Source organism: Canis lupus, chromosome 17 (assembly GCF_003254725.2).
Source record: "Canis lupus dingo isolate Sandy chromosome 17, ASM325472v2, whole genome shotgun sequence".
Taxonomy (NCBI): Eukaryota; Metazoa; Chordata; class Mammalia; order Carnivora; family Canidae; genus Canis; species Canis lupus.
The window spans coordinates 31,680,109-31,824,287 of record NC_064259.1 but is presented as its reverse complement, the minus strand read 5'-3'; the positions used below and the strand labels follow the sequence as shown (position 1 = coordinate 31,824,287).

General features: G+C 40.1%; 2 protein-coding genes and 1 long non-coding RNA gene across 12 annotated transcripts; 1 reads left to right on the top strand and 2 right to left on the bottom strand.

Moving 5' to 3' along the window:
* Nucleotides 1–29,981: 29,981 nt before the first annotated feature.
* On the top strand, nucleotides 29,982–67,386 carry THUMPD2 (THUMP domain containing 2). 9 transcript variants are annotated; one of them, XR_007402997.1, is made up of 12 exons: nucleotides 29,997–30,152; nucleotides 36,331–36,438; nucleotides 38,715–38,850; nucleotides 40,444–40,850; nucleotides 41,666–41,743; nucleotides 43,958–44,010; nucleotides 45,719–45,806; nucleotides 53,157–53,228; nucleotides 53,713–53,827; nucleotides 54,985–55,066; nucleotides 63,349–63,457; nucleotides 66,572–66,709. XR_007402997.1 is itself a non-coding variant. In XM_049095710.1 (11 exons), exons 1-11 carry the CDS (start codon nucleotides 30,027–30,029, stop codon nucleotides 66,894–66,896), a joined length of 1,617 nt encoding a protein of 538 aa, XP_048951667.1. In that variant the 5' UTR covers nucleotides 29,997–30,026; the 3' UTR covers nucleotides 66,897–67,386. The 9 variants fall into 9 exon arrangements, 7 of the variants coding, with proteins under 7 accessions (XP_025309869.3, XP_048951667.1, XP_048951671.1 ...); XR_007402999.1 differs by lacking the exon at nucleotides 66,572–66,709 and having other exon boundaries at nucleotides 54,894–55,066; nucleotides 63,349–63,415; XM_049095710.1 differs by lacking the exon at nucleotides 54,985–55,066 and having other exon boundaries at nucleotides 66,572–67,386.
* A 16,853-nt stretch (nucleotides 67,387–84,239) lies between these two features.
* TMEM178A (transmembrane protein 178A) lies at nucleotides 84,240–134,452 on the bottom strand. 2 transcript variants are annotated; one of them, XM_025454087.3, is made up of 4 exons: nucleotides 133,978–134,452; nucleotides 97,459–97,572; nucleotides 94,879–95,016; nucleotides 84,240–85,235 (listed from the first exon to the last, which is right to left on the bottom strand). In XM_025454087.3, the coding sequence occupies exons 1-4, from the start codon at nucleotides 134,375–134,377 to the stop codon at nucleotides 84,994–84,996; spliced, it is 894 nt and encodes a 297-aa protein (XP_025309872.1). In that variant the 5' UTR covers nucleotides 134,378–134,452; the 3' UTR covers nucleotides 84,240–84,993. The 2 variants fall into 2 exon arrangements, with proteins under 2 accessions (XP_025309872.1, XP_025309874.1); XM_025454089.3 differs by lacking the exon at nucleotides 133,978–134,452 and adding an exon at nucleotides 104,503–104,741.
* Nucleotides 134,453–135,008: 556 nt separating this feature from the next.
* LOC125752828 (uncharacterized) lies at nucleotides 135,009–135,714 on the bottom strand. The gene is made up of 2 exons (XR_007403243.1): nucleotides 135,321–135,714; nucleotides 135,009–135,175 (listed from the first exon to the last, which is right to left on the bottom strand). It is a non-coding gene; the product is annotated as an uncharacterized LOC125752828 (long non-coding RNA).
* Between the last annotated feature and the right edge of the window lie 8,465 nt (nucleotides 135,715–144,179).

Genomic DNA, 144,179 nt, shown 5'->3' with positions numbered 1-144,179 from the left:
CTACAAGGATAGAAACATTAGACTGGCAGCATACCACATCTCCACAGAGACCTGGATGCCAAAAAGGACTGGCATGATATATTTGGAGTGCTAAATGAGAAAAATATGCAGCCAAGAATACTTTATTCAGCTAGGATGTCATTCAAAATAGGAGAGATAAAAACTAACAGGAAGAACAAACACTACAAGAATTTGTGATCACCAAACCATCTCTACAAGAAACATTAAAATGGATCCTTTAAGTGAAAAGAGAGCCCAAAAGGAACATAGGCCAGAAAGGAGCAGAGACAATATACAGAAACAGTGACTTTACAGGTAATACCCTGGCACTAAATTCATATCTTTCAATAGTTACACTGAATGTAAATGGGCCAAATGCCCCTATCAAAAAACACAAGGTATCAAATTGGATTAAAAAAGCAAGGGATCCCTGGGTGGTGCAGCGGTTTGGCGTCTGCCTTTGGCCCAGGGCGCGATCCTGGAGACCCAGGATCGAATCCCACATCGGGCTCCCGGTGCATGGAGCCTGCTTCTCCCTCTGCCTGTGTCTCTGTGCCTCTCTCTCTCTCTGTGACTATCATAAATAAATAAAAAATTAAAAATAAAAAAAAATAAAAATTCCTAGATTTAAAAAAAAAAAGGATCAAAATTCACCATTGTATTAAAAAAAAAAAAAAAAAAAAGCAAGACCCATCAATATGCTGTCTGCAAGAGACTCATCTTAGACCCAAGACACCTCCAGAATTAAAATGAAGGGGTAGAAAACCATTTATCATGCTAATGGACATCAAAAGAAAGCTGAGGTGGCAATCCTTATATCAGACAAATTAGATTTTAAATCAAAGTCTGTAATACAAGATGAAGAAGAACACTATAACAGAATTAAAGGGTCTATCCAACAAGAAGATCTAACAGTTGAAATATTTATGCCCCTAACATGGAGGCAGTCAATTATATAAGCAATTAATAAAAAAATTAAAGAAACATATTGATAATAATACAATAATTGTAGAGGTCTTTAATACCCCACTCACTGCAATGAACAGATCATCTAAGCAGAAGGTCAACAAGGAAACAAAGGCTTTGAATGACACACCAGACCAGATGGACTTCATAGATATATTCAGAATCTTCCATCCTAAAGCAACAGAATACACATTCTTCTCGAGCGCACATGGAATATTCTCCAGAATAGATCACATACTGAGTCACAAATCAGGTCTCAATGGTACCAAAAGATTGAGACCATTCCCTGAATATTTTCAAATCATAATGCTTTGAAACTGGAACTCAATCACAAGAGGAACTCAAATACATGGAGGCTAAAGAGCATCCTACTAAAGACTGAATGGGTCAACCAGGAAATTAAAGAATTTTAAAAACTCAGGGAAGCAAATAAAAACAAAAATACAACTGTTCAAAACCTTTGGGAAGCAGCAAGGTCAGTCCTACAAGAGAAATATATAGCAACACAAGCCTTTCTCAAGAAACAAGAAAGATCTAAAATACAAAACCTAACCTTACACCTAAAAGAGCTGGAAAGAAAAGAGCAAGTGAGGCCTAAATCTGACAGAAGAAGACAAATAATAAAGATTAGAGCAGAAGTCAATGAAATAGAAACTGAAAGAACAGTAGAACAGATCAATGAAACTAAGAGCTAGTTCTTTGAAAGAATTAATAAGATTGATAAAACCTTGGCCAGACTTATCAAAAAGAAAACAGAAAGAATCCAATAAATAAAATCATAAATGAAAGAGGAGAGATCACCACCAATACCAAAGAAATACAAAAAATTGTAAGAACATATTATGAGCAACTATATGCTAATAAATTAGGCAACCTGGAAGAAGAGGATGCATTCCCTAGAAATGTGTAAACTACCAAAACTGAACGAGGAAGAAATAGAATACCTGAACAGACCCATAACCAGTAAGGAAATTGAAGCAGTAATCAAAAATCTCCCAACAAACAAGAATCCAGGGCCAGATGGCTTCCTATGGGAATTCTGCCAAACATTTAAAGAAAAATTAATACCTTTCCTTCCGAAGCTGTTTCAAAAAATAGAAATGGAAGGAAAACTTCCTATGAGACCAGCATTACTTTGATCCCAAAACCAGACAAAGATCCCACCAAAAAGGAGAATTACAGACCAATATCCCTCATGAACATGGGTGCAAAAATTCTCACCAAAACACTAGCCAATAGGATCCAACAGTACATTAAAAGGATTATTCACCATGTCCAAGGGAGATTTATTTCTAGACTCTTAAAAGTGGTTCAACATTTGCAAATCAATCAATATGATATACTGCATTAATAAAAGAAAGGACAAAAATCATATAATCTTTTCAATAGATGCAGAAAAAGCTTTCAACAATGTAGAGCATACTTTCTTGATTAAAACTCTTCACAGTATAGGGATAGAGGGACCATACATCCATATCATAAAAACCATCTACAGTGGGACGCCTGGGTGGCTCAGTGGATGGGCGCCTGCCTTCGGCTTGGGGCGTGATCCTGGGGTCCTGGGATTGAGTCCCACATCAGGCTCCCTGTGAGAGGCCTGCTTCTCTCTCTGCCTGTGTCTCTGCCTCTGTGTGTCTCTCATAAATAAATAAAATATTTTTTTAAAAACCATCTATGGAAAACCCACAGTGAATATCATTCTCAATGGGGAAAAACTGAGAGCTTTTTCTCCTAAGGTCAGGAACACAACAAGGATGTCCACTATCTCCACTATTGTTCAGCATAATTCTAGAAGTTCTTGCCTCAGCAATCAGACAGCAAAAAGAAATAAAAGACATCCATATCAGCAAAGAAGTCAAACTCTCATTTTTTGCAAATGGCATGATACTCTATGTGGAAAACCCAAAAGACTCTACCCAAAAATTGCTAGAATTTATACAGGAATTCAGCAAAGCAGCAGGATATAAAATCAATGCACAGAAATTGGTTGCATTTCTATATGCTAACAATGAGACAGAAGAAAGAAAAATTAAGGAGTCAATCCCATTTACAAGTGCATCCAAAATCATAAGCTACCTAGGAATAAATCTAATCAAAGAAGCAAAGGATCTGTACTGAGAAAACTATAGAACACTCATGAAAGAAATTGAGGAAGACACAAAGAATGGAAAAAACATTCAATACTCATGGATTGGAAGACAAATATTGTTAAAATGTCTATGCTACCTAGAGCAATCTATACATTCAATGCAATCTCTGTCAAAATACTACTAACATTTTTCACAGAGTTGGAACAAATAACCCTAAAACAAATTATCTTATGGAACCAGAAAAGACCCCAAATAGCCAAAGGGATGTTGAAAAAGAAACTCAAAACTGGTGGCATCATAATTCCAGACTTGGGCAGCCCAGGTGGCTCAGCGGTTTAGCACTGCCTTCAGCTCAGGGCATGATCCTAGAGATCCTGGATGGAGTCCCACGTAGGGCTCCCTGCATGGAGCCTGCTTCTCCCTCTGCCTGTGTCTCTGCCTCTCTCTCTCTCTCTCTCACATAAATAAATAAAATCTTTTTTATAAATAAATAAATAAATAAATAAATAAATAAATAAATAAATAAATAAATCCAGACTTCAAGCTCTTTTAGAAAGCTGTAATAAGGGACGCCTGGGTGGCTCAGTGGTTGAGCATCTGCCTTTGGCTCAGAGGGTGGTTCCGGGGTCCTGGAATTGAGTCACACACCAGGTTCCCTGTGAGGAGCCTGCTTCTCCCTCTGTCTCTCTCTCTCTCTCTCTCTGTCTCTCTCTCTGTCCCATGAATAAATAAATAAAGTCTTTAAAAAAAAAGCTGTAATAATCAAGACAGTATGCCACTGGCACAAAAACAGACACATAGATCAATGGAACAGAATAGAGAACCCAGAAATGGACCCTCAACTCTATGATCAACTCATCTTTGACAAGCAGGAAAGAATATCCAATGGAAAAAGGACAGTCTCTTCAATAAATGGTGTTGGGAAAATTGGACAGCCACATGTGGAAGAATGAAACTGGATCATTTCCTCACACCATACACAAAAATAGACTCAAAATGGATGAAAGACCTAAATGTGAGACAAGAATCCATCAAAATACTAGAGGAGAACACAGTTAGAAACCTTTTTGACCTTGGCCACAGCAACTTCTTACTAGACATGTTTCAAAGGCAAGGGAAACAAAGGCAAAAATGAACTACTGGGACTTCATCAAGATAAAAAGCTTTTGCACAGCAAAGGAAGCAGTCGACAAAACCAAAAGATAACCAATAGAATGGGAGAAGATATTTGCAAATGACATATCAGATAAAGGTCTAGTATCCAAAATCTATAAAGAACTTATCAAACTCAACACCCAAATAACAAATAATCCAATCAAGCAATGGGCAGAAGACATAGCAGACAGTTCTCCAAAGAAAGCATATAAATGGCTAGCAGACACATGAAAAAACATGCAACATCACTAAGGGAAATACAAATCAAAACCACAATGAGAGACCACGCTAGTCAGAATGGCTAAAATTAACAAGTCAGTAAATGACAGATGTTGGTGGGGATGCAGAGAAAGGGGAACCTCCTCTTACACCATTGGTGAGAATGCAAGCTGGTGTAGCCATTCTGGAAAACAGTATGGAGGTTCTTCAAAAAGTTGAAAATAGAGCTGCCCTATGACCCTTTAATACTGGCTATTTACTCCAAAGATACAGATGTAGTGATCTGAGGGGAACCTGCTCCCCAATGTCTATAGCAGCAATGTCTATAATAGCCAAACCTTGGGAAAAGCCCAGAAGTCTATCGACGGATGAAAGGATAAAGAAGACGTTATATATATGAGAATACTACTTGGCCGTCAAAAAAATGGAATCTTGCCATTTGCAACAACGTGAATGGAACTATAGGATATTATGCTAAGTGAAATAACTCAATCAGAGACAGAATTATCATATGATCTCGTTCATATGTGGAATTTAAGAACCAAAACAGAGGATCATAGGGGATGAGAGGAAAAAATAAAACAAGATGAAATCAGAGAGGGAGATAAACCATAAGAGACTCTTATAAAAAACAAACTGAAGATCACTGGAAGGGAAGGGGATGGGGAGATGCAGTAACTGAGTGATGGACTTTAAGGAAGGCATGTGATGTAATGAGTACTGAGTATTATATAAGACTGATAAATCACTGACCTCTACCTCTGAAGCCAATAATACACTGTATGTTAATTAACTGAATTTAAATTAATAAATAAAGGAATTTTTAAATACTAAAAAAAAAAAAAGAAAAACTAGAAACAACCTACTAAAAAACAGAATAGTTAAATTATAATATATCCATACTTTTTATAACATGCAATTATTTGTTTGTTTTATAAAACAGATGTACTGGTCAGACAGGAGGTAATTGTGACCTGGACAAAGATCACCAACCTAGGTGCAGGTGGTAAAAATTGGCCAGATTCTGAATATATTCTGAAGTTAATGCCAACAGTATTTACAATTGGATTGGATATGGGATTTGGAAGAAAGATGACACTAGTGTTTCTGGCCCATGGAAAGGGAAGTTTGGAGACAGAATTTCCTGAGATTGGGAAGACAACTGGAAGACCAGGTTGGGATGTATAGGAATCAAGAGATGACTTTTAATAATATTAAATCTAAGATGTATAATTGATATCTACAGTTGCATATGCAAATAGTAGAATCATTTAAGAGGATTTATTTTAATTATTCTGTCTCATGCCTTGAGATTAGAGCAATTTTTTTAAAGGATTCAGTAACTTCAACTAGCTGGCTTTTAAATTTTTTTAACATTAAAAAAAATGAGTACCGTATGCAAATACAATCTTTTAGCCAAATTTGCATTTTAATATGGTGGCCTATTATACAATACTACCACCTGTGTAAAATGAGTCAAACATGGCTTAATAAGACTTGGATATAATTTATAATGTAAAATAGAATTATCACATTTGGTGATTATCAAAACTGCAAGCTGAATAAAATGAGAAATTCCATCTGTTACTACCTACCTTTCACCCCTACATGAAAGAAATATAAAAGGGAAGAATTATAGGAGTTTCTCCAAGTGGCTGCATAGAATGAAAGTTCTCATTTGGCAGAGACTGTGTGTTATTCATTTTTGTATCACCCACAGTGGCTTGTGTGGAGTAGGCGTCCAATTAACATTAGTGGAATTTAATCAAAGTCTATTGAGCTGTAAAGAAAAATGTCACCATCGTTACTCAATACATTTGCACAAGCATTTATTATGGAATGTTAAGAAAAATAGCTTAACTTCTGGTAACTTCAATTATCTACAATATGGATAGTAACTGAGAAAATAAGTGAAAAAGGATTAATTACCATAAAAAGAGAAGCTGATTATCACCTTTAGGCCAGAGAAGGGCTTAGAACTATAAGTAAATTAAAATTCATTGATTTAATAACTTAAGAGAGTACATTGGAAGCAGCATATACAGGAGGATATCTAGCTTATTTTAGGAGTATGTATAAGAAGACTTACTCTAAGTGCTTACACTCAGGTTCAATCCTAAAGGCTCCGAACCCTGAAGCAAACAAACTCAGTGGAAGATGTGTTCAAAATCTGCTCAGAGGATCAACTCACCTCTACTCTTCAGCCTACCACCAACTGAAAATTTATTAACTTAGTAATTTTGTCAATTATCTCTCTTACATCTTCATCCTCTCCTTTCACATGAGGTCTTTTTTCTTAGTGTAGAAACCTTTTTCATCTTTATGACATCTCTTGTTCTCACGACTCTTCTATTGCCCTACTTCTTTCCTTTACAACCTTTTTATAAAACATGCCACATATGCTCTCTTGGCTCTCTGAGCTCCCATTCATTCTTCTTGCCATCTTAACAGTAATTACTCTTGCCCAGGTAGCCAATGATCTCCAGCCTGCCACATTCATTTTATCTTAACCATATCCTACTCGACCACTTTTTCTCATTCCTTGGCTTCTCAAATCTTTCAGTGACTATCCATTTTACTATAAAAATTCAGGCTAACAGCATTTTGTGTGAAGATTTACCTAGTATGAAATCTGTTTTTATTTCAGGAACAAATGCCTAAAGGGAAGGACATATCACAGAGAAGTCCCAGAAAAGCTCATCATATTTAATTAGATAATCAATTGACAAATACAATTTAAGAAGCATGTGGCAGAATAGCCTCACCAGAGCCTTTATCCAGGCTAAGGTCACAGACAAGAGCAGACCAAGGCTCCTGATCTCTGCAGACAAGAAGTTCTTGAGGAAATTAGGAATAGCAGACTAGGTAATTTGAAGTAATCCTCTCATTGAGGACAACTAAGAAAACTGCACCAATAAAATAAAATAACTTAACAAAATTATGTAGTATTGCTAGGCCAAGACCAGCCAAGAACTAAGAAAGGTAAGCCCAGTCACTCAAAGCTGCATTTTTTTTTTCCAAAGGCAGTTGCCTATGATGGAAAAGAAAACATGAAGCTCATTTGCATTTTGCAGTCCTCTTGAGGCCAGAGTGATAGAAATCAAAGTCTGGATACCACCAAGGGATAGGACTCTGATAAATTAATTTCCACTCTGAACTAAAATTATGAAAAACATGCCCTCAGGATAGATGTGAACTAAAAATAAATCAGCCTGAGCAGGGATTTGTAATCTAGTCTCCAATCAGTTTCAAACTTTGCATTCAAGATTAAGAGGTCTTAGAAAGGTAGCACTCCCAAACACCTAGCTGAACCAGATGAAAGTCCCCTCTGAGAGAAGGCACCATCATCCTAGGCATCAAAATATTTCCCTAAATATCTTTTAGAAACAATGTGCAGCACAGACTTAAAGATAACAAAGCACACAAGGAAATAAACACCCTAAGCAAAAAACAGTATAAATAATAAGTAACAGAAATGACTCACATATATAGTTCACCCTTAAACAACACTAGAGGTAGGGGATCCACCCCCGTGCAGTCAAAAATCCATATAAAACTTCTGACCCTTTAATAACTTAGCTACTAATAGCCTCCTATTGACCAAAATCCTACTGTATCAAAAAAAAAAATCCACATGTAAATGGACCCACACAGTTCAAACCCATATTGTTCAAGGGTAACTATATATGCTATACTGAAATTATCAGATGCAGACTACTAAAAAAGCAAGCAACAAAAACAAAAACTGTATTATGTTGAAAGAAACAAAGGCCAAGATTTAAATTTTAGGCTGAAACTGAAAACTATAAGAAATAACAAAGATGGCGAGAAGAAAGATAAGTAAAAGTTTAGAAGTATTTTTAAGAATAATTCTTGGGGTGCCTGGATGGCTCAGTGGTTGAGTGTCTGCCTTTGGCTCAGGCCATGATCCAGGAGTCCTGGATTCGAGTCCCACATCAGGCTCCCAGCAAGGAGCCTGCTTCTCCCTCTGCCTATGTCTCTGTTTCTCTCTGTACGTCTCTCATGAATAAATAAATAAAATCTAAAATAAAATAATTCTTAAAATGAAGAACTCAGCAGATGGTTTGAATAATACATTGCATGCAGAAAATTAGTCAACTAAAGACTAAAAGTTCAACTGAAAAGTCAAAAGAAACTAGAATATAGCACAAAAAGTTCAGACAAGAAAAAAAGGTATCTGGAGGATATGATGAGAAGGCATAATAAATGTTTTGTTGGTGTTCCCAAAAAAAGAGAAAGAGGATGTATCAGAGGCAACACCTGAAAAAAGAGAGTGGCTCAAAATAGTTTGACACTGATGAAAGATATTTATCTACAAACTGAAAAAAAAAAAAATAAATAAATCCCAAGCAGGATACATAAAAAGAAATCTACACCTAGACACATCATATCAAGAAGGCAGAAAACAAAGACTAAGAAAATCTTAAAAGCAGTCAGAGTAAAAAAAAGCTTCAAAGCATCAAAAATTAGAATTATAGCTGACTTCACAATAGCAAAACTAGAAGTCAGTAAATAATAGAATATCTTCAATGTGTGGGTGTGGAATTTTATATCCAGGGAAAATATCTTTTCAAAAAGAGATTATCATTCTAAAATGATAACAAAATATTAATATTTTCAAATTAGGAAAAAATACTAAGTCATCACCAGAAGACCCATGTTAAAGGAAATTCTAAAAAATACACTTCATGCAGAAGAAAAATGATCTGAGATGGAATCTAAAATGCAGCAAAGGATAAAGGATGAATAAGATGGTAAAAATATGGGGTAAATACAAAAGAATATTAGCTGTATCAAATAAAAATAATGTCTTGTGACTTTTAAAGTGTTGTTAACAAAATTATTTGGAAATAATAGCATATTGGGAGGGTAATTAATGGAATTAAAATACTCTTAAGGTTCTTGGGAGAAGGATAAAAATCTTGATGAACTTAAACTTTCACAAATTATTAATGAATATTTTTGGTGATTATAAGTATAATGTCCAATTTTGAAGATAATCCCTAACAGGATAAAACAAAATGCATTTTTAAAATAATAAATCTTTAAAGGATGGAATCCTAACTAGATTCAAAAGATGTTAAAAAAAAATGCAGAGAAAGAAAAAGAAACAAAGAATAAGTGGGACAAATATAAGACACATAACAAGATTGTAGATTTAAATCCAAACACTCAGTAATTTCAGTAGGTAGACAGAATCTCAGAATTAGAAAGCCCTCCTCAGCAAGTCACAAGAGTTGCTGGAACAATCACAGGCCTCTCTGGGACACAGAGGGAGGCAAGGCACCCCGTAAATTTTACAGCGGGGGGGAAAGCAGAACAAAATGCATTCTTCCTTGGGGCAACTTGATCTCATGAGAAAGGGGAGGGGAAGGGTCTGCAGGCCACTTCCTGTTCCCAAGTTTACCAGCAAATAATTAACAACCCCCCCACCCCGCACCCCCAAGGAAATGTATGAGGGAGCAAAGAGTGGTCAAGAATATTACAATGATTGATAAAGCTAGAGAAAATTCAGCCCACCATTTAGGAATATTTATTTTTCTAGTCTAGGCCACTGTAACATGTTTGAGAAGAGGTTAGGGACAGAGGAAAGGGGTGTACATATCAGGCAAATCTTTTTTTTTTTCTTTATTTTAATATATAAATAAGGTATATCTTAAGAAAACTGTAAAACTTCTACCAGGGTTAGGGAGAAGTAAGGAGAATGTCTCAGATATTTCTGGGATTTATTAGGGCAAAAATAAAGAGCAATAGGAACAGGTACAAATGATTTGAAAATATAGGAAAGAAGAATTGGTTAATACAAAATTTTAAGTGAAATATAATTCTTTCAAGGCTATATGTCTGTCTTAACCTACATCCCTTGAAAAATATCAGATGCACAAAAGCACTTTTTAAGAAGGTGCATTTTTTAGCTAAAATTGGAGAGCAGTTTCAATCAAAGGGCTCAGATAGAGTTAGAAAAGATATCATCTCAATCCCTCCATCTTTAAAAATACTCCTAAGCAAGCTACCTCAAAAAGATAAAAATAGGGCAGCCCTCGTGGCGCAGTGGTTTAGCGCCGCCTGCAGCCCAGGGCATGATCCTGGAGACCCTGGATTGAGTCCCACGTCAGGCTCTCTGCATGGAGCCTGCTTCTCCCTCTGCCTGTGTCTCTGCCTCTCTCTCCCTCTCCCTCTCTCTCTCTGTGCGTGTCTCTATGAATAAATAAAGTCTTTAAAAATTTTTTTTAAAAAAGATAAAAATATATCCTATATTTAAAGACCTCCAGAGAAAGATTTTACATGTCCCCTCAGTAATTAATTTTATGATTTAACACAAATTCTTTTTACCAACTAAATTATCATTCACAACTTTAACAGGAATTTCCTTTAAAAATAAAAAAACTAAATTAATTTAATCTGCATCTTAAATCTAATTATTTTTTCCTCATGGAAGATAACTATTATATGAGTTCTATAAAGCTGGTGGTTAAAATGCTCTGTGGAACTCTCAAGCAAACCTCCCCACCAGAAGACTTACAAAAGTAGAAAGTTTCATAAAAATGGAAAGAACAGGAAAAGCATCACTCTTCATCATTATTGCTTGACAGATCTGGTGTAGTTGCAGGATTTATAATACTGGAGTGAACTGCTTGACTTTGTGGAAATCAATGGAAATAAAATTCAATTTAAACTTTTTATTAAAATAAAATAAATTTTAAGATGTGACTGTCTTGTCAAAGTAAATCATCAAGACTGGTAAAGATTACTGGATGTAGAACCAGAGAATCATCATTCAAGCTCATGAATTATATCCTTGAAAGTAGAGTGTTGTTGGCCCTTTTGGGCCCATCACAAAAAGAGAAGCTGAGTCAAGTCCATATACTACAGGCACATCATTCTTTCCATGTCAGCAGCCTCCAGAGATAGTGATTGGTATTGCAAAGTCAATTATATACTAATCACCAGAAGATTAATTATTAAAAGTACTACAATTACTAAAATCACTGAAATTTGGGAAGAAGCCATGGTATACCCTGTCCTTTTCAAACATCGTGATACAGTTTGAGAACTGGCAGTCTCATAAAGAATATATACTAGTGACATGACATTGTGCTAGCCGAGGCTGCTAGCTCCCTCTGCTGAACCTTACCCTAAAGAAGCAAAAGCAAATCAAAGCAAAAAGCAACCAAAAAGAAATCAGGTGCATTTAAAAAACTAACATAAGGTATCCCTGGGTGGCGCAGCGGTTTAGCGCCTGCCTTTGGCCCAGGGCGTGATCCTGGAGACCCGGGATCGAGTCCCACATCGGGCTCCCTGCATGGAGCCTGCTTCTCCCTCTGCCTGTGTCTCTGCCTCTCTCTCTCTCTCTCTCTGTGACTATCATGAATAAATAAATTAAAAAAAATTAAAAAAAAAACTAACATAAACCTCCTAACGGACCCCTAGAGACATCGAAAGTGATTATGACTGTGAGTGGGGAGGAAACTGCAGTCTCACCATGAGGTTTACAAACCAGGACCTGAGTTTTGGACTCCTCTCCCTGGATACTCATTAAAAGCCAATGTAGCAAATATCCCAGGCAATATAAGCTCAGAAGGAAAAATGGCATATGAAGGACATAAATGCTATAAAACAAAAAAGACTACAAACAATAGCAAAAAGCAAACAAAAAGAAGCAGATTAAGAATTTAGGGGGAGGGGAGTAATTTGTGGCAGGACCATTGGCCTGCAATAAAGCTCTAGTAAGGTAAAAAAAAAAAAAAAAAAAAAGAATTTAAAGGAGGCAGGGGCGCCTGGGTGCAGCAATGGATGGAGCGTCCCCCTCTTGGTCTCCACTCAGGTCATGATCTCAGGGTGGTGAGATCAAGTCCCTGCATTGGTCTCCATGCTCAGCAGAGAGTCTGCTTGATATTCTCTGTCTCCCTTTCTCTCTCGTGTGTCCTCCATGTTCTCTCTCTCTCTCCATAAGTAAATAAACCTTTTCTAAAAAGAATTTAAGTAGGCATAAGATCAAATATTGTCTACATGATGCAGAAATAAGAATTTTAAGGAAGAACCAATGAAGAATCATGAAATATAGTGTGGATGAAGTGGAAAACTAATTTAATGAGCTGGAAGACCAAGAGAAAGAACCATTCTAGTATGATTCAAGGATGGATTAACAGATAGTATAGAGTATTATGAATCCACATAAGACATATGTAAATAAAATGTCACCATCTGCTTAATAGTATGATGGGAGAATAAACAAAAGGAAGTAAATATTTAAAGCATTAATAATTGATAGTTTCCAGAATCAAAATTAAAAGACCTCAGATTAAGAAGGCATGCTAAGGGCCAAACAGAAGAGAGAAAAGGAAAAGAAAATTCAAAATCCAGACATTGATGGGGAAAAAAACTTAAGGACTTCAAAGTCTAGGGGAAAATTCTAAAAGCTTCCAGAAAGAAATAATTCAACTATAAAGAGTAAAATTCAGAGTATTCATTCTCTCAACAACTACACTAGAGACAATGAAAAAATATTTTTAAAGTATTTCAAGAAAAGAACATTAAACTTAATATTTTAAGTCCAGTAAAGCCCATTTAAATAGAAGGCAATAAAAATATTCTCTGCATGCAAAGCTTCAGAAGGTTTACTACACAAAGACTTGCTGTGAAAACACTCTTAGAATGTTTTCTAGAAGTATTTTAATGGAAGTATTTAAAATATTTAGAAATATTTTAGTAGAAAGAAAAAATAAAGCTGGATATAAAGGAAATCAGAGTAAGCAAATAACTCAATAATGCTTATTTTGTCTGAAGAAGGAAGGGGGAAAATTAATATATGTAATACTCCAGAACTAAAATAGGATGATACTAAGTGGCCTTTCTTCAGGGAAGTTAGGTTATAGTCAGAAGTAAGATTCCATGGGCACCTGGGTGGCTCAGTCTGTTGAGCGTCTGCTTTCAGCTCAGGTCATGATCCTGGGATCCTGGGATGGAGTCCCACATCGGGCTTCCTGCCCAGTGGGGAGCCTGTTTCTCTCTCTCTCCCCCACACTTGTGCTCTCTCAGTCTCTTTCTCTCTCTCAAATAAATAAAATCTTTAAAAAAAAAAAAAAGGAAGTAAGATTCCATTTTACAGGTGAGGAAACTGAGTCAGAAAGAGGTTAAGAAATTTGTACAAGGATACACAGCCAGTAAAAAGCAGTGGCAAGATTTGAATTCAGGTCATCTGATTCAGAGTACAGTCTTCAAGGGTACAGTATTCAAGATATAAATATTAATAAAATCAAGAACTATGAAAGAAAAAACAAACATAAGAGTAGGTCTTACTAAGGTGTAGATAACCAGCAGATAAAAATTAAAAATGTAACTATCTAACCAGCATAAGAATATTTGATTTATTCATTGGAAAGAAAGAGAAGAGAAATAAATTGATCAAATGAAAGTATGATAAAGAGATCCTTTAATTTACATGGTCTTAGTAACTCTATGAAGTTAGCATAGTTCTCAGCACAGAGGAAATATAAATATAAATGGTAAAATAAATATAAATGGTTAAACTAACCAACAAAGAGAAACAGAGTATCAGATTGGGATTAAAACAAAATATAAGATACAAAAATAAGTTATAACAGAGATACACTAAAAAAAAACATAACAGAGATACACTTAAATACAGAAAAGTTGAAAATGAAAGAGAGGAAAAAGATATAATAGGCAAGTATGACAAAAAAAAGCAGAGAAGAAATTTTAATATCAGATGAAAGTAATTCAAGGGCCAAAAAAATAGCAGGGGAAATATGAATATGATACACATTAAAAGAATATAAACCAAAAAGACACAATTATTATATCTCTTCATTTAGCGCTTATCATATTCTAAGCACTATTCCAAGAGCATTAGATGTATTAATTCATCTAATCCCCAACAACCCCTTTGGGATAAATATCATTATCATCTCTTATTTAGCAAAGAAAGGAATGGAGGTACAGAGGGTCTGGGCACATACACAGAACACACTCAGACTGACTCAGAGTTTACATTCTCAACCTCTACTTTCTGCTACTCTTCTAAATTGTAAAGTAACAACCGATAGGTTTTTAAGAAGATAAATCAAGAATAAAACATGAATTTATTGGAATTTTATCAAACCCTACAGAAATTGTTAGGTCAGGTAGATGACAAAGTAAAAAAAAACATGGATCAGCAAATCATGGCTTGCAGACTGGCCACCTAATTTGTGAATAAAATTTTATAGGAACACAGCTACACCCATTCATTTATATATAATCTATGGCTGTTTCTGTGTTACAAAAGCAGAGTTGAGTAGTTATGACAGAGACTGTATAACCTGCAAAGCCTTACATATTACTCTGTACCCTAGGAAAGCTTGCCACCACATGCTATAGAAGGTTTAAACAAAATTAACCAGTTCAACCACTGTTAAAAAATCAAAAAAAGAGCATTATACCCAGGGAAGAGAGTCTGCACATCTTCCATACAGTGTATCAAAATCATTACTGTAAAGTCCTAATTCCACTCACCTTGCACAAGAACACTGCTGTTATTATATATATATATATATATTATATATGTTATTTTATATATATATATATAAAAACACCACTGTTAAAATATAACCCTAATCACAATATTAGAGAACAAACAAACATAAGGACTAAATTAATAAGATGAAAATCAATGCCTTAAGAAAATGCATTTGCGTGTGCAGTGCAATGCACAGATCTTTGGTGCTAATTTAAATGAATGTAGAGGTAAGGGTGAATAAAATGTCTCACTCAATGCAACTGTGAAGATTAGTCAATATATACTGGACAGTTACTTGAAGCATCTACTGTATATCTCTCCCTCTCTCTCTCTCTTTCTCTCCCCCTCTCTCTCTCTTTTAATATTCATGAGAGACACACAGAGAGAGGCAGAGACATAGGCAGAGGGAGAAGTAGGCTCCCTGTGGGGAGCCTGATGCAGGGACTTGATTCCCAGGACCCCAGGATCACAATGTAAGCCAAAGGCATCTAGATGCTCAGCCAACTGAGCCACCCAGGTGCCCCTATTGCACATCTCTTGAAGGAGGAAGATGATAAAAGCCTGGGTATTGAGGTGGAGCAGTAAGAATTCTATTCTCAGTTCTGACTTTTAGCAGTGTATATCTATGGAGAAGTCACTTAACAACTCTGTACCTCAATTTCCAGATCTGCAAGATAGGGCTAATAATAATACCCACCTGATCACAGAGTTATTGGGAGTAATAACTGAGGTAATGTAAATGAAAAGAAATTAGCATAGTTCTCAGCACAGAGGAAGTTTTCAACAGATACTGTTGAACAATATCTATTGGTAAATGGGATACCACTCAACTGATCATTGGGAAACCACCATGACTCCAAAAATAATGTGCTATGAGATTACTTCAAGTTTTCTTAATCCTTTTCCCATTTTAGCAGATGAACTGGCCATATTTTGAGAATCCAATTTACTATTATTCATTATTTTCTCATTGACTAATAATATCCACGTATTGTAGTATAAGGGTTGTGGGAGAGACGGCAGGGAAAGAAGCTGACATTAGTAAGGGAGGAATAGACTCAAGATGTAAGGAAATCCAAGTTTAAGAGGCTATCTTTTATTTAGTTCTGTGAATATCTTATAATGATGATGATTATGAATGATGGTCAAGGCAGAGATGTTTTTATGATCAATACTGTAGAAAGCAAGATATTTGTGCCAAGGTTCTCTCTGGTAGGAAATCAATTTTAAGAGTAGAAGTGCAAAGTAAATATTCTCTTAACTCTAACATGATGCTATTGCTCAAAAGACGAGTTATAACTCATTCTTATCAGGGCTGAAGAGATACAGAAACAGGGTTATCAAACTTCACCAACATTTAGGGAATCCATTTCTTATAACAGGCATCAAAATTAAGGCAGAGCAAAAAAAAAGAAAAAAGAAAAAAGAAAAAAACCTGCAAAGCTCATGATTCAAAGATATGGTTTACGAGCAGAACCTGGATCCAAAATATGTCATTAATGATGCCTGGGGGAAAGTTTAACATTACATACCTCTAGATAAACATTTTAATTTGTATACTCATAAAAAAAAAACCCACATAACATAACAAAGGAAGTCTAGAGAGGAAGATTAGAGTACACTCATCATCTTAGATAAAATTTCTTACAAGATTGTGAGTCTTTTTCATAGGAAATTTCTAATTGGGAATATTATCAGTTATATAAATAGAACCAATTGACTCATGGCTGACATTGTGTATCATGGGCTTCATGTGACCTGAGACCTTTTATGTAAAACATGAGAATCTCCTAAGTATTGGAAACCTTAAAGCCCATCTTTTTCCTAAAGCCTCTTTTTCCTCTTGTGCCTGTAGGACCTTGTAGGGCAGCATGCTCTATTATCTCATAAAGGCTCAGCAATAAAGATCACCATTTGTCATTTTCATTGAGACAATTATTTAGAAATATCAAAAATAAACTCCGAAAAATTAATAACTTGAGTTGTATCACTATACTTGTCAAATGTTGTACTGGTAGAATTAAAAGTTGTATTTAAATAAATTATAGTATCAACTCCAAAGGAAAAATAATTAGAACAAGTTTATAAACATTCATCTACTGATCTGCCAGTATATTGAAAAAAAAGATTTATTTGGTTTCTAAATATTTTTATTGAATTAGGCCTAACCATGTACCAAATATATAACTCTGCTGATTTTCAAAATCATAGAAGCAACACTAAGTAACTTGGAATTTGATATATATTTCCTTCTGGCATTTATCTACTGAATGTATTGAACGTAAAAAAAAAAATCGTAGCACCTCATAAAATCTCGTTTCTGTAGGCAGTGCTAGTTTAATGCAATCAAGTGGCATAAACAGAGAACACTTATAAAAAAATGTTTCCTGTAATGATTACTACTTTTTAAATTTGTTGCTCAGGTATCATACTGTTTATACTTAATCCAATGCAGGATTGGATGATTTGCCTCTGTCAGACATTGAAGCCTGAGTAAAATAAACAGTTTTCATTTGGTGCCATAAAACTTGAGACCAGAAGGCCATCACAATAACTCAGAGAGGCGGTCAGAACACAGAGCAGTCCAAAAAGAACATTTTCTTCTCCTCTCACTTCATAAAACCAAATTGGGCTGAAACCGTGCAGCCATAAAACATCAGCCAGCCTAGACCACATCTCTTGAAGGTCCTGACCTCCTGAGATTTCTGTTTGTTCTGCAAATAATTTTTTATGAGCAAAATCTTATGACTATCAGTTGCCTTAAAGAGGATATGAGGATTCCTGTACACTGCTACAGTTTGGCTAACAGTGAAACCATATCCCTTTTCATGGATATTTTTACAAAAAAAAAAGCCTTCTCCCTGTTTTTAGTGTTTGCTTATTCTTTATCTCCCAAGTATATTTAAAGATTTTTTTTTCTTTAAAAAAATAAGCCAAAGGGTGGCTAATGAAGATTTTTCCCTACTGAGTTCCCTAGAACTCCTGTGTTGGGGCACCTGAGTGGCTCAGTTGGCTGAGCATCTAGGTGCCTTTGGCTCACATTGTGATCCTGGGGTCCTGGGAATTAAGTCCCTGCATCAGGCTCCCCACAGGGAGCCTGCTTCTCCCTCTGCCTATGTCTCTGCCTCTCTCTCTGCATTTCTCATGAAAAAATAAGCAAAATCTTTAAAAAACCCTATGTTTAGTTGATTATAATTAAATATCAAAAATATTCAATCATAATAAGTAAATAAAAAGGATAAAAAATCTGAACATTTAAAAAAAATTTTTTAATTAAAAAAAGATAATGGGATCCCTGGGTGGCACAGCGGTTTGGCGCCTGCCTTTGGCCCAGGGCACGATTCTGGAGACCCGGGATCGAATCCCACATCGGGCTCCCGGTGCATGGAGCCTGCTTCTCTCTCTGCCTATGTCTCCGCCTCTCTCTCTCTCTCTCTCTCTCTCTCTCTGTGACTATCATAAATAAATAAATAAATAAATAAATAAATAAATAAATAAATAAATAAAATTAAAAAAAAAAAGATAATATTCAAGCCCCAGTCTACGGAGATCTTGATATTTCTCTAGATACTAGTTTTTTACCATTGTCTCAAAAGTAATTTTTAAAAACCCTTCTAAATGCTTTACATAAAAATTAATAATTTATGTGCATGCTTTTAGTAAATGTATCAAGCAATTAATTGAGGTAAAATATGAGAAACTAATTCCTATATATGTTTGTATCTGTCTCTTTCCCATCTCTGAATCCATGGTTGGTGGATTTTCTTGGTACTTCACAAAACTGCTGCAAATTGACCAAAGCAAGCAAAAGACTCAAGAGTAACAAGAGCGGCACCTGTCAGAGGTCAGAAAGGAACGGCCAGTACTGGTTATATTCCTTTTCTATTTCCAAATAGGTCAGAAAGGAATGGCCAATACTGATTATATTCCTTTTCTATTTGCAAATAGAGCAATATGTTGCCACCACAATATCAGCTATGTCACACCTTACTAAAATAGACCAAAACCCAAAGGGAGCAGGGAACTCTCACATGTTTATTAACCCAGAGAGATACTTCCTTAGAAAATGAGCTCCGTGAAACTGGAATTTTTCAGTCTTGTTCGTTACCATATTCAAAGGACCTAAAACAAACATAATTATGATTTTTAAAAACCGTAGTTTTTAATTCTGTAATTCTAATAATAGAAAATAACGCCAGCTTTTGGGTTCCAAAAAATTACACACCATAAGATGTCTAATGACAATATAAGACAGACAGGAGGACATATAATCTCAACAAAACCAAGGATTGACCCTTTTCCCCTTATCTGTGCTAATAGATATAAACTTCATTGGCCTTTTGCAGAGCACATATTGATTACAGTACCTAATCAGAAAAAGACCCTAGTATTTAAGGTTATATTTCATTCTCTATAATGATGCTTCGATCTAAGTAAAGATATATCAGGTATCAAAAGTAAAATCAGTGAGGCTCTCCACCTGACCTAAAATTGAGTCATGGTCCTTCCTGCACTCCTGACCTGCCTTAGCCTCTCCTATTTTTTTTAATAGCACTTCCCACTTTCTCATATATTATGTGTCTTATTTATTATGACAATGGTTTCTTTGCTTGGCTCCCTCACAGAAGATAAGTGCACAGAGATATTTTTAAAGACAGCAATTCTTGTTTTGCTCACTGGTATTTCCCACATGCTTAGCTAAAATCAGGCCTGGCACAGAGCTGATTGAAGCTCAATAAGATTTTTTTTTCTTCAATGAATTAATATTATCTTTTATAATTAGATATGCCATTCTATCACGCTTATGTTAATGACTGGAAGTATAGAAACATAAATGCTAGACTAAGTAAAATTATACTATACCAACCATGGTCTGTTTTTGATCGTTTCATCCCAGTGTATTTTATGGGAAATATCACAGATGTTTGTGGTAGCAGTTATATATTTAGACAAATTGTTTTAGAGTTTTAATCAGATTTTCTGAAAACCATTTCATCTTGGAGATTTATTTGCATTTGGTTTGAGTTTGGTCTAGGATACCCTTTGTTTCAGTTCCCAAATGCTTTTGTAAGTAAGTAAGGTAATTAACTGGATAGCCACTGTTAAGGAAATTACAACATAAAGACACCATTTACTTAACAAGAAAAAGTAAGTAGTCTGACGGTTCAACAATGTTATTAGGGATCCAGTTTTTTTCCAACTTGCTGCTTCCCCATTCTTAACTTGTTGGGGTTATGTTCTTAATGTTTGTTGCCTCATGGTTGCAAGGTGGCTACCAGACTATGAGACATCACATCCATCTTCAAGACAGAAAAGAGGAAGATGCTACACCATTGAGTCCTCTGGCATCTGTTTCTTTTATCAGGAAAGCAAAAAGTTTTCCAGAAGACCCAGCCGAGTTTCATTGGCCAGAACTCAGTCACATGGCCATCCTCTGGGAATAAACAGCCTGGAAACTGCAAATATCTGGCAAAGAAGAATAGGATTGCCTGACAGTGGTTCTCTATCTTAGTGGGAGGTTTTAAAAATTCTGGTGCTGAGACCCACTTCAAACCAATTAAATCAGAACCATAGGGGGGAGCAGGAATCTGTATGTGCAGGCAGGGATGAGAACCAGGCTAGATCATTCGAGAGTCATTACCAGGAGAGGCACTTTGTCACCATAAGAGAAATCTAGGTTTTGTCAAAAAGAGGATGGGTTAGTAAAGCAAATAACAGTGCCAGCCACACCCTTCAGCTTACTATGAGTCCCATAACTCTACTTGAAAAGACTCATTCCCATGTTCTTTCTGACATTCATTCAATAGTCATTTATTAAGCACCTCACAAGTGACAGGCCCTGGGGACAAAATATGGGTAAGTTCCATAATTTAGAGACCAAGGAAGGGGACAAATGCATAAGGAAAAAGAATACACCAAATCCAATATGCTAGGGGCTAGTAAAGAAGGAAATGAGAAGTTGTTCAGTTTTATGAGATGAAAAAGTTCTGGAGCTGTGTGGCACAATGTCACTACAGTTCACACTGTACTGCACACTTAAAAATGGTCAATTTGATGTCATATGATTTTTACCACAATCAAAAAACAAAAACAAAACAAAAACCAATCTTTTAAATAAATCCTAATAGAGGAATAGCGGTCACAAGCCAATGAAAGAACGAATTTTTTCCTCTTTTTATCTTTATTTTATTCTTTTAAAAGACTTAATTTATTTATGAGAGACAGAGAGGCAGAGACATAGGCAGAAAGAGAAGCAGGCTCCTGGGGAAGTCTGATGCAAGACTCAATCCCAGGATCTCTGGATCACTACCTGAGCCAAAGGCAGATGCTCAACCACTGAGCCACGCAGACGCTCCTCCTTTTTTTTTTTTTTTTTTTTTTTAATTTATTCATGATAGTCACACAGAGAGAGAGAGGGAGGGAGAAGCAGGCTCCATGCACCAGGAGCCTGATGTGGGACTCGATCCTGGGTCTCCAGGATCGCACCCTGGGCCAAAGGCAGGCGCTAAACCACTGTGCCACTCAGGGATCCCCCTTTTTTTTTTTTTTTTTTTTTTTAAGAACTTTTTTCATTCATCAAAATCTCTGGAAGTGTGTAACTATCCAACTATCTTTTTCAGTAACCATCTGTCTCTGCCTGTGATTTCATCCCTTGGGATCTGATCGTGGGACCACCGCCTTGCATAGAAATTGATCAACAGAGATAACCATCAGTTGCTGTCCTCAAGGACACCCAGAAGACACCATCATGGGAGAGCGATCAGCAGGCCACACAGCCAGAACATCAGACCATAGGATGTAGCAGTCTCAAAAATATTTAAAGGGTTGAGCCTGTGCCCTTTTTCAGCGCTCTTCATAAATAGGGTGGTATCTCACTAAGGATTCCATTCATATATTTGAAAACATTTAAGGCACTTTTTAACCTTTCCTTCATTTCAGCAGCTAAACAATTTCAACTCTTTTTAACCTTTCACATAAGATTTATTTTCCTTAGTTCCTTCTTTAATTTTTCTCCCTAGACTACTCTACTTTCATATCCATGTCAAAATGAAATGATTATAATAGTAAGAAAAATACCATATTAAATCATGTAAATAAATGTGAAATTTGTGGTCAGCTTGCAATCCAGTTTTAGCAGTGAGCTTAGAACAGCTAGATTCAGATTAAACTTGTGCTCTGTCTTTCTCCATTTTTTCCCTTGCATTTGCTTCCACCAGATTTATCTTATGATTGAGACATTTTTTTTTCTCAAGTATTTAAACATTACTCTAGAGGTGCCTGGGTGGCTCAGTGGTTGAGCCTCTGCCTTTGGCTCAGGTCATGATCCCAGGGTCCCAGGATCGAGTCCTGAATTGGGCTCCTGCGTGGAGCCCGCTTCTCCCTTCACCTATGTCTCTACCTCTGTGTGTGTGTGTGTGTGTCTCATGAATAAATAAATAAAATATTTTAAAATAAATAAATAAATATCACTCTAATGGCATCTGGGTAGAAGGCTAACCATAATTTAAAGAAGAAGAGCAAGGAATTCCCAAGTCATCACTTAGTGCAGTTTTCAGCAAAGTTACGTGTATGAATGTTTTTATTCTGTGTATAATCAGTTTGAAAGAGGAAACACTGACCACATTGAGCAATGTATCTAAAGCACATGGGTGTCACACTGATCTGGAATTGTTTGGATTAACAATGGTGTCTAATTATTTGTTATAAGTGCTCTATCTTCTGAGGAAATCCAACTCTTGGAAACTGTCACTGCTATTCGCAGTCCACAAAGAGCCTCTAAGTTTGAAACAGCATCTCTCCCCCTCCTCCAACACACACATTCTTTCACAACTTTAGAAACTCATCATTGAAAAGAAGCCAAGCTCAGCACCACAGTGAGGAAGGATGCTGCCAGCTTAAGGAGCATGTGTGCTCAGCCTAAAATGTCTGGGAAACCCACACTAGAATCTACATCCAATGTAGACAACTGATATAACATCCAGTACAAACTACATACAATGTCCAGATAACAGATTTAAGCAATTCTGATTATTGTGATTAATCCATGTGCCACTGCAAAGATAGCACTATTTAAAAACATTTTTTTAAAAAAACTAGAAGACTGGGATGCCTGGGTGGCTCAGCAGTTTAGAGCTTGCTTTCGGCCCAGGGCATGATCCTGGAGTCCTGGGATTGAGTCCCACATCGGGCCCCCTGCATGGAGCCTGCTTCTCCCTTTGCCTGTGTCTCTGCCTCTGTGTGTGCTCTCTCATGAATAAATAAATAAAATCTTAAAAAAAAAAATAGAACACAGTGATCATCCAAAAAATATAAAATTAAGAATCTTAGGCCCAACCTCTAATTCCCTGACTATAATGCCCATTAGTTAACCTGTCTTGGTTTGCCCCAAGATTGCAATGTCTACCACTGTTTAAATATTAGACACTTGGTTTACATAAAATTTATTGTTTCAGTGAGGGATAAATTATGGATTAACAATGGTGTCTAATTATTTGTTATAAGTGCTCTATCTTCTGAACCCAGCTGTTGACTGGCTTCCATCATTTGAAATTGGCCTGATTCCCCATCCTATGTCGGTGATGACTCTGCATCCCTCTCCGCACATTCCCTGGTAATAGACTTACACTTAGGTTTCTTTTACCACCTCTGCTCTGAGTTTATGCTTCTGCCGAATCTTCTCAGATCAAAGATACCTGTATTCCACGTAAAGGATGCTGCATTTTTTCCACATCACAATACCCTGATGCTTTGAATCCTAAAATATCTCAGGAAAAAAGCTATTTTGTTTATTTGTTTTATTGAAAGTTGGGGTCACAGAAGAGGGTCAACATACCAGCACCAGAAACTAATTTAAATTGAGCATTGAACATCCTTAGAAGTTCTTTAGGTACCATATTACAGGCCATCTTTCACTGGGTGTTTATCTCTACTGGACTCAGTTTCCCACACTGCTACCCCACACATCCCCTCTCTTATCTGATTTTGCCCCTCACAAGATTCTCTATCTCCTGTTGACTTTTATACAGAATGGTTTAATAATTTCTGTATTTCTGTGGTCAGTGACTTGAAGCCTTGCTAACCTCAATCAAGGAAATTTCCTAAAGACTATCCTGTACCGAAGATGAATTCTGAAGCCAGCTTTTAAGATTTTTCCCAACCTGGCTACATTTAGATTTTAAAGACTGAGGCAGATAATCTGTATCATCTAAGTTAATCAGAGCGACAGGGTAATAAAGCAACATACCGTGATTAAAGATACAAGTATTATCTGCCTGTAATCTAGAAGCTCAGCTAGTACCAAACAATTTCTGGCGTTATGTCCTATTCTGAAGGTATTTCATGGAAACACCAGATGATGGCCTAACCCTATGTTGCAGGTTGCATGCTTTTATTTTGTATCTATATTGTTTCTGTTTAGCCAAGTAATTTATGTCATTATAAAAAATCATAACATTAAATATAAGTAGCCTATTCTTAATTATTAAATTTCAAACTTTCTGAAAGAAGAGCATTGAAAGGCAAGCCTGACTGTGTGTGGACATATATCAGAAAAAGATTTTCAAAGGTGCTAAAATGTATTTTTTCAAAGTAGCATAAAATGTCCATGAGCAGTGAAAAACTTTTGCCCTGCAACAAAAAGAAAAATAGAAAGAGATGAAAACATAATAAGCCTGCTTGCTCCATAGTCCACTCTCAATTCTCACGCCAACAATGGCAGAAAAGTTGACTGAATTAAGCCAACATGCTAATAAAGTCTTCAGATTCTATTCTGCCAAATACCATTCATATTAAAACAAGGTACTCTCTAACTGTATTTCTGAAGAAATAGAATAGGTCCTTTGGTTGTTTTCATTCATTTGTAGATTGTATTTGAGCTTTAAGGTGATTCTGTTTAAATTGCCACTAATAAAACAGACAAAATAAATGGCCATTGACTGGAAAGGAATGACTCTTACCAGAAAATGAAAGAGGGAAATATCAAAATATGGGATTCCTAGCTAGTTTGGGACATTTCTGGGGCTCTCCGTGTACTAAGAAATAGGAAAATTGGTAATAACAAGCCTCTAATGGAAAATAATTCATAGTAAATATACATATAAATGCAGCACAAGGAAAAGGAATATTAAAACAACAGTCTGAGTGAGGTGAACATAACTGCAAGAAGAAAATGGCTTTATTTTATTTAGGCAATATAGTTCATCCAAGTAAATTGAAGAAAATTGTATATTCAGTCATTTGTTCAGTCAGCAAATGTATCAAAGAAATAATTTCCATACCTTCTTCCAGCTGGGACATTATAAGGGTTTATCAGATATAAATGCAGCTTTATGAGCTCAAAATATATTTAAACAAATAAAATCACATCAAATACCCTAACGTTTTGAAATATGCATTAAATGCATGTCACACTTTTCTCCAAAAGCACTGGATATACTAGAGTCTATTTGTGCATCAAAATAATAATGAAATAATAATTTCATGCTCTGCATAACTAAAGCAAGACAATACATATAAAAGAATTGTCTCTCTAGATCAAGGCATGGAGATTGCACCTTTTGAATTTTAATGCTACGTTAAAACTGCAGTGACATAAACACTAATGAATAAATAATGTTCCACAGGCAGTATTTACATACACAATGCAGTAATTTTCTGCTAAATTTTCTCTTTTCTAACTGTATATTTAAAGGAGCACCATTCAACGTAGTTCCTGTGTGCATATAAGTGGTTTAAATGATTACTATGTGACCAAGAGCTTTTTCCCAAATTGCTTTTGCAGTTGCAGACATAAAAATATGTTGATTCTTTCACAATCTGTACCAACTTGGTTGGAATATATGTGTCCAACAGACTTCTCTGTCTGTATCTGAGGTTTTACTACAATGCCATAACTCCATTAAATTCTAAAAAATATATAAAATCTTAAAGTTACTACCCCAGGCTGAGTTCACTGTATCTCCATGGGAAGCTGAGTTTCAGAAGATGGAGAATCAGGGCACTTGGGTGTCTCAATCAGTTACTGTCTGCCTTCAGCTCAGGTAATAATCTCAGGGTCCTGGGATTGAGCCCCACGTTCGGCTCCTTGTTCAGTGGGGAGTCTGCTTCTCTCTCTCCCTCTGCTCCTCCCCCCAGATTGTGTTATCTCGTTCTCAAATAAATAAAATATTTAAAACTAAAAAAAAAAAAAGAGAGAGAGAGAGGGAGAGAGATGGAGAATATTCTGATTTGGCAAAAATACTCAGAGGGAAATGCAAAGCTACAACATAACAAATGTTCACTGGACTTCAGGATAAACTTATTTATTCAACTCTATTTATTAAGTGCCTACTATGTGCCAGGCCCAGTTGCTGTCCTTACCATATATCATGTTGTATTGTCATCCTTTAAGTGTCTCAGCAATCCAGCACCATCACCATTACCACCCATTAAACTGGCTGGAACTTTGTCTTATCAACTGATACACTGATATGGACTCAATAAATATTTATGAATGAGTAAATAATAAAGGTATAAGATTTATAAATAGCAGCATACTTAGAAAGGCAGCAGAGAGCATTCTGGAAGATGTGGCAATCTGCCTCAGCCTTAAAGAAAAGAAATGGAAGAGATGATTCCAGACAAAGGGAACAGGATAAGCAAAGGCCTGGGAGGAGGAAAAGAGTGGGCATTTTGGAGAAGTTGGCAATTGAATCCTTTGGGATGCAGCAATGGTTCCTGGTCTCTTGGGGAGAAGGGGCCTGGCTCGCCACCAACCCCACTCAACTGTAACAGAACATGGAGGGTGAGGGAGGGGAATAGGCAAGCATGACATTTTGAAAAGACCCCAAAGGTCATTCAGACAAGTATTCCTAGTTAAGGAACATTATTAATAAAGTATGTGGGGTGGATTAAAAGGATGTTGAGGAAGGAGGGGAAGTAGCAGACAAAATCATGAAGAAGGTTATCTCTGGTGTCCTTCTATCCCCTCAATGTCCTCCATTAGCCTCATATCCCCATATCTCACTCATAAGGGCCCTTCTGGTGTGGTGGTTGTTGGAATCCCTCCTAGGACCTCTTCTGTGAGTGACCTTCCATTTAGTTATATTCCATCCAATTCAGCATACATTGACTGAGAAACTTCCACAGGCAAGCTAGTGTGCTTGTTATGGATGCTCAGATCAATGAGGTCATGCCATCCTCAAGGATCTTTTTTTAAAAAGAAAAAAGATTTTATTTATTTATTCATGGGAGACACACAGAGAGAGTGGCAGAGACACAGGCAGAGAGAGAAGCAGGCTCCATGCAGGGAGCCCGATGTGGGACTCGATCCCAGGACTCCAGGATCATGTCCTGGGCTGAAGGCAGTGCTAAACCGCTGAGCCACCCAGGCTGCCCCCCATCCTCAAGGATCTTACAACCTAAAGCATTTGCATTTTAATATCTAAGTACATATATCAATGTTTTTTTTTCAAAGATTTTATTTATTTGAGAAAGAGAGAGAGAGCCGTGTGAGTGCACAAGGGGGGAAAGGAGCAGAGTGAGGACAAGCAGACTCCACACTAAGTGTGGAGCCTATGGGGCCTAGTCCCACGACCCTGAGATTACCACCTGAGCCAAAATCAAGAGTCAGCCAATTAACTGACTGAGCCACTCAAGTGCCCCTATATCAAATGCCTTTAAGAACTAAAGGAATTGCCAACTGCACCAAAATATGGAGATCTTGAAGCAAATAATCATGCCCTAAATTCCTAAAATGCTCCCATTTAATTGCATATCTGTTGTAAAATTGTTCCTGCCAACTGCCAACTTCCTACCTGTTGAATATGCAATATTGAAACAGCAAAACTCAGCTGGATATGCTAAATATCTATAGGGATCAGTGGTTCTTTTTCAGTAGAGACATATTTTAATGAGAAGCAGAAATGATGGAGGAAAGAGTATTTGAGTAATGAGAAGAGAATCCCAGGCAATTTTCCTCTCAGAAAATCATTTTCTCCCTATACAGGCAAAACTTCACCTATTTCACCTCATCTCAAGCACCATGTGAAAGGCATTCTTAGAAGTTCTGTGCTGCAGCAAGGCCCAAAGGTGAGCAAATGCACTTGCCCCCAAGCCCCAGCTTCAGCAAGAGTTAGCCCCTAGCCCTTGCTGACCAGATGCTCCTGGTGGCAGAAAGACAACAGAAGAAGGGGAAAGAGGATATAAGGGGAAGACTGGCTCTATAGGACTACAGCCTCAGCTCAGTAGTGGTTCTGTCCAGGAAAGCATGTTGCTAGGCAGCCCTACACTAGAAAAGTCATTTCTTCATCCACCATGGGCAGCACCACCATAACATTACCCCTACCCACCTCTTTACCTTTATCTCTATTAACTTCCTAACTCATATGCTCTAATAACATCTACCCTCTGATGTGGCCCTTCTGCCCCCAACCCCTCAACCACACACATGGTCACATTTATGTATGCTGCTCCTACTACCTGAAAGGCTACACCAGTACTAACACCCACTCCTACCCCCCATCTCCACAGTCATGTAACTTAATACAACCTTCAACACTTGGCTCAGGAGTCATTTTCATAAGGAAGCCCTCTCTGCTGCCTCTCTGTACTGCCACAGCATCCTGGGTGCATCCTCACTAAATCAATCTCACCATTCTCTAAACCCCTTAGAGTCCAAACCCTTGCTTACTCATTTTAATATCCTCAAGACTTAGCAGGAGGTCTGGCAGAGAGTGGCTGTCCAGTATTTGTTGAACTATGTCTGAGCGCTCACCATCTTGGGTACAGAATGTACAAAGTACTAAAGGGGTCTCAAGGGTCTCCCCAAACAGACTTGAGTGTCAGGAACCCCAAAGCATAAAGAAGTTGGGATGAGCTATGTCAACTGCCGAGAGAATGAGAACGTAAGTCTGGAGGCAGAAAGAGAAGGAAGGAAGGAAGGAAGGAAGGAAGGAAGGAAGGAAGGAAGGAAGGAAGGGAGGGAGGGAGGGAGGGAGGGAGGGAGGGAGGGAGGAGGAGGAGGAGGAGGAGGAAGGAGGGGGGGAGGAATTTGCCAGAATGAAAGGATCTGAGAAGTTTTAGGACCAGAAGCTTGAAATGCTTGTGTTACATGATTCTAAGAATTTTTTTACTACTGTCCCAGTAGACAAAGAGGTGGGGCGGGGTGGGGAGGAAAAGAGGGAGTACCTGTGACTTGCCTAGGTCCCATTGGGAAGCACATGAGAGGTACTTGCCAGAAAGATAGTCATTCGTTTAAGAGTTTCTATATAACTTCATATACGCACAGAACTAACGTAATGCTGTCAGCCTTGTAATATGGATTCTGTTCCTCCCAAGCAATATTTTCATTGCCAGTTGAAAATTCAAAATTCAAGAAGCCTCTTCAAATACTGTTAAGAGAGCCAATTTAGTTGGGTGGCCCAAACTAGGTGGTGCATTCTTTACCTTGGTGGTTGACTTAATAGTGCAAGGAATGTGACCTGCTTTATGAACATAAAAACGTTCCGTTGCAGAGTGGCGATTTCTGCTCTTGATCCCGAGGATTCCCAGCTCTGGCCCAATTCCTGGTGAAGACGGAAGAGGGCTCCTCGTTTGAGGAGAGTAGTGGGACAGGATGGAGAAGGGGAGAGGGGAAAGTTGGGAGAAATGGAAGCGAGCTCATTATCCTGGGTATCAAGACGAGCCTCAGCTGTGCCACTAACTGTGCCTCGGCCTGCCTAGGGGTCAACTTCCTCAATTTCAAAAATAAGGCAGATGGGTTAGATGACACCAGTCGTTTTTATAGATCCGATAACGGATCCCAATTGTATCCCATCCACCTGCGAGTCTAAGTAGTTCAGATGCCTAATCAGGCAAGTTTCGAGCAGTTAACACAGGAGACCCACAGCCCCCGCTCCCAGGGGACCGGCCCCCGACGCCCCCCTCAGGCCCCCCCACGCCGTGGCCTCCCAGCGCGCTCGCCGGGCGCTCCACCAGACCCCCCCCACGGCGGGGGACACGGGGACGCGCCGCGCGCCAGGTCACGTGACCCCCACGGGCACGTGACCCCCGAGGGGCGGGGCCGCGCGCAGGCAGACATGGCGGCGACGCCGGCACATGCCGGCCCCCGGCCTGCAGCGGGCGCCCGGTTCTTCTGCACCGCAGGCCGCGGCCTGGAGCCCTTCCTGATGCGGGAGGTGCGAGCGCGGCTGGCGGCCACGCAGGTGAGTCGGCCTGGCTGCGCGCCCCGGCTGGAAGGAGGGCCGCCCTGCAGCCGCCCGGGCTCCCTCCGCGCCGAGGCCGGTGTAGACCCTGGAAAGCGACGCGAGGCCCCAGCTCGCAAACCGCGGACCCGCAGAGGCGACAGCCCCGGGCCTCGGAGTCCTGACACATCCTTTAATGCCTGCTGGAGAGAACCGCCAGTCGTTGTCCCCTCCACGTCTGTTACCGCGCGTCTCTCACGCCTGTCGTTTTACTAGAAGGGGGGGGCGGGGTTGGGGCAAGTTATTTCCTCGGATGCTTTAAAGGCGGGTACAGGACAGTGCCTGTGGTTGGAATTAGATCCGTCGGAGTCCGAAGCCTTCCTCCACCCTTTAAATACAAATGCCATCCTCAGGCTCAGTCACTTGACCCTGTCAAGGTTCCTGACCATGGCTGGGTTGCCTTCACAGGGTTGTTGGAAGGATTGTATGACACAGGGTACGTCAAGTACACCCAGAACACCGGTTCAGGGCAGCCCGGGGGGGCTCAGCGGTTTAGCACCTGCCTTCGGCCCAGGGCGTGACCCTGGAGACCCGGGATCGAGTCCCACGTCAGGCTCCCTGCGTGGAGCCTGCTTCTCCCTCTGCCTGTGTCTCTGCCTCTCTCTGTCTCTCTCATGAATAGATAAATAAAATCTTTAAAGAAATAAAATAAAACCGATTCACAGTAGCTGCAAAAGCGATACCGTCTCGGAGGCCTCATAGTCCAACTGCTGGAGGAAGTTGACAGTTGCTGGTATTTTCTGTTCATTTCAATGAAATGAACAAGGTTTTTTCCACGTGAGTTTCCGTTCTAGAACATGCTGAGCTGGTTCATGAAAGCGGAGGGAACAGATGTCGTAGAAACAGACTCCAGTAACTTGATGGGCTCTCTATGACCGTGTGAATGATGGGTGTTTTAGGAAAAGGAAAACTTACTGAATGAAATTGACCGTGCCACTCTAGCAGGCCCTGCAGAGCTGGAAGCCACAAAAGGATTTTCTGCGGTGAGGGTGTTGGGGGCGTGGATGATACAGGGAGGGGGTCATGAAAAAAAATGGCATCTGTCTTAGATTACCATCCATTTGTGGTTTGGGTCCCAGAATTTAATAGAGTGTTGCATGTAGATAATCTAAAAAAAGCAACAGTATAAGATCTGCTGACATCCATGAAGCATTTACTGTGTGTGAGGCCCACGTTCTTAGGTCCTTACTCTGTATTCACCTGCTTAGTTTTCACAACAACCATATGAGGTAGGCTCTACATTTAACAGAAAAGGAGAATGAAGCACAGGTAAATCCAATAAATTATTCAAGTCATGTAAAGTGGCAGACCTGGGATTCAAACCCAAGCTGTCCATGAGCTTAGGTATAAGTATATAATCATGTCCAACCCAGACAGGCCAGGTACCTGGGTCCAGTTCCTTGACTCCTGTGCAACCATTACATCATGCTGCACTGATTTTTTTTTTAATGTTAACTTAGAGTTCTTAGTATGAAAAATGGAAGGCTTACCCCAATTGGAGTATGTCTAATTAGAAAAATTATCCTCTCTGCTTGTTCCCCATCCTCTCTAAAGACAAAAGGAGATACAGAGTGCACAGTGGGTGAGTAGGGGGCTCATCACAGCCAAAAAAAAAAAAAAAAAAACCAATTTCAATTAATTAGAGGGATAGACTTATTGGCAATGGGAGGAATTAAATGTCAAGAGATTTTGGAATTTCCATATTTTGATTGTGTATGTTTTAAGGATATACTTGGAACTGGGATCTGAACAAATAACCTCTGAAATTCCATCTCAGTTTCACTAATATAAACTCTCAAAGTTAAGGCAATTTTGAAAGAATAATGATGGCATCTACCATAAAGCACTTAAAGTGTGTCAGATGCTTTTATGTACATTGGGTACGACTTAATCCTCAAAAGAATCCTATGTGATAGGTCATTTTTCCCTCCATTTTACAAAGAAGTAAAGAGAAAACTGATGCTACCGGGTGGAGCTGGGACTTGTATCTGAATCTTTCTTGCTTTGAAGCCATGTGCTTTACTACTGCATTAAATTATAGTGGGGAACTGCCCCAAAGCATGTAGGTCATTTTTGTAACAGCATGGAAAAGAGTGTATGAAGACTTTAGAGGCCAAAGACATGTTCAAATCTTAATCTTCTTTTAAATTTGGGCTACATACTCAAATTTCTGAGTCTTACTTTCCTTGGATATAAAATGGAGATGATAATACCTACTTTAAAGGATTAAAGCAATCCTTGAGGTAAAGATCCATAGCATGTATAACACAATGTCTTGCAATTAATAGGTGATCAGTAAATATTGCCAATGAGTGAGTTACACAGGAATTCTTAAAATCATTCACGCAGTAACGAGACTGTTAGAAACTGGTTTGCTGCAAGAAAGTTAATATTGTAAAATCTGAATTTACAAAACAAATTATTTTAGAAGTGATTGTTTACTTTTACAAATTAATCACACCTTTCTAATCAGTGTTTCTCCAGTTTTAGTGAACCTAAGAGTCATGTAGGGTGCTTTTTGAAAATGCATGGCCCAGTGGCCACCCCCAAAAACTTCTCTTTCAGTAGGAATGTACACAAGCCCAGTCATTTGCATTTTCCTGCAAACTCTTCTCCCCTCAGGTCACTGATTTAGGTGCTTCCTCAAACATGCAGCTTGCAATAGAAAACATCCTGTGCATTCTGTATAGCTTTTCATCATGGAGAATTTCAAACAAAAATAGAATAGTGTGAATCTTATGTACTCATCGACTGGCTGCAAGCACAATCCCGTAGTGAATTCTGATCCATTAATACTCCTCCATGTTATTTTGAAGTAAACTCAAAATATCACTTCATCTGTAAATGTTTGCCTATATAGTAAGTCACCCTTATCCTTGGGAGACACGTTCCAGGACCCGTAGTGGATGCCTGAGAACATGGGTAGTACCAATTCTATATATACTGTCTTCTACTAAATATATGTACTCATAAAATTTAATTTGTTAATTAGGCACAGTAAGCAATTAATAATAAAATAGGACAATTATAAATATACTGTAATAAAAAATGTGAATGTGGTCTCTTGCTCACTCTCCTGCCCTCTCTCTCAAATTATCTTATTGTACCATACTCACCCTTCTTATGATGATGTTAGATGACAAAGTGATGAGATGAAGTGAAGTGCGTGACCTTAGGCTACTATTGACTGACTCTGATGGTACTTCAGAAGGAAGGTGGTAGGGGCGCCTGGATGACTCAGTGGTTGAGTGCCTGCCTGCCTTTGGCTCAGGGCGTGATCCCAGGTTCTAGACTGAGTTTCACTTTGAGCTCCCCACAGAGAGCCTGCTTCTCCCTCTGCCTGTGTCTCTGCATCTCTCTCTCTGTGTCTCTCACGAGTAAATAAATAAAATCTTTTTAAAAAAAAAAAGGGGGTGGAGCTTCAGGACTATGATTGTAGGCATTATGACATGGCCTTATGCTATTGACCTTACACTATTGACAGGAAATGATACCACGGATAACGGGACTACTGTATATCTAAAAGAAGAGGACTTATATATGGTATAATATAGAAGAGATAATACATATAATGGCTCTTTTTACAATATAAACCATAGTATCATCATGTCTAAAAATAATTTCTTATCAAATCACTGTTCAAATTTCAACTTGTCTCAAAACGCCATTTTTAAGTTTGTGTATTTGAATGAGGAGTCCAGTAAGGGCCACTACATAATGATTGACTGATAATCTTTTAAGTCTCTTTTATTTTAAAAAAAAATATTTTAAGTCCTTTTAATCTATAGATTTTTCCCTACACCTCTCTTTTTTCCCCCAGCAATTTATTATTGTTAAAGAAGCAGGGTTGTTTATAGTCTAGATAGAGCAAGGGTCGGCAAACTTTTTCTTTAAAGGTCCAGATAATAAATATTTTATGCTTTGTAGATCACATATGTGGATCACTTTGTGGTTTCTGTTACATATTATTTGTTGTTGTTGTTTCTTTTTATATCCCTTTAAAAATGTAAAGACCATTCTTATCTCACCAGGCATCATTTTCTGGCCCCTTTCTAGTCTAGAGCTGTGCTATCCAATAGGAGGTGGTGGCTATTTTAATTAATTAAAATTAAAAATTCACTTTCTTAGTCACATTTCAAGTGTTCAGAAGCCACATGTGCTAGTGGTGACTGCGTTGGAGAACACAGGTTATAGAACATTGTAATCATCACCAAATGTTGTTGGATAGCACCATTGAAGTTTCCACTGGTCCTAGGTAATGCCAATTATATCTCCATGTGATAGTTTAGCATGTTTCTCTGTCCTCTCTATTTCCTGTAAATTGGAATCTTGTAAGTTGTATCTAGAGTTTGTTCAGATTCAGGTTAGATTTATTTTTCCTCCTGGTGGTGGAGCCAACTTCTTTATAGGTTCCTGGATATGTTTAAATGTTTAATCTATATTGTATAATTATACATTTTATATGTATAATATATTTTATATACATACATACTATATATTTATTTTACCTGGACTATCTTAAAGAAATATATGGGGAAAAGTCAAGCTTTATTTTATAATGGTGTTTAGTGTATTTAATACTGTTATTTACTATAACAATAATAGCAAGAATGTTTTTAAGATAACACTCAATATAATAAAGGTATACCTAATGCCAGCTAGCCAAAAAGGCCCTGTCAGTGGATTAATTGGTTTTTATAAACCCACATAGCAAAGACTTTTTAACTTGGGTCCTGAACCTTAAGAAGACAACTGATTTTTAATTTTTTAGTGGGGTCTTGGTCATAGACGGTGGTGGGGTAGAATCTAACCAGATAATCAGGTTACTTCATAGTTATTTTTTTAATGAGATAATTGTATAAGATTGATTTTTTAAGAGTCTCAACTTTTCTTGTAGATTGAATTTTTTTAATTAAGTAAAATATATTTTTTAATTCTTCTGAAATGAATCAAAAAAGCTCATGTGCCACCTCAACTCTTCACCTAGCAATTTAAAATTAATTCTAAAACTAAATTACATCTGTAGAATTAGGATAACTTTGATATCTCTCTATTTTTCTACATGTTTTTGCCTAGACTTGAAGTTTTCCATTTTTGTGTTAGACTGGAATGCTTGAATTTTAAAAGAAGGGCAAAAATGGTAACTCCTTAGCTATACTAGCTGATAACAGAACTGTTTTTACTTTAATAAGACTGTTATTTCATCTTCAAAAGTGTTAGACATGAAAGCAGCTGATTTTAGACACTTGGTTATGATTTAATTCCAAAATGGAAAAAACAGATTGTATATATAAATAAATTTTCAAGTAACAAATATTAGGATGAAATATCCTAAAATGCCACATTTCTCCCCTAAGTATTATAATTGAATATGATCAGATAAACAAAGCAATAAACAAAGAAAAAAGTTAACACCAGCTTCAGCAGTTTTTGAACTCATAAGCACCAAAATTCATTCTCCCTATTGCTTTAAGATAAAATACTTTATCTTCACCAAAGGTAAACCATTATCGTCCTTTTGTGTATATGATTATTTGATTCTCGTAGTGACTGTTTTGTAATTTAGTAAACTACTTCTAATCACATGCTTATTACTTGTAAAAGGAATGCAGGCCTTATCTTGATTTTTAAATAAAGAGAATAATGTTGGTGTTGGTTTTGAAAATGTATTTAGCATTTTAATGCCTCAAAACATTCTTATGGTTTGATTCTCCAAATATAGTAAATCTTTTAGTTCCTTTTAATTAACTTGATTTTCAATCATTTCTTTTTGTTGTGTTGTTCTTCCCACCTCCCCCAAATGATGTTTTTAGAGGAAGATCAAGATAAAATGTTTCCCTTCATATTCAAATAAGTAAGAAAAGATAAGATCATTTTACAGTTAAATAACTATAAATTAATATCTAGATCACTGACTAGGTTAAAATCACTGGTCTAGATGTTTGCATAAGTTTGTTTATAGGACTTGAATCTTAAAACCATACACTTTTCTGTAAAATATTTACTTCAGTTCCCCCATAATCTTGGCAAAGTATTTCATGTCTGTTAACTTGTTTTATGGGGGTTTTAATATCAGCTATATTTTTATGTCAGGTAACATAAAATATAAACTTTTTTTAAAATTTTTATTTATTTATAGAGACACGGAGAGAGGCAGAGACCCAGGCAGAGGGAGAAGCAGGCTCCATGCAGGGAGCCTGACGTGGGATTCGATCCTGGGTCTCCAGGATCACACCCTGGACTGCAGGTGACGCTAAACCGCTGAGCCACTGGGGCTGCCCCAAATTTAAACTTTTTAAAGTTACTTTTTAAAACTTTATTTTCAAGTTTATTTTATTTTCAATTTCTAAGCAATTTATTTTTTTAAAAGATTTTATTTATTCATGAGAAACACAGAGAGAGGAGAGAGAGAGAGAGAGAGAGAGAGAGAGAGGCAGAGACACAGGCAGAGGGAGAAGCAGGCTCCATGCCAGGAGTCCGATGTGGGACTCCGGTCTCCAGGATCACACCCTGGACTGAAGGCAGCGCTAAACCGCTGAGCCACCCGGGCTGCCTTCAAGTTCTAAGCATTTTAACATATATATTTAGTTTTGGTTTTTTTGTGGGAAAATGTCACCTTTGCAATGAGAAAGAAGTAAATTCTAGAACCTAGAAGTTCTTATTTTATTTCCTTATCCCCTTAAATGTTGATTCCTAAACATTCTTCTCATTCCCTGCTTTCTCCATCTATCTTTGGCCAGCTGCATTGCTGGTACCTAAGATATTTGGGTTTTATTTTTATTTGTTTTTCTGGCTTTATTGAAATATAATTGACATATACCATTGTGTAAGTTAAAGGTGTGCAACATGTTGATTTGATACATTTATATATTGTAAATGATTACCACCATAGCATTAGCTGACACCTCCATCCAGTCACACAATTACTATCACTTTTTGGGGGTGAGAACATTTAAGATCTGTTAGCAACTTTCACCATACTGCACATTAGATCCCTAAAACTTGTTAATCTTATAATGAAGTATTTGGATTTTAGTTGATGTCAGTTTAGGGCTTCCTCTGCAGAGATTCTTCTTAATCAAGCTAGAATGGTAATCCCAGAAATTACCATCCCAAAAGCTTGATTAGACCATATCAGATCAAAAGTACAAAAATACTTGGAATTCAAGTTGCTGTTGGATGGGAACTGCCTAAACACATGGGATACACCAAGTTCCCCGTTACCTCAGTTCTAGTAGATAACCATATTAGTAGAACCATATTAGCCCATGGCCACCACTAAAAGGAAAATTTTAAGATAATCCACATCCATCCTGAGCTTGAGAGGGTTGGGTTGAACCCAAAAGTTTTAGGACTCCCTTGGTATTGAGCACCATTTGCCATACCTCACTAGACTCACTATAGTCTAGTCTCACTACAAACTCAGTGAGTCTTATTTTTTATTTTCCTTTCCTCTCTGGCTTTTACCGTATACCCATCCTGTCTCCAAAACCTCTTTCGAGTGTGATGCATGTTTCTTGCTGTTATCCCTTTTCTAGTTCCACAGCCAAGTATCTCATTATTTCTACCTCAGTGATCTACTTTTTCCTCCAACATCACAATCTACACTCAGTACTTTATGCCTCTTCTAAAGTAATTTTTTCTGCTAGTTAATTCAGTGCTGTCACAGCTTTCATCAAAAGTCTATAATGGTTGACCATTACCATCTGGGGTACTCAAATTTCCATGACCATGTATCAGACTGGCCTGAGCTATGCTATGCATCCACCTGATACTATCAATCCGCATAACATAGCAAATTTTGCCATGCTGACTTACAGTTTACTTCAGCCAGGCTGTCACTCCCACCTCTGCGTCTTGCCCTTGTTCTTCTGTTAGAATGTTAGAATCTGTCTTCCCAAATCCTCCAGAGTTCTTTCCTGAGACTTTTACTAATGACGGTTCCATATTCAGTGCTACTTATTATACCTTGTACCTGCAGTTTATCAGTGCATTTATTATATTAAATTTTTAAAATTCAAGTTATTATTAATTTTACATTTCAATTTGTATGCCAGTGTGTGTGTGTGTGTGTGTGTGTGTGTGTATATAAATTATCATTCAACTTTAGAATATATAATATATGCTGGATGCTTCCCGGTAGACCATGAGGTAAGTGTTTAATAAATGCCTACTGATGATGTTAACCTTGGGCTAGTCACCTGGTTTGTCTGTGCCTGTGCAGGCACACACACATGCACACTTTACACAAGGTACCTTGATATAGATTATGATCTTAGTCACTGTCTAAGCCTCAGTTTCATAATCTGAGAAATGGGGGTGATAAAAATCTATCTTAGAAGGTTGTTAAAAGGATAAGAGGGAAAATGTATCCAGAGTGCCTAGTACAGTGTCTGACAAATAGTACATATTTAAGAAATGGTGGTTTTTATTGTCAATGTAGACACTGTGTTTTAATCCATTAAGAGAGGAAAAAGGAAATGATTTTTTCTCTGACACAGGACTAATCTTTTCTGTCTTTAGGTTGAATATATTTCAGGAAAAGTTTTCTTCACCACCTGTTCTGACTTAAATATGCTGAAAAAATTAAAATCTGCAGAAAGATTATTTTTGCTCATTAAAAAGCAGTTTCCACTCAATGTTCCTTCTGTAAATAAAGGTACGGTATATACCTGTTGTCTTTACCCCCATGATATTCTGTATATTACAGTCTTCTGCTTGATAATTAATTTGTACGTTGCACATTTTGAAGATTCATTCATACCTGTGGGATCATTAATTATGTATTTTCTGTATTTCCTGAATATTATCACCATGTTAATCATATTATCACCTAATTGTGTCTCTTTGCAACCTGCTACCTATTTTCTAAGCGTTAGTATCCTAAATCACAAATCTTCGATGTCCAGACACCTTCTCTAGTTATACATAGGGTCATTGCATTTATTTAGACTAAGGAACATGTAATAACCCAGAATGCATGGTTTTAATAAGTTGATCAAAACTATCACTTTATACATTTATACCTTATACATTTAACCAGTGAGTTATATATAATTGGAAAAAATACTATGTAATACAATTTCTTGCTTAAGGGACCTTAAATTTAAGGTTTTGAATAAATTTATACCCATTTATAAAGCATTACAGTTAAAGGGAGCTTAAGAGATTCCCTCTCCACTCTCTAATTTTATAACTATGCTACTAAAATAAGTTAAGGATCTTAATGGAAGCACCAAAAAAGGGTCAGATACTGCTAGTCTAGACATGGCCTTAAACTTAGTTTTAATTATTGATTGTGCACAAGAGATCATGTTGTATTTTGGTCTGTACTAAAAATGTGTCAATAAAGATACAAATGGCAAGAAATCAAAACAGGTCAGAAAACTTGTTATAAAGCAAACAGATCCTAAGGAGATATACCATGGGGTCAGTATAATTTAATCCCAATATTCCACACATTCTCATCTTTAGAGGATATAGTAATTACTCTTGGGTCAACTTGATAAACTTTGTTCATCAAAAAAAGATTATACCAGGGGTACCTGGGTGGGTCAGTGGTTGAGTGTCTGCCTTTGGCTCAGATCATGATCCCAGGGTACTGGGATCAAGTCCCACATCGGGCTCCCCACAAGGATCCCACTTCTCCTTTTGCCTATGTCTCTGCCTTTCTCTGTGTGTGTCTCATAAATAAGTAAATAAAATCCTAAAAATATATATATTATACTATATTGAGCATGCTGGCAGTCTCTCAGTTATGAATGGTTTGTGTATCTAAAATCTTACTTTTTGAAAACTCATTTTAGGATGCATGCTATATGGTCTAAGATAGTTTCAGTATTCATTTGGTCTGTTTCTGAGCTCTGTTTTGCAACTTATTCTGTTTTTTTACTTAGTTTTTATAAGCAAAATCAGCATTATTTCAAAAATCAATACTCTAGCTCTATGCATATATTGAAGGTATAGATATATGTTATCATAGGACAAATGATCTTGCTAAAATATATGATAACTCTATAGGAATTTTAAAATAGTGTTGATGTTAAGTATGGAATATAAGAATGAGCTTTATTTTGCATAATAGCCTTATGTTAAGTTCTATAAATCCAGGTGAAGGTAAACTCACTATTCAGGTAGCAATTTAGTAAAACTTATTTTAAAGAAATAGAGGTAATGGAATTTAAGGGTGATTAATATAATAGACTGTCTTTAAAGCTTCAATATAGGATAAACTAAGATCTTATTTATTTAGGAAAAATATTTAATGAAATGCAAAACCTTGTAAACGATGATCCAGAAAGTTGGTTGAATGCCATTTCAATTTGGAAAAATCTTCTTGAACTTGATACAAAAAAAGGTAAACTTTCTCAAAGAGATGCTAACCCACTGAAAAGAAAAGTAGAAGAAAATGACATCATCAATCCTAAGAAATTAAAAACAGAACAAATGCAAGAGCTACAAGAGAGTAGGGAATGCCAGCTGGAAAAGGAAATAGAAGAAGAAACACCGGAGCAAGATTTTCTCACTAAAAGAGAAAAATCTCAAGAAGCATTTCAGAATGATGTGGTAAAAGCAGGTGATACCCAAAACCAGAAGGACTTGACTTTCAGAGTTTCTTGTCGCTGCAGTGGAGCTATTGCAAAGACCTTTACTGCACAGGTACACTTACCTCCCAGGATGAGGTTCCATTTTCTAAAAGAATTAACCACTCTTTAGATTTAAAATGAGAGGACAGTCTTTCACAGAATAGATAGATAACTTGGCCTTGGCAGATAACTAGGCCTAATTTCATATAATTAAATCTCTTTAAAAATGCATTTTCCTTTTTAACTTTACCTCAGATGCTTAAGAGTAGTGGTATGCCATTCCATGTAATGGCCTCCTCCTTTTTTTACTTTCTCCCTCAAAGTTTCCTTAAACTCATAGGTACTCTTTACATTGGGAAATCCTACAATTATTATCCTCGGGTTTCTCTTCAGCTCTGTGTTTATTATATTGGTTTTATTAGATGGTTGCTCTACATTATACCTTGTATGTATGATTGTCAAGGACCCAGACGCAAATACACAAATGCACTCAAAATCTCAGCCATCTAAGGGAAAGCAAACACCACAGTTTCCTTCAAAACACTTTAGCACTTGGCCCTAGCAAAGTTCGTTAATATAAGAGCACAGGTCTTGGTCCTTGTTTGGCCAGCCTCAAAGTAGACCCTAAAGATGGAGTCTAACACTATCATTCTGGTAGTTTCTAAATATAGAAGATTATAGTAGCTCAAATAACCCATCTTTCATCTCACATCTATTTCCTACTATTGCCTTGAACAGAAAACACGTGTCATATTTTAATATTGTAACCCTAAATTACTCCCAGATAGTCTGACTTGATTTTCCTACATGCTCTCTTAGTTTTTGCTTACATTTAAATGTAAAATTTTCATTTTTAGTATTCTTTTCTATAACTTTCTGCTTTTTCAGGAGGTAGGAAGAGTAATTGGAATTGCTGTTATGAAACAGTTTGGATGGAAAGCAGATTTGAGGAATCCAAATTTAGAGGTACTGAATGTTTTATTTTATATGCCTATAACCTAATTGTTTAAAGACAATGTCAACTATCTGTATTGTACTTTTCAGTTTTGCTTCAGACTTTTTTTAAAAGGCTTGTCTACATGAATCTAGCAGTCAGTTTTCTCTTTAGCAGTAGAAAAGTACAGATAGTTTTGCCAGTATTTTTCACTGTTGAAAATGTCTTATCCAAATAAGATGTTTTGGGATGGAATTGTTTTGTCACAGTTGAATTTTTAAAAATTTATTATAAGGATTCAGAGATCCTCTCTGCAATCACTATAATATGTACTAAGTGTCTAAAATAAAAAATTCTGGCTAATGATAAAAAAAATAAGCAAATGAATAGAAAACAAAAAGGTCCACACAAAATTCAATAGTATGTAATAGTGGCTTTGTTAGGATTCTGGGAAATTCAGTAGTATGTTAATAGTGGCTTTGTTAGTTTCAAAGTTAACTTAATGAGGTTACATGAGATTTTTCATTGGAACAAAGTAAACACTTATATGGGGAAACCAAAGCTAGTATTAAAAATACTCTTCACAGAGTGCCTAGATGGCTCAGTCGGTTAAGAGTCTGACTCGATTTCTGCTCAAGTCATGATCTCAGGGTCCTCTGTGCTCAGCAGGAATGTGCTTGAGAGCCTTTCCCTCTGGCCCTCCCCCCACCCTCATGGTTCTTTCTCTCTCTCAAATAAATAAGTCTTAAAAATATTTTTTTCACCTTTTTGAAAACCATCTGATAAATTTGACAGGTAGTTTAGTCATTTTCATGATTCATTGACTCATAAATTTATTCTTCCATACCTTTAAATGGAATAATAGCTAGCCATATCCGAATTTTATGTTGTTTTATTTTTCAGTGTTTTCCATTTGATATTTTCACTTTTCCAAAATAATGTTTGATGTATGTTCATTACTGTCATGAAAATATTTTGACTCCAAGAATGTTTTGACATGAGAGTGTCCTCCTTCTGTCTCCCCTTTCCATTTCTCTTGTCTTGTGCTCTGCTGGTTCCCATCTCCCCATTTCTACTTGGCCCCATATCACTGCCTCAGAATTAGTTTTCTCATAGTTTAGGTCCTAAATAAATATAGCTCATTTAATTCCTATCAGCCATTTCATGTAATTAATAATAGCTATTAGCATAATTGACAACAGTAAAATTGTACAGTAAAGTTTGTGACCAAAAATAACAGAAGACTCAAACCTTAAAAAATTTTGTTCTGCAAAATTAAGAGAAAAAATTTTATAGTGGGAGAAGCTAGTCTCAGTAACATTTGAGTGTAAAAATATCAGTGTATTTTCTGAGTATCGATTTTAATTAGAAAAGAATCCTGATAAATACTTTCGCTAAAATGAATAATGCAAAATATTGGAAAGCTTTGCTTTGATGATCAAGGATTTAAATTTACAAAGTGGAGTCCATCCCAGATCATTCTTTTTAAATAAAAATTTGTCAATGTTAAAGTAATTCTGATTAAACTATATAGTAAAAATAACCTTGGAGTCAAAGTATCAGAGATCAAATGCTCTTGAGGTCAAACATTGAGTCGGAATATTCCATGAACTCATCAGACTACTAAAGTAAAATTCTAACTTTTAAAATTTAATTGAGCTACTAATTATAACTTGAGACATTTAAATCCTCTTAATGGCCTAACAGGAGAAGGACAGTACAGAAGAAGCAGCTCACCTACAGAAAATAGAGAAAAGGTCACCCTTGCTATGATATCTTTGGCCTGAAGAAAATTTTGTTTCCCTGGAAATATGTGTAGCCTGTGATGGTCCTGTGTGACCTCAAGTCTTGTTTGAAGTTGGAATTAAGATTGGTTTTAGGAAGTCTTTTCTAACCCACAGTGCTGAAAAGTCTGATCCAGTGATGATAATTCAGAATCTCTGGGAAGAAAAAACTCAAGATCTCTTCAGAACATGATTCTCCATATTCCCTGTATTCTGAGTTATCCTCAGACTCTTTCAGTGGAATGTACTAAAAATTTACTTTTTCTCTGCTCAAGAAAAATTATTATGGAACATCTTTCCATATATGACAAATAGGGCCTTAGATTTTTTTTATTAAAATATAGATTATTAGAAAAATAAAATTTAAAAATAAAACATAGTTTCAAAATGGAAGTTTTCAAATTGTCAGTGCATTTTGTAATGCATTTCCTGTTCTGTTCTAACATCTATTTGTTCTTTCAGATCTTCATACATCTAAATGATGTTTACTCTGTGGTGGGAATCCCTGTGTTCAGGTAGATCTTATTCTCTAAGCTTCAGATTTGTCCCGTAGAGTTTGTAAAAGTAAGAATTTATCCTCTTATTTATCATATGAAATGTCAGTATACCAGAGGGGGCTAAAAGCAAAGCATTTGGGTTCTTTACTTGAGCCAGTGAAGTGTTTTCTTGGTGCTTAATGCATATGATTTAATCTGGCCAGTTAGAGCTATAAAAGATTTGATTATAATCATTCACTGATTACATGATTCATCCTGAAAATTATATCTAATTATTTCTATTATTAAATGATTTTCACATGCCCTTAGTCTGTTGGCATCTGGAGTTTTTATTAAAATAGAAACATAGTTCTTAAAATTCACATTTGAACATTCTATAGTCATTATTCTTTTATTGTGGGAGAGTATTTCCAGTATTTAAAATCTACTTCAGGTATTTCTCTAATCTTGCAGGGTACTATATGATAACAAATGCAAATGACTCATTTCCTTATTCCAAAATATTTGTTGGACACATCATGTAACAGGTACTTTTCTAGATGCTTTGGGAAGAAAGAGCTAGCTGGATGAAAATAGTGATTTCTAGCTCCTTGGAAGCATTTAAATATTGTTGGTATCTTCAAAACATTTTATATGTACATCCTTGTTTACATACTATAATGTGATTTAGATATCCTTTTTCTAGATTCTAAGAATGGAATATTTTTAAAGATTATAAAAATTCAATAGGAATACCCCATTTGCTCTGAGCTCACATCTAGGCATCTATAAGCCAGAACGTAAAAAAAGGAATGGTTAGGGTGATTGTAATAGCTTTTCTCAAGCTTGCTTGTTCATAGCATTAGAAAGATAGAAATAATATTTTGAAAACTTCCATCAAATCTGGAAACACTGATGGTAGCAGTGATGAGGTAGAGGATGAAGTATGAAGTAATACATAATGGAGGCCAGTGAACTCATTTGAGAGATGTCTACTTCAGCTCTTCATTCCATAAATTATTTTAGACAATGCAATGTCATGCTTCATTTCATCTTTTAGAAAGACGCAAATGAGCAAAGAGCAAATTTACAAAAGCAATCTTTTTCTAGAAAACAGATTTCAAGGGTTAGCATCCATTCAGCCCTACTTCCCATACTACATCTGTATCAGAGAACAATATGTTCCTCTTGACTCCAGATCAGCAAGAAAAGTTCCCGTGTATTCCATATCAGAAAGCAGAAAAATATATTAACGTTTGAGAGAGATTTCCCTATGTGTTTAGATTTGTATAAGTCAAACACTTCTTAAGAGTTTAAATTTCAGTTGTCTAACAAGTTTACCTTTTTTTTTTTTTTAAGATTTTATTTATTTATTTGAGAGAGCGCATATAAGCCAGTGGAGGGGTAGAGGGAGAGGGAGAAAGAGGTTCCCTGCTGAGCAACGAGTCCAGTGACACAGTGCTCTATCCCAGGGTTCTCAGACCATGACCTGAGTGGAAGGCAGATGCTTAACTGACTGAGCCACCCAGGCACCCCACAAATTTACCTCTCTGAAGTGTCACACTGGCTGGTTAGACAAGGTGCCAATTAGAGAAGGTATTTTTTAATAAGGCTAAACTATTCTGTAATTGAGGGGATTCTTAGATGAATATGTTGATATGGACAGGTGAATCATTTTTATTTATATCATGATCTTCTTTAGACTATCCAGTAATACTGGGTGTTACTTTGTTACTTTTCTTTGTAGGGTTCCTTTAGCTAGCAGAGCTTACATCAAGACAGCAGGCCTGAGGTCTACCATTGCATGGGCAATGGCCTCTCTCGCTGAAATTAAGGTAAGGAAAATGTTTGCATTCTTATTAATAACAAGGTACTTTGTATAATAATCGACTGATTGATGGTTGCTAGCTTTCTTTTCCTTTCTTTTAATTTCTCTTTTTTTCTATCTTTTTCTTTCTGTTGCCATTATATTTATGAACTGCTACAGCGATATGCTTTTATATATGTTGAACTTCTGAGAGTATTTTGACTATGAAAAAGCTGAGTTCAAAGATAGCTACATTTTATTATTTCTAATCTTTTATGTCACCTATAAAACCTCTATTTCTTAAATTTTAAGTTTTTCTCTGTGACCAAGATCTGGATCAATGTTTATAAGTGTTCTGTGGACATAAGAAAATAATTTTTTTTAGTCAAGAAATGTCTGCTATATTATTATTTTCCTAACTGTACAATTCTGAAAGAGGTATTTCAAAATCTCATTATGTTACTGTATTTATATTTTTAACTTTTTGCACTTCTGCTGGTTGTTGCCTTAGTCTGCTGCTGTCTAGTTTGGTATATGCGCATTTAATGACTTATTGCTTCATCGGGAATTGTGCCTTTTTATTGTAACATAAAGTTCTCTTTATCTTGATTAGTGAGTTTAAACTTAAATTTCATGTCTTACTAATATTTTTACTCCTTTTTTTTCCTTGCATTTGCTGCATTTCTTTGCCACTGCTTTATTTTCAACTGTGCTTTCAGTAATTTTTTTTTTATAAACACACAGCTGTTTTAACCACTCCGATGGTCTCTGTCTGCCAGTGAGAGAATTTAGTATTATGACAGACATACTTGATTATATTCCTTCTATTTACTGTTTATTACTTCTTATATTGTTTCTTAGTTTTATTTTTGCCAGTTTGATCAAGTTACTTGATAATCATTTCATTACTGTCCTTGAGGTTGGAGATTATACTTTATTGTTGTATTCTACTAATGGTTGCTGTTCCCACCTCTCTTGATTAAGCACGTGGGACTCTGCTCTTTCTTTCTTTCTTTCTTTCTTTCTTTCTTTCTTTCTTTCTTTCTTTCTTTCTTTACTTATTTATTTATTTATTTATTATTTTATGGTAGTCACAGAGAGAGAGAGAGAGGCAGAGACATAGGCAGAGGGAGAAGCAAGCTCCATGCACCGGGAGCCCAATGTGGGACTCGATCCCGGGTCTCCAGGATCGCGCCCTGGCCAAAGGCAGGCGCCAAACCGCTGCGCCACCCAGGGATCCCTCTACTGTTTCTTTAAAACAAGATATCAGCTGTTTACTTTGTCAAGACACTGTTTTCACCACCAAGACACTCTAAACTTACCCTCTTCCTTATCATGAGACCTCTAGAGGGCTTTTCTTCTCTTCTCCTAACCCACCTTGACTCCTCACTGTAATGAGACCTTTGAAACATTTTTATACCCCTCCACTCCCAACCCCCAACAACTAGATTGAACAAAATTATTTACCATGTGTCAAAACTTCCCCGAGATATGCACCTTCTGATGCAAAAGTTCTTATTTAGCACTTATATTTAACAGCCCATCCTTAACCACGAAGGTGTAATTATGTATACACACACACACTTTTCTGTATATTACACACAGGCATACCACAAGGTATGTCACTCTTCCCCACTGTTCTTCACTTTGTCTTTCCCTATTTGAGGTCTCTGCTCTGGTTTCTTTGTTGGCTGGTTAAAGTCTTATCTAAGGTAATTTCCTCAAGTGTGGTATCCAAATAATGCATTGTCTGAAATTCCTGTATATCCTCAAATTTGTTTTTCATCCTGGGATAAATACCCATCTTGGCTGGATGTAAGAATCTTGAGTGGCAGTCCCTTTCCCTCAAGGTCTGTAGATGCTGTCTCATTGCCATTTACTTTCCTGTGTTCTAGATGAACAGTACATGCCAGTGTGATTTTCCTTTTCCTTTATAGTTGCCTGGTCTTTCTGCTTGGATGCGTGTAAGACTTTTCTCTTTAATTCTCTACAGTTCAGGAGTTGGGGTAACTACGTGGATGGGCATTAGGGAGGGCACTTGTGATGAGTGCTGGGTGTTATATACAAATGATGAATCACTAAATTCTACTCCTGAAAACAATACTACACTATATATTAACTAACTTGAATTTAAATAAAGCCTTGAAAGAAAAAAAATCCTCTGAAGTTCAGAAATATTAGTAGAATATACTTACATATGTGTGTTTTTTATTCAACCCAGAACTTGGTGTATCTGACTGCCTGAGTTCTAATTCTGGCTCCACCACTTACTTGCTGGGAAACTTTGGGCAAGATATTTAACATCTCTGTGCCTCATTTTCTCATTTGCAAGATGAAAATAATAATCTCCTGGGGGAGAGGCACCTGATGGCTCAGTCCATTGTCAGCTTCTTGATTTTAGCTCAAGTCATGATCTCAAGGTTGTGAGATCAAGCCTTGTGATGCACCGCCCTGCTCAGTAGTGAGTCTGCTTTTCAGATTCTCTCCCTCTACCTCCCTCTGCTCCTCCCCCAGCTCCCACATATGCACTCTCTCTCTAAAATAAATAAATCTGTAGAAAAAAAAAAAAAAGCTCCTGGGTCATGTGAGGATTAAGTGAAGTAGCATTACGTGATTAGAACAGTGCGTGTTATATAGAAAGTGTTTAAGTATTAGCTGCTGCAATGGCAATAATAATTATAGTTATAATAATTATTTGGAATACATAATAATTATAAAAGTTACTGTTATTTCTCTGGCTCAGGCACTCTATCTTTCACTATTTATGTAATTGTTACTGACTCAACTGTCTTGCTTTAGTGACTTTTACTATAAACTACTTTGTTTTTCTGCTTCTGAGATCATAAACAAGTTAGGCTTCCTGGAACTATCCTCCAAGTTGCTTGTCCTTTCTCACATGGTTTCTATCTCTTTATATTTTGGATCTGCATTTTGAGTTATTCTTGAACATTATTTTCCAAGCTATAACAAGAGTCATAGAGATATGTTCTACTTTATTCATTGGAATTTTTAGCTTAAAAATCATGGTTTTTTAGCTTTGAAAAGTTTTGTGCATGTGCACATACATTTGAATACCTCTAGAAGCTCTTAATTTTTTTGTTCAAATACTTATCTATCTTCTCCAGGAGTTCTGTTTCACTAGATGTATGTTCTGATTGTTCTGCCTATTTATTCTCTTGCTACTCATGGACCCCTGCCCTTTAGATGTGCTGTTATTTTCTCTTTGGCTCACTGGGACTCAACTTGTGGTTATTAAAATATTTTAAATGGCTAAAATCCTATTAATAGTAGAAGGCCAATGGATCTCTGGTGCCACTGGGCTTGACAGTATAAAGAGAATCTGTCAGCCAGGCTGAAAACTTTTCTATTTCTAGGTGAAAACTTTTCTATTTATTGGTCTCCCTACAGATCTATAGATCTCTGAAGACCAGGTTCTCCCCATTCCAATGATTCTCCCTTCTGGGCTTCAGTGCTAGTCTCTAATCCCCCACCCAGCCATGGCTGAGAGGCCTCATACCAGTTCCTTCTGGGTCCCAAATGAAGCCCAGGGCTTTCTCTTAGCACTAGTTGCCTGTATGTCTGAGCATCACCTGGGCTTAGGGGAAATAAATGCTTGGAGTTGAGAGAAAAGGAAAAAGCTACTTTAAGATTATCATGTTCCCAGAATCCATGTTTTCCTTTTTTATTTGATTTTAATCTTTAGTTCCAAATTTCTTTTAGTCTAGGGAGAGAGAGTTATGGTTACCAAACTGCCAGTGATCTCACCACAGTTTATATAACTATATAACTATATATACACACACACATATATATGTATTATATAAATATAAATTTATATAACCACCCTATACAAGTTTGAAATGTTACCTTCATCTTGACATAAACATCCATTTGTCAAAAAAGTAGAAAGTAAGTTAAAATATCCAAAGTAATGTTTGATAAAATTTTCCCTTATTGTGAGTTTGCCTTGTTAGAACCTAGAGTAAGGATTGTTTCTCTAAATGTGACCACCAGCATAGGAAGTCTGTTAAAGCATGAAAGAAGTAGCACAGCACAGTAGTTTTGAAGGAGTTTAGTATTTGTTATAGGATTTCTTTTCCTTTAGTATCCGTGGTTCTTGTTCATTCCACTTTGAAGAATGAAGAGGTAGACCAGATGAAGAGTGGTGGGCAGCAAAGCAAAGTTTATTGAGTGAGTGATAATAAAGCAAAGTTTATTGAGAGTACAAAGCTCCCAAAGAGGGAAAGGACCCAAGAGAGTTTTTGTGAGGTTTTTTAATCCGATTAACCCTCCGTGCTCTTGTCACCCAATCAGGTTTTTGTCATGTACCTATCACTTGGGAAAGAGTGGAGGGCCCCTTCCAGGGTGTTGTAAAATCCTTTTAAGGGTGGTTTCCTCTTAGGGCGGGCCACCCCCCTTGTCCCTGCCTGCCTTTCGTCCTCATATTCTTCATTATAATGACCCACAGTGTAAATTATCCCAGTATCCAACCTTGGGTATGTCAGTGCCACTAACAATGAAATCTAAACATAAGGATATTAGATATTTTTCACATTTACCACAAACTGTTCTCCTTCCTAAATATCCTAACAAGGAAAATCAAGTTCTGCAAGTCTTAGTTATTAATATAGGCATGAAAATACTTGTCTACTTCTACCTGTGTACCCAAATGTCATAGCTAGAGAAAGTCCTGTGTAACATAAAGATACTAAATATATTTAAGGTCAGATCACATCATGGAGCATGGACCAAGTTGAGAGGAGGAAGAGCACAGTATTAAGCTACATATTAAGATCTTAATAAAAATTAGTTCTCAGACCATTGTTATTTTTAACTAAATTGTCATTTAGATCATTATTCTTTTTACTTAACCATCCCTTCACGGGGCATCCATCAGCTACTCTCCTTAGAATTACTGCTCAGGGGAAAATCAATCTCTCTCTCTCTCTCTCTCTTTCTTTCTCTCTCTCTCTCTCTCTCTCTCTCCTGAAGGACATTATGTTTCTTTCCATTAAGTGCCCTCTGGCTCTGACTGAAACCAGGCTCTCCACTGAGCACTCTGCTTCCTCTGTAGACATTTCAAGGGACCATGGGGCTAGAGGTGGTAGGTGTCCTGCTTGCTCCTCATTGTTCCTTTTACCCAGAACCTCTCTGTGTATTTGAAGAACATGCCTTGAAACTATCCAGTCACATGCAGACCTCTCTTCCTGTCATTTCTACAAGAGTGTAGGACACTATTGCTGTCCTAGTTCTTTAGGATCTCAATGTCCACTCTGTAACCTGATCCCTTAGTGTCTTGGCTTCCCTACCTCTAATAATCTACCTTAGTTGTATCTTAGACCCTGAGGGATATACCTTCCAAAAATATCAATTTCAAGAATCCTGTTCTCAGCCTCTTTCTCCTTCCTGTTCAATTCCTCTAGCACCTTACCACACAGTTCCTTAACCCCTGGGGCCTCTAGTCTTTTGACCTTACTTACCATTGTCCATTATTCATCACCCATCTTCACCCCTCATTCACAGCTTGGATTCTATGTTCTACCATTATAGTCATTTCCTTACCCACACTTTTCACTCTCTTGCTTCTTATTTGACTTAAATATTGGAATCAGAAAAAAACTTCAACATGTTCTCCTCACCAAATCTACCAACATATTGGAATCTGTGCCCACATACTTTGCCTTACCATCATCACAATAAGTGAACTGTCCTTATTTCACTCCAGTACTTGCTGACTGGATTCTATTACCTCATGCCTACTTCAGGACTTTTCTCTCTACTGCACATTCCCAGCAGCATGTACCCTTGATTTAATATCTTGAAACTTTAAAAAAAATAACCCTTTCCTGAACCCACATGCTCCTTCTCTGCTTCCCTTTACAGAAAGACTCTTAAAAATAGTTGTCCATATTTGGCGTCAGTACTTCCTATCTTCTCCTTCTCTCTTGTGCCCACTTCCAGCAGGCTGTCATCACTAGCACTCCACTGACACTGCTCATCTTACTTACCTCTTAGCACTTTGATACTGTCATCACTCTTCTTCTTGAAACGTTTTTTTCCACTGTTTTTTGGAACACCACTCTAGTTCTCCTCCTACATCAGTATGTGCTGCTGTCAGTATGCATTGCTGAATCTTCATCTACCAACGTCTATACTTAGGAGATCACCAGGGTCCAACCCATAGACTTTTCTTTTTTAACTTCTCTCACTTTCTAGATGACTCATCTAGTTCTGATGCTTTAAATATCATTTATGACTAACACTTAGTGTTCCCAACTTTATATCTGTAGCCTGAACCTCTCCCCTGAACTCTAGACCCATATGTTCAACAAATCACTTGACGTCTATACTTCATCTAAGAGGTAGCTCAAAATTAACATGTCCAGAACTATACTCTTTGTCTCCTTCAAAGCTGCTTCTTCCCATCTCTTCCCATCTCAGTAACAGGGAGCTCTGCCAGTTGCTCAGGTCACAAAGTCGTTTCCTATCACTGCCATTTTTAACATTCCACTTCTCATCACTTTTACCAATACCACTCTTAATACAAGTCACCATCATTTCTTGTTTGTATCCCCTAACTAGCCTCTCTGTTAACACTCCTACCCTTCTCTGATCCATTCTCTGCAGAGCAGCCAGAGTGATCCCACTGAAGTGTAATATGTTATTCCTCTGCTTAGAACCCCCCAGTAGTTTCCTATTCTTCCTAATAGAACCAGAATCCTTGCAGTACCTACAAGATGTGACATGATGTGACCCCTCCATAATGGGAATAGTTTTTTCTCCAAATTTCCTCTTTTCCCAGGCACAGGTAGGATTACACTTTCCTGACCCCTTCAATTTATGGGTGTCATGTGACTAACATACTTTAGCCAGTTAAATGTCAGTGGAAGTAATGTGTCTCACTTCTGGATGGCATCTTTAAGAGCTAGTATATAATTTGTCATGCTTTTTTCCCCTGTGCCACAGTAATGGCAATGCTCTGGATGGTGACCACTTCATGAGTTTGGCTTCCAGAGTAAGAAGCAGAAGCACCAGATGCCCATCTGTGAGGAATGTAGCATGAGCTGTGTATTTTTCAACCTTTAAAATTTAGGGATTGTTATTACATGCAGCATAATCTAGTGCATCTTGACCGACTCACCTAGCTACCTCTAATGTGGACACCACATTTTCTCTCTCACTCACTGCAATTTAGCCACACCAGAAACCTTCCTAATGTTCATACACCTGCCTTATGGCTTTAGCCACCTGAAATTCCTAATAAAGTGCAAAAAGCAATCATTACTCTTGAAATGTTGATTCCTTGAGTTTTAGATTTCTTTTATAATACATATTTATGATAGGCTGTATAACACCAAATCAATATTTCTGTCTGTAGGCTGGTGCATTTGTTTTAGATCCAATGTGTGGACTTGGAACAATACTTTTGGAAGCTGCTAAAGAATGGCCAGTAAGTTCTACGGTTTGACGAACCAAGCAATATATTTACTTTAATCATTAGATGTATATTCAATTCCCAGTTATTTACAAGTAGATTGTCTTTTTAGGACTATTAGCTTTGATTATATATGAGTTGCTATTTATTGTTGTCAAAATAGATTATGAAGGGTTAATTAAATTGCTGTGTTTCTTAAAATAATATGACAAATTTAGAAAAATGTAAACAATTTCAGTGATTAGTCATGACAGATTATGCTAATTCACAAATTCTTTGGACATTTGTTATTGTAAAACATAGTTTGTAAAAATTAACAATTCTAATTTTTTGCCATTGAATATCATTTTTAAAACATACTATAAATTTGTTTTAAAGTGAATTAACAAATCTATTAAATTCATTTTCATTATTTGAGAAGAAGCAAGTAGGTTTTCTTAACTACATAAAATGGCAATAGTTTTATTTACACTTAAAATATGAATTTCTTTCCTCATAGGATGTATATTATGTAGGTGCTGATGCCAGTGACTCCCAGTTATTAGGTGCATGTGACAATCTGAAAGCTGCAGGCCTAAAGGATAAAATTGAGTTACTAAAAGTCTCTGTTATAGGTAAGATACTAAAAATGCGAACCTTTGGGAAAATGAACATATGTAAATATATTTAGAATCATAATAGTAAACAAAATTCACTTTCCATACATATATAAAGGTTGAATATTTTATACCTTATATCTGTGGGCCTAATCCTTAATTATAACTTATTTTTCAAAAGATTCATTATTAATAACAACCTTTATTTGGTCTCCCTAAGCATTTAAGTGAAAGTACCTTTTTGAGATGAGTTTGTTGTCTCTGAACCATTTCTCACATCATAACCAGGGACCACTTAATACAGGCATAAAATAAAGAAGACAGTACAATATAAATAACAAAACTCTGGATTTCTTCCAGATAAACTGAAATGTGAATTATCTTACCTTTCCCCTGCCTCACATTGAACAGTGTTCCTGTGATACATAGGAATAAGGTAACCAACCAGACCTGTTTGTTAAACAAGCACTTCCAATGCTAAAACTGGAAAGCCTGGGGAGAACCAGAACAGTTGGTCCCCCAGTGAGGTAGAGGAAAACCGTTACTCCCTTTTTACTGATGGGGGATCAGCAGTGACAGACATGACAAGAAATCAACTGTGCCCTCTCCAATCAAAATCATATTTCCCTAAGACTCATAGTATTTAGACTGTTTTAGACAAGTCTCACATTCTTTATTTCTTTCCTTTTTCCGTAGTACATCTTTCTCCCTTAAAAACGAGCACATTCAATTGCCAGCTAAGAAAATGGTATTCTCTTGACACAGGGTGAATAGTCAGTAGTTGGTCCCAGTGTTTAACCTTTAATCTGTAGGAACAAAATATTGTTTCAAAAACTTTTATTGTAGAGGAAAAGTAGTAGAATATCAAGAAAATATTAGGATAACTTATGCATAAAAACATAATAAAGCAGCCTGAAAGAAGACGTTGTATTGTTGAATCTCATAGTTGTTTGCTGCCAACAACTATTTTTTCAACCTTTCTGTCAAAGCTTTTAATTGGACTTTATGCATAAGACAAATTTCTAGAGGAAACCGATGAATGATGAGGCTGAAATCAGCTTTCATGAATTCTAATTTCTTTCAGAAAGCTGTTTTGGGGGTACTTTCAAGAAGACTGGGATGGTTTCATCAATTGTTGCAGAGTAATGGATTTTCAAACCCTTTATAATCTCCAGAGTGCCTCAGAGGTGTCAGGAAGGAAGTACCGAGCTGTCCGGCCTCTGCCGCTCTTCCAACTACATTTTTATCTTTCTTCAGGTGGGGGACATCTTCCAAAGATTTTACTTTAAAAATAAGCAAGGGGCTCAATTGTTGTTTTTTCTTTCTTAAGTGTTGAAAACAAAAGGTTCTCTATGGCTCCAAGTGGCCAAAGAAAGGAAGGATCATTCTAACTGCCATGTTAAGAATAGACTATAGCAGGGAGGATGGAGACAGGACACAAAGAAACCAGTTACAGGCTATTGCAATAATCCAGTATGAAATGAGGTGACTTGGGCCAAAGTGCTATTCATGGAGGTGTTGAGGAGAGGTCTGATGCATACTTTTTGAAGGTAGAACGAGCAGGATCTGTTGTTGGATTGAATGTGGCATGTGAGGAAGAGAGCAAGAATGACTCAGCTTCCTGGCTTGAGCAGCTGGAAGTGGGGTTGCCATCACTAAGTTGGGGAGAACTGCTGGGGAGCAAGTTGGAGTTTTGGAGCCTGTCAAGTTCCATGTGATCATTAGGCACCAGTGAGGAAGATGGTAAGTTAGTAGCCCCATGCCCAAATCTGGAGTTTAGGGGAGAGGTGAGGCATCATCAGTATAGGTGACATTTAAATCCAGATCACCTAGGGAATGAGTATAGATAGAGAAGGGAGAGAGGCGTGGGGGTGAACAGAGTACTCAAGAATAGAAGCTAGGTTACCCCAGGCCAGCAGCAGCCATCAGGACATGTTTCACTAAACTGTTGTTGAGGCTCATAGCATCATCTTATTGCAGTCTTTAAAACTATCAATTTGGGTAACCCTGGTGGCACAGTGGTTTAGCACCGCCTGCAGCCCAGGGTGTGATCCTGGAGACCCCGGATCGAGTCCCACATCCGGGCTCCCTGCATGGAGCCTGCTTCTCCCTCTGCCTGTGTCTTTGCCTCTCTCGCTCTCTCTGAATGAATAAATAAATCTTTCAAAAAATAAATAAATAAATAAAAATAAAACTATAAATTTGATACATTTTTCAGGGATCCCTGGGTGGCGCAGCGGTTTGGCGCCTGCCTTTGGCCCAGGGCGCGATCCTGGGGACCCGGGATCGAGTCCCGCGTCGGGCTCCCGGTGCATGGAGCCTGCTTCTCCCTCTGCCTGTGTCTCTGCGCCTCTCTCTCTCTCTGTGGCTATCATAAATAAATAAAAAATTAAAAAAAAAATATTGATACATTTTTCAAACTTACTTTTCTTAGTTACAATTGAGATAAAATATATTTCACTATGTTATTTGTAGATTTTTCTTTCGTGAATTGTTTTCAGGGTAACTTTCTGGAGGAAACAATAAACCATCTATTTTAAATTTCTTCATCATCCTAACATTTTAAAAATTTCAGTCTAGATGGAACCATTTAGACTTTGTGTACATGGGGCCCCATCTTAACTATTTAATAATTAGCCCTTCATTATACTTCTCTACTTTAGAGGTGGACATTGTAGCTAGGTCCAGGTGTTTATTTTCTTCACTAATTTGGTTTCACCTTTAAAAGCTTTAATCATAAACACAATTTAGAATGTTGAGACCCATGAATCAGTCTCTTATTCAACATTGACAGATGTAGAGATCCCACCCCTTTTTTACTATAGTAAGAGCACACAGACTTCAGAGTCAAACAGACCTAGTATAAATCCTGGCTCCATCATTGTTTGTCCAGTGTATGGCCTTCACCAAAATCCTGGACCTCTGTATTTCATCATCTAGAGTATGAAAATAATCGCTACTTCATAGAGCCTGTGATAGGGATTTATCACATACACACATTGAGTCTATTGCCTAACACACAGCATAATTAAAGACCTCTGTAAACATGGGTATGTCTAGGAAGTTAGTAATACTCTCATCATTGTTTGTTTCTACAGAATCACTATCTTTGTTCTCTTTGTGTACTTTAATGACTATTTTTCTACTTTTTTAGTGAAGTTTACTTTGTAACTTTCTACTGATATAAAAGGAGATGATCCTTTAATATGCAGAAATTACATGTGTTTATTCCTAAGTTTTAATTATCATGAAATTTTGGAACCAAATGAATGTTATGTTACAGGCTATCTTAGGAACTAATTAGTCATTGGTTAGGCTTTGTTTTTTGTTAATCTACAGGTATATGTACATTCCTAGGATAAGATAGCTGTAATACATGCAGGTTTCAGCAAAAGAAACACATGTATAAGTTAATTAAAATGAGAGAATTGTTGACAGGTGAAAAAGAATGTTTTCATTCCTTCCAACTAGACATTATATAGTCTGCCACACATCACTTTGGTGAGAGTTTATAACAAGCTTATTGCTTGTGCTTTGTTCTCAGATGTCCTTCATTTCAACTCTTGTAGGAGTAAGGCATGCTTTTTGCAATACACGCATCAGCTGCCCATAATATGGTGGTTGCATTTTCTTTCAGAACACTGTAAGTTTTCCTCCAATACCTATCCTGCTCTTGTTGGCCTGGTGTTCCAGCCACATGTCTTGTGGCCCATGCCATATTATGTAAGATTCATGAAGCTGCTGGGCTGCCCATTTGGGGAATCAGAAGGAAAAGTGGGAAGTGATGGGTTAGTTATACATGGAGTATGTGGAAATAGGGAATAAGAAGCTTACCACAGACAGTTGAGTGTTTTTTGGTTCAGTGGCTTTACAGTTTATTGTATGGTATCAATCCTTATTATTTGATAACACTTATATTGTATAACAAACTCAGTAGTAATAAGTTTTTAAAAGCACATGTTTAATGAGAAAGTTAACACAGTTTCCATTTCTAAAGAAAGCTGATGAACACATACTAAGCGAAATGTTTATTGACATTTATCATCACTGTGAGGACCATGATGATCCCACTTATCAAATGAAACAGATCTGTTTATAGGAGCATCTAGTATTTACTCCAAAACATAGTTATTTTAAGGAGACTGAGCCCAAAGACAGCTATTTATCAAATGCAGCTAAAGAAAATGCATTTAACTATCACTCGGTGAAGCATGACTTTTCATTTAGATCAAATAATTATTCTAAATTAATTCTGCTCATTTTCAATACCAAGTTTTCTTATGTACATAAACAAAATGGAGCCATAGCTATTAATATGTTGATTCCATTGGTAGAAGACCTTTACAGAGTTAAATGTTGCCAGTTTTGTTTCAGTATTATCAAATGTTTCAAAAAGAAAACCCATTAAATCTGTTCCAATAATGCTTTAGCTTTTCTTTTTCTCAGTTCTTGGAAATTTAGGAAGTTTTTTCTGTCAAAGATGATGTCTTTCATAATTGTAGTGCTATAGTAAATTCCGCTCAGAACTGCACGTGTGTCTGTTTATGCAGTATTTAGTGGTAACTAATATTCTACTAAAGAAATCTGTGAAGCAGAAATGTACTTGGAATTTGGTATGCTACCCACAGAATTCATAATTACCTTCAAACAAGCACTGATGATAAATGAAATAGAAACTTAGGTTATCAAAATAATAAACTTTTCAAAAACCATTTTTTAAATATACAGGGGATAACTAACCTGCAAATTATTTGTAATGAAGATGGTTGCAAAAGAAAAAAAAAATTTGAACATAACAAAACACATTTTATTTCCTTGCCCATCATCAGCTAGGTTTAAAAATATTTAAGCCTTCAAGGAATTACTTTGTGGGTCAGCCGAAGTATTCTACAATGGTCCTATAAAGTTTTTTAAAATAAACCAGTAGTGGCGCCTGCCTTTGGCCCAGGGCGCGATCCTGGAGACCTGGGATCGAATCCCACATCGGGCTCCCGGTGCATGGAGCCTGCTTCTCCCTCTGCCTGTGTCTCTGCCTCTCTCTCTCTCACTGTGTGCCTATCATAAATAAATTAAAAAAGAAAATTAAACCAGTAGGCTCATTGTGGTTGCATTTTTTATAAAATTCATTGGAAATCTATAAAGAATTTTGCAAATGTAGTGCCCATAAACATAAGTTTTTGCAACTTTTGGAAAATAAAGCTGGCAACAGGAGGACATTAAAATCACTAAAAACACCAAGGAAGAAATGAACAAATTGAAACAGTGAGAGGTCAATCATGCACAAAATTTAATTTTGAAATGCTATGAATACACCTTGGATATCTTATAGGAAGAATCTTCTAATGGCTTTCTTTGATTGGATAAGCATATATTCTAGAATAGAATGGAATCAAATTGAGAAGGGTTTAGATTCTGCAGCCTCTACATTGGTAAACCAATTAAAAGAATAATAGAGACAATTTACTTGAGTTTTGTGTTGTGAAAATGTTTGTCAAAGGCTCTCTAAATGGAGAGATTGAACTGGGGGGCTGAAATATTAAACTTTCCCTATGAAAGAAACAGAATTAAGAGTATCCTTCACTTAGAATTTTCTCTGAGCTCTCCTGTTACTTTAGAAACTATGGCTCTGTTACCTTAGAACCTATAAAGAAAACACTTTCTCAAAAAATATTAGGGTCTACAGAGAGTTTATTAATCATAAAAGTGAAACTTTGAAGAATAGCAGGCAATTTTATAAAAAAAAATTTGAAATCCGTATTAAAAACAAATACTACATTCTTCAGAAAAATATCCATAATGACATGGGATTAGAGACTGATACATCCAAGAATCTAATCAGTATAAGATTACAGACCACAAAAAAAATCATTTTACTTGTTAATTTTGATGTTGATATCTTAAAAGTTTGTGGGTTTTCTTATTTCAGTGTGCCCAGATACTATTTTTTTGGTCTACTATAATAATAAACCAATTTGTCAGACAATAAATATTTCAAAAAATATGGAATTTTATTCCTAATCATCTTGTTCTTGAAAATGTTCCTGTTTGGACTATAAATTAAAAGGTCACCAGTTCCAGATGCCAAACTATACTTTGCATATTTAAAACTAATTATGAGCTTCTGGATGAAGATAACAGAGTGAAACTTTACTGAAGGATTTGTATCCTTCTGCAAGGAATAGTAAAAATAGAAGGAAAAAAATCAGCAGTAGCAACCAAAGAAAGGGCATAATCTCATACAATAAACCTCAAAATTTGGCCACAATGGAAAGAAACAGGAAGTTATAGAGCAGTATAAATAAGTAGAGTCCATAGAATAGTGGCTGTTTACAAGGTTACTGACGCCAAGTGTGACTCCAAAAATATACCCATCTAAGATGTCATTTTAGTACAAAGACATTTTCAAATATAAAAAAGTTCAGGCATGGTGCCTGGGTGGGCCCAGCTGGTTAAGAGTCCGGCTCTCAGTTTCAGCTCAAGTCATGATCTCAGGATGGTGAGATCAAATTCTACATGGGGCACCACACTTCAGCACAGTCTGTTTGAGATTCTCTTCCTCTCCCCCGCCCCCCACCCCTCATGAACGTGCTTTCTCACTCTCTCTAAAAATAAAAAAGTCTCAAAAAAAAAAAAAAGTTCAGGCAACATTTCACTAAAAAGCCCTTCAGGGGAAAATTTCTAATAAAATCCAAATATCTAAGAAAAAAATCAGCAAGAATAGAGAAAGCCAAGACAGTGATTGGTCATGAGGACTGAATCAACTTAAAAATACAACCGATTTTAAACAACTATGAGAGTTACAGACCAAGGACAGAATACAAATGTATAAACCTACACAGTAGAAAGAACATTGAACAGTAGGAAGTATGAGGAAAGAAACAGGAAGAGTATGTGCAGTTTTGTAGAAGACCTCAGTTTATTTAGTCATTTGTCTAAATATGCACAAAAAGATACCTTGAAGGCTCTTGAAACCTATTGGAGGAAAATATATCAGAGCCGTAATCCTGAGTTTTAAGTAGTTCTTACCCATTTTTCTCCTGGAAGGAGGGAGAAATAGAGCGGTCCTTTTGTTCAAGACTTATCAGTATGTTAAATTTTTTTAATGTTCTTGAATCATCCTGTAGAGTTGTAAAAAAGAGATGATTTTTACATATTTGTTTTGAGCTATGCTTCTATTTCAGAATTTTATCTCCTTAGTTACAGGCAAACTCTTTGTTCGCAGGCAGCTCAAAGCATTTAATAATTTAAAAGATTTTACAGTGTTGAAAATTATGGGTCAGGTGCTCATGATTTCAGGAATTTCCTCATCAGAAACTCTGGAGGTGGGGCCAACAGGCTGTGTTTTACCAGCCCTTCAGTCGATTCTGATACATACTACATAGTAGATTTGGGATGAAGGAGGCAAGGATTTGCATTTGTAGTTCCCAGGAGATACTGCTGCTGGTGGTAACTCCTGACGATGCTGCTCAGGAGATACTGCTGCTCTGAGAACCAGTGCTGGACGAAGAGTAGGAAAGAGGCCCGCCTGGAAGCAGTTGCCCTGCATGGCCTTTGAGGAGCCGGGATAAGGGAGCACTGTTCTGCAGAGCTACTTTGAAGGATTCTGGCCACTGGTCTCCACCTGGCTGTCATCTGCCCGTACACCCAGAGAGGACATTGTACAGAATAACCACAAGAAGAGCTGTTATTGAGTGCTCACTCTGTGCCAGGCACTGTTCTAAATGCTTTCTGTAAATGATCTCACTTGTAAACTTCTGAGGTAGGTACTCTTACCCTACGTTACGGACGAGGAAACTAACGTAATAGTTTCCCAGAGCCCCCGCCCTAGTTAGTAGCAGAGCCAAATACAAGCTGTCTGATACCAGGGCTTGCCTGCCCTCTCACATACATCAACAACGGCTTATTTTATGTTCTATTAGAAGATAGCATTGCTTACTTAGTTCCAGAACTTTTTGAAAAGATTATTTTGTTAACTTTGTTCCCTCAACTTCTAAAATTATTTTAAGCAGTTCAGCCAATTATATAATACAGAGTAGGAAAGTTGCAAACAAAAATAGAGACTGACAAAGAAAAAAAAATGTTACCAAACCTGAACAAATTGGGCAGCTAATATGTGTGTGTCTGTGAGAGAGAGAGAGAGAGAGTGCGCACAGAAGAAAGGCATGGGCTCAAACTCGAGAGTAAACTACTGTTGTGGTTTCTCATGTATAAAACATCCAATAACCATGATTGCCTTCACTGTACATTGCCTTGAGTAGTTCAGCAAAAAGTATAGAAACAGTATTTAAATGTACATGTCCTATATCAACACCGTTAAACTAAATGCATGAAATTAGAATATGATTTGGAGGTACCTGGGTAGCACAGTTGGTTGAATGAATAATCGACTCTTGGTTTTGGCTCAGATCATGATCTCAGGATCATGAGATCAAGCCCCACATCAGGCTTCATGCTCAGCAGAGTCTGCTTGAGATCCTGACTCCCTCTCCCACTGTGCCACGCCCTCTCTAAAATAAATAAATAAATCTTTACGAAAATATACTACTCAGAAAAATAATTCCTGCCTGACTTTAAAAGAATATTACCCTGAGACTTTTTCTAACAACTTATTCTTTCTTCTACTAATCTCAAGCAAGGGTTAGAACTAGGAGAGCTTATCAAGTGTTCATTAGACTTTCCCAGGTAATGGGACTTTTTGCTTTGGTTTTAAATTTCCAGCCAACAAAAATTTACGTACTATTCAAGTTAGTAAAGATTATTTTAATTTTAATATTTTTACAGAATTAGATGCTATTCAAAATGAAAGTTGAGATATCGACCTTATGAATATCTAATTTACTTGGTGGGTAGGAAATAAAATAAGTAGAAAATGAAAAGTATACTAAGAAAATGTTGAAGTTAAGATTATGTGTATTACCTTCTGATAATCTAATTTCTGAGAAATGTAAAGATGAGAAAAAATTAGATTTAATCATCAAACACTGTATTTAATTTTGTTTAGTGATAATATTCATTTTGTTGATTTGTTTAGCCTCTTCTCTGGTCTTAGGTCTTAAGTAGATGTTCTTTAACTTTTGGGTGTCCTTTAAAATTTCAGTGAAAGCTAAGATCATCTCCCTTAAAAGCAAAAAGATCTACACACATAAAATTTTATATGAAGAGGGAAATGAAAGTTATAGGATATAATTTGTAGAAGATTCTTCTAAACAATGTAATGTGTTTCTTCTTGGATCTGGCAACTTTCTAGTCATGTAATATGTTTAGAGAGTTCAATTTTCTGATTAATTTAAGATTCTGCTTAATTTATGTCATTTTATCATAACAGAAAAACCAATTTTCAAAAAACAGAATATAACAACTTTATCACTTATTTTTTTAGTGAAAACCCTTTTGGAAACTTGTAGTTTCTTGGACACAATGTTAGCAACCCCAAATTTTATTTAATATGCAAAAATAATTCTGAATATTCAGCTTTCTCATATTTAAGTTATAAATATCTCAACTTAATGTAACAGGATTCTCTGGTTTCTGTATTCCAGAATTGCCACTGCCCTCAGAGAGTGTCGATATTATTATTTCTGACATTCCATTTGGGAAAAAGTTTAAGTTAAGGAAGGACATCAAAAGCATTCTACAAGAAATGGAGAGGTAAGTTGTTGAGTTTACTTTTATAATTTTTGCATTATTGAGCATATAAGCAAAATACATCCGAGTTCCTCAGTTAAGATTTGATTGCGTTTTAGTAATTTCCCAGAGCTTTTGTAGCTTAATTTTGAGTTTTCAAACCAGAAGCTTATAATTGAAATAAATAGTTATCCTGTATCATCTTGCACTAGAATAAGTTTTATTCTGAAAAAGATTCCAATTTTTAATTCTTACCTGAAATTTGAGTATCTGAAATAGTGACGTGTATTTTAATCACCAAGGTAGGTAATTTATGTATTTACTTCTAAACCTCACAAGAACCCTGCCTCCTATGTGTTGATCCCAGACACTTTACAGATGGGAAACTGGGACCCGGAAAGATGAACTTTTCCTCAAGATCACAGCTGCTGAGCCACATGGCAGAAGCCTCATAGGGAACGTTCAGTAACACAGAGAGGTTACAACACTGCTGATTTTAAAATGAAGATGCAGAAGTGTTATCCATGTCGTGGTTTCTAAGGTCTGCCTCAGGGAATAGAACTCAAAGTATTTCTTTGAGAGCCTCAAACAGTGAGGGCTGAATATGTATTTTTCTGATCACTTAAGCTGGTAAAGGAGAGAACCTAGAACATATGGAAGAACAAAAGATAGGATGAAGAGGTCAATTCGTTAAATGTCTCCGTTGGGCATTTGGTAGAACAATACAATATAAATGTTCAGGAGCCTTATGTATCTAAATAATGTCACCACTAGAAAAAATGAGCGTGGAAAAAATTCAGTGTCAAGGCTGGCATTCCTTAAGGAGAATTAAAACTTGACATGAAGTGTAAGCCCAACTAGGATGCTCCACACTTCTTTTGGATTATTTCATTTCTGAGCAACTTCTCCTGCCACACAGTCACATCACCCTTAACATATTATGTAAGATCTCTTTGTGGGCAACACCTATAATTCAGACATTTCCAGAGCTCCTGTACTCCCTTCTGCCTGATAACACATTTCCCTCAAGCAGATTTTGCAACCCTGACTTAAATGATATTAAAATCATTTCAGGAGCTTTTGAAAAACACTGACACTCATTCTCTACCCCTCCCCTACAAGGCTCCAATCTAATTGGCCTGGAGTAGAACGTGGATGTATTTCTTCACCACTTCCAGGCTAATTCTGTTATGCAGCCAGAGTTAATAACCACAGCCTTTGTGCCTAACTAGGCAAGTCATCAGCCATACTATGAAGCCAACTCAGCTCATGGTGAAATACTAATACATGTGAGCAATGACTTACATTTAGCCTGGAACTTTCCAGAAGATAGTCAAGATTTCCCCCCTAATTTGAAGGCCTCAGTAGGATCAGTTGAAAGTGTATGTATTGGGGGACCTGGGTGGCTCTGTTGGTTAAGCATCTGCCTTTGGCTTAGTCATGGTCTCAGGGTCCTGGGATGGAGCCCCGCGTCGGGCTCCCTGCTCAGCAGGGAATCTGCTGCTCCATCTCCCTCTGCTCCCCATCTCCACTCATGCTCGCTTTCATGCTCTCTCTCTTTCTCAAATAAATAAAATCTTTAAAAAAAAAAGTGTACATATTTGAACTTTCATGACCATGTCTTCTTGACACCTGCCCACAGCCTTTGTGGTTTGATTTTTTACTTTTTATATCGTTTGAGGTTTTATATAGTCGGTGTAGCATACTACAGTGAAATTTAGAGACTAACTTGTCTTGACATTGGTTGTTTAGATGAGGGAAAGCTACTTGCATTCCTGACATCTTTGTCAGGTGTGGGAGAGATTCCCTGTAACTCTCAGCCCTTGAGCTGTCACCCTATTTCCTTACCTTTACAACCAAACTTATTGAAAGAATAATCTATGCTTGACATCTCTACTCCTTACCTTCCAGTCTCCTTAGATTCTGGTAGCAACATTTGCTCCTGTCCTCAACTAAGATTGCTGTGCCTGGGTTCACTAATGACTCCTCATATCCGAGCCACTTGTTAGTCCTGCAGCATTAGACACTGTTGAGACCACTCCCTCTGGAAAGTGTACACCTTTGACTTCCCTGCCGTCACTACTGTCCAGACTCTCTTAGCAGTATGATTCAGGGACCCTTCCTCCTCCCTCCTGCCTTAAACATGAAGTCTCTGTTCCTTGGCCCCCTCTCTCTTCTCACTCGGTACTGCCACCACCACCACACACACACCGCGAGATCCTCCACCATTGTGGCTTTACCTGCTGTGTCCTGTTGAAAGTCTGAAATCTCTTCCTGGAGCCCTGGGCTTCTCCTGGCCTCCAGGCTGTCTGTCCAACCATGGATGGGCATGTACCCTGCCCTGTTCCCTAGGTCCCTCAGCACCTTCAAACAGCGCTCTTTGCCTCCCTCCCCTTGTCCCCTCTGACTCACCCTCCTGCTGAATTCCTTTCAGTGCCTCCTCCTCACTTCTCCTGTCTGCTGCCTTTCTGCCTCCAGTTCCTTGCCAGTGCTCTGGGCCCTCACTGTCACTTGGCTTGCCTCATTCCTGCTTGTCCTTATCTCGAAGCACAGGTTCAGGACTCACCTAATGCCTTCCCAGGGCACCTGGGATTTTCCCTGGATGGTAGCATTTGCCACCCTCTTGAATTTACTTGCCTCTCTCCTACTTTCAGGAATATCTTCAGCAACTCAGAGCGCAGACGTGCTCTGCAGAATTTGCTCAAGTGATTGCATCTCAGGATCTTCCCTTCTTTTCCTGGTCTTCCCTGTTGTCCTTCCCTTGTTCCTTTCCTCAGTCCTTCTGGTGATTTTCTTCTGCCACCATCCTACTACCTTTAACATATGCTGATTCTTTAGGATTCTTTCATTTGTCTTTTCCTTTGTACAATCACTTATTAGAATGTGACTATGAATTACTTTGAGGCTTGCCTTTTAAGTAGAGTAAAAATAGATAATTAAAGCAGATTTGTGCTAGTGATTCTGTAATTACTATAATGAATATGCATTATGGAAGATACTACCTAATTATCAAAATCCTTGTGTTTAAATAGATAAAATTAAATTTCAAATTAAAAACACCAAATATTTTAAATAAAGTGGGATTGTTTGTTGTCTAAAAAGAAAGAAATACTCATACCAATTACCATTTTTCCTCAGAGTGCTCCACGTTGGTGGAACCATTGTGTTGTTGCTCAGCGAAGATCACCACAGGCGCCTTCAAGATTGTGAACAGAGCAGCATCCCTTTGAATTCTGAGGTCAGCCACACAGATGAACTTGGAATCGAAAAGTGCTTGAATCCAGGAGAAAAAACTAGCATACCAGAGACAGTGTCATCTTCATCTGAAGCCAGTAACCAGGAGGGCTTAGACAAAATGCTACCATTTGGCTCCTTAGTGCCAGTAGAATGCTACAAAGTTAGCCTTGGAAGGACAGATGCATTCATATACAAATATAGGAAGTCCCACTCTTTTGGACTCTAGCAGGCTTGCCTGCTGTAAGCCAGGTTCAAATCCTTTTACGGCAGCTGCATAACAGTGAAGGTGGTTGTTTTAGGATCTTAATAGGGCCACAGAATTCCAAGGAAACAAACTCCCCTGAGGACACGAGGTGTGGCTGCTGGACACAGGTTCTGAGTAGTGAGTTCCAGCTTTATTCTCTAGGAGCTAAAAGTGCTGACCAAGGCCAGTGAATGAATATTTATACCAAAGGACTCTTAAACTTTGTATTCTGCTGGAACATGAAAAGTTCTGCCCTGCCTGCACTATTTCTGAGCAGAAGCTACAGCTTTGAACAGAGGTTTTCAGAGGTTGATATAAAGTGTATTGTAGTCATCACAAGGTTGATGATGTTTAAACAATCAGATTTTTCTAACTATAGAAACTTTTATGTGTTACTTTTTTTGATATTAAACTTGATTTTTAAACCTGTAATTTTCTTCTCCATTGGAATAAAAATAATTTTTAACTGCAATATCTTTTATATGTCCCATATTATATTATAAAACATTAATAGGAATGATAACAATATGAATCAAGCCAGTATCATCCAACATGATGGAAAATAAAGTTTGCTCTTTTTCTTTTAAAGACTTTATTTATTCATGAGAGACACACAGAGAGAGGCAGAGACAGTAGGCAGAGGGAGAAGCAGGCTTCATGCAGGAAGCCTGGTGTGGGACTCGATCCCAGGACCGGATCCCACCCTGAGTCAAAGGCAGATGCTCAACCACTGAGCCACCCAGGCATCCCAGTTTGCTCTTTTTATAAAGCATTAATAAATTATCACCTCTCTTTTATTTAAATTAAATGCATTCCTTGTGTTTACTACTGAGAAGAAAATAGGAAGTTGATGGAAATATGATTTTCATTTTTTCAATACTCTAAAGTAGTGACTTGGCTTCTTGGTTGTTTTAGTACTATTTGAACAATGTTTCCATGTTTGGGAAATTTCTCACCTTGTGAATCCCACCTCTCCAGAGTAGAAGCTGAAAACTTCTTTTCCAGCTAGGGCCTGGCATGTAACCTTGGCCCAGTATCAGGATCCACTAATCAGTGTGGGGCTAGTGGGGCACAGGTGATAAGTGGGATTTTTATCTGAGACTACTTCACAGTAATCCCAGTGGGAACTGAGCTCGTCATGTATTCATACAACAAATATTTATTGCATACCTATTATCTGCCAAAGCATTGTCCTGGGTCCTTGGACCACATCAATGAACCAAAGATCCTTGCCCTCGTAGGACTTAAACACTCTCATAGGAGAGACAGATAAGAAACAGGAGACAGGAGACATAAGAATAATTTATTTGACAGGTTAGAAGGTGGTAAGTGTGGAGTAGAGGGAAGGGAAGGAAAGCAGAGTATAGTGATCAGGAAACACAGGAGGATGGTTATACTGTTTTGCATTTTTCAATTAGGTCAAGCCTCGTTAAGAATGTGAGATTAGAGCAAATATTTAAAGGACACAGAAGAGTGTATATGGAATATAGGCATATGGGAAAGCAGTTGCAAATGTCGTAAGGCAAGAGCATACCTTATGTATTTGAGGAAGAGCAGAAAGGAAATCTGGCTGGAACAGAGTGAGGGGGAGAAGGAGAGGTTGAAAAGGAAATGAGTGGCAGGTGGCAGTGGCAGGTTAGACCAAACAGGACCTTAAAGATCAGTAGAAGGACTGACTGACTTAAAACTACTATACATGTTTAAACAAGTAGAAATCCTTTTTTTAAAGATTTTATTTATTCATGAGAAACACAAAGAGAGAAGCAGAGACATAGGCAGAGGGAGAAGTGGGCTCCTTGTTGGGGAGCCCGATACAGGACTCGATCGCCGGACTCTAGGATCACGACCTGAGCCAAAATCAGACAATCACTGAGCTTCTCAGGTGCCTGAACAAGTAGAAATCTAACATACGTTTTATAGAGTCACTGTGACAACTATAGTTTGAGGAGGCAAAGGTAGAAATACCAGTTGGGAATTTTTTGCAATAATCCAGGCAAGAGAAAATGGTAGCTTGCCCCCAGGGCAGTAGCAGTAGATGTAGTAAGAGGCAACTGGATTCTGAATATACTTCAGTTCTCAAATATAGCATCTGCAGATGTGTTTGATGCATGGTGTGATACATGGAGAGGAGGGAAGAGTGACTGAGATACTTAGTCAAGCCCCCTGAACAGGGTGCTCCCATCAGCTGATGGGGGAAAGGCTTCGGAGGGGGCAGGTTGGGTGTGAGATGGCAAAAGTTCATTTTTAGACTTGCTGACTTTGAGATGTGCATTAAATGTTCCCTGTGGGGGAGTTGAGTAGGCAATTGAATACATGAGTCTGAAGTTTAAGACAAAGTTCTGCCCTGGAGATAAAGTTTGGGGATTTTCAGGATATTGATGCCATGAAACTGAATGGGATCTCCAAAGGACTAAATGGAGGAGGAAAAGGAAGAGGATACAGAGCTGAACCCCGGGTTCCTCCAACACTAAGAGGTCAGGAAAAGGGAAGGAACCTGCAAGGGAACAGGAGGAAAATGAGTGGTTGCCTGGAAGGCAAATGAGCAAAAGATATGGAGGAGGGAGTGATCTATTAAATGCTGCTAGATACAATAAAGACTAGAAATTAGGGGGATCCCTGGGTGGCTCAGGGGTTTAGTGCCTGCCTTTGGCCCAGGGCGCGATCCTGGAGACCCGGGATCGAGTCCCGCATCGGGCTCCCGGAATGGAGCCTGTTTCTCCCTCTGCCTGTGTCTCTGCCTCTCTCTCTCTCCCTCTATGTCTATCATGAATAAATAAAATCCTAAAAAAAAAAAAAAAAAAAAGACTAGAAATTGACCCTTGGAGGGGCACCTGGGTGTCTCAATGGTTGAGTGTCTGCCTTTGGCTCAGGGAGTGGTCCCTGAGTCCTCGAGTCTCGCTTCGGGCTTCCTGCAAGGAGCCTGTGTCTCCCTCTACCTATGTCTCTGCCTTTCTCTTTGTGTCTCTCATGAGTAAACAAATAAAATCTAAAAAAGAAAGAAAAGAAAAGAGAAAAGAAAAGAAAGAAAAAAAGAAAGGGAGGGAGGAAGGAAAGAAGGAAGGAAGGAAATTGACCCTTGGATTTAGCAATGAGGTCATTAATGACCTTGACCATCTGAATTTAGCTGGAGTGGGGAAGGAGCAAAAACCACACTGGATTGGAATTAAGAGAAAATAGGGGGAAGAGCTGGAGGTAATGAGAACAAAAAACTCTTGCAACTAGTTTTGCCAAAAAGGGAGCATAGACTGGAATTATTAGGTTGGTAAGGGATGTGGAATCAAGAGAATGACTTTTTTTTTTAAGATGGAAGAAGTATCAGGATGTTTTTCATATTGAAGAGAATGTTCCAGGAAAGGCAAAAAACTCATGAAGTAGGAAAAGGATAAGTGCTGGAGCAGTGTCCTTGAAAAGGGGGTTGGAATACATTCCACACGTGGGGGAATTAGCGGTCGATAAGAGCGTGAATAATTTCTCCATGGTTACGAGTGGGAAGGTGGCAACAGGCATTTCTGCAATAACATGATAAATGTGCCCCTGAAAATTTTTCATTCTCAAATTCATGCACTAAAAATAACAGAATTTACGGAAGAAATACCAGACAGACTTATTCCAAACCTATCCAACTTTGGAAATTGCATACTAACAAAAACACCAATTAACATAGTTTAAAAGAACATGCTAACATTCCTAATAAATAAATACAGTTGATCCTTGAACAACACGAGGGTTAAGGGGCCCTGACCCCCACACAGTCAAAAACCCACACATAATTTCTGAGTCCCCAGTAATTTAACTACTAACAGCCTATTGTTGACCAGAAGACCTACCAATAACATAGTCGATTAGCATATATTTTGTTATATGTATTATACTCTGAATTCTTACAATAAAGTAAGCTAGGGAGAAAAAATGTTACTCAGAAAATCACAAGGTCTATCACTGTTTGCACCGTAGGTCTATCACTGAGAGGGCAGGGCAAGGGCAGCGGCAGCAGTGCCCCCCTGCACTGGGATGGCACAGTCGCAGAGCCTTGTGAGCAATGCATCAGCCTAGCACAGTACAGCTGCGTGTCTGCCTGAAGGTGCACCTCCAGCCCTTGGCCACAGGGAGGGGTCTGCGCCTGGCCTGGCTGAGGCTCAAGGCCCATGGCCACTCGGAGCACCAGGAGGACCGAGAGGTGGGGCGCTCAGAGCTACCTGGCTGCAGCACTGCCCCTGCGTTCTGGGCATGGTCCTTCAACTTGAGCCCAGCCTCCTGCCTGCCCACACAAGCTCTCCACCCAACCACCCTGTCAGCACACAGGTTGACCTGTGGCCTTGCCTGGTCCTGGACCCCTGTGGTTTGCTCATGGCTCCGAATGGCCTCACCAGGTACTGAGAGGGCAGCAGACATGACCTCTGCACCCTTCACCCTTGATTTGATCCTGTGGAGACTGAGGTAGGCAGCTATAAATAAATGCCTTGTGGCTTTTGTTGCCAACTGTTAAAGGGGGGTGGGTGTGCAGGGCACCTGGGTGGCTCAGTCATTTAAGCATCTGACTCTTGATTCCTGCTCAGGTCATGATCTCAGGGTCAGGGGATGGAGCCCCACATTGGGCTCCACCCAAGTTTGGAGTCAGCTTGGGATTCTCTCTCTCCCTCTACCCCTGCCCCTCCCCCCCACCCCCGTGTGCACAGTAAATAAATAAATCTTTTAAAAAATTTGTAAAAGTGGACCTCCACAGCTCAGACCCATATTGTTCAAGGCTCCACTGTATTTCAGTAAATAAAGGATTTCACCTTTTGAAGAAAAGGGCAAAGGCAGCTTGATAGAATTTGGTAGAAGGACAGGTAGAAGCTGCTACATACACACTAAACACTTCCAGGACATAACCTGTGGCCCAATGGAATAGATAAGAAGATGCAGTGAAAAGGCATCATGCAAACTACCCTACTCTTCGTAGTCTGCTCATTCAGCTCATTCCATTAGTGTCTTCACATTCAGCTGCTCTTATCTCGTGGCACATAATATTAATGTGCTGGGGGGCGGAATTGTGAACCGACCCAATTTCCACCTTATAGTGACATCATCCCCCCCCCCCACCTAGCAATAATATTTGAGTTAATGCCTATTACAGAAACACGCATTGTAGAACAGACTGTAAGTGGGAGCAGATGCTGGAAGGTGGGCGGATGTGGTGGTGGTAGACTGTGCAAGTTCTCTTCTGACTGCTTCAGTGTTCTCAGTGAAAAATTATGTGGTAATTCCCCCCAGACTTTATGCCTGGAATGGTGCCCTCAGCAAACGCAGAATCCCCACAATGGCTTCTAAACCATGGAGTAAGGGTGTCTGTTAGAGGAGGACCAAGATCCCATCTTCCCCAGGCTCCCCCAATCCTACCAAAATAGCCAAACAAAACAATAATTCCTCTGTAGGAACTGCAACTATTAGTGCCATTAAGAAGAAAGAAGCACAGATGCTTGATGGAATTCCTTGGCATCAGAAAGCATCTATGTCACCTGTGGGTTTGTTGCTCTGACTCATTTACTTTTAATGGAGGCTTACGCAAGAGAGGATTCTCCAGCTGATCCAGGCCCACAGCAAGTCCTAATAGGGGAAGTATAGCTGTAAGCGCTTAGCTTTTGGAGCAAAGCCAAGCTCCCTTGTGCAAGTAATTATTCTCCTTTTAGAAAGAACTCTTGGCTGGCAAATGAAGGCTTGACCACAGGCTTGACTATGTAACCTAAACTGCCCATCTCGAACTGAGAGTGATTCGATCCACCAAGCCCAAGTACAGTGAGCCCAGCCCACCAGCACATTCTCATCAGGTGGACGCGGTTTTTATCAGCACAGAGCTCCATGGCTGGAGGTCCTTGTGAGCTACAGGAGCAGCCAGCACCTTATCCTGCAATGTGCCTGCTGCCTGCTGCGCTGCAACCCTCCCTCGTGACCATGGTCTACGTTGTACACTTTGCCTGGAAGGAGAGAGAGAGCCTGAGAGGTAGATTTTACCACGGCATGGCAGGGGCTACCAGTTTGAAAGGGCGGTCAATGACATGATATTTGTGTCCTACCGAAATGGTCAAGAGTTACCACCATGGGGGAGGTTCGAAGTACGCAGGTGGAAGAGTGTCTGCCCTGTGTCTTCCCTTGGCCCTAGCCACTCTTGCTCGATGGCCTCATGGACAAGGTGGCTGTGGTTTCAGGAATAGAGATAATGTACTGGGCCAATGAAGGACTTGTCACCAACTGCCTGCTGCCACTGCTGATTAACTTTCAGCAGCATGACCAACCCTGAGACCTATTATAATACCACATTCAGGAGGAAAATTACTTCCTTCCCTTCCCTTCCCTTGTGGAGAGGGCAATAATTTGTCCTCAGTGGAATAACCAGTCATTCTAGGTTTGGATTCTCCAGGCCAGGAGCACCTTTCATGGACTTACCAAACTACCTTACTTGTGGTCGTTTACTTCGTGCAACAATGCTCACCAGAGTTCAGTTACAGTGATAGAAGTGAGACCATAGGCCTACGCTCATAGGATTTCTTACCATGTACCCCATCACCTGAACAGAAGGCCTTGTGACATGAGTTATGGGGCCAGCAGAGAGAATTCCCTGAGAGGGTGAGATGCCTCCCTACAGGATGCTGTGTGTGCTATGATCCAGTGACCAATAGATGGTGCTCTTTCTCCCAAAATCAGAATAAAGAGACCAATGGGTGAAAGTGGGAGGGGTACTTATTACCCTACCACCTCTCATTAAGCAGGCACCAAAATGGAACCCACTTTCTGGAAGGGCAGCAGAATAAGCATCAGGGTCCAACGTCAATGGTGTAAGCTGCACTGTGGGTGTTCAGCAGAGCTGCAATGGGTCATCGTGGCAACAATCCCATCATAGGGTTTGAATGGTGTTCCCAGCTTTATAGCCAACCAGACAAATTTTCTGGCCCTTTTGAGCACCTCAAAATATTTTAAAATAAACTCCCTTTCTTCTACACTACCTAAAGTGGACTATTGATCGCACCTGGGAACCCTGTCCCACATACCTAGGTTTCTAAGCACATTCCTGTGGTGCTTAGACACGGGCACTGCCTGTGTCAATGTCACTGGAATGTTTCCATATGGTTCGCATTTTCCCTTTTGCCATGTTTTCCAGGTCTCAATTTTCTATTTTTTGCTGCCCCTCCCCAAATTACTTTTAATGTTTTTGGCCTCAAAGATTTCGAACAATAAGGTCTTTTTTATTCTATGCTGAAGCCTTACTTTCATCTTTCGAAGAAAAAAATGCATGTGGGGGTGGACATCTTTGTGTGTGTAACCAAGATGCAGCAAATGACAGAGAGAAAAATGTGTTTCTTCATGGACTTGAATGACAGCGGTAGAGATCATAAGAGGCAGTGGTTCTAATTATCTTAGTGTATTTCACAGAATTAAATCAGGGTTTTGAGTTCTGCTAGAAACATCTTTAATATCAAATGCATAAGGCAATAAAGCTTTTTGAGGATTTTCTAAAATTTAAGGTTATATTCTACTTGGAGTATTTTATAGTATCTCCCTCCCTTTGGCACAGGGTGTGGCCCATAAGAACGATTAATATTTCTTGAGCTAAATTGCACTGGCTTCTGTTGGAGGGTGACAAATAAATGCCTGTGAAACTGAGGACAGTGAATCAAAGGGACACTCAGAAAACCATGCAAGAGACAGATAGCTGCCCAGGGACACCTACTTCCTCTATAACCTAGAAAGCTAAGTCTCATTGGGGATTCAAAATATATTAACTTTCAAGAGGACCACTCACTCGGAAATGAGGTAAATACAACTGTTCATAGAGCTATGCAGGAAAGCCTTTGGGCTAAAGTTAGGTGAGATGCAAGGTCTTCACAGAGCAATCCTAGTGGTTGAGAAATCTCAAGCGAGTGTTTTTATGCCTGTTATACCAACACTATTTCCTATAGTGTATGTAGCTTTTTCTGTTTTCCTGTTCTTTCACTCATCTACTGAGCTATCAAGCATTTAGTGAATACCTGCTATGTGTCAGGCTCAGGGGATGCTCCTTGGTAGACTGGCCTTGCCTGAAAGGCAGGTGGGCACTGGGATAGGGGGTTTTGGCAGGGGTGAGGAGGGGGGTCACCACCCAGAAGTCTGAGTGTGGGAGAGAGGATTATCTCTGACCTCTGGAAATGGAGGGATGAAACCACTCTCTGAAAAAGCTTGACTGAGAGGGATGAAGGAAGTCCAGGAAAATGCTTGAGTGACAAGCAATGGATTTGTTAGGAGTTTAAAGAAGAGCTCAGTTTTCTTGGTCTTTCAGTTAAATTCCATGAATTTATTATGTTCAAGAGAATCAGATTTGAAGTATAATTTTGCCACCTGAATGCCATAATCATTTAATATTGTCAGTTTTCATCAAGTTCCTTCAGCAAGTAACTGCCTTCACAGGGGTGTAACAAAGGGGAGCGATTACTCCCAGCCCCCTCCCTGCCATCCCCCTCTCTCTTACTCATTATTTCTACGACTTCGTGGTCATGCTTCTGGCACCCTTTTGTGACTCTGCTCTAGAAACCTCCACACTATGAGATTGAGTTCACCTTATTAGAGTGGGTAGAGTAACCACGTGTTCTGCTGTGTGCCTCCAGTGCCCTGTACTGGCCTCTTGATATTGACGTGGAAACCAAGGAAAAATAATTCACTGAGTCAGAAGTTTTTTGTTTTTATTCTTGTGTAAATCAGTTTATACCACTCTCCTGCTCAAAACCCACCAATGAAGTTTCATTTTACTCCGTGTCCCGATCTGCCCTCCAACTTCATTCTCTCTTTCATTCTCCCCCCCTTTCTGACCCTGGAATATGCAAAGCTTCGTCCCATTTCAGGCCATTGCACTTCCTGGGACATTTCCTCCCACACCTGCCTCGCCCAGGCTCTCTGCTCAAATGTTCCCTTATCAGGGAGGTCATCCCTGGTCTCCCTATCTACATGAGCCACCACCTCATGCTTCACACTATTCTCCTCACCGACCCTATTCCTCTTCACAGCATCTACCTCCAGCATGAGTGCATGTTTGCTTATTGTCTATCTCTGCAGCTCCTGAGGGGAGTGGCTTTGTTGATTTGCTCACTGATGATCGCCTGCAACAAAGTTAGTCTCTGGCACATACTAGTCACTCAGTATAGATCTCATAAACAAATGACCACATGCAAGTTGCCTTTCATGGTCCTCTGCAAACCAAGTGGACAAAACCAGAAAGTTCCAGGAGGCTAGACTGAGTTCTCCTTTGCTTCAACCAAATCCATGCATTCCAATGTCACAAAGGGAAAAGAATTTTGACTGTTATTCCCTGAAGGAAGACTTTTTTTTCTTTGTGTCACTGGGCTGTATGGAATCATGCAACACAAAACCAGCTGCTCAAACATTCCTAGGTAAAAGCCTGACATTTTCTGTGACACCCTTCTTGATTATGTAGGCGTATCACAAACCGGCAGGCTGATTGCTTTAAAAATAATGAAATTACACTAAATTCCATCTTAACCCATTGCATTCTTCACTCATCTGGCTCCCTGCAGCAACGGGTGTTTTGGACAAGGCTGAGAGAAGATGGTGTCCACCTGTGCTGCTTGGCTTGGCTCCATGTGTCTCTCTTGGCTCTGCCCTTCAACCCACCTCACTCCGCCTCCCACATTCTTCCCTCACTTCGCTCCAATTCTCTTGAAAACCATTCCCCACTCCTGTGAACACTCTTTAAACTGTTGCTTTATTTGGAAAACCCTTTGTTTAAGAACTGGCTCATCCTTTGAATCAATACTGCATTAATCACTCATGTTATCTCCCCCAGATTACCTTTCACAGTTGGTTTAGTTTCAATTCCCAGGTCCATTTTATTTGAGAAACATGTTGGCATGATAGCAATTTACTGTAGCCACCACAGAGGCATATAAAGCAGAGGCTAGGGCTTCATCAATGTGTTTGCAGGAATACAGATACTTAGATATGTGGACCTCAAAACCGAGGCAGCTCACTTGCTGGGAACTGAGACCCCTTGGAGAGACTGGCCAAGAGACTTTACGTTACTGCTCAGAGTCTGTTTCCTCCACTGTCAACAGGGATGACAGCCAGAGCCTCCACATATGTCCTAAGACTGTCTTGCCATTTTTTTTTTTGAAGCCACTGCACAGGGACAAATCTCTCAACAAGAAACAGAAAATGAAGTACCCTCCTTGATGCGTAATGAGAAGCTTGGAAGATATCCTTGTATTGACTCAGCATCAGATAGCTTCGTGTCATTGTGTAATTTACACTCTATGTTTTTAAATTCAGTTCACATTACAAAAGATCAGTTCACATTCAACTTGGAATAGAATATACAAGTTTGTAGAGCTGTTCAAAGTATTTCTTGGGCTTGTTGGATGTGTCGTATGGCCCGTATCCCTGGAAAGCCCATCAGCTCCTGAATGTCTCCAGAGGTCCAGGAGAGATGATTGGCTTTCAGGAATGCACTTCTACATAGTCACAAAGACTGAAAGTCATGAGTCTCTGAGTTCCTAGCCTGTCTATAACCACAAGACTATATAGCCTTCTTTTTTGAGTAATTGCTTTCACTGAATAATTTTTAAAAAGCCACCAGGGATGCTTTCACAGGACAAAGTAAGGAGGATCTACCCACTTAAATATTAATCTTTGAGCAGCCCTGGTAACATGGGAATGTCTCAAAATGTTCTGTGGGGGCAGTGCCAAGAAGGTAATTAAAATTGCTGTCATACCTTTAGGCTACTGCAGAGGACAGGGCTCCTGGAGGTCAATCAGTAAGGAGAGGTTCTGTGCTTATAAAAATAGGCCTGGTATTCTTTACAGAATTACAAAGGGCACTATGTGCTCTGGTTTAGAAATGCAGCTGCTTGATTAAAAACTGCAGAGCAGGGGCGCCTGGCTGGCTCAGTCGGAAAAGCATGTGACTCTTGATCTCATGGTCGTGAGTTCAAGCCCCATGGTGGGTGTAGAGATTTCAAAAAAATAAATAAATAAACTTAAAAAACTGCAGAGCAGTAACTTCCAAGGGAAACCATGAAAAACAAGGGGAATGTTAATCTATCTAGATGGATGTCATCTGGGAAATAAGCTCAGATATGGTTAGAGAAGCATTATTGGTGTTTGTGCTGGGTCTCAGGTAGGATGTGGATGCTGTGTGGGGAAAGTGGAAAGAACATGACTTACTTTGGAGTGAGGAGGCCTGAATCCAAACCTTGGCTCTGCCACTTAGTATCTTAGGGAAGGTTATTTAACCTCTATGAGCCTTAGTTTCTCCGGCTCTAAAGTAGAGGCAATGACAACAAGATCAAGTTCGTAAAGAACATGGCTTGGCACTGAGGAAGTGCCGAGTCCGTCCCACATGTGGCATCTCATCATTGCCAAGAGACAGGAGAGAGGATTCTGGGAGTTGGAGCTTTCTTTTCCACTTCTTATTTATATCTAACATTTACAAGAATGTAGGAGACCTCCGAACCGACAGGAATGGGACTCCAGCACCATCCTCTTAGAATAAAGTGCTTCAAAGAGAGAGGTGGTTTTGTGAGCACCCACTCGAGTCCAGAGGTAATAAAAGGAAACTCAGAGCTTCAGGAGAAATGAGAAAACCTCCATGATCTCTAAGTTTTCTGGGTTCCTTTTGTGCTCTTATGCTTAACAGTGTCATCAAGTGTGATGAGGCAGAGTGTGTTTTATACGTGGGGAATGAGTTTGAAGCCCCCCGAAGCTACCACTGAGTGAAGTTCAGTGCAGGTGAGCTTCTAAAGCAAGGATTTATGTGCTCATCACAGTCAACTTGTCTGGCAGGCAAAGCCATGAGGACAAAAATAAAAAGGTGTTATTTGATTCAAGAACTAAACACCCTGATCTTGACATCTGGTGTGATTGTGAAGTGCCTGTTGTGTCCTGGGGAGGTAGTCAAAGGAGTCCCAGGCCCTTCTTGTCCAGATCTAGTGGATCCTCCATGAGCCTATTCTAGTAAGCCTTCCATGTACTCTCCAGAATTCCCAGAGGGTATCACTCCACCTCTATGTAGATATTGGGGGAATTTACCTCTAGGATCCTGAGTAGATTAAAGACATTTCCTAAGAGGCTGAGGCTGCAGTTCATCCATCCTCACAACCCACACTGAAGGCAGTGGTGTCACCAAAGTCTTGGTCATCCAAAATGAGATCATGGGGCAGTGGTCTGTGCATCTTATGAATGTTGGCAATGCCAGCTTTAAGACATGATAGGAACTTAGCAAAAGCAGGCCAATAGTCTATCAGGTATGACGTAAGCTGAGGAGGCCAGTGGGTGACATCTATCTTTTCCATTAACTCACAATCACGACATGCTTTCCTTTGGGGCTGGACTGAAATATTTGCAGTCCTCACTAATTGACAAATTCACACTCAAACTGAATAGTGCAGCTGGCATAGGCAGCTTCTGGAGAACAACTAGAAATAAAGAGGATGAAGCTGGCAGTTGGATCAGTTAGGGAGAAGGTGCACTGGGGTCATTGGATCATATTCTCACCCACAGTTTTTCAGCCCTGGGTTCTACTCAGTTAACGATTAAGGCCATCCTATATGACACAGGGCTTACCAAGACACTTAGTATCTTTCCCCTTTTGATACAAATCCTTATTCTCTGATAGAGAATCATAATTTCCTAAGTAAATAACCTAACTCTAAAAACTGCTTCAGTTGTCATCCTTGATAATGTCCCTTTATTCCTGTCTCCATCCACTGTACCAGCAAGTCTTGTCAGCTCCACCCTCCTTCTCCATCTTCACAGACACCTTCTTGGTCCAGGCCACATTTTGTCTCCTGGATTCCTGCAACACTCCACCTCCACTGGCTTCTTCCAATCCATCTTCCATCCAGCGGCAATACTGACATTTTAAAACTACAATCAGCTCACATCACTGTGTTTCCTTAAACACTCTCATTGCTTTCCATGGCCAGAGTAGAACCCAGCATCCTTAGGGTGGCCAACATAGCCCTGTCCTATCCCTACAATCTCATCGGCTCTACTACCCCCTTGTTCTCGCCTTTCCAGCCTCGTGGTCTTCTCTCACTTTCTGTCTGCAGAGAGGCCCAAGCACAGCCCGAGAAAGCAGAGAGCCGGCAGTATTTTACAGTACATGCTGATGAGAAGAAAAAAATAGAAAATAAGAACAGAAAAGTAGCTTATAGCCAACCAATTTCTTTTCCTTTTATGGAAGCTACAAGAAGACATATGCTAATAAGTTTTAGAATAAGTAGAAATCTTGCTTTGAAGGCTGGCAAAATATAGGTTGTATATGGGAGAGGGGGGATATTGATAGCTACGTTCCCAGTATGCAATGAATGGGGTGCCCTGAGCATCCTCAAGCATTTGTGGTTGTCCTGAAGCAAAGAGAACTTCCTCTCCTTCCAATCTAAGGACAAGGTCCTGGAGAAACTCAAATTATACAATTTAAAAAGGGCTCTCGGTCAGTATAGCTATTTGCATTCAAACGAAGTCATTTCTGAAGCATTCCTTTCAGAATTCCAATTAGAGATTTAAAACATACCCGCATATAAATGGGAAAGATTTAAATTGAGGTGTAGAACCATATTGAGGTTACTAACTTAATATTGTTTCAGCCATCAAATAAATGTTCCATAGTACTTAGTTCATAACACATTTCAAGTTATGTCTGGGCTGGCTTGGGTTAATAGTCCCTTTAATTATTCTAATGAGGCTTACTTGCTTGCCAAGCTATATTCTCATTCCATTTAGCCTATTATACTACCGTATATTTTTTGATGGGCTCCCTACAATTGGTGCTAAGGGAGTCACTTCTGTCCAGGGAAGATGAAAGTTTATCTTTGTGAATTCTCATGCATTTATTCCGCAAAGATTTATGAGCACCTACTGTGTTCCTAGGCTGAGCACTGGAGACCAAATACAAGCAAGACACAGGTTTGTACCCAGTTAAGGGGTAAACAAATGATTAGCACGCAGAGTATAACTGGCAACAGGCAGGCTTCAGGAGCATTGTAATGAAGCCGAGGCACAAGGAAAAGTCAGCTTGCACCAGGCAGAGTGGGAGTCCCAGCAGGGAAAACAGCCTGGGCAAAGACTATTGGCCAGGTGGCATTAGCATCCCAGGTGCACGGGCCTTCATGGAGTAGTTCATTTTGACCTTGTGGCCTTCTGAGTCTTTAGGAGCCTAGATTCCTCTTCATCTTTAGCTCAGGTAACCCTAAAGGCCCTAGAACGTGGTTTCCTTAGCTCAGGTAATTGAGGTCTACCCGTGCAGTACACCTTCCTTGTTCTCAGGTTTCAATTTCAAATTGGAAATCTTTGAGAGGCCACGACACACCCCCCAAAGTTAATGGTGTACTTTTTATGTAACTGAAGATAGATTCAAATAAGAATGATATGAAGTGAAATGCACAGCCATTGAAAGTATAGTTTAAAAGAAACTTATTTTAATAACTGTATCTAATTACATAACCCTGGATTTATGAAATCATTTGGGGCTCGAAAGGGTGACTTTAATTTTTGCTTGTATTTTACTGCATTTTCCTTGAGTAAGGTTCACAAAGGCAAGAAGCTTTGCTCTCCTTCATTGATGTTTCCTAAGTATCTAAAATAGTGCTTAGCACCTAGTAGGCACTCAATAAATATTTGTTGAAAGATATAGTGGCTTTTAGTGGAGAAATTACATTCTGTGTAAGTTTCCTACATCTTGGAGTCTTGATTATCAAAAGTCTATAGTACTCTAATGATAGAGGATTTAGGGTTCCTTCAGAATGGGCTGCAATAGTTCTAATGTGGCAAATAAACTAAGGATGACACTGTTAAAAGGAAGGGCTTGGGATCCCTGGGTGGCGCAGCGGTTTGGCGCCTGCCTTTGGCCCAGGGGGCGATCCCGGAGACCTGGGATCGAATCCCACGTCGGGCTCCCGATGCATGGAGCCTGCTTCTCCCTCTGCCTGTGTCTCTGCCTCTCTCTCTCTCTCTCTCTCTCTCTGTGACTATCATAAATAAATTTAAAAAAAAATTTAAAAAAAAAAAAAGGAAGGGCTTGAGGGACTTATAATCGTCTCCACAAGGTTTTGGATAAAGCTCGCTTTTTTAGTAGTTATATATATATGTATATATATAACATATATATGTGGTAAATAGACATGACGCAGTCTACAATCCCAAATTTTCTGTAAATCCACTTACTTCCTATTCAAAGCCCTATCTTGCAGGAATGGGTGGAAATTAGCCCTCATTCATTATTGGGGACATTCACACCCAGTTGTGCCAATATCCTTGGGGCTTCCCAGGGTCAGACTAGCTACCAGTGAGAAGCCCATGGTTCCAAGGGCCTCAGTTTCCCAGGATGCTGCACACAGCTGTCCTCTCTGGTGTCCTGATACCTGTAGGGAGTGTATGGCCCAGGTGATTGCCATCATTTTCTCCTTCAGTTTCTGGGATGACCTGGAGCACTTTGAGCCCACAAAGTCAGTCCTCTAGCCTATCCTTCCTTCTGGATCCACTGCATTCCTCACTTCAATGAGCTCAAACACCTCTGCTTTCTGCCCTGAAGAAAAATCCCCAAGGCAAAGAAATAGAGTCTGGGTCTGGCATGCAGGTACAAGGTGGACAGAGAGAACATAGGAACAAACAGATTGTCTCAATAAGTTATTCTGTTCCAGGCAGTATTGAATGGCCATTTCAATCATCCTTCATTTATAAGCCAATTAAGAAAACAGCCCTCACAGAAGCCCAAGGACTACGGACCCAAAACTGGACTTTGGCTACATTTGCTCACACTTCCATAGCAGTAAATAAAAAGCAAGGAACGTTGGGCACATTGCTCCTTGCTCTGAGCTCGCTTTGGCTGGAAGGCAAGGAGGCTCTGTTTTTGCCAGCAAGTGTTTGAATGTAACTGAACTCCCCTGGCTTCCGGGCATCTTTCTGGTGTGTGAACTCTTCAACCTTCTGTCACTCCAACGCTTTCTTCCATTCTCACCTCAAATCCCTGGGAAGCTTCTCAGAAACTTCAAAAGTCACTCACTCAGACACTGCTTTGGTGGTTGGAATATAAATGTTGAAGAGTCTTGACATCTTCTATGGGGATCTTTAAAGAAGACTTCAAAGAAACAGCTCTCCTGCTTTGAGAATTTCCCACATAAGTAATAAATGAAAATAATTCCCCTTTCTGTATGTCTCTGATCTCATCCCGAGGAATGGGTTTATTAAACAGGCCTGAGAGATTGCTGGGGAATCTGTCCAGGGCTCTTAGGAGCTCATGTGGTCACCGGAGTCATTTAACCTCTTCCAAAAGCCTGTGATAATATGTGGACACTGTCGTTTGGAAGTCAGGCTTTATTTGTGGGGGAGGGGAGTAGATTATCATTATTATCATTATCCTTTCACAAGTACTAAATCATTTTTTATAATAAAAAATAAAAAGTCTATTTTTCATGAGATTAAAATCTGAAACAATGTCTTGCTTCTGAATGTGGCATCTTCCCTTATTTAACAGAGCATCTTTATCATACCGTGTGTGTAGGGAACAGGATAGTGTTGGAGTTAAAAGGAAAAGCTTCGAAGTTAGCTAGTGCCAACCCTTCTATTTAAAGATAAGGAAACATAATGGAAGGATTTTAACTTTTGTCCTATACCCTGAAATAGGAAAAGGATTGAGAAAAAAATGAAGAAAACATTCTGTAACTGATCCTTGGCTTCTGTATAAAAATGGAATCATTGTACCTGTCTCATAGAGCTTTTGAGAAGGTTAAATGAAATCATACCTGGAAAAAACATAGCCCAGTTACTGGCACACATTAAGTGCTAAGTAAATGTTAACTGCTAAGGAGATTACTGCAGCTCTGGCCCAGAACAGGGCTCTCAATCCCAGCTGCACATCAGAACTTTCTGAGATGTTGTCTCAAAAACGCTCAGGCCTGTGCCCAGCTGCAGATACTCTGATTCAGTTGGTCTCAGGAGGGGCCCTGTTTCGGGGTGGTTGAGGAATTCACTGGGTGATTCTCAATGTGCAGCCAAGGTTGAAACCCATTGGCCCAGGAGATCCAGGAACAAAAGACAGAACGTGTAGCCTTAGCACCAGGTAACTATACCAAGCAGATGGTAAAGGAAGAGAGAGAAGGAAACTTAAAATACTCCGGTAAGGTTTTCAAAGGTGTTTGAAAATGACATCTTTTGTCAACAGCAAGTTGATAACCAACCTAATTGAAATGAAACCATTAGTAAGGCTCAGCAAGAGTCTTACTAAAAAAAAAACCAATAGCTTTCCTCTGTCAATATGGCTAAGGAGACCACTCCTGGCCACCACTGAAAAAAAAAACCACAGCCAAATTAACAAGAGGGCAGTCATTTAATGCAGAAATCCAGTTAACATAAAGAGACAAAGGTTAAACAACAAGTAAGACATCAAACAATGCTGCATAGTGTCACTGATTAGCTCTTACACAGTTGGTCTGTTCTCCTTGGGATTTGGATTCCAGTACGAAGACAGAGAAGAGACGTCAATTAAAAATAAATAAATAAAATAAATAAATAAGGCAACAGAAGAGGAATCTTCCTGTGACAAGGAACATCCACAAAAAAAATGCACAAATATTTGGTGCCGACAACAACAAGACACCATTAGGACAAGTTCCGAAGATACTGCATTAAAATTTAACAAGCATGGTACAATGACAAGAAAATTATACTCGCTTTGTTATGAATCCTTTTGCAAATAGAAATGACTCTCAGGTAATTGTTATATACAAACTTTCTGAAATAAATGGCAATCATACAAATTTTCCCATTGCAATTTCCTCTTTTTCTAAACCTAGAAATGTCCCATGGCACTGCTCCCTATTTCTCACAGTCAAAGCATAAGTAGTCATTAAAGCACTTGAATCCACAGTAGTCTTGTCCGTAGAAAGGTATGGAGGTTTTGCATGATTTTCTATCAGTCGTCCAGAAAGGGCTGGCAGGCAACAGGTTGGAATGTAAAAGACCGTTTTGTGCTTGGGATCTCAACTCGAATTCCACTACGTTCCTCTCAGGAGCTGTCCACACTGTGGATGGGCCACCGAGTAGTGAACTTGAGCGTGGACAGTCATACCGTGGAGTCCCTGCCAGACTTTAGATGTGCAATCTTGGTCCGGCTAATAAACGGATAAGCGATGCAGAGACCTCCAGCTGCCACAATAAAGCCTAAACTGCACCAGGCGCAAAAGATAGACCAGCTGTAGCCATGTTCCACATCATCAGGCAGGCTATAAATTAGCTTCGGGAGCCGGTTCAAATCATAGGAGATGCTGGCAGCATACGTGCAGAGGGAAATGGTGCAAAATATCCCTAAAAATAATGCAAAGAGAAGAGAATGGCTGGTTACAGTGTTGCCTGCTACAAGGCAAATGCTGGACAGGCCTTTGTGAAAATCAGGTCACCTGATGAGGCGGTCACTCCCAAGTTAGTAAAGGATCTCTAATTCTTGCACTTTAACTTGAATGCATTCAACAAACATTGGCAAAACCCTTATGTGCCAGACTGTACACTACGTATTGAAGGTATAAGAGTAAAGAACACAGGAGAAAATTCTGATAACTTGAATTATTCAGGATTATCCTGCTGGAATGGTATGCATATTTGAATTTATTTTTGGTTTTTGTTCTTAAAACAATGAAATAAAAATTCTAACTATTTTTAAGGAAAAGATCTTCTATAATCACTCAAGCCTAATATAAAAGAGTCTTTGTGTTCCCTTATTCTATACCTGATTTGACACATTTTTATGTAGTTCCACATCATACAGAGCCTATTGTCCTTTTCAATTGCCGTCATCATTAGTATTTATCATGTTCCCTGTAAATATTTTAAATGAATTTTTCATGTGCTAAATTATGTTTTAAGGTACAAAGCGTGGCACATACTAGGGCCTCAACAAATCATTGTGGGTTTTTACAATGAATGAAAAAAAAGCTTTTATTTTTTAAAAAAGATTTATTTATTTATTTGAGAGAGAGGAGGGGGAGGAACAAAGGGAGAGAGAGAATCTCAAGCAGACTCCACGGTGAGCACAGACCCTGATGCAGGGCATGAAGCAGGGCTGGATCTCATGACCCTGAGATCATGACCTGAGCTGAAACTAAAAGTCAGTCAATTAACCAACTGAACCACCTAGGTGCCCCTAAATAAAAGCTTTTAAATGATACAAATTAAATCCAGGATGTTGGAATTGACTAAAGTAGCTAAGTAAGGAGATCATGTACTTCAACCATTCAGAATATAGGAGACAATCTGGGTGACATAAAACGGACAGATCAATTTTATTTTCTTGTACCAACACATGTATGTATAATCAATTAATTGTCCTTCCAGAACACGAAAATCAGAACTCTGATAAAAATTCCCCCCAAACAGTATTTTTAGTACTTAAGTGATGCTCCAAGGATATAGATGCTTCTTTTCCATCGCCATGGATAGGCAGGGATCAGAGTGAGGCAGTTGCAGGAGATGGGTAATAAAAACAGAAAGGCACACTCAGTGAAGTCTCAGAACGTCCAGTTTGTTCCAAGTCCTGTGGATCTCTTCTTCATACTTTGGTTTATCCCAGCATACAACGGAGGTCGCACCAGTTTGCTAGACTATTGCTTTGGGGATGCATTGAGCATCTCCATAGGTAAGAGGGACACAGATTTGGGGACTATCAGAAGTAACAGATTCCCCTTGATCCTTTTAATAGAGCTCTGGGGATCAGAAACACTAACAGAAAACCAAACTCCAAGCAGGCAGCAATTGGGAGGAAATAAAGATGACCTTCACGCCATTTTAAGTGCCAGAACTCGGCCTACACCCAAATGGCATCAGGGCACATTGCCTGAATCCCTTCCCAAATGTGCATTTAGAAAAAGAAATGTTTCCAATTAAAAGGACATTTGATCTGCGATAATTTGATATTTCCTTCTCTTGGTCTAATTCTGTTTTTAATATCCAAAGTAATTCTCTTTTTCCAAAAAGGATAAAATCTTATCTTCTGACTTCCTGCCCCAGATTATTACAGCAAACATATCACTTTGAGCTGTCCAAAGATCATGACAGAAATCATTCTTTTATAAAGGACCAGACTGTTCAAAAAAATAATACTCCTTTGCTTCTTTCAAAACTCATGGAGAGCGAATGTTCTTACATTTACATGGATGTTTTCACTGGCATCACAACAAAGACAAGTCCTTCTACGGAATGTTCATAAAAGAACAACAAGGCAGTTAGAAAAAATTGATCTCTGGAGTATCAACAGGTAAAATATAATAATAGAACAATGACCCGATCACAGGAAAAACAACCCTATTCTGCATTCCACGGTCTGCACAGAGCTGAAGGCCTAAAAGCAAGGCTCTTTACAAGTAATGTTGTTTTAATGACCTCTAAAAACTCGAGTTCAAACTAGGACTTTAATTATCCTTTGATGCCCAAATGCATTGGGCTGAGCTCCTGGTCCCCAGATCTACGAATCACTGTGCGACCTTGAAATTACCTAACCTCTCTGAGTCTTAGTTTCTTCATCTAAGGGGGGGGGGGGGGAATGGGAGACTTGGTTACTGAAAACGCTGAAGGTGTCAAATTTCTGTGATTCTGTTATTCCAAAATGAGGCATGGAGCAAGAACATTCCCCCGCCCCCACCCCCCAAAAAGAAGAATAATGCCATGTATATACTATATCTGCTCCCTTTGATTTTATATATACTAAACGTTGATTTTATTAGCACCTCTCCCTTGCCAATTCCATAAAGTTGCTTTCAGTGAAATGAATTTGAGCATAACTCCACCAGTTCACACGGAATGGAAAAGGATTATAAGAAATAAGCTAACCTGAGGACTTAAACAGAGGATGATTTTCTCTGCTCTCAATGTCAGGAACGATTGCGCCTTCCATCTGTAGACCTCATGGACACCATGAATGATGTCACTGCTAGGAATTTCTGTCTCTTCCTGAGTTGCTGAAACTCCCTAAAGCTAATCAGTGGCTCACCATGAGCAAAAGTTGGGCACTTCATGTCGTGCTTTTGGCTCCTGACCTCACCCTTGGATCTAGCTTGCCTTGTAAACCTAATTGCTCCTTTGCTTCTCTGTATCGCTTATTCATATTTGTTTTATGGTGATAAATATGTATCTCTGTGCGGCTTAAGTTCTTTTTGGAAGAGAGCACTTGTCAAACTCTCATGAAAACCTTCTTTATTTTCTGCTGCCTTTACTCACTCTGCTTAGTTGGCAGGGAGGGTTATTAGGAGCCCACAACCATGCCCGCCCGTCTGCCCTTCCCCTTTCCCACAGATGCTCTCACAGGAATGCCCTTTCCGTGACATGTTTAATTCTTCCAAGATGCTTTTGCAGTTGCTCTCAGAAAGAAGAAAGCAAAGATTAACAAAAAAGCACATGCAAGACTTCCTCTTGTTAGATCCTCACATCTCTCAGAGTTTGCACACAGAGCTGCCACAGCTAGTATTGTGGGATGGATGGGCCTGTTTCTGATTATTACCAGGAGACATACTGAGGGGAGAGAAAGCATCCTTTCCAATGTGCCCAACAAGATTTTGTGAAAGAGGCCTACCCCACTCAAGATATTTTAAAAAGGAAAAAAAAATCCTCACTTCAAAGACACCAAGTATGGTTTAAATGAAGAAACCATCTTTGTTGTAGCTGGATAATTAGTCTTAGGTTGATACTGTGAAATTGTATTTTAGTTCCGTATGCACATATCACAGTACTCACGTGTTTTCTCGGGCTGCCATCTGAAAGTACCAGAACCTTGGGTTGCTGAAACAACAAAAATGTCCTCATGGTTCTGGAGGCTAGAAGCCTGAGATCAAGCTACTGGTAGGGCTGGTTTCTTCCAAGGCCTCTCTCCTTGGCTTGTAGATGTGGTGGAAATCTAGCACCACATTTTACTTGTATCTTCACAATATCTTCCCTCTGTAATTGTGTCCAAATGTTCTCTTCTTATAAGGACACCGGCCATATTATCAGATCAGGGCCCATCCTAATTGTAACTTAATCGCCCCTTTAAAGACCCTATCTCCAAATATAGTCACATTGTGAGTTGCTAGAGGTTAGAACTTCAAGCAGAGGAATTTTGGGAGGGATGCAACTCAGCCCAAAGCATCGTATGTGTGTGTAGTCAATGTATAAAGTATATTTCTATTTCTTTTATAGGTCTTAGCAAGGTTTTACTATTTTAAATGTTATTTAATCAGTTACTCGGCAATTAGTTATCAAGCATCTACTATGTCCCACCCCTGTTCTTGATCATCTTGGAGATGATTTCATGAGTCCTAGTTGGTCTGATATGGTTTGGTTGGTTGGTTTGATATCGCTGTGATCAGGAACCCCATGTGTGTCTTTCCATTCCACTTTCCAGCACACATCTCAGGGCAAGGTAGTAGACACCTCCTAGACTAAAGTTCCACCCAGAGCGTAATAGTGCTGAGCGCAAGGAGTCAACAAAACCTACCGAACAAAACTGAGTTCTACAACACATTGAGTTCTACCAACCTAAGGACCAGGTTATCCCAAGTTATGCCATGCAGAACTTACCCAGAGAACAAGTTCTTGCAGATCATGCTACACATTTGTCAGTAGCAATCTAGTTATTGCAAGGCATGGGGCAGGGGGTTGAAAAGATTAATAAGGTACCACACCTGCCCTCAAAAAGTTCCAAGTCTAGTGGTCCTTCCTGAAGATTCAGGAAAAGAGAAGTCACCTCTCCCTCATTCTTCTCCTAGGTTTTCCTTCCTTTCGGCTCACTCCCTGACTAGTCAGGAGTCCCCTGTGACTACCACTGATATTCGTCAGCCCAGCTTGGTGGTGCCTGGGGATAGAGGCTCTTGGGTCTCAGGCTAGGTCATGGTTATTGTTGGCAGCATCTTCAAAAGAGTGAAGAATTACTGGTTCTGAAAAGCCCTGTATGCAACTCCTTTTCTTATATTAAAAAGCTTTCGACCAATATTCTTAATTAGCAGATACAGGGATATTGCAGAATTATAGCGTTGGAAGGGATCTTTTTGGGGCAGGATGGAAGTAAATTTATGCAGCCATCCCAGATCATCAACCCAATTTCCTTCCCTGAACTCCTTGAGATGCCTGTGGCCAGCTGGCGAGCTGTAATTAGGGGAACTGGGCCCACCCTTCTGACCATCCTCCTTTGATGTGCTTTCACAGTGTGAAAGGAGAGAGAGCGGCTTCACCACGGTTAGCCCGCTTGATAAATAACACAACTGCAACACCCAAAGGCATAAACATTGATTTTTTTTTTTTCTTCACTCCTTCAAAAGATGGCCTGCCCATCATTCTGGTCTCTGCTCTTCCAGCAAAAATGCCTCATGCTACTTTCACACAGATTGCTCAAAGAGCCATTCCTAAATGAACGGACAAGACTAATAGAAATAGAAAAAACTTTAAAAACATAAAATAGAAGAGGCACAATCTGCAATTATTAAATCTGAAAAAACATCCAATCTTCTTCTAAAAGATGGCAGCAATCTTATTTCATGCAAACCCTGACCTGATGTGACATGGGCTATTTATAGTCCTTATTGATCCCACTTCGTGTGAATATTCATATGTTTTCCAGCAGAAATGTTAATGGACTTGATTTCAGATCCTGCTGAGGGTGTTAAATAACCTAAAATCTATGCACCATATTTGCCCTTCTAAAAGAAAACTTGAAAACCCTGAATTCCAAAACACAGCTGGCTGCCAGTGTTTCAACTAAGGCACTAAGGACCTGTGGTTTTAGGTCATAATCAGTGGGTAACCTAGACAATTCCATATATCTACTACAATGGTTTTTTGGTTCTGTTTTTTCACTTTCTAATGCATTGAAGTAAAGGAAGAGATAACCAAACATGGGCATTGACGGTCCTTGTGCTTTGCTGGGCAGCCTGGACCTTTCTGTCTGTTGTCACAACTCTCTGAGCCCTGCCAGTGAGGGTTATGCATCCAGTGGACAGTGAGGCCCCATGAAGGGAGGCCCAAGCTTTAACCAATTTTTGAGATTCCTAGTATTTTAAAAGATAATAAAACAATAGCAATAGCAACCTGTTATGTTTTAAAATGCTTGTTTTAAATAAATGAACCCTCTCAAATATTTCTACACATACTGAAATTATTTTTTTAAAGATTTTATTTATTCATGGGAGACACAGAGAGAGAGAGAGAAAGAGAGAGAGAGAGGCAGAGACACAGGCAGAGGGAGAAGCAGGCTCCATGCAGGTAGCCCGACATGGGACTTGATCCTGGGTCTCCAAGATCACGCCCTGGGCCGAAGGCAGGTGCTAAACCACTGAGCCACCCGGGCTGCCCACATACTGAAATTATAATCGTTATGATGATACCACCATGGCAGTCTAATACAATCCATCTTTGACTATTGATGGCAATAGACTTTCACAGCAGCCCAGGAGCAGAAGGGGAGCTAGAAGATGTCTTACTCCCTCAGTCCTCCACCTGTGCCTCTTGGGTCATTTGTCTGTCACCTCGGAGGCCACAAAGTCAAAGGGCCACACGTGGGGCCCCGAGGGGAGGTGAGGTCCACCCCAAGTCCTGCTGGAAGGCCCTTTGAAAGGCCACAGGGGAGAGGAAGGGGAGAGCCCCAGCACCGCGGGGCCCACATGTGGGTGATCAAGAGCTGTCTGTAAGCAATAAGGCAGAAGGAGGAACACTGTTTCAAAGTTTCCATTTTAACATCTCAAACTGTCACATCACTGATGCTCTTCATTGAAGGTTTGGCTAATAAGTTCAGGCGGAGAATGAAGATGCCAGCGCATTAGAAGCGGCTAAGTTTAGCATCAGAAATCTGTGGGAGAGATGCTGACAAGGGCTGCTGAAGACACTTCTGCTTCATTAAAGTCAATTCTTTTAACCCTTAGTTGCTCTCCTCTGCTGCTACCACACTGCGAACATCCTCCAGCTAATTCATCTCAGGCAATGGATTCACGCAGTGACCCGGTATTTACAAAGGAGAGGTAAAGGCAGTATTTGAAACAGCAAAAAAAGAAAACAAACCTCTCCAAACGCTACGGTCAGGGAACGATGAACACTCACAGCATTTCCATCCCCTGCAAGAGCGTGCAGCCGTGCGGTGCTGCCCAAAGCAACTGAGTAGAAGAACAGCGTAACAACACAGGAAAGCTTATGGCCGGTATTAGATAGAAACCGGGAAGACTAATGGTTGCAAGCATCTTTTTTTTTTTTTTTTTCAAATGAGGCAAACTCATCAGTGAGATTTGGTCCAGAATAAGAAAAATATTTAAACAACCTAAATTGTCAGGTGGTGGGATGTACAAGAGGATTTTTCCTTCATTCCAAAAATGTGGCTTAGCTAACCAAAAAGCAAAGAAAGCAAAACAATGTTAGGTTGTGTCTGTTAGTCCTTCAGGACTGGTCATCAAACTTCAAGTTTATACGTCTGGGGTTTGTTTTTGTGTGTTTTTGGGGGTTTTTTTTTTTTGTAGTTGTAGGGTTTTTGTTACAATGGCTATTGTTTTGGTCGTTTTGTTTTTGTTTAACAATTGCACAGGGGCTTTTTTTTTTAATTTTTAAAATTTATTTATGATAGTCACAGAGAGAGAGAGAGAGAGAGAGAGAGAGAGGCAGAGGGAGAAGCAGGCTCCATGCACCAGGAGCCCGACGTGGGATTCGATCCCGGGTCTCCAGGATCGCGCCCTGGGCCAAAGGCAGGCGCTAAACCGCTGCGCCACCCAGGGATCCCTGCATAGGGGCTTTTGATGATAAATCCTTAGGATGCCTGAGCCAGTCTGGCTCAGAGTTACAGTCCATGTGTGGCTCAGAAACAAGGGCTCAGCAGGGAAAGGTGGGGTACTTGGCTGCGAGCTCTCCTCTGTGCCCCCCTAGTGCTCAACAACCACTCTCCTCTCATTTAAAAACAGACCAGCTTACAGCCTTCTCAGGAACTCTCACTGGCCCTGGCTTTTATGGTCCAGTGATTTATTTTACAGCTGATAATTGTTTTATATCTAAGAGCATCCTAAATTATTTATATGTTACCCATATTAAAGTATGTTTTAAAACCATCACTGAGGCTAGCCTGTCTATAGTTCCCCTCATTTCCCTGACAAGGGGATGTGATGTGGGCCTTTGCAGGGTTTGGGGGGAGTGACTCTGCGGTTCTTTGATGGATACAGGAGCAAGAGTCAGGAAAATGGGGCCTCAACTAACAAAAGGAGGGAAGAAAATGAGTAAGATTTTTCATGACCGTTATGCCCCAGCAGAGACTCAAAGGAATCCTCTCAGCAGACAGGCCTCTCAGCTTCTTTGCTGTCTTGACCCACCGGTTCTGTAAATTTCTTTTTACATGAGGGACCCAATGTCTTGTCTTGAGGGTTCAAATCCTCCTCCCAAACCTCAGGAACTAGAATTTTAGCCTCCCTGTGCCACAGTCCTGGTGCAGTCACCAAAGTCTGGAAAGCTTACATTGGTTTTCTGTTCAGTCTCTTCAGGGGCCCTCCAATTTTTGAATACTCTGTCAGGGTGCTCACAACAATGACCCACGTTACTCAGAGGGAGGGAAAGGCACCCATGGTGGTTAGCAGAAAGGGCCCCTTCTAGGTCTCGGGTTACTTAGGCCTCAGATCCGGCTGACCAGAGAGCAAGGCGCCACCTACCTGTCAACTCCTAAAGACAGACAGAAAAAGATGTCAGCCAATGTTGGCAAGTACAGTTAACACAGGAGGGCATAAGCAAGTGAGCGGCCAGTAAGTGAGAAGTGCTAGCAAAACCCGTCATGGCCACTTGGGAAACTGAACTCCAGAGAAGAGGAAACAGGCTTGTTCAAAATGGCTGCATATCCAAAGTCGTATTAGCTCAGATACTGAGTATGCTTGTGAAACCGCTCACTTGGCATTCACTAATCACTAACATGTTAATTATTTTGTGAAGGAGCCGAAGGAAAAAAGATTTCTTCCCTGTAGTCACTGTCAGTGTTAGCTGTCAACTCAGCTCCTGACTCCGTTTTTAGACTAAAGCAACTTCCACTGGCTGATCAAAAAGACCACAGTCATGTTTCCACACACCAACCTTCTTCCTATCCCCTGCTTTAAGATCAAGTCTCTCTTCTGCTCAAAACCTTCTGGTGGCTTCCATTACCCTTAGATTGAAATCCAAACCACTGGCTGCATCTCCTACCTCAAGAGGTACTATCCTTCTTCTCCCTGCACTCCAACCACACTGGTTTTCTTTCTGTGGCTCAAAATACCAACCCATCCTTGCCTATAGGGTTTGGCTTACCCTGTAGCACAGTCCCAACTGCTGGCTGCTTTTCACAATTTAGCTGGGAAATCGCCACCTCAGCAAGGTGTTCCCCGAGGCCCCTATTCCACCTCATTTGTTTTCCTCACAGCTTTAATTACTATCACAAGTTATTGTCTCTGTCTCCCCACGTCAGAAAATGAAGGATTCCATCTGCCTTATTCATTGTGTCTCTAGTACCTAAGTAGTGCCTGGTAACATAGTAAGTCCTCATAAAATACCTGTGGAGTAAAATGAATGAAACGTTTTGTGTGTAAAAATGACCTCAAAGGCGCCATCACTAAGTGAAGTACTTTGAGTTGACTTTCAACCCAGGAGGTGGTTGTGCTGATCACTCTCTCTCTGTGGGCTCCTGATAAGCAGTGGCCAGTGCTAGCCAAGAGTCCAGGCCAGGGCCAGGGACAGGGCATGAAACAGAGCCAGGAAAAACAGAGCTGGCTCATACGGAGACTAAACCCAAGACATTACCATCCAGCCTTCCAACGGGCCACGGTGGAGAAACCAGGCCTGTATTATTAACCCTGATGTTTTCTTTAAATTCGGTATTACCCACCAAAGCCAAATGACCTCTGGTTGCTTTTTTCACAAGTGAAAGCAAAATTAACAGAGCGAAGCTACCCCATGCAGAGGACACCTTCACTTTCACCCGGAGAGATGTCTGAGGTGCTCAGCATACCTGTCATGAGGAAAAGGAGTCCAGCCACGTGTTGGGTCAAGCTTTCCTCCCAGAAGAAACTGACTGTGGCCACAATGCAGCCGCAGAGCAGGACGGCTACAGCCATGCCGAGGAAGCCAGCAGTGATTCTTCTCAAATCTACTCTCGAAACACAAACATTCAAAATGAAAAGCAGAAACAGCAAAGTTAATGAAAACTAGAGAATGAAGAGCTTTGTATACGCTATAAAAACTAGTAAGTGGCACAGGCAGTCTTGGGGTCTGTGGGGCTGGGGTGGTTTGAGAAGTCTCTCCCCAGGCATTCCACAAGAGGACAGATGGGATCCAACAAATTCAGGGCCCAGAGTCTACCTTCTCTGAATCTACAGAGAAGTCTGTACCATGAAGAGAATAGACCAGAGGACAATGCCAGGGCCAACTTAGGTAATAGAGAGCAAGTTACTTAGTAAATGGAGAAGGAGGTAGGGATGAGAAATACCTTTACTTTCCTTAGAAGAGCAATGAGAATACCTCTTACCACCACTGCAGTGGCTACACTTAATCTGGCTTTGGAGAAAGAGCCTACATAAAGTATGCTGCAGTGAAATATGGTTTTACCTGAGCACCACGGGTACCAATTATTTTATTTGTCTTTGTCTGTCACAAAGGCACAATCATGATCCCTGGGTCAGAAGCCCATTCCCTCCCCACATCTGAGGCAAACAAGAGATGGACCAACTACATGTACCTGGACATAGTTTCACTCTGACTGCTATCCTAAAGCAGCACTCTGATTGCCCACCCTCTGCTATTTTACTTCTATTTTCTTGGTTCCTTTTTTTTTTTTAATGAATTAAATTTTAAAAACTGTTAGGTAAATATGTATGATTCTTCCTAAACAATAGAGCCCAAGCATAGATCTGCTGCCCCAGAAGCCAGTCAACAGCTCTGGGAACACATGGACCATTCCTTTCTTTTAAAGGGGTTTCTCATTCCAGCTCAGAACATCTATATGAAAACAGAGTATTACTACCTAGAAGAGGAAGTGTAGACACCTCAGACTACAGGTCAGGAGCAGAGATCATTTAAAGGGGCTGAGTTTAATGTTTAGGGGATAAGTCATTTTGTGACATCCACATCTAAGCAGGGGAAACGTCATAATATGTTATCTCAACTTCCTAAATTCCCTGTGGTTTAAGTAGTAATTCTATTGTCTACAACCATTAAAAGGCACAAGGTTCAGATAAAATTCACATAGGATTTATAGTAGTACCAGACATGTTAAGCTTATCTGGTAAACATGGTACAGTTCCCCAAATGTGACTTTCTTAGAAAGAGCTATGCATGCAAATGCTGGAACTATCTTTCTATAAGAACCTCAAAAAAGATAAAGAGAGCTCAAATACTGTCTTACTCGGCAACAGCAAGCCACAAACTCCTCAAGTAAAGAAGTGATGTTCTTTCCCAGGTTTCTATGTTGACCTTTTCTCACCACACTTAAATCCAGTGACTACGTGGCTTTCTGGACTGTTGATTAAGGCAAAGAATTCCAAACATGCTCATAAAGAATTCAGACATAAAAACACTTAGATAAAACTCTAACTCAGATCTGCTCAGAATGCTTGTTAAGATCATCCAACAAGAAAGAATTTTCAGGAAGTCATACTATTAAGAAATAAACCACATTTTAGCCAATGACTTTCCAAGTGCTAAATTTGCCAATCATAATATGTTTGACGTAAGACCTCTACTATAGCAGTATTACAAGAGCTTCCATGTTCATGTTTGTAATTCAAAACAGAGGCTTTTGATCTGCAGAGATTTCCTCACCAAATGAGATTCTGCTTGGTTTTCTGCAGTGTCCTTGGTCACCAAACACAATCGCCAATGTCCTTCCTACTTATTTCATTAGAAAAATGACAATGTCTACCTCTGATTAGGGTCTAGTATTTTGCTTTCCTGAGTCATCCATCAGCAGGCAGCATGAATCAACAATTTTCGGGTAAATATCATCTCTCCTTAGTGTCACTGCATGATCCTTTCTAGATTTTCACATTTTTCCTGACAGTGAAAAAGAGTAGTTCCCATCGTCAAGATATCCTCTGATGACAGACATCCTCTGGGAAAATTACAACATACACTTATAAAGATATTTTAGTGGAAAGACCAAGATCTGAGATAGACATGGTAGCTAAAATGAATATTGGATAAACAAAACAAAACTGAGAGTACCTAAAGTATAATCTCCTTGGTTTACTAAGACCAGTGGCAGAGCAGGTCCTTGTACCGATGACTTGGTAGAGGAAAGATGCAGGAGGCCATTTGTGTACAGATGCCACCAGGGCAGAAACACACACTGTCCTATCTCACACAGCCTCAGGCCTGATTTTCACACATTTGATCTGTAAACAAGTTGTGACTGCGGTTGTGACCACAGCACAGTGAAATGCCTCTCTGAGTCTCCGACCAAGTCAGATTGGGCCCATAGGCCCACAAGTGATCAGCATAACATCTTTCGGTTCAAACCTGAGAGGGCTGGTGGGAATACTTTTTGTTCAGAAAGACACCATTTCCTCTCTGACCCTTTCCCAGAAATACTCACGAAGCAGGTGCCATTCATCTTGCTGAATTGTCTTGGTTAAATTGAAAGGAATGTTTCGTAAGCGGATTGGCTGAGAAAAGTGGTACTTGATAGCCGTGCATCTCTGCGCAATACCTTGAAGGAAATAAGAAATGCGATTTACTAGTCTGTGTGGTTTTTTTTTTTAAGATTTTATTTATTTATGAGTGACAGAGAGAGAGAGGCAGAGACACAGGCAGAGAGAGAGCAGGCTCCATGCAGGGGGCCCGACGTGGGACTCGATCCTGGGTCTCCAGGATCACACCCTGGGCCAAAGGCAGGCACCAAACCACTGAGCCACCCAGGCGTCCCTAGTTTGTGCATGTGTAATAGAATTTCGGAGACCTATGGCAGAGTAATGTGTCCTAAACTGGGTTGAATGGGGGGAAGGGATAGGAATCTCTCAATGACTCAATAATACAGGCAAGTCAGAGCAGTAAAAACCTAAAACATGATATAAAATATTTTTTTAAATAAAAAAGTATTTATTTATTTGAGAGAGAGAGCAGAGCAGGAGGGAGAAGCAGAGGGAAAGGGAGAAGTAGGTTCCCCAGTGAGCAGGGAGCCCAACATGGGACTTGATCCCAGAACCCTGGGATCATGACCTAAGCTGAAGACAGATGCTTAACCACCTGAGCCACCCAGGCACCCCTGAAATAGTTTTTAAAATCAGGTTTCACTTTTGAATATATTAAAATTGATAAGGATCTAAATTCTTCTAATTGTTTTTCAACATTGAATTTATAGTAACTAAACACAAAACACAGGCAAGGAGAAATGGCCTAAAAGTATACAGATGGCTGGGGGAAATGAACTTAAAATTTTAAGTTAACCCCGATAAATTACATGTGCCTGAACTTGACCCAATCTCAAACTCTCAAACAAGTTGCATCAAAAAGTTCATTCGGAAGTGTGTTATTTGGAAACCAGAAGACACCATTCCATAAAGACAACCTTCAAAGTTGGTGGTTTAGGTGTGATTCAGTCACCAGACAAACCTCAAGAACCTATTTAACTCCAAAGCAGCTGATGTATTTCCTTTTTATTTTATTTATTTATTTATTTATTTATTTATTTATTTATTTAATTTTATTGGAGTTCAATTTGCCAACATATAGCATAACACCTAGTGCTCATCCCATCAAGTGCCCCCTTCGGTGCCCGTCACCCAGTCACCCCCATCCCCCCACCCACATCCCTTTCCACCACCCCTTGTTCATTTGATGTATTTCCTTAATAAATTTTACTGACCTAAATTCTGGGTGCCAAGAGAAAGAGTAATATTAAAGGTAGAGAAGAGGGGGGAAAAAGTAGAGATGAGAAAGAAAAAAACTTTCTCTACCTTTCATGGTTGCATGGCCAGCTCTAGGTACAGTATTTTGAAATGGCAAATATACCCGTTGCTTTATCTGGTGCCTTCTCCTACCCTTCCTCCCAACCTATCCTTTTATTGCATAAATAAATATGGGCTGATTTTTCCCCTGGAATCTTCTGAGTCCCATAATTCAGCCTCAACCCTATGATAATGCTAGCAGCAACTAAAAAGAGAAGAAAAAAATCCTCATAGATACAAATAATTGATGGGAGTTGATGAACTATAGAAATAAAGTGAATTTTTTAGAAATCAGACATTAAAAGGGGGAAATTCACATTTGAGCACAGTCTGTATCATGAGCCCATCTCTGATGTGAAATCACCTTTAGGATTATCTTCTTTAAAGGGTTTCTCACACAGCAGTATTCATTAAGAATTAATGGGTAGCTAGTTAAAAACGTAGATTCCTGGATGGACCCACCCAAAAATGCTCTAAATCAAAAGATTTGGGACGGAGCCAAGAAGCTGAACTTTAACAAACATCCCAAGCAATTCTGAAGCAGGCTGTCCTTGAATCTCACTTCTAGAAACCCTGCCCAAGACACTCTCCGCTTTGGGGAAGATTTTAATTTTTTTTCTTCATGAAACCACAGATTCTCCCAAAGTTCAGAGCTCTTATACTGTACTCTGTGTTTTTTTTCAACATGAGTCCATGGAATCGGTTATGTGGTCTAAGGCATATGAGTTAGGTGTTTACATATAAGTTAGATGTTTATAAGCCATAAAATGCCTGTGCTTGCGAAGAACAAACCATCTGCTATGAGAATACTAGCAGATAATACACTGCAAATGTATTATTATCTTGCATCTATATTTTTCAAAACTGTCATTCCACTTGATAGTCATCCTCAAGCTGACCTTGAGACTCCACGTAATCAGGGAGTGAAGGCTAAGGCAGAGTTTAAGACTAACCCAACATACACGCAGAGCCCACCAGCAAAGACTGGGACTTCTTAGTTCCAGGCAAGTAAGGACATCTCTGTCCATCAGCTTCACATGAAACTAGTCAAGCAGAGGCTTCAGGGGTCACAGATGACAAAGAATACAGACTTTACAGAATTAAAGAAAGATACTTCTTTCTTTAACAACACAAGCTGACAGCAATAATGTAAAACAATAACAAACCCTGAGGAAGAAGAATTTAATTTCTAGAGTTGCTACCTCATATTATTTTAAATACTGTTTTCTTTTTTTAAGATTTTATTTATTCATTTGAGAGATAGCAACAGAGATAGTGACAAAGATAGCAAGAGAGAGCATGAGCAGGGAAGAGAGCAAGAAGCAGACTCCCTGATGAGCAGGGAACCTGACACGGAGCTCGATCTCAGGACCCCAGGGTCATGACCAAAGTCGAAGGCAGATGCTTAACTGACTGAGCCACCCAGGCGCCCAAATACTAGGCTTTCAACAGAAAAGTACAAAACACACAAAGAAACAAGGACATATGGCCCAAGGGTAAGGAAAAAGTCCATCAGTAGAAACTATCATCGAGGAAACCCAGATGTTGGACCTATCTGATAAAGACTTTAAATCAGCAGCTTAAAATATGTACAAAGAACTAAAGGAAATCATATCCAAAGAACTACAGGCAAGTATGAGAATGATGTCTCACCAAAGACAGAATATCAGTAAAGTGACAGAAAGTATAAAAAGAAAAAAAAAATGACTGAAAAGTCCACTAGAGGAATGGAAGAAATAATCAGCAAACTTGAAGATAGGTCAATTGAGATTGTCCAGTCTAAAGAAAATGAGGAAAAAAGAGTAAAGAAAATAACCAGAGCCACCAAGAACTGTGAGACACCACCAGTCATACCAACGTGAGTATAATGGGAATCCCAGAAAGAAGAAAAGAGAAAAGGGGGCAAAAAGAATATTTGATGAAATAATTGTCAAAAATTCTCCAAATATGATGAAAAACATGCATCCTTATATCTGATGAACTACAAATAAGATAAACTCTATAGTGAGCCACACCCAAACTGAAAGCCAAAGAGAGAATTTTGAAAGAAGCAAGAAAAAAGCAACTTATCACATAGAGGGGTTCCTCAAAAGAGTAGAAGAGATTTCTCATCAGAAACTATGGAAGGCAGAAGGGAGATGATGAATTCAAAGCACTGAAAGAAAGATAATCAGGAATTCTGTATGCAGCAAAGTCATCCTTCAGAAATGAAGGAAAAATAAGGCATTTCCAGCTCAACAAAAACTGGGAGAATAAGTCACTAGTCACTAGATCTGTCCAATAATGAAGACTAAAGGGAATGTGAATGAAATGAAAAGACAGTAACTGAGTCCACTTGAAAAAAAAAAAAAAAGACTATTTGTCAAGGTCATGACATGAGTAAACATAAAAGACAGTATAAATGTATTGTGTGTTTTGTAACTTTTTGCCTCCTATCTGATTTAAAAGATATAAAGCATTAACCAATAATTATAAATCTGTGTTGAGGAACATACAACGTAATTTGTATGATAATAACTGTGCAAAGGACAGGAGAGGGAATGGAGCTGTAAAGCAGCAAAGCTTTTATATATAAATTAAATTCAGCTGGTATTAACCCAAACCAGATTGTTATAAATTAAAATGTTAATCGTAATTCACAAATAACCACTAAGAAAATAACAAAAAATATACATAGAAAATAAAACGAAAGGGAATTTAAAAGGTTACTAGAAAACATTTACTTAACAGAAGAAGATAGTACTGGAAAAGTAGAAGAACATACAAAAAAGAGCAAAATGGCAGACCTAAGTCCTCCCTTATGAGGAATTACATTAAATTTAAATAGATTAAACATTCCAATCAAAAGACAGAGATTAGCATTATAAATAAAACAACATGATCCAACTATATGATGTCCACAAAAGACACACTTTAGATTCAAAGACACAAATAAGCTGAAAGTAAAAGTATGGGAAAATATATACTATGCAATCACCAAAAGAGAGATAGGAATGGCTGTCCTAACATCAGACAAAATGAACTTCAAGAAAAAAATATGTTACTAGAGACAAAGACATTTTAGAATGATAAAATGGTCGATCCACTTGGAATTTACAAAATTATAAACAGATATGCACCTACCCATGAACAGAGCCCCCAAAATATGGGAAGCAAAAGCTGAAGGGAGAAATAGACAATTCAACAATAATAGTTGGAAACTTCAATATCTCACCTTCATTTTTTTAAAAGATTTTATTTATTCATGAAAGACTCAGAGAGGGGCAGAGACACAGACAGAGGGAGAAGCAGGCTCCCCACAAGGACTCGATCCCTAACCCCGGAATCACACTGGAACCAAAGGCAGACGCTCAACCGCTGAGCCACCCAGGCGTCCCGTTATCCCACCTTCAAACATGACAAAACAACTAGACAGAAGACCAACATGGAAACAGAAGACCTGATCAATACTTTAAAACAATTAGAGAAATAGCCATCTATAAAACACTCTACCCAACAACAGCAAAATACACATTCTTTTTGAGTGCACATACAGGACAGACCACAAATCTCCAGGAGAGACCACAAATCTCAATAAATTTAAAATTATTAAAGTCATATAGAGTATGTCCTCTAACCATCCTTCAATGAAATTAGAAATCAATAACAGAAGAAAATTTGAGAAATTCACAAATTTATGAAAATTAAGTAACACACTCCTAAACAACCAGTGAGTCAAAAAATAAAATCACAAGAGAAATTTAAAAGCACCTTAGTGAAAACAAACACCAAAATCACAACACACCAAAATTTATGGGATGCCGCTAACATGCTTAGAGGAAAATTTATAGCTGCAAATGCCTACATTAAAAAACAAAGTGTCAAATCAATAACCTGTCAACCTTAAGAAACTAAGGAAAGAAAAGCAAACTAAATCCTAAGCAGAAGAAAAAAGATTATATAATTACAGTATAAATAAATGAAATAGAGAATAGACAAATAGCAAAATCAGCAAAACCAAAAATTAGTACTAAGATTAATAAAATTGACAAGTCTTGGGTGCCTGGGTGGCTCAGATGGTTAATGTCTGCCTTCAACTCAGGTCATGCTCTCCAGGTCCTGGGATCAAGCCCTACGCTGGTCTCCCAGCTCAGGGGGGAGTCTGCTTCTCCCTCTCCCTTTGCCTCCTTCTACCTCCCCCCACCAGCTCGTGCTCTCTCTCTCTCTCAAATGAATAAATAATATCTTTAAAAAACAATAAAAAATAAAATTGAGGGCAGCCCGGGTGGCTCAGCAGTTTAGCGCTGCCTTCAGCCCAGGGCCTGATCCTGGGGACCCGGGATCGAGTCCCATGTTGGGCTCCCTGTGTGGAGCCTGCTTCTCCCTCTGCCTGTGTCTCTGCCTCTCCCCCGCCCCCTCTCTGTGTGTCTCTCACGAATAAATAAATAAAATCTTTTAAAAAATAAAAAAATAAAATTGACAAATCTTTAATTATACTAACCATAATAAAAGGAAGGCTCAAGTAACTAAAATCAGGCATAAAACAGAGGATATTACCAATAATCTTATGGAAAGAAAAAGAAGTTTAAGAGAATACTATGAAAAAATTATATGCCAACAAATTATATTACATAGATGAAGTGGAAAATTTGTAGAATGCCACAAACCACCATAAGTGGCTCAGGAAGAAAAAGAAAATCTGAATAGATCTATAATAGGTAGAAATTGAGTTAGTAAATAATTTATTAAAAATCTTCCAGTGATGGGGCATCTGGCTGGCTTAGTCAGTAGAGCATGCAACTCTTGACCTAGGGGTTGTGAGTTTGAGCCTCACCTTGGGTATAAATTACTTAAAAATAAAATCTTTAAAAAAGAAATATTCCAATGAAGAAAAGTCCAGGACCATATGTCTTCACAGGTAAATTTTACCAAATATTTAAAAATTAATAATCATTCATAAAACATTAAAAAAAAGAATTCCCAAATCAATGTAGAAGGCCAGTATTATTCCCGAAACAAAACCCAAAAACATCACAAGTAAAGAATAATTGAAAATATTCCTTATGAAGAGGTATGCAAAAATCCTCAACAAACACTGGCAAACTGAATTCAGCAATATATAAAAAGGATTGTACATCATGACCAAGTGGGATTGATGTCATGAATGTAAAATTGTTTCAACATATGAAAATCAATTCATATAATTGACCTTGCCAATGGAATAAAGCACAGAAACCACAAATTCATCTCATAGATGCAAAAAAAGCCTTTGACAAAATCTATTTGATACTCATCCACAACCACATGAACCACATTAAGAAAAAAAAAAGTATGATTCCTTCCATTAAGTAGGTAGAAAAATCCGAAGTTCAGAGATGTTAAGTAACTAGCCTGAGGCCATAATATTGCAAAGTAGTAACACATGTACTGTTCCCCAAACTTTGCATACTACTCGCTCAGGAAAATTCAAAATCCTTAATCTTTTGAAGTGCATCTTAATTGTCAGTGGTTAGAACTGTCGTTAGTAAGCAAACTATCGATTTGAAGTGAAAAAACACATTTTATCAATTTAGTAACAACATACGCTCTTGTGGAAACAAAGCTGATTACGAATTGAGACAATTACGAATTGTCTATATATTATCCATGCTTCCCAATAACTGTTATCTGGCGCCTGCTTGGGCTCCGGGGGTGACTGGGTGACTGCATCCTACCTGCATGGCACAGAGGCTGCCCAGTGCTGGGAACGGGGTGTGGACTGGGGCTGCCCCTAGGACACCCCCGCTAGGGACGTGCATGGCTCCTTTCACATCGCTGCGGGGCTCCCGGGGCTCACGGCCTCAGCCCCTTGCTGGGAACAGGTAGGATCCCGGGAGGAAGAGCCGCAGAAAGGAGGTAGGCAGGGGGCCAGGGCTCCCTTGCTTCCCCGGGGGCATCCGGGCTGCCAGGAGTGAGGTAAGCTGTGCTCGGAGCCAAATTACCTTTCCTTCCCACTAGGCTCCCAGGCTAAATTTAAACTGCCAAGCGCTCTGAAATGAGCCGAGAAAGGAGGTGTGGAGGGTGGCTAGGTCTGGACTGTGCGGTTACAGGGTAACAGGCTGCATTCAACAAGCCGCGGCCTGCGGCCCGGGGTGAGCCCAGGGCATCTCAGCGGAGTTGGCAAGCGCTCCTGCGCTCCATTCCCTGGACAGACGATTAGAGACTCGAGGCAGAATCAGAGACGGCGGGAGCCGGACAGACCAGCAGCAGACTGAGGCCGGCCTTAGCTCTTTGATGCTCTTGTTCTCGAGCACTTGTTCTGCTGCCATAGCAGAAAGTCCAATAGACCCGAAGGGGTGAGTATATTACGAAGGTCTGGCTTCCTACAGCATACACTTCAAACTGACAAAATGAAACTTGACAAAAATCACACAGGAAAAGACGTGGAGTTGCTTGACAGCTTGCCAAAGGCGAATTAGGTCCTTTATGATGAAAAGACCAGTGTGCGCATCTAACGTGGATGGCGGTAAAGACGGACGTTCCATGCAATGTTGTGTTAAAGAGTGATACTGTGAAAATCCACAAGGAGGCATTAGATTCAAATTTTTTTCAAAGCCATGCATGCAAACTTTGAAATTAACTGGCTTTCTGGGCATAGAGAGCAATGAATCTGGCTCCCTGCAAAGGAACACAAAAAGCATGAGCTCATAGCACCAGATGGCATCACACAATGGGGCGAAGAAACACGCAGAGGGTTGAAAAGAACAAGTTGTGATCTATATTTAGTGATTAATTAGCTTCTTAAAGGGCCAAGTAGAGCCACTTTAATGATGATATAAACCACAGAAGAAGATACATAAATATGCCGCATGGAGGTTAGGCATGGGTCTGGTGAATTTCTATTGTTTCTGGTGCTTAGACAGATGAATCAAATTCTAAGCTGGGTTACAGAAACCCATACCCTAGGTGAAATGAGGGAGAAACGTGAGAAACAGCAGAAGATGCTGTAAAAAGTCACAGTACCAGTCAATGATGAGGCAATGTGTGTGGTGGCTAAAGGCCTTGCTCTCGGACAGACTTGGATTTGAATCCTGGCTGTGTGACTTCTGGCAGATCACTTAACCTCTCTGAGCCTGTGTTCCCTCATCTGTAAAAGAGGGGAAAGAGCAGCAGATAGTGTGTGCTGTTATTGTGAGGAATGAAAGAGTTCACTCAAGGACTTAGCATGGGATACAGCCCGCCGAAGAACTCGATGACTGTCAGCATTTGGTTATGAAATATTTCTTGGCACCTACTCACATTTACCACACAGAACTATTGCCACACGCTAGGAGTCCGCACCCTCAATGTGCTTCACAGATTAAGCCAGGTGTACAGAGAGATAAACAGACGTGTGCAACAGCTGCCTAAACAGTGGTCTAACCAAGGGCTCTGGCGTGTTCTCTCCACTCATGCTCAGTGCAAAACTCCCATCACTTCACTCCCGGATTGTTGGCCAACTGGCCTCCTTGCCACTCTTCCCTCCACCCTCCAACCCACCCTCATGCCACTGTTGGATAAATCTGCTGTGTGAAGATCTAGAGCCTCTGGAGCCTCGGTGGCCCATCTGTAATGCAGAATATGAAAGCCTTTAAGATTTTTGCTATATCCACCTACCATTTACAGTATCACATACTTAATGTGTTTCTTTAAATTGATTACTATAAGTGGGACCCAGTTTTACTGCCCATAAGGTAATTATGTCTTTATTGTAGAATTATGTATTTATTTTAAAATAAAGTACCCAGCACACAGTAAATGCCACATAACTGTCTCTTAAATAGCTTTAATGCTGGGCTAATGTACCAACCTCCACACTTGGGCAAACAGAAGATGAGAAAAAGCAGGGGAGCAGAGGGTAGTCCCCAAGAGCAGTAAAGCCTGAGGTTTCCATCATCTGGCTCTAGCTTGCCTCTATCCAAGAACATACCATTGGCTTCCCTGTAATGAAACCCAGGCTCTCAACCCGTCATTTATCCCTGTTCCCTCCCACTCCCAGCTCACTGATGCTCACTGTATCTGGTGCCCAGGGCTAGCTCCACCCCTCCCAGGTATGTGCCTTGGCAGAGTCAGCCCATTTCTTTGTAGAGCCATACGGCCATCACCTTGGCATAACCTCAAACCTCCTAAGCCCCTCCAGGTTCAATGCCTTCATACAAAATGCCTTCTCGAAGGAACACAGCAGTGCATGCCCCTAACTCCGTTCTCTGGCTTTGTTGTGATGTCAGAGGCTGAGCCTCCCAATCTGGCTCCCGATTCCTCAGTCTTTTCCTAATAGATCAGAAAGTCTGCCTCCCTTGGCGTGTCCCAAGTTCCTGAAGAACTGAGGCTGTGACTTCTTTCTGGATCCCTGATGTTTAAGAGCTATGGCAGCAACAGTTGCTGACAACGGCAGTGTAATTGTTGCTTCGGGTTCTCCGCCAGATGAAAGGGTCAGTGAACAGTCTGCACTGTTTCCTAAAACATTTCAAAGGCAACTTGGAATTCCATAACTGGCCCACAGGCAGAAAAATGAAGAGCTCTTTCCCACCAGCTCTACCTGCACACATCCCGGTCTGAAAGGAAAGATCCATCCTGGGGTCACGGGGCAGGGTAGCTGTCATGTCCTCATCAAAGGGATTTAATTTCAGAGGGAATCAGGTGCTAAGCAGACAAAAAGATTTTTTTCGTCACCTCCTTTAAAGGATGTGAACAGCCCTCCCTTAGGTAAATAAACCAAATACAGTGAGTTTAGCAGCCTAACACTGACTTTTAAGCCTCAAATGGCCGAAACCAATCCTGAAGTCAAGCCTCAAGGGCAAACCCATCACCATGTCTCCAGAATTGAGAGGAGAAAGGGACAAAATTAGTGACCGTAGAGTGGCATTGTCCAGTAGAAATATAGAGAATTTGCAAGGCATAGAGAGAATTTTAAATTCTCTAATAGCCACGCTATAAAAGTAAATAGGTAAGATTAAGTGTATTATATTTTAATTTAACATACAGTCAGTGTCTTGAAAATTATTAGTGAGATGTTTTTACATTTTACTTTTTTAGTAATCTCTACACTCAATGTGGGGCTTGAACCCACTACCTTGAGATCACAAGTCCCATACTCTTCCGACTGAGCCAAAGAGGCGCCCCTATTAGCTGAGATATTTTACATACATTTTTCACACTAAATCTCTGAAACCTGGTGTTTTCCACTTATAGCACAGATCCTTCCCTGTAAGTCTCATCCCAAATGCTCAAGGGTCTCATGTGGCTAGTGGCCACTGTATAGGAGAAAGTTCCAGATGAAGGTGAATAAGACTCCAAATACAGTAAAAGCAACTGAGAGCAAGTGTTTAACCTAGGAAGCGCCTGAGAGGTGTGAAAGTTGTTCCATGTTTCGACTCTCTCTCCACAACATACTACCTTGTTCTGCTATCCTTGTTTCTTATTAGTAATGGAGAATCAGCTTCTCACTTGTGTGAAATTGTATCTGTGTTCACTCTATACTCTCTGGGAAGCAAAACAGCTTGGATTTGCACGCTGGCTTCCCCACTCCCTAGCTGGGTGTCCCTAGCAAGCTTCTTAACCTCTCTGGGCATCAGTTTCCTCAGCTGTAATATATGGACAGGGGTAGTCCCTTTATCTCAGAGGAGGATTAAAAGAGACAGATCATACTGTTACTGTTAGCTTCCATCCTCATTGTCATTATTATTATTACTACTACTGCTACTGCTACTTTATTTATCTGCACAAACCCAGACAACTGGATTATTCCTAAAAGGCAAGACTCTGGTGAGTTCTTTGTACTGTAAACACATGATCTCTAGGGGCCAAAGAGGGGAGGGTTCAATGACAGCCTGACAGATACTGCAGGGGGAGCAAACATCATCACAGGAAGTTGAAAAGGCAAGGGGTAGGGATGGTCAGTGGAGCAAACCAGAAAGAACAGTGCTCAGACAAGCATGATCCCGGGCACGAGTGGAAACTGTCATGGGGTTAAGGCGGTGATGACCACCAGTTGGCTGAATTCATTTTTAAATTTCCCTCAATGTAGTTATTATGTCATAGCTATAATAAAAAGTAATACAATTTTGAAAAATCAAAACCAGGGATTCTCCACTTCTCAGAACCATCATGGTACACAGTTGGCGATTCACAGGTAGGACAGGGATTCATGATTGGAGATTAAAGAGGATGGGATCTTACGTGGCTTACTGGGGGGAGTGTGCTCTGCTTCTCTCTCCCTGCCTTTACCTTCTCTCTCAGCAGGAGATAGGTTCTATTCCTTCTCCGCTCATAGTTGCCAATGTGGGCAGGGCGAAGATGATTATGCCATTGGCAAGAAGGCAGCCACGGGCAAGAACCGACACCCTATCCCATATCTTCTTCCCAGGCCCTGACTCATGTGAAACCAAATCCAGCTATTGGCTCTGTGGATGCTCCAACTAGTACCCTGTGGTATTTTCCTCCCCTCGGGGGATACCGTGTAACAGGGACAGACCAACAGTTGTTGCTGGTTACTCTTGGCTCTGGTCATGACAGGCTGACCTCAGAGAGATCAATACAGTTCGAACAAAGCCTGTTTTAATACAGTAACATGAATCTAAAGCTGTTGTTAATATACACCTGAAATTCAAATCCTCTGGATTCTGGATGATGTCCAGTCAGTGTAGGAAGCAAATCTAAGCTTTATTCACTCTTCAGTATGACTTCTTCAGTTAGTATAGACATCAATGAATAGGACTTTTTCTAATTGGAAGATTAAACCTGTATACTCCTAAATATTAGGAGAAACTTGGGAATATGAGTTTTTTCTACACTGAATATGTGCTTATGAGAAGCAGCATGCAAGAGTATAAAGGAGAGGGTGCCTGGGTAGTGGCTCAGTCAATTAAGCATCTGTCTTCGACTCAGGTCATGATCTCAGAGGGAGGGGGTGTCCCTGCTCAGTGGGGAGCCTGCTTCTCCCTCTCCACTTGCCTCTTCCCCCACTCATGCTCTCTCTCTCTCTCAAATGAATAAATAATTTTTATTAAAGTGTAAAGGAGAATATTGGCTTTGGAACCAGCTGACTTAGAGCAATACACTCAACCACTCTGAGTCTCCATTTCCTCATTTGTAAAGTCTTACAGCATTGTTATGAGGACCGAATGAGATAACATATGTCAAGTGTCCTAACAGTGCCTGGTCCATGGAGACAGTGTCCATTCACACACTCTTCCTGCTCTCTTTATAAGTAGGACCAGTGAAGTGTGAGTCCTGACCCAAGGGACTGTGGTATGTGTAATTACATCCTCACTTCCAGCATTTGGGAAAAAATTAAGGGCCAAGTATCAGTGTAAAATCAGGGACCACCAAAGTCAATCATCTCATCATTTATTCTTTCTTTCACTCATTCATTAATTCATTCATTCAACCAACATTTATTGAGGGAGTGTCTTTTAGACAGAGGACCTACTTTCTGAATCTAGAATATGGTTCCACAAAATGAAAAACTAACAACTTGAAACCCATGACTGTGAAACAGGGAGGGTGGAAGGAGGGATAGAGGGATAGAGAAAGAGAGAGAGAGATCTCCCACCTGCCACATGGGGACCCATAAACTCTGATGGCTTTAGCAGTTTCCCAAAAACTCAGAAAAGAGCAGCTTACTGGAGAAAGACTGCCCATTTTGGAGAGGGCTGGCTGTGTTTCAGGGCAAATTATCCTTAAAAACAATGCACTCTTGGCCCATTCCAGGTGGCTTGATAGAATCTTTCTAATTGAGCTACACTTTCAGAAGTTTGTTTCCTCTATGAAAATGAACCCTGGATCAAGCTGAATTGACTAATTACTAGTGTATATGGAGATTAGGAAAGCAATGTTTGGTAGAGCTAATTTATGATGGTATAGACAAGGGTAATAGCTCTGCTCAAACTGTGAAAAAATTTAAACATATTTGCTACCATGAACAATGTTCTTGTGTCCCCTTCACCAGATGGGCTGCTGGATTTATGATGAGACGTGTCACAGATACATATCAAGATAAATGGAAACTAGGAGCCCTTTAGAGCCAGCCTTCAGGAACTATAGAGAGCGCCTGTTCTATTGCTGGCTCAATAATTGATAGAGTTGTACTCCTGGGCTTTGGTAGGCTATTGAAATCAATTTCAAAAAACAATATAAATTGATTTGAAACAATATTTTCAACTTTTTCTAAGTAATGATCAAGCCTAAGCCATGATCAAGCACAACTGACAAGTCTGATTTCATTTCCTTTCCCTTCTCCCGCCTGGTCATAGTTAGGTGGCCTGGCGGACACCAGAGACCAGAAGTGAAAGGGGATGAAATCTCCAAATTGAATGAATTATCAAGGATTCACTGCAATAAGAACAGAGGATGGCACTCGCCACCTTCCAGAGGCAAGAAACTTATGTTAGGAAGAAGACAAATCCCAAAGCCATTTGCAGCAGCGGTAGGAAGATGGCAGTTTGGGCGAGACCCCCTGCCTTTGGCAGCCTTTCCCACTATTTCCCGTGAGTGCTGGTTCCTCTAGCAGCTCCACAGGCATCCCTAAGTCATGACAGAAATCTGTAGCCAGACAAGCACACTTGTGAGACCACTAGAGTTGCTTTAGTGTGGTTATAGGAAAATGATAAGCATGCTTTTATTTATCATGTAGTATGTCATGCTATGTACAGAATGCCTCACCACACATCCTTGTAAGTCACATAAGGAAGACATTCTGTTCCTTTTACAAAAAAGAACAAGGTACAGGGATGCCTGGGTGGCTCAGCAGTTGAACGCCTGCCTTTGGCCCAGGGTATGATCCTGGAGTCCTGGGATCAAGTCCCACATGGGGCTCCCTGCATGGAGCCTGCCTCTCTCTCTGTGTCTCTCATGAATAAATAAATAAAAATTAAAAAAAAAAAAAAGAACAAGGTACAGATCACTGAAGCGGCTTGCCCACGCCACATAACTAAATAGCTGTGATAATAATTTACTGAAGCCTTGCTATATACCACGCTCTATGCTCAAAGTTTTACTCACATTTCCCTCATGGGATAGGTTCTATCATTACCTCTGTTTTAAAGAGGAGGAAACTAAAGCTCAGTGAGTTTAAATAAACTGTCTGAAGGCCTACGGCTAACAAGTGACAGAGCTGGTATTGAATTTGCATCTCCCTCCAATGCCAATCTCAGATATCTTAACAGACTTTGTCAGATGAGAATCACTATGACTACACCTGATGATGCCTAATTAATCCTCTTAAAGGGACAAGCATAAAGCAGGCTGGCATATGGCATTGCGATTATCACAATACTCTTTCTCTATTTCCATCCCCTTTGCTCTCACACTGCCCTCTCCCCACAAGGAAACAGAAAGACTCAAAGAAACCACTGTCGAAAGCTCTGCAGGCAAAGATTTCTTCCCCTGCTTGCTGAGGAGGTGGTCAGGTGCCTAAAACCCCTGACTAAGGCTGAGGAAAAACAGGAGGAGGGGCACAGGAGTAGCAGAGGAGAAAGAACAAGTGGGTGGGGATGGGGGGAGGACCACGGAGGCTAGAGATTGCATGTCTCTGTAACCCCAGAGCCCAGGACACACCTGAGCCCCAGACTGGCGGGTTGGCATTCAATACCTAATGTGAAGATAGGAAGGGAAAACCTCCCCCTCCCCCTTGACCAAGTTGGAACTGCCATCCATTTGGGAATCTCTGCGTAGGGAGAAAGGGCCCGCCCTCACAGATGCACACTCCAAAGTGGAGTCCCCATTCCTCCTCCTCCCAGGACTCACCCACCTACCCACACAGTTCCAACCACCAAAATAACCATCAGGTGCCTGAGCCAAAAATACAAACATACTTCTAGTCCAGTTCCAATGACATCGTGAAGCAGAGCTGTACCTCTCTTTCTGACCTCCTGTGCTGATCCCCTGCAGTCATAAGAAGCCTCTTCAGAGGACACGGAGAGGAGAGGACAAGATAACTCACAAATGGTCCAGAGCTGCACCTCACCCCTGATCCTGTTGAATCTCATCACACACGCGCCCCACCACATTCCAGCCCACACCTCATCAGAACATGCCCACACAATGTTTCCAGCCCTAATTTTACATCAGGCAGCATGAATGACACAGACAGCCAGACAGGGAAAAAAAAAAGTGCCAATAAGCGGTTTTGCTAAGCATCACTTCAATCCTCTGTTTGAGAATATAATATTTAGAACCGGGGAGAAGGCAGGGTCCATGAGAATCACAAAAATTAAAGACTAATGCCCAGCTCCCCCACTTCACCCTGTGGGGCCAGCCACCCTGCCCCCTCTCCCCCACAGCTGGGGGCAGGAGGTGGGGTGGCTGTGCAGACCCAGAGCCTCTTATCTGCTCCTCGCCCTGCCCCCAAGCCCAGTGCTCAGTGAGGCCTCCCCTTCAGCTACCAGCTCAGCCCAGAGCCGTAGCACATTAGCATTCCTGACACTCCCCACAACCCAAGGGGAAAACTTCCAGCTGCCTTGTACTTAAGCATCACCCTCGGCACCAGAAGCCTGAGCCTGTGCATAATTGACAAGGAATATGTTGATAAGGAATGGGACTGTTCCAAGTTTCTGAAGGATAACTAGGTAATTAAAAGGAAAACCTAATTTAAGAAAATCCTGGAGAAAATTTTTTTTCTTTTAACTCTGGCAACATCCTTTCTGGATTATTCTCCTTTGCCAGAAGACTTCTGTTTTGCCTTTGTTGGGTTTTCAAAGCCTAGGGCAAGATATCCAAGGTTCCAGGGACCCCAATGTTTTCGGCCTCTTCAGGGGGGATGACTTTAAAAAGCCTTAGACTAGAAGTGGAAGGACCACCTGTTAGCTTGAAAGGCTCCTGAGTACCTGTGTTTCCCAGTCTTGGCACCTAAAGGTGACTTCCTACCCACGGCTTGGCACGGTGCCCTCTGAGGGCCCTGGCACCTTGGCCAACAGCCGTGCCCACTTGCGTAGGGCAAGCAAATAGACCGGAAGGACACAATTAATTGCCAGGGGCACAAATGTGCGGAGATGAATTCAGCCTCTGAAGCGTTCCCTGCCTCTGGCTGCACGTCTTTGCTGCCTGACTGGTTTAAGACCACACGATAAGCCAGTGAGCTGCCCAAACGCAACCTCAGACACACAAAGAAACACGTGGGGCTTCACAACAGTACACCAGGAGGTCCATCACTTCTTAGTAGACAGCCTGGACCCTGCCCTGCCCTTCATTCCACATCGCCTCCTGCTCCGGGAGGCCGGCTGAGCATTCAGTGATGGCCCTGCCACCTGCTACCTTTATAAAAATATTCTCTGAGTCTTACTTTATATGTAAAGTGGGGCTGTTACTATTGATTCCATAGAGGATTCCAAGGACTATAACAGAGCAGACACTGTCATACGTGACCGACTACCTTTTGTCCGCAGGTCCTGTACAGCCCACTAGGTCACATCTAACCGAACTGGTCTTAGTCAGCCTGAATCGTTGAAGTTTGTTTAACCTCAGATGTCGGACATTGTGATTTTTCCCCCCAGTTTTGGATTCAATCCCACCTGTAACGTGAATGAAAACAAAGAGAGGCTCTACCCTCAGAGAGCTTAGCGTCTACTGAGCAACACTGGCATTACTGAAATAATAGCACAAGTCAATGTCAGATGACAACTCTGACATAGAGGAGAACACAGGGCTCTGAAACCATAGAACAGGATGCCTGAGCCATGAGGGGAAGGTGGAGGCAGTCCATCAAGGCTGGGTTCTCAAGAATAGGCAGGAATATCCTTGTGGAGCAGAAGCAAGGGCATAGACAGGGCTGGGAAGAGGAAGATGTGTGGTGCTGGGGTACAGAGTGGGGGCAGGTGTCAAAAAAGACACTGCTGGAAAGGAAAGTGGGGCTAGACCATGGGAAGCCTGAAGCTCATTATTATAAGCCTCATTGGAAGTCACCACAGATTATAAATGATCAGAATTGATGATGTGATCGGAATTGATTGTTTTGGTTTGTTTTTGACACAAACAAGCAAAAAACACTTCCCTATTGCCTTAGCGTGGAGAACGGATTGGAGGGGGCCAGGAGTCACATACGTGATGGAAATACAAACAGGCTGCCTCAGGACTGCCCAGAGAAGCACACTCCCCGGGAGGGGGAGTCAGAGAAGTCATCCTAGAGTGAATTTTAAAACTGAGTCTGAGTCAGCCAGGTCATGGGTGGTGACACTAGGGGAAGGAACAGACATTCCAGACCCAAGAAGAGTAAAAGCAAAAGTGCAGAGATAAGGAGCGTTTCCAGGGACTGCCAGGATGGAGGTTCAGGGTTGCAGAGCATGAAGTGGAGAGAAAGGAGGATAAAGAGCCCAGAGGGGAGGCTGGCAGAGAACAGGCAGCCCAGTGCCCTTCCCCCCACGGCCAGGCCTCCTCCGGGAAGTTATCAGGAGCCACAGAAGGGTTTAAGCAGGCCAGCGATATGATCAAGTTTTATTTCAGATACATGATCCTATCAGCAGGGAAAAAAAGGGATATGAGGACAGATGAGAGTCGGAAAGAGGAGTTAACTACAAGCTTGGGCATCCACACGTTAAAATACTATGCATATATTAAAAATGATGAAAATTGCAAAATTCTTGTGGCTTAACACTGGATACAAAGCAGTATACACTGTGTTGTTTCAAATATGTCTTTGTGTATATATTTGACTGGACGAAAAGAAATCAAACTTTCACAGGCCTATTTAACTAAGTTGCAGGGTTATAAGTGATTTTTGTTTTCCTCTGCAGTTTTCTGCATTTTTCACAATGAGCACACGTTTGTGAAAGTTCATAAGAAGACAAATGTAAAGATTTAAACAACATAATTATGTCAGCATGAATGGTCCAATCAAACTGGTAGTGAAGATTTACATTTGGCTAGTGCCTGATATCCAGTGACCCTAAATCTCAAGCCACACGATAATATCATTCTCTCTGTATTCACAGAGAGGAAAATTAAAAAGGGGGAGGCAAAACTGATTCATTTAACATGATACAAAGGGCTAGAGGCAGAGCAGATAGGAACTAGGTAGATGTGTATACACTCTTGAGTTGGTTCAATTCTTTTTGCTGAGAAATTATTTGAATAGAGCAGATCATGCACAATCCAATAATTAAGATAGCCAAAATAATTAGAAACAGTCCAACAGACTGCATGATTAGCAGCCCAAATCAATAAAGAAGAAGTCAATCTGAAGCCTTGGATAAATAAGGCCGTAGGCTTATACTGTTACAGAGACCATAATTCCAGAATCCCAAGATCAAGAATGACAGTCTTTTTCTCGAAGTGAAGAGGGGTCAGCATGAGTAGCAGAAGGTGCCTCCAGACTGTTCCCATAGTCACCCACGCTGATTGTTAAAAAGGAGGAAAAAAATAACATAGGTGGCACACAATCGTGGCACACTTAACTACCGTGCCGAAAAGGATGACACAGACAGTCCCATTGGTCTAATCACTGCTGGTCTCCTGGCTTTTTCCCCCACACCTCCCTATCACCCTCGGGAGTTACCTAAACATAAAATTAATTAATTAATTAGTTTACATCAGAAAAGCTTGAAGAAACCCAGCAGTATTTTTTAATATGGCTCCTATAGCCTAAAGCAACATTCTTGGCTTTGTTGCATGGGTGAGGTGAGATTATGAGGAGGGAGGATGGGAGATGTAGGAGGTTTCCCAAAATTGCCAAGCTTGCAAGATCAAACAAGTGCAAATTAGTCAGTGTCCAAATATATGCTGAAATGGAAGCTACTGTACTTTGCAAACTAATAAAGTGGCATTTCCATGTAAATACACAGCAAATGAATCGCCAATTTACATTTTCTTAATCTGCGACAAGTGGTCTGGAGGATCAATAGGATGACAATTAACTAGGAGTTCAGCATCCATGGGTCCTAATTCAGCCTTGCCACTGCCAATCCCCTGTATCTGCTTTATCTAAAGGAGGCAGAAATGGGCTGTCATGGTACAGAATGGCAGGCAAGCCAAGGCTGTGAACCGGAATGACTGTGTGGGATGCCCTACAAAGGAGATCTGGCCGTGTCTGTCGATCATCCGGACACTCTCACAGGTCTGTCCATCTGTCCTCTCAGTGACCTCTTTCTATTTCTGAGCCCTCTTGGCCTTCTTGCCCTGTCACCATTCTTGATTTCTCTGGAGGAAGAATGGTCACAAACTTTACAGCGTTCAGTAAGTAGTACTTCAGACTATAGTTCTGCAAAATTTGCTCCTTGCAACACAGAAGAACCCCCAAAAGCCTACAGCAATGACAACCAAGTCCTGCAGTCTTCACTCACAGGAGTCCCTCCTGAAACCTCACCTACAGGTTCTTGCGCTAACTTCAGGCCTAATTCCTACGTGCTTCATCTACAGCCCTGTGTTCTAGCCCATTAGAAACAGCAAAGTGGGATATATAAAAGGGAAGCTAGAGGCAGGCAACAGAAGAAAAAGGAAGAGATATTTAGAAAAACAGCAAGCATTAAAACAAAAAATCAGAGAAAGCACAATTTCTTTGAAGAATAGTAGACTATGTTATTTAGTTTTGAGGCACATAGTTCTACACACCTCTGCATTCTCTAAGGGTACCTAAGTATTATGTCATCGTTCATAATGATAACCTGAATGATAACCTGAATCATTATGCAAAAGCTAAATTTAGAGCTCTCTGTTTCAGAGGGCAGGGGTGTGCATAATGCATTGAATAAATACATCCACCCATTAAGATGCACAGAAAGGTAGGTTTTAGCTATCTGGAAAACTCACTCTGACTTCCTGACACTCTAAATAAATCATAAAATGTAGTAATTTGGAAAACTCTTAGAAATCCCACCCTTCACTTTAAAAATGACCAACAGATGGGGTGCTTGGGTGGATCAGTCCGTTAAACTCAGGTCATGATCCCAGATTCTGGGATGGAGCCCTGAGGATTTAGAGTAGGAGGGTGGGAGGATGGGGGAGGGGGAGGTGGGGGTGCTGTCCCTGCTCAGTGGAAAGCCTGCTTCTCCCTTTGCTCCTCCCCCTCCCCCCTCCCTGCTGGTGCTCTCAAATAAAATCTTAAAATAAAACAAAATAAAATAAAAATGACCAACAGAGATCTAGAGAGGTTTATGCGACTTGCCAAGGTCCTATGTGCAGCAGGAAGGGCCAGGGGTAGGCCAGGAATTCCTGGTGCCCAGGTCTCTGCGTCTTCCCCCTCCCAGGCCCCAGCACCCATCCCTCACCTCACACACCAACCCCCAACCACATGGACACATCCCCCTCTGTACACAAATGGTAATTGCCAGCAGTTTCAATGTCATTCTCCTGGACCACACACGCTTACTCAGGGAACATGTGTCCTTTTTCTCCTTGTGAATAGCTGCTTTAAGTGATGTGGAAGGAATCTGCTGTGTCCATTTAAGGTGCTTTCTTTAATACTCCATGAGTCTCTCATGCCTCATCATATGGCTACTACAGAGAAATTTCACTTACCTAGTTCATAGTCTCCCACGGATTGTGTAAGCCTCTTCCCTAGTATTACCGTTTGTAAAAGGAAATGAAGAAACAAAATCCCCAAAGAATGAAGAAACTTTTTAAGCAATATATTCCCAAACCAAGAGACCAAAGTTAAGACCGTTATGGGATGGCTCTCCTCTCCCTCTCTATGAACTTGCTTCTCACCCATCTTCCCCACCACCATTCAGGGTAGGTTAGTAGTTAACTTTCTCTACACAGGTTTATTTTCCTGCTCTTAGATAATCTTCTAAGTACATCTTCCATATAACCAAATGCTTATGACAGGGACAAGGGGAGATGTACTACCTCAATACCCTAAACAACATACAGTCTGTCTTCCGGAAGTCACACTCTGGCTCTCTTGATAAGCACCAGCCTGACCCTGATGGAGACAAGGTTGATGATTGGCCTGCCTACCCAGTCTCTGGTTTGTGTGGAAGGATTTAAGTAAAAACAACTGGTCCTATCAAGGATTGGAAGTTGAGAGGCTAATTACAATTAGCCATTGTAATCAGTGCCATGGATGACGAAAGAGGTTATGTAGATATATCTTTTCCTTGGTAAAGGAGGAAACTTGGAGTCAACAGAAGTCATATCACATTCAAATTTTTTGAATAAGGCTTTCAGTACAATTAATTATTACTCCAGTTACAGTAATGTGGCAAGCCACCTAAAATATTATGTGAGGGGGGGAAAAGAAACTAAAATGAATAATCAGGATTCATAATATGAATTAAATTAAACCGATCAAATATAACTTCCAGGTATTTAATGCAATGGATAACTAAATTCAGAAAGCATACCTTTAAAACTTTTGAACAAAATGAAGCATAACACATAATTGTAGACTCCTCATTGACTTCACATGAATTATGAGTATTAAATACTCTTTGAAGCAAAGAAGGAATAAAGCTAGAATTTTTCCTGTAGTAACAAAAAAGGTGTATGATTTTTTCTTTCATCAAAATCTTTTCAAAACTTCTTCAAAGACATTTAAAAATGAGCGAGTAAGGCAAATTTTAAATTATACTATGCAATTTTCTAAAGGGTACTCCTTTTTGTTCTCTACTATAAACTCTGACTCCAGTCCCTAAAACCAGATATACCTTATTATTACCAATTCCCTATGAAATAATCTAAGAAGCAAAAAAAATTATACAGTTGAATTCTTCCAACCAAATGGCAAACATTGCTCCCACAGAAGAGAATCCCTGGAACAATATAGAAAGTCCCGCTTTCTCCTTTGAAATCCTCAGGAAACATAAAAGAAAATTAAGCAATAAGAAAGCCTGTCACATACAAAAGAGCAAAGAAAAGACATACAGGTGAACAGTTTGAAAACAGGAAAAGGCTCTCAAATTTGGATTGTCCTACTGCTTACCTGCTTCTAGAAAGAACTGACCTTTTCCTATCCTTATACTTTGCAGAGTTAATTAAGCCACTGTTTTCTGGGCATCCTATAATTACAGCCAGTTAATGCTGAAAGAGACCCAACAGGTTATAGTGATCCAATCTCTATTTACGAACGGGAAAATGAGGCTCTGAAGAGGTGAGGTGACTTGGCCAAGGTCACATAGTGAGTTAATAACAGGGTGGAGAAGATACCCCACATCTCTTGACTCCTCTGTCTCCTCAGAAAACTGCAAAATAAACTTGCTGGGAGGGAAATCACTTCAGAGGGCGAGCAAAGCCACTGGTCTCTAGGAGAGCCACCTCCGCTAGAGGAGAGCACTCTTGCACCCCATGCAATTCACCCGCAGCTGGAGAGCCTCCCTAGCAATGAGCCCCACACAGCAGAACAGCTCAGTGAAGAGACAGATGAAGGGCAGCAACCAAGAGTCTTTCTGTAGCTTATTCCAGCCATTCTGCTTTCTGGCCAAAGGAAGTATATAACTGGACTTGCAACAATTTTATTTTTTTTTAAAGTGTATTTAATATACCAAACTGTAAAAAGAAATATTTTGCAAAACACTGTGTCAGTACCGAGTTCCTAATATTTCTAAAGCCCCCTACTAGGTCCTGTGAGAGAACAGAGATAACAGAACAGTTCCCTGGAAGCAGAGACTTCCCATGGAGATAAGCAGAAAGACAAGAAAACTTCAATAATAATACAATCCTTTAGTTCAGGATTAAGAACATTTATAAAGAAAATCCCCCATAAAGAAGCACTCTGTTAATTTTACACTGATTTTTTTAACACTTCAAAAATAAAAGCATAGCATAAATAAATGGTTTTTTTTTTTTTACCTCCACTACTATCACTACTTTTTAAAAATGCCAAGGACTTTGTCTTTTTTGAATTAATTATTAGAGTCCTAGGCTTTGAAAACTGAGAATAATTCTCCCTTCTCCTTATCCTTGAACTGAACAAAAAATGATGGAGTGGGCGAGAAGAAAATGAACCAGATAGGATGACCATAATATGAGTCAAGCCAATGTAATGTTTTTCAACAGCCATTCTATGGAAAGATTGCCATGTGCCAGATATTACGCTGGGTACTATCTGTCCCTGGCCTTAAGGTAGGGGAAAAAAAAAAAAAAAACAAGGAAACAAATCACAGTACAATGTAGGGAGTACCATCATAGAGGTATGTATAAAGCACACTGGGGTCTCAGCTAATAAAGCAGTTAACCTTGCAAAGGGGCTGAGGCTAGAGTCAAGGAATTAAGTATGACACTAAGCCTACAAGAAAGAGAGCCCAGATGGACAAGAAGGCATGGTATTTCCAGCGGAGGAAACAGGATATGCAATGATACAGACAGTGAAGGGCGTATGTATTGAGGGAACAGCAAATGGGCTGGTATAGCCTGACCCTTGATTTCTCAGAGGAGTGGCCGGGTATATAACCGGAAAGGTAGTTGGAGCTAACAGTGAAGATTATTTTATGACCTTTTATGAACTGCTGAGAAGTTTAGACTTATAGCCGTGAACAGTGGGAAACCATCAGAGATTTGTGTGTGTGTGTGTGTGTGTGTGGTTTTTTTTTTTTTTTTTTACCATTTTAACCATTTTAAAGTGAACAATTCAATTTCATTTAGTACACTGTGCAGCCATTCCCTCTTTTTCCAGAACATTTTTATCAACCCAAAAGAAAACCCATTAAGCAGTCACTACCCATTCCTCCATCCTTGTTTTCTCTACGGATTGGCCTACTCTGGATATTTCTATAACTGCAATCATACAATACATTGCTTTCTGTGTCTGGCTTCTTCCACTTATCACAATGGTTTCAAGATTAGCAGCAAATCATTCCTTTTTATGGCAGAATAATGTTCCATTATATAATATACCATATTTTGTTTATCTATTCATCAATGGATGGGCATTTGGGTTGTGTTCACATTTTGGCTCATGTGAATAGCGCTGCTATTAACATTCGTGTAGAAGATTTTGTTTGAGTCCCTGTTTTCAATTCTTCTGGGTATATTCCTAGGAGTGGAATTGCTGGATCATTTGGTAATTCTGTGTTTAATTTACTGAGGAACCCCTCAGACAGAGATTTTTATTAAAAGCTAAGACATGATAAGATTGGATTTTAGAAAGATAAATAAATGTACTAATTTTTTATATTTAAAGAAACAAGATGCCCATAGAGATGGTCCTCCAAAGATTCACCAAATAGCTGCTCATTTGTCCCTTCCTGCTTTCTTTTCTTTCCTGCCTGCTCTCTTGTTTTTTTTTTTTTTTTTTGAACCTACAAATTGGCATGCAATCTGGTGGTCCAAATATATGTCCACCCACATACCTTGTGGCTCTACACCATCTTCTGAGGCTTCTGTGCTAAAATCCTGCTAGCTCAGCCCATCTGTAATGGTTCAGATTGTTTTCTTGCTTTGAAATTCCTGCTCTAAAGAGGTATCAAGCTTTAATAAATAGGTCTCTCAGTTTCAAATGAGACATCCAAGAGGAGCATAGTAATTCCATCAGAAAATGTGAGGTGCACTGAGGTGGGTCAGCTTGAACATGCCTGCTGAGATGACTGGGGCTCATCCTAACACAGTCTCCCTCTACTCCCTCCTCCAAACCCAAGATCATACATGGTCAAACAATTGCTTCCTCACGTGGCCTTCCAGCTTTGCAATTTTGAAAGCAAACACTTCTTCACAGAAATCTCAAGGATTATTCAAGCCCTATAAAGACACTAGTAAAGCGGCATCTCTTCAAATTAGAATTGGTTAGTTTCTCAGGTTTTGAGCATGTGCTTCTACCAACACATCAAGACACAGAAAACAGCAAGAGGATTTGCTAATTTTCTTTCTCAAGTTGTTAATAGTGATAGATGCACTTAGTAGTTTGTAATAATGGTCAGTGGGTTACCGGTCAAGGGATGATAATGAAACATATTATCGTCACTGTTATTTTCCTACGGGAAATTAAAACAAGTCATATTGTAGGGCGAACAGACTTTTATAAACCAGGCTGGCTTGGGGGTGGGGGTCAGGCATATTCGGAATAATGATTTCCACAGAACTCTTCTCTGGTGCGCACTGACCTTCTCTGTGTGTTGGTGGGGTAGGGGAATAAGGTTGTACATCCAGGAAGCACTGAAATCCTGATCTCACCAAGCCCAGTGCATCTGAAATTTATAGCAACTGCACTATCGGACCTTAGAATACGTCTATATCCCCTAAAATGCACTATTTTGAACATTTTACATTCCATTTTTTTAAGTGCAATTATAAATAAGCCTCCTTAGAAACAATCATGAAGTTCCTGGGTCACTCGAGATTAAAGAACCACAACCAGCTCTTCACAAAAGCACCAGGCTTTCAAGGCACTTCCAAGTGCCCAAGAAAGGTAGCAGAGTATGCTGCCCCAAAATATGCCATTTTTTCATGAGGATTATTGTGAGCTGAAGGCAATTGAGAAGAAGTAGATATAAGAAAATTTCTCTGCTCTCCTCCTTCCCGTCTCTACCAGAGAGGATAGAAGCTAATCACCAGAGGCATCTCTAGACTCATATCATCCCAGAGACAGTACCAAAGGAAACTACATTTTAAAAATTGCTAAAACTGGTCATTATCTGTCATTGGTTTCCCTCATATATTTGCCTTCCCACAATTTGTCAGTCCTAGAAGCTCAAAGTCCTTTTCCTTTGTATGGTCTCTTCTTAAAAATATATTGTTCTTTTGTTATGATGCCATATCAGCCCAAGTTCTAACCACCACTTTGAGTTACTTATCTGAGTGCTCCCAAATATATGCACCATGTACATTTCAAACTTCTATTTGTTTTCTTTTGTTAATCTGTCTTCTGTTTTATAAGGTCCCAACCAGAGAAGCTGGAGTGTAAAAGGAAAAAGATGTTTTTCTTCCCCTATGCCCATCAGGGCAGGATAGAGAGAACATAGTAAATCTGGAAAAGCTAGTAGAAAATCTGGGTTCTCTTCTCAGTCCTGATCTACCTACAGAATGACCACAGATAGGACTGGACTGCCATTTGGAGTTTGGATATTGTACACATGAATGATTTGGTCCTCCAGTCATCCCCAGACACCACCACTGTGCACTGTGGTTGTATATACAACGTCCACACTTCCTTAGCTGACAGAGACCAAATTTTGTTCATCTGTCAGGCAGCTAAATGCTTCCCTGGGGAGACTGGGCTCTTCACCAGGACCAGGGAAAAAATTAATTGGTCTAAGGGAATTATGATAATTCCATTCCATTCACCAAGGATTGGTTTAGGAATGGTCATGTGACAATAATCTCACCAATGAGACCAGTGGGAAGTCTGTTCAGAGACTTCTGGGAAATTACATTTATTATAAAATAGATTCACAAAAAATGGGGCATGGCCTCTCTTCCTTCCTAGACTTTGAACTGTCAGCTGTGTGAGGAAGTGACTCATGGCACTGCTGTGACCAGGAAGAAACAAGCCTGAAGGCAAAAAACACCCATGTTGGGACTACTAAAGCCCAACAGCACTGAATCTTTAATCAGCCCAGGGAACAGGTTTCCTCCAGACATCTTGTTATGGGAGATAATACATTTTCCTTGTAGGTTAAGCCATTTTTATTTGGGTTTTCTGTTATTTGGCACCAAGAGATCCTTAACTGATAAATCCAGCTATGTAAGTAGATGTTTGTCAAGTGCTTTATTAACTGCATTTTAAAAAATTAGACCCACAGCTCAAATTATAATGTTTCATACCTAATCAGAAATGCTGCTCTACCTGGCCTTTTCAAAAATAAAAACAACTCTAGAAAAACTACATATATAGAACACTTGGCCACAGGGAAAAAAGAAGTCTGTCATTTTAACCTGTAAATAGAATTAGAAGCATGCTAAAACAAAAACTCTGTTATCATTTAGAAATAAAAATATGCTCTAAAAAGTACCCATGCCACAAATTTCCAAAATGAAAATCTGGGGCCTGTTAGTAAGAAGCACTCAATTTCCCCCATGGCATATCAAAATATTACTGCAGAGTCGTCTGTATATGTGGATTAGAGACAAGGGAACGACTCTGTTTAATGCCTCTCAGGGGCTCTCAGATATATTTATTTCAATAACTATGTCGCACTTGGAGGGCATACAAAACTGCGACCTTCTATACTCTTTTTCCTATCACTGTAAAAAATTTTTCCCAATTCAGGTATGTTGGGATCAGTTCTGAAGATGAACAGGAAATGAGTTATTTATATGGCTCCCAATTTTCCAAATCAGTGGTGATGCCTGGGGATGACTTTGGGGGACCAAACCATCAATGTGTACAATATCCATCAGCTCCCATTACAAGCATCCAAGCCTGAAAACTATGCAATGTAGATAAAGCCCCCATCCCCACTGCCCATCAGACTGCTGTCTGTTTAGCTTCTTCTATATAAGACTGAAGGCCTCCCTTAGCCAAATGGTAGACTCTGTTTTATAAATTAAAACAAATTTGAAATGATGCTGATTACAACACCCCCTCCTTCACAGGTGTTCTGAAAATAAGCTTTCAGAAAGAAAAGGAGGGAATTTGAACTGGTATGCCGAGAACTGATAGGTGCTAGTAGCAGATGTGAAAATCTTCTGTTATGGGCTTCGTAGCAAAAAAAAAAAAAAAAAAAAAATAGGGTGAGAATCACTGCTCAAAGTTCCCTTCAACTCTATGGATCTTTGATTCTACATGAGCTCACCCATTTTCCTCCTACCAAGCTGAGTCTCCTCCAGAAAGAAAAGGTAACTCTTGAGAAAAAAAAAAAAGGAAAGGAAAGAACTACAATGTGACTTTGATGTTTCTTCGGTGGACATCTTCTGGCTGGGTTTTATCTTTTACTACTGAATAGCAAATGCTTTCCTTGTGTCTTTTGTTTTGTTTCCACAGTTGAACAAAAGACAGTATTTTTCAGAAATATTCATGTTAGCCATCACTGTCACTTTTCCTGCCACTCCTTACTTCAGCTTATCTCATTATTTTTCTAGTACTTATGAGTTTCAGCTTTCTTCAACCAATACTTCCATTGTCTGAACACCCAGTCTCCTACAATATGTGCAAAGAATGAAGTGACCCAGCACAAGGGATTCTGAAGCATCACTGGCATAAAACAAACACTGAGCTTCAGTTGGCCTAGGCTCAATTATATGTTTGGTTTCTTCTCCCCTTCAGTTGTCTCTTGTGACATCAAACGGTCACTGCGATGATCAGTTTCATAATTTCTCAATCACGTGACAGGCGATCAGTTCTGTTGTTTTTCAGGATAACTTCATTGAGTACCATTTAACAGGATGTATGGGTTTAAAATTCCATGACAACTGTAAACATCACTGTAAGCAGTTTTCAAAATTGTGAGAATTTAAGAAATGGCATCTAAAGTCAAATTGACCACTTACCCAGACCTCCTTCCTCACTACTCTGGGTATGGTTAAGGGAAAGCACAATCCTACAAGAAAGGAGGACATGGCACCCATATTTTTCACTAAGCAGCCTCTTATCTTCAAAAGTGTTTCCTTTCCAACACTCAGTAACATTTGTTGACTGATCGTTGAGTGAAGCAAATGCTCACATCCCCTACACCAAATAAAAATCCTGAACATGTAAACAAAAGAGATCCAAGCCAAACAGAGCCCTCCCCACTCCCCCACTCTCCCAATCCTGCCTGTTCTACTGTGACAGACCCAAAGTCTGCACGTCAGTGCTTATTGGCAGATGGAAGCATCAGTGTTGATTTGCAGTTGAGTGACCTGTTGCAAAGAGACAATTACGCCTTCTGGAATTATCAATACATTCAGAATTTCCCATTTATATTTCTGGAACCTTTTCTCTGCGTGCCTATCTAGTATCAAATTACTTGAGAAAACCAAAAGGGAACACAGCACATCCTTTAGGTCCTTAGAGGAGAAATTAGTTGATTGATTTTTACCTGTAAACAAAATATCAAAAAGTCTGAACCCTGGGGGACACCTAGCAAGTTATAGGAAATAATTCCATGTGTCCTCAGCAATTTAAGATAACAGAAACTAAAATGCGGTTCGTATTGCTCCCCTTTTCTCACTTGCTGGTGCATTCTCTGATGGGTGCCCCATGACATTATTATTAGGTCTGCAATCAGTTTATCTGGCTGAATTTCAAGAGAGATGGAGCACAGCATATAGTCTCCAGTTACCCTGCAGCAAACAAAGGCTGTCAGCTTCAGACACGGATGCTGAGTCTCTCATGCTCCAAGTTCAGTTACATCCTTTTAGTTAAAACTTGCAGTAAAATAGATTAATCATTGCAATCACTTTTAACCACAGGGAAACACTAGAAGAAAGTGAAAAAAATAAACTGTCATAAATTTTATCAGCTTTGGAAGATAAAGCCCACTTTCTATTTACAGATGCCTTTATTTTGATAAAGATCTTTACAACCAGTTGTGCAACGCTTTAGACAATATCAATGTTGTGGTGGTTTGTGGGTTTGGTTTGGTTTTTTTTTTTTTTTAGATAGTAAGTGTAGGAAAACTAATTTTTTAAACCTAAAGCAAGTCTACATTGTTCAAATGATCTTAGCTGAACTGCCCCCCGAATGTTGAGCTAATGTTTTATTCCAAAGGAGACATATTTCCTATTTGAAGTAGCTGTTGATCCTCCAGTTTGGCTGTTTTCAACTTTTCCTTTCTATTTCACCAGTTGCTTCTGCAAGAGGGTGGCAAGTGAAGAGAATGACCAAATTTGATGCTTTTAGCCACAGATAGTACCACAAAATGGAACAGATGTTCACACCACTGAGTATGAAAGGACACTGGAAGCTCCCTGAAAGATAAGGTGGACTGGGAAAAAGGTGGGCCGAGTGAAACAGGAGAAAGCCACACCGAGGTCACAGCTTGCTTGGTCACAGAGGTCACAGATCAAAAATCTGCCCTTCAGGCATAACAGAGATGGAAGGAAAGTCCATTCTTGGTTAACTGTTGGGAAACCCCATCCGCTGCCTAAATTCCTTCAATGTTCCCACTCCTGATGGTCTCTAGCTTAGCATCTACACTGGGGAGTCTCCTTTTCTCCCTCAATGGATCTTAACGTCCAGATGCTCCCCTAACAAAAGCTTATCTTCTAAGGCAATCAAGAACACTTGCAATTACCAGTAGTTGGCCTGAGGTTTGAGAGTTTGAAGGCTCTTTTTGAGCTTTGGAGAAGAAAAATCAGTAGCTAAGGGGAAAAAATCACAGCAACTTGGATATAATTGGATGTGAACTTTCCATGACATAGCAAAAACTCTTCCTTTTTTCCTCTCAAGGCCATTGCTGAATGTTATCCATGAGACATGGTGAATAAAAAGGTCATTGATTTTGCCAATTCTGATCCCAAACCGCTTAAAACCTCATCCACTTTTGTGTTTATAAATCACTTTTAAAAAACAATTCCTGTATATAGATGAAAAGAATTTAAGCAAGTATCTTTTTTCGATAGTAGAATGGTAAGTAAGAATTTCATTTCTATTCAAGATAACCTTCAGGAGCATTAGCAATAGAACGTGTTGAACCATAGAGTGCTACTCTTGGCTATGTTCAGCCTCAAAACACTTTGCAACAAAACCACAAATCTAGTCATTAAGAGTTGTGTAGTATGAGCTGGCAGTTGTTTAATTAAAAAGGGCTCGTTTAATCCTGTGCCTGGTATCAGAGATGATACAAAAATAAAATGTGTCTTCTCTCCCCTGTGCAAGATGAATGTGTGTGACATAACAGTGTACTGGGAGACACACATCCCCCAATAAAGTAATAAAGTTCAGCCAGGATAGGAAAAATCACTCGTTTCTTGGCTCAGATGAGAAACTTGGCTCTGCTAATGAGCAGTGAGAGAAGCACTCTTCAAAGTGGAGTATGCACATGCCAGGGGGTATACAAGCAATCTTTAGGAATGTAGGGTGAAAATAGTTGAACTTCTGTTGATATCTATTACCACATTCCTTCAAAATTTGCTTTTGTCTGTGTTTTATGACGCATATGTTGGTATGGTCCAAGCACATAACTTAAAAATGAATGAATATAAATTATATACAGTGATGCTCAAAACAATTTCGGAGACCACTGGCTTTCAGAGTAAAGAAAGAAAAAGACAGTCTTGATGATATCCCCAGCACCCCCAAAACTAAGGAATCCTTTTGCTGGCAGCATCTTCTAGTTCAAGACAAGATCTGAGAACCATATGTGACCTAATGGGTCGGGGAGGAGAAACAGTGCTAGCCTCTCTCAACTTTCCTAGATAATCTGCTCTTGGGAGATAATTATTCTAACACAAATGATACTTTGGTCTACAAATGAGCTGAAGAAAAGCATCAATCTATTTCCGTGTCAGGTAGAACTTGGTGGGTCCTGTACAGACTATTAATTTCATGGAAAATAAGCAACAGGGGAAACAGATAAATCATTAGCAGAATGAAGAACAGATTCAATGAATTCCTACCAATTTTCCTACTTTCTTTTTCTTACACAGAACAAAATGACAAAGTATATGTGTCCTACTGTCTTTGATATCTCTGTTTACCTCATTAGATGAAAAATGCTTCTGAAACCACAAGGACATGTTTTATTTCAAGTTTCAAGAATTCAATCCCAAATGATTTATACAAGTTAACAATATGCATACAGAATTATCATCTTCACATTTCTGAAATCCTACCCCTTTCAATTTCATAAAAACAAAACACTGCAACATGAATCTTCCTTTTGTTTATTGCAGGCAATATATAATACTAAAATTTGATTTACATCAACAAGGTACATATACTTGAAATGTAACGTTAATGGTTTTTAATGAAAAACTTTAATTAAAAAATTTAGAAAATTAAAGGGAGGGCTAGTAAGAACAGTTGGAACTTTCGATATAATTTCAATGACTAATTCCCATTCAAAATTAGTTTCTCCAAAGTTCTACATAATGTATTCACAAGCCTCATCAATGTTTATTTATTAAAATCAGTGTTTTCAGTAACTGAGAGAAGCATTATATAATGTTTCCAACTGAGTCTCCTTCCATCTGTCCTCCTATTTGAATGTTCATCCAGTAGTTTAAACAGAAGAGCTGTACTTGGAACAGAAGGGCCGGCGTCCCCCAAAGGGCAGAGCAGTCCATCACTTTGCACCGTATTCTCTGTCATTTGCCTACCAGTGCTAGCAGCCCTCTCCAAGCGCTCTTCCCACAACCTACTACGGGTGGTTCCTACGTAACCCACTAGAAAATAACTCCTCCACCACTTGATAGGAATCCTAGGAGGATAGACACTTATGTCCATGTATGCACTCCTGTAACCTCTACACCTAGAGCAATACCTGACACCCAATATGTATTCGTTGAGTGAATAAATCAGATGAATGAATGGAGAACCTATCCTTAGGTCACCTTTTTCTCATTCCCTGGGCTTCCTATGTGATCCACGCCACGTCCACCCGCTTTACTGACTTTCTGTGACTTTTATATGTACAGTTTCTTCCAAACCTCTAACAGTCCCAGTGGCACAGGGAGGCCTGAAGCTCTACATTTTAAGTCCATTCTTTCAAGTTCCTGTAACTAGGCTCTCTCAACTTTTCTATCCTTCTAATTGCTAAGTGGAGGATGACTTCATTTGCATACACTACTTTGACCAGTACAGCTTCTTTAGCAGCAAAAGTCAGCTGCAAGAAGGAATTGTATGGAAGAATAATTTAGCGTCAACTGACCAACTCAAACCCAAAAGAACCCCACATGCCACGTCTTCCTCATTACCTTGCACATAATTGCAATTGGCATTTACCGCACTGGATAGGAAACGATGGAAATAGTGAATGAACCTAAAATCTCTAAAGCCTTTGCAAGTTATCCCAGTGGGCAAGAGACAGATATGTGGACTGGCCAATGCAATGCTAGTTAAGAGGCCTGGCAGCTGGAAAAACAACTGTACTCAAACTGGGCTGGCAAAAAGTCCTTTGTCAGCCTGGCAGAGGAGCACAGGGTTCTAGTCTTGGTTTTCAAGGCATTTATCAAGAAATTTACCACTGTTCTTACTGAAGGTCCTGCTTGGAGGTCCAGTCTAGACCTAGGGTCACTCTGGGCTAGCAGTGAACTAGAGTCATAATGAAGAGTGACACTTAGAATTTGGTAATTTTTTCCCAAATAGTTGTCCCATCGAAATCAATGTTTTTCTGTGATTTTCCTTAAGTAGATCAAGATGAGATAGTCTATACATTCCATTTCAAAACTAATTTCTCATCGTTTAGACTGACTGTTTCTGTCTCCTCTACATCTTTCAGAAATACTTGCCTGGCCTCCAGTAACAGGAAATGCAAACAATTCCAACAGTGAGAATGTTTTCCATATTATCAACTCACACTTTCTTCTCTGCAACTTTTACTCACCTCCGGGTTTTGCCTTCTAAGTCCTATGAGGAACAGCTCGTCTCTTTTTCTCTCCAAAGCTCACTAAATATCCCAGGTGGTTCTGCGGCCCGTACCCACCCCACCCCACTCCCCACCTACCTCCCCCATCTAAGTCTATTTTTCTTCATTTCTCATGACTACAATTTCTAAATGTTAAAACTCATCAACAAAATAATTAAGAGAAGGAAGTAAAAGTAGACCATAAGACCCTAGTTCTTTAAATTTTTAAATTGGATGTGATGTCAACTGCTAGATACATATGACTCATTTGTCATATGTATGACATATGATTTGCCACGAACATCAGATGCCAAAACAAAAGTAATAATGCTTACCTAATACGGGTGCCAAAATCAAACTATTTGTAGAATTATAGAATTTTAAGCTGTTCATTTTGCCCCTTCATTTCATAGGTGATGAAATGGAGAGCCAGAAGAGTTATGTAACTAGCCCAAGGTAGGTTAGTTGCAACGTTGAAAGTACTTGAAGCATTTTTGGCCGTCTCCCAAACAACAAATTATGATCCTATCATCTACTGATAGCTGTCATTTTCTCCCAACTCCTCATGTCGTAATAATGTCAGCTCATTAACTTCCCAGAAAGCTAAAATTACACTGTTATTATTATAACAATGTTAAATTTTAGAACTAGAAAATTCCCTAAAGAATAGTCAGCTTTCCTAATACCATAGATAAGAAAACCGAAGGCCAATGAGGTCTGGACACTTCTTGGAGGATACACTGCAACTGAGCAGTAGAGCCAGCAATGGAGTCCATGTCTTCTGGTTATAGCCTAGAACCCTTTACTGTTCTGCACAAAGGATTAGCTAAACACCACCAATGTTATAAAGGTGATTTTGTTTTAATCTAAAACACTGTGTTCATGACAAGAAATATATGATCATTTTAGTTAGTATAGAAATCTTATAGAAGTGCTAGGCTGGACAGACATTTGCCAGAAAGAATGTAGAAGGGATTTTGAACAATAGGTGGGAGACGGGATTCAATGACCTCTAAAGTCCCTTTACTTTTAGGATATTTGGCTCTGGATTACCCCAGAGCTGGGCACCTCAGCTAGCCAGGGCACTTCCAGAGGTGGGGAATGTGCAGTATCCTGTGGGGGCCCCTCTCCTGTTGTTGGGTTAGGCTCTGCCCTGCTGTTTCAGGCATTCCACTATATGCAATTTACGTGCAATCAACTACTGTAGGCATAGAAAGAGTCTAAGGCAATGCAGCTCTGTCGCTTCCAAAGACAGACTATGCTGCTTAGCTTTCAAAATTGCCTTGCCTAAATGAGCATTCCATAACTGAGCCTCCAAATCCAGCTTTTACAGTTTGTTCATGTACTATGCTACTATCAGAATTAATTATGCAGCATCTTCATGAGGTGAAATCAGATTTGGATGTGAGTTAGGAGAAGAAAGAAAAAGATGTACTTCCCAAAGGAAGGTTACTGTATCTTATTCCTCCCCAAAAGTGCTGGAGTCCTTCCATGCACAGACAGATTTCAGATGGCAGTCCCCAGCTGAGCTAGCCATGGGAAGGAGGAAGTTGACATGTATGAGAAATGAAGAATATGCCAACTAACAAGACTCCGAAGGCCAAAATGTTATTAACCCCCTCCTTTCTATGTAATTCCATTCCACGCTGTAATTCCACACAAGTCTGTTTGTTGGCTTTTCTAAATGGCTACTAAATACTAAAATGTAGTGATTTTTCTTTTTTTGCAATAATGAGTCCAAGGGAAAGAGGGTGGGTTTTTTTTTTTCCTTTCAGAGAAAAATAATTTAAAATAAGAGTGGAGCTCTGAAAGTTAGAAGGAAACTTCACCAATAGGATTGTCACTTGAATATTTTTACATGAATGAGATTACAACAACAACAACAACAAAAAATCAAACTTCTGCTTACATGCATGGAAGCCAGGTGTTGCATAGATTTCGGAAAAGCAAACTAATGCTCTACAACTCAGTACCCAAAACCACAACTACAACAAAAAGCAACCTTACAAGGTATCACAGACATGAGAGACTCTATGCCAAATCCAGAAAGCTGTGCTTTAAAGGGCCTGGGCAGGTCCGCTCCTGCCCTCACCCCGGTGTGCCTCGAAACGGAGGATGGTGGGTGGAGTGATCAGGAAGGTGAGAAGCAAGTCCTACCTGTGCTCGAGTGCCTCACCAATGAAATAATGCTATCTGACGTCTAATCAACAGGAAACCCTGCACTTTGGGGTCGGCAAGAAGGTCTGGGGCCTCCTTAGCTTCCCATTAGCCGGCCAGGCTGGGATGGCCAGGCCGGTTCCATCTAACCCCAACATCTGCACAATACAAGAAAAAGCCTCTTTCCGCCTCTTCGGAGGCTTGCACTGCTTTTCTTCCAAAGGTATTTCTAAAAGGAAAGCACAACTTGAGAGGTGCCCGGCTGGGGAAAGGTTTTGGGCTTTTTTTTTTTTTTTTTTTTTTTTTTTTTTTATTGTCACCCTCCGTAGGGGAGCAGCGTCAAGAAAATCTACACATGCATTGCAAGTCAGGCAGGTGTACAAAGACAGAGGAGGACGAGGGGAGAGAGAGAGGGAAGAGCGGGAAGAGGGGGAAGAGGGGGAGAGGAGTCAAAGGAAGGAAAGGAGCAGATAAAAGCTGGGGGCCGGGGCGGGGGGCTCGGCTAAAGCCCAGCCTCGAGAGGAGGAGGAGAGGGAGAGCAGGATAAGGAGGAAAGAAGAGAGTCGTGGAAAGAAGAAGGGCAAGAGAGGCAAGAAGGGGAGGGAAAGGAAGAAAGGATGAAAGAGGGAGCCGGAGCGGGGCGCGGGGCGCGGGGCGCGGCGGGGAGGTGGCCGCGCGGGCACCCGGGGCGCGGGGCGCGGGGCGCGGGGCGCAGCGGCCGCTCACCTTTCAGGATGAGGGTGTCGATGTCCCGGTCGATGCCCAGGAAGTAGCACTTCCTCCAGAGGCCCGAGTAGGTGGCGAAGAGCGGCCGGCCGCACTCGGCGTCCAGCCCGCCGAGCCCCAGCAGCGAGCGCCAGGACTCGGGGTCGGCGCGCCCCGGGCCCCCCGGGAGCAGCCGGCGCCCCAGCGGGGGCGAGTCCCGCAGCGGCAGGTGCGACAGCGGCATCAGGCGGTTCTTCTGGTCCGGGGGGTCGGCGCCCGCGCGGCTGCGCTCGCAGCTCTCCTTGTGGCGCCGGGGGTCGGTCTCGTACCAGTGGTCGGTGAAGATGGCCGTGACGAGCAGCCCCAGGGAGCAGAGGCTCAGGCCGAGGCTGAGCGCCGTGACCAGCGCCCGCGGCTCCATGGCTTCCCGCCCCGCCGCGGCCGCCGCCGGGCTCCCGCGCCGCCGCCAGACACAATGCGCTTGGCCTCGGCTCCGCGCCGCGCGCCCCCCCCCGCCCCGCGCGCCCCCCCCCGCCCCGCGCGCCCCACCTGCCCCCGCCGCCCTCCCGCGCCTGCAGCCCCGGCCCGCCGCGCCGCTCGCTCCGCGGCCCCCCGCCCCGCCGCCCCCTCGCCCCCGCCCGGCCCGAGCCTCCCCTCCACCTCCCGAGCCTGCCGCCCGCCCTTCTCCCCGGCGAGCCCCCTTTCCTTTAATCCCTCCCCGCCGCCCTCACTTTCCCTCCTCTCCTCCTCTCTCCCCTGACCCCGTCCCCACTTCCCCCTACTTTTCGCCAACTCTTCCTTCCTCTTTGCCCCCAGTCGGGGCTCGTCTCGCTGTTCGCCGACTCCGCGTCCCTTTATAGCCCGGCCCCGGCCTCGAGGCTGCTTCTCCACCTACCCCCGAGCACGCTGCCTCCTGTCCTCTCCCCTCCAACGACCTCAGAAGACATCCATCGACATCAGACTCGGTCTTGTCACTTGTCCAAGTTGATTGGGATCAGTGTCCCGTGCTGCACCCAGAAGCAATCCCATCCAGACCGGGCTGCGCGGCGAGATTTAGCTCTTTGGCATCGTGAGGTGGAGCCGAAGACCCTTTCTCTGGACGCCCGAAGGATGCAGCCTCCCAGACCCCTTGGCCAGCTCTCTGTCGGTGTTCTCTCCCTCTCCCTCTCCCTCCTGCCCACTGCAGCCTCTAAGCGCTGTCTCTCCTCCAGCCCCTCTTCTGCAAGAAAAGAAAAGAAATAAAGAAAAAAAAAAAAAAAAAGGCACCGAATGTCACCGGATCGGATCGTTACGACGATGGACAGGGATTTTTCTCCCACTTCCCTTCAGCCTTCTCTGAGACTGAGTTCTTTTTTGTGGACCACCTCTATCTCCCGGCGGAGTGAGTGACGGCCTCCTGGAATTTCTAGAAGAGCAGAGGATCAATAAGCCCTTGCAATGGCACCTGCTCTGTGAGGTGATTATTGCATTTGAATAAAGAAAGCCCCCGGTAATAAATCAAAGTAATGATTTTCTCCCGTGCAAGTTTCTTGCATGCAATGGGAGGGTCAACAAGAAAGCAATGCTACACAGCAAAGTCTGCATCTTAGCTCCCTTCTGTTCTTCCAGGGCACTAGCAGTCCACAGATGTTAATTGGGAGAATGACAGATTCACATTTACTAAAATGAGGAAATGCTAGAACTCGGGGTCACTGAAAGATTCAACCGTTTATGTTGTGTAGTCTTACAACACAGGGGCAATACCCTTGTGCCACTTAATGCCCTTGGGGCCCTGTCAGACACAGAAAACCATGCTGCATGAGCCCACAATGCCAATTCTTGTGTTCTTATGCTATAAAATATTAATGATCAAGAGATTACGAGGCATTCATTAGATGCTAAATGTCATTACTCCATGATTTAATGGAACTTATTAATTAGTGCCCCACATCAATTGGTATTAATGGGATTTATATACTTCCTCTGGAATGACATCTGTAAAGGTGGAATAAGAACCTTGCTGGGATTTATTTTCATTGCTGTTTGGCCTCGGCATCTTCAGAGCATATATTTCCAGTGAAGGTTGTGTACCTCTTCTGAGCCATTCATGGATAGGTCACCTAAGCAAATCCTTCCATCATGTTGGACCCCTGTGCCCATATCTGCTGACCTGACAATGTGAATTATTGCTTGGATTTTCTCACAGCTTCAGCAAGATCTATGGGGAGCTCTAGTCTAATTAAGGAAGACAAAGAATTATAATTTTAGTGTTTCTCTCACCTATAAGCTTTTCCTTAACAGGAAACGCTAAGCTCATCAAAGGAGTCTTATCTGGATTTACACAAAAATGATGAGACTTAGAAGCCTTCTTTTATTTATACCCTATAAAATGTGTGTAAAATCCTAGATCTTTATGGATATGCAGAGAGAAATGCCTTTAACTGTAAGCCAGCAATTGACATCTGAAATTCACTCAAGGTGTCATGTGTCCTTTTATTTAAAACAAAACAAAAAAACAAACAAACAAAAAACACTTCTTGAGACAAAGTGATTACAAACCTTGCAAGCCCCAAGGGTGATCAAACCTTTGGTGAGAACTCATCTACATTTTCATACACTTGTCCTACAAGAAATAGTCCGCCACATTTCAGTCACCTGCTTATCCTCACACAATAACCCCGTCCCCCACTGGAGTAGACAGAAGGAAACCTCTTTTTCAGGCACTTTTGTTTGACTTTAAAGAGCATAATGTTCTGCTTTATTTTCCTAGCCACAACTCTTTGATCATACCCTTCTTAGAAAATAGCATTATTTTTGAAGTTCATTTATGTCTATGTTTAAGATCAGTCTCAGCATATAATCCAAAGGTTACTCTATGATGGATTACCCTTGATAGTATTTCATAAAAAATGTCACACATTACAAATATGGGCCAGCAGCATGTAATGAGAGCACTGCCTCTGCTGGTGCAGCCTTAACAGCATCGGCAGGGATGTGACATATGATGTGTACACAGGCTTTGCTACGGCAACTGCACGTTGCACCATCCATGTTCTTAAAATTTCTCTTTTGGATATTTCCGACAGTGAAGGATCACCCAATGACCCCCACTCTGTTAGGGGAGTGGGGATCCGAGGATGAGTGAATAGTTTCCATCTTCAAGATGCTCGCAGTCTAGTGGCCAGAGACAGTCACATCAACTGTTCCATGTGCTCTAGCAGAAATAAGAACAGTGTTGTGGGAACGTGGACAATGAAAAAACCAACAGCCTGGGGAGGCAGGCAGGCTACATAGAGACTCCTGAGTTAGTTCCAAAGGATGAGTTAAACTTTACCAAGAGGATTAGATCAGAGATACTGGCATTACAGTCAGAATATACTTCTTTGATGTATATATCTACTTCACAAGCTTGGAGGCTTTAATATTTTGGGTCACTGTAAAATAAGAACTTTTTTCTACATTTTTAAATCATAAAGCTGACATGTTCTAATGCCTGATGACAAGCTAAACGCTTGCAGATGACTAGAAGCAGAAGCGTAAGCCCGAATCCAGTCAGTGTATGAGGGCATTTAGGCTGGCAGAGAGTCAGGATGATAGGAGGTGAGGTATCCAACCGGCACAGAGTGGCCTGTCTCAGCCATGGCTGTGCTGTGACCTCAACGTTTTCAAACTTAGCTGACTCTTCTCCTGTCTTAAATTTTCTCTTTGCCGTCTCCAGATCTGATAGCCCCAGCGCATCTGTCAGGAAACCACAATGTCCAAAAAGGACAGGGACGGAGACAGGGAATTGCCATCCAGATGTCTCACCCCGTTACTGAATTCCGCATGTCCAAAAGCAAATTCTTGTAGTTCCCTACATCCAGCTGCCCCTCCCCACTTCTCCTTTCTGGGTGTTGACAGGTCATTCAAGTCACCCAGACTCAAGATTTTAGACTTATCTATCACATTCACCAAAATAATGGGGGGGGGGGGTTTCCTTTGAACTGTCTTTCAGACCCAATCCTTCCTCCACATTTCTATCACTTGCCATGGCTCTGCTTCCACCGCCTTGCATGTGATTATTCTTACAGCTTCCCCTTGCCCCTGTGGTTCCAGGAGCAGCCCTGCCTGCAGTTATCCTGGATACTGTTGCCAAATGCCTCTTTCTCAAATATTACTTTGATTATGTCATCCTTCAGCTTCCAACTCTCCTTTCTAGGTTGGAGAGAATTATCCGTTACATCACTCTAGAGTCCTTCTTAATTCCCATAACATTTAAACATCCCAACTGACATGCTGGCCATGTTTAAATATTTAGAAAACAAAATACTTTTGTCTTCTGCAAACACACTTATCATAATATCTAGGTGCTTTGTGACATTCATTGTATTTCTCTTGACAGGAAGTTCTTAAATAAATATTTCCTTATAAAATGTCTGTGCATGCACACGCACACACACATACACACACACACAGAGATCTCCAATTATCACAGAGCTGTGGCAATGATTTATTGACATACCTATGCTAAGCGACCCATGCTAACCATGAATATTCTAAAAAGCTTTCAACCCCTTTTTGCCCCAGTGCTGAGACCAAAAGCAATATCCTCCCTTATTTCAAACATTTAGATTCCAGAGAATTTAGACCATGTGGTTTTTTTTTAATAATAAACTTATTTTTTATTGGTGCTCAATTTGCCAACATACAGAATAACACCCAGTGCTCATCCCATCAGGTGCCCCCCTCAGTGCCCGCCACCCAGTCACCCCCACCCCCCGCCCTCCTCCCTTTCCACCACCCCTAGTTCGTTTCCCAGAGTTAGGAGTCTTCCATGTTCTGTCTCCCTTTCTGATATTTCCCACACATTTCTTCTCCCTTCCCCTCTATTCCCTTTCACTATTATTTATATTCCCCAAATGAATGAGACCATATAATGTTTGTCCTTCTCCGATTGACTTATTTCACTCAGCATAATACCCTCCAGTTCCATCCACATTGAAGCAAATGGTGGGTATTAGTCATTTCTAATGGCTGAGTAATATTCCATTGTATACATAAACCACATCTTCTTTATCCATTCATCTTTCGATGGACACCGAGGCTCCTTCCACAGTTTGGCTATTGTGGACATTGCTGCTAGAAACATTGGGGTGCAGGTGTCCCGGCGTTTCATTGCATCTGTATCTTTGGGGTAAATCCCCAACAGTGCAATTGCTCAGTCGTAGGGCAGGTCTATTTTTAACTCTTTGAGGAACCTCCACACAGTTCTTCCAGAGTGGCTGCACCATTTCACATTCCCACCATGTGTGGTCTAAGCAAAACCATGCCCTAGCTCTCATAACAAATGGGGCTATTTTTTTTTAATAATATCACACATTTTTAGCATTTAATGGAAGGACATAGTCGATTATGTTGTTAATCTACAACATGTCATTTCTGCAGATGACTGAGGTATCTTGTGTTAAAGTCACCATCCTAAATTGTTCCCCTGAAACAATTTTCATTCAACAACGTATATGGAGTACCTCCAAAGTAAGTTATTGTGCTAGGTCCCACTGGCTTATGCAGAAACAAAAAAAGCATAGCCTGTAACCCTCAGGGAACTTGAGGTCAGCAGAAGAGGAAGATAGAAACGCAAGAGGCTACCAGGAAGGATTGCCTGGGATGAGTGCGATCACAGAGACTCCCACAGGAAATGTAGTACAGAGGGATTAATTTCCATTGGGAAGAATATAGGTAAGCCAAGTAGAATAGATGCTTTCTCAGTTAGGCCTTGGAGGAAAAAGGATATTTTCTATATGTGTGTCAACTCAGTCCAGGGCAAAGCCAAAAGGAAATTTTAGAAGGAGCGCCTACCACAGTGCTCTTCTCTCCCCCACGCATGTGGTAAGTCATCTTGGCAGTGCCATTTTGTCACTAACTCGAAGCCTGAAACCACAAAATACCACAAAACCCCCAAAATAGATGGTGCCTGATAAGTTTTTCATTTCAGTGACACACCACAGAATGTCACCGTTCTTTTTCACATTCCTGGATTAAGCTGTTTCCTTTTTGGAGCCTTTAAACACATATGGTGGGAAAAACGCACACACACACACATTCAGAGAAACCCATAACCATGTTAAATCCCACTCGGAGTGGGATGCTTTAGCAGATGGTGGCTTATTAATTGCCATACGTAACTGCATTCCCCGCCTTATCTGTGTGTGTGGATACCAGGTTCTGAAGTCGAGGTCTAATGCAGCTCGTTCAGGCCATGTTTGACAACCAGCATAGACTTGGCTATAGCTGAGATATTCAGTCTCCTCATGGGGTTCACTGCAGCCTGTAATGCTGCCCATGTGAACAAAAAAACTAGTGTTTCCATGGGTCTCCCCTTTTTCTTACCCTTGAATCTCCTCTCTCAGCTGTGTCTACTCGAAGGCCCCAGGATCTGGGAACCACACAGAGGTGCTGGAATCAGACCACCTATAATTTCCAGACTACTGCTTCCTACCTGCTAACTTTAGCCAGTTTCCTAACCTCCCCAAATCACCTAAGTTTGGAAAAACATGGATATGAACATCTACTCCGCAGGATTCATGACTACTACATGTTAGATATGCTTTCTTCCACCCCTGTGCCCACTCCCTTCTCCCTACTCCATTCGTATAAATATATAAACGTGCTTCAGAAAACCCATAACCGAATTATATGAAGCTCATATAATTTATATGTCATAAATACAAATGGCTAAATAAGTTATTAATGACATGACTTTTTTTCATATTGTATATATTATTCTTGTAGGAGAGGCAATCTGCTGTTCTCATTTGTTCAGTTAACATTTATTGAGCACCTGTGGGCCAGGAGGAGAACATTCCAGGTGAAGGGAATAGCAAATGCAAAGGTCCAGAGGCATGAAAGAGCTTTGTACCACGGAGGAACTGAAGAGAGACCACTGTAGCTAAGAGCAGGAAATAAGGCAGTGAGTGGTAGAAGATTCAGCACAGGTTAGTCAAGGGCCAGATTGTATGTAGTCCTAAAGGCCATGCTATAGAGTTTGGACTTTAGTCGAAAAAAAGCCCTTGAAGAGTTCTAAGCAGGGAAGAGCATGAGGTGATTCATGCTTTAAATGTCACTCAGAAGGCTATGAGTGACAATGAATTGGGGCTGGGGGGTGGCAGGTATGAAAATAAGGAAACCAATTGGGAGTTTGTTACAATAGTCCAGACAAGGGGTATTATTCACTTAGACTAAAAAGTCAGCAGTAGAACAGAGAAGTGGGTAGAGATTGAGGTCACAAAATTATTGTGAGTCCAGAGGAGGGAAAGGAGAAATCAAGGACCATGCCTCCATTTCTGGTCTGCTTGAACCGTGATATCATGTACGAGATGTCAGGCAAAATTCTGTTTTCGACTTGTTAGGTTTGAGATGCCATTTAGAAATCTCAGTCGGATATATGAGCCAGAGAGGAAGGAAAGGATTTTGGAAGGAAGATTTAGATTTTAGAGATGTCAGCATGTAGGTGTTATATGTATGTTGATATTTAAATTCTCAGGACTGGATGAAATTGCTTCAGGGAAAGTGTAGCTAGAAGAACTGAGAGATTTGGGTCAAAGCCTCCTTTTAGGCGCTCAAGCACCAAGACAAAGCATGTTTCCCTACCAAAGCAGGGGAGTCCAGTGACATGCTATGCTGACACAAAGAGAGATAATACAGATTCTGAGATGTGGAGTCAGAAAAACTTGGGTTCAAATTCTAGCATGTTTTTTTGTGTGTGAGGAAGAGAGATTTACTTAGCCTCCCAAACCTCTGTTTCCTCATCTGTACAATGGGGAACCAAGTAGTAATATTCTTAGGGTTGCTCTAGGAATGAATTCCACAGGGAATATGAAACACTTAGCGACCTAGTGATTGTAAAGTCTGACTTCTAATAATGCTCGAGATATGAATGGTGGCTGTTGTCATTTATCATCTCCAACAATAACATTTGGTGGCTGCTCACATTTGCAAGCCATAATCCTAGGTATAGTACAGGCCATCACTCTCCCAAGGATTGTGCCCTAATGAAAAGAATGGAGGCCTACTATAAGACCCCTAAAAACATAAATCGTCTGTAGTATTGGTGGAATAATGGGCACTCAACAGTATGAGAAACCATTATGCTCTTTCAATAGACTCTTTTGTTATGAGCCCATAAAAGAGGTTTAATGCTATTTTGTGAATAGCCAAAATAAGCTGCCAGAGTACGATAAGGTATCTCCATTTCTCAAGGTCTTTAAATGGACTAGATAGAAATGCCTCTGTAGAAATGACAGCCCATGGCTACTGCATTCTATGTGTACCAATCATGTTAGGAGAATACAGGGAGTGTCTGGACTTTCCCCTCCCTATGCAAGGGGCTGAGGAAACACAGAGAGGGCAAGGGGACACTAAGCCAGGGGTGGATAGCATCTGGAGGAGAGAAATAAAAGAGACAGACTCCTTATAAGGACAGGGAGAAAAAAAAGCAGACTCCAGGACTCAAGGCTCAGCCACATGCAGCTGCTAGAAGTCAGAAGGAAGTTCTCCACAAACAATGAGGAATCCAAACTTGGACACATGAGCTAGGTCAATGTTCCAAATTCACACTCTCAAGACCAGGAGACAAAGATTGAGTTGAATGTCCCTGAAAATGGTGAATTTAGCACAAGTCTGCAGGCACATGCCCCTACCTCAGAGAGGTCATCATCCTGGACAACTCTGTTTTTACCTTCAATTCTTGCTTTGGATAAACCTCTTGAGAAAGTTATTTGGGTCCAGGTAATCATTAGCCAGTCCATAAATAGCTATCAGGAATGAGATACTCTGAAGAATACATAACACTGTGTTGTATTCTTTATGGCTGTCAGTATGCCAAGGATTTCATCCTACACTGTGGAGTGTAATCATCTGATGTGCATGGTGCTTGGAGAACCATCCTGTGCTTTTGGAAGGAGTCACCAGTTTGGTAGGACTTGGCACATACCTCCCCATAGCTGCACCTGAGCCCCTGTAATGAATGGATGCCACGTGGCATTGAGGGTCACTCAAGTGGAGAAGCAAATGAAAGCTTGAGGACAAATTACCATCTCACCTCCAACTATTGGTATGGAGAGGTAGGACCTTGTCAGGGTCAGATTTATGAGGCTGATTAAAAAAGAGAGAGAGGAAATGCACCAATGGCCAAAAAGGAATCCAAGTAGGTGGCTTTGATGTATGAGTTCCATCTGCCTAATTTATTTGGTGTCTGCAATCTGTATGTGATCAAGAGCCTTGGATTATGTGAGTGGCAAGTCAGGGAGGGGGTTGGCAGTAGGGGGGATGTTTCTTAGTGTTTTCCAGCCAGCTTACCATGTGCCCTTGTGAATCCCACTGAAACAAAAACACAACAGAAAGGGACTGTCTCCTAAGAATTCTAGTATTTAGCTAAAAGAAACTCCTGAAGTTTTTTAAACATTGAATCTTAGTCCAATTTCAAGGAGTTGCTTTCTGGATATTTAGGGAAATTCTTTAATTTCTCAATTTCCTTTACAGTCTATTTTCTTGGTCCCGAATTTTGTGGGGATAGTTTTAATTACTTACTTTTCCCACTCCCTCTCAGCACCTTACCCTTTTCCATTTCATATCAGTCACTTTCGCCAAGCTCAGCTTCTTTGTGTCAATAAAATGAGAACTTAAAATGGCTCTTATGACAGAATTGTTAACTGGGTTTGTAGAACACCCTTTAAAATGTTATATTTGGTGGCAATGACAGCAAACGAGACATGGAATCCCGAAAGGGGGAGATCAACCCAGAACATAGCCAGCATCAGAACTAAGGCTATCTAAGGTGCCCAGCAATTATTTTTTTAAAGATTTTATTTATTTATTCATGAGAGACACACACACACACAGAGATAGAGAGAGAGAGAGAGAGAGAGAGAGAGAGGCAGAGACACAGGCAGAGGGAGAAGCAGGCTCCAGGCAGGGAGCCTGACATGGGACTCAATCCCCAGTCTCCAGGATCACGCCCTGGGCTGAAGGTGGTGCTAAACCCTGAGCCACCTGGGCTGTCCAGTTCCTGGCAATTAAAATGAAGTTTGGAAGAAGAGGAACTATAGAAATTGCTCTCAAGACAAAGGAAAAAGAGACGGCAATAACAAATAGTAAACAATCAAGAAATATTATCTATGTACTATTATACTATAAATTTGTAGGTAGAAGCTGCACAAAATAAGCAACATACCAAGCAGTAGGCACAGGTCAGAGTTGATTGGAAC

Excerpts from the sequence above, each read along its gene's own strand:
- TMEM178A (XM_025454087.3), bottom strand. The coding sequence starts at position 134,377 with ATGGAGCCGCGGGCGCTGGTCACGGCGCTCAGCCTCGGCCTGAGCCTC. Across the intron at positions 97,573-133,977 it reads CGACACCCTCATCCTGAAAG|GTATTGCGCAGAGATGCACG; the intron begins GTGAGCGGCCGC and ends ATTTCCTTCAAG. Across the intron at positions 95,017-97,458 it reads AGATGAATGGCACCTGCTTC|ATTTGAGAAGAATCACTGCT; the intron begins GTGAGTATTTCT and ends TTTCGAGAGTAG.
- THUMPD2 (XM_049095710.1), top strand. The coding sequence starts at position 30,027 with ATGGCGGCGACGCCGGCACATGCCGGCCCCCGGCCTGCAGCGGGCGCC. Across the intron at positions 36,439-38,714 it reads GATCACACCCTGGACTGCAG|GTTGAATATATTTCAGGAAA; the intron begins GTGACGCTAAAC and ends TTCTGTCTTTAG. Across the intron at positions 38,851-40,443 it reads TGTTCCTTCTGTAAATAAAG|GAAAAATATTTAATGAAATG; the intron begins GTACGGTATATA and ends TTATTTATTTAG.